At 45.0% G+C, this 131,884-nt stretch overlaps 1 long non-coding RNA gene across 1 annotated transcript; it reads left to right on the top strand.

The window, feature by feature from the left end:
- Nucleotides 1-58,014: 58,014 nt before the first annotated feature.
- Nucleotides 58,015-118,092, top strand: LOC131899989 (uncharacterized). Its single transcript, XR_009376158.1, has 4 exons — nucleotides 58,015-58,156; nucleotides 64,014-64,082; nucleotides 73,448-73,666; nucleotides 117,918-118,092. It is a non-coding gene; the product is annotated as an uncharacterized LOC131899989 (long non-coding RNA).
- Nucleotides 118,093-131,884: the final 13,792 nt, after the last annotated feature.

A 131,884-nucleotide genomic window follows, 5' to 3' on the forward strand; every position in this document is an offset into this window, starting at 1 on the left:
CGTATGTAAAGCTGAGGGTGGAAGGAGAGCTGGCCCTAGCCAGAGTCCCTCAGCTCTGGCCCCTGTAGGAGAACTTCTGGAACAGACAGCAGGCAGCTGTTCTTGTACCACTTCAATGCACGCACCCCGCCCCTCCCCCGCACCGCGAGGCCAGCCTCTGCACTGCTTCGACTTCACAACCCCAAATTTTCCTTTGCAAGTAGATGTCAGTTGGAGATACCTTCATGGTGAGTGATGGGGACTCATGTTCACTATCCCCTCAAAGTGCTGGCACCCTGTTTGACTTGAATCTGTGTAGACCCTGTGCAGGCTACCAGTCTCTTTAGAGTTCATATGTACATTGGTCCTGTTGTATCTGGAAAATACAGATTCCTTGATGTCATCCATCCCTTCTGATTTTTATAATCTTTCCATCTCTGCCTTCTCTTCTGTAGAGCTCCCTGGGCTCTGAGGGAAGGGTTTTGATGAAGACATCCCATTTATGACTGAGTATTCCAAAATCTCTTACTGTCTGCACATCATCCAGTTGTGGGTCTCTGTATTAGTTCCCCTCTACTACAAGAAGAAGTTTCTCTGATGAGGTTGAGCAACACACTGATCTATGGGTATAGTAGACTATCATTAGGAGACATTTTATTACTGTATTGCTTTAGCAGAAAAATAGTATTGGTTTTCCCCTAGGCCCAAGGCCTATCCAACATAAGGTTCATGGCCACTGGGGCAGTGTCCAGCATGGGTTCCAGCTTGTGGATTGGGCTTTAAATCCAATCAGATAGTGGTTGGTTACTTCCCAACTTTTGTGCCACTACTGCAGCAATGTGTCATGGAGACTGGTCACCAATGCAGGTCAAAGGGTTTGTAGCTGTGTTGGTGTTTAGTATTCTTCTCTGGTAGCATGCAGAGTACCTTCTGGTACCATGAATACTAGTAGAGGTGAAGACTCTAGTTAGGCAACAGCCCAGACTTCTCTGTGTTCAATAAGATATGTAAGTGCTGTCTTCAGCAATAGGGCCTTACCATTAGTTTGTGGAGAGCAACCAATAGCCTTGGCAACAGCCCACACTGTTTACAGGTTTCTATGGGGCCCCTTTGGCCAATGACTCAACTAGATGTAACCCAGTCATGGCACTTGAGGTTTTACTTGGAGATGAGAGATATCTAGTTGGGGTACTATCTCCCCCATTATTTGGTGACTGCATTCGAATTTCTTTCATATATGGATGTACTTTAACAAGCTTCTACAATAGTAGATTTCCATATGGTCCTTCAAATGGCCCTCAGTGTTAGCTGTCCCGCCTTGTTCTCCCTTTCTTATCTCCCTCTTCCCTCTCCATGTTTCACAATTTCAAACATGTATACATTTTAATTAAATCCATTCCCCCATTCTCTCCCTTCCAAATTCCTCCAAAATCCTCCCATTACATTTTTTATGAGACTATTATTCTGTCACAATAATAAAACACTGGAGGCTGAGTAACTTTATGAAGAAAAAGTTTATTTACCTCACAGCTCTGGGGGTTCAAGGTACTGAAAGCATCTTATTTTATATTATTTCATATCTTATTTTATAACAACCTCCACATGAAAATGAACCAGACATCTCACAAGAACCACCTCCTTCCTTTCCTTCCATCAACCTCAGGGGTTTCCACTAGCCCTGCCTCCTTCCACCTCCTGGTATTAAAACACGAAGAATCAAACCCCTCCTAATGCGTGACTCTCTGGGGAACAACACAAAACCCACAGCAGAGAGGCTGGAAATCCATGGTAGAAGAGTCACCTTTGCAGATCCTGGGGGACAAAAATCTCTAGACAGAGTGGCTACTTTTTTCCTGAAGAAAATCAGCAACTGTATCTCCATCCACATCTTCCTCTTCAATAAGACCTTATTCCTACATACTATTAAGAAATGGGTATATTTTCCCTACTCTTAGAGTCCAGTTTGGTCTTATGATGGATGGTTCTTTAGTAACTCTGAAGTTTCTAGAAATTTCCACTTTCCAGTCTGTTAGACACCAACTACCACACAAGAAGCATCACTCCCTGAGGTCATCAAGGTGTGAGGAACTCCAGCAGAAAGAAAAGAAGATGCAACAGAGGGAAAGGAGGTGTCAATAGAAGGCACCAGGCTGGAGGATGCAGAGGCCATCTCAGAAGAGGCTTGGCTCAGAAGCTGGCCAGCAACAGGAGCCAAGAGGAACCTCCCAGCAGAGCCCTTCCAACATCCTGTCCAACACAACTCTACATTAAACAAAAGACACGTGGAAAACCCACAACCTAAAATTCCAAAACTCAGGCTTTATAGAATAACTATTTGTATGATGACGTGATTTCTAAAAATCCCACACATGACCTCTAGGAATGCATTGCAGTCAAAACACCAGTGCCCAGAAATCGTTGCATAACATTATCTACAGGCTATGTGTCAGAAGAGCACAAATGATCTTCACGCTTTGACTCAGGTCCCATTCTCATAATGGCTCGTTATATCCACATGCTGATGGTCCCAAACATGAAACAAATAAGCTGTCTAGATGTGGTAGTGCACATCTGAAATCCAGCACTTAGGAGTCAGAGGCAGGAGGTTCATGAACAAACCCTTATACATTTTTTCAATAGTTACTCATTTAAACATTGATATGCATTAGGAGAAAATGGGCTTCATTAATGTCATTTTTCTGGATGTCATAGCTTAGTCTGAGACTAAGTAAAAACCAAGTAGATTTAAATTAAAAGGCTGCCACTGGTGGGGAACAAGAAGATGAAGAAAAGAGAGTGAGAGAATGTAGCACATGGGTACGCCCTCCCTCTCACTCACACAGAGGTTAAGGACACACACCACCCAGTACACAGTAGGTGCAGAACACTGTCTGCTTCTCTCTCCCATGGCTCTGTATGGTGCTGGTTTCTACCTTGAATGTGGCTCCAACCTCATTAGGCTATGATCAAGGCCTGGAAGTTGGGTATAGACTCCCCAAGTTCCTGGGGACCGTTCTCCAGTCCCTATTTCATGAAAGGCTCTTTGTTCATTATTCACAGGAAACTGATCCCACAGGGCCCACCCACAGCTCTTAGCAACTGTGCCTCATTCATCCAGGGGTTGTGGCTGGGCATGTTGCTCCATCCCTACCAGAGCACACAAAGCTCAGACACCACGGCCACCCTCCAGGCAGCACTCTGACTTGGGAAGACTTAATGGCGGCTATGCTCCCCTACTTCTTCCCTGGGCTGACTTCCCAGGTTGTCCTGTAGCCTGATCCCTGCTTTCCCTAGGCCCTTGGCCTTGAACTCTGTTTTCAGTGCTCTGCAGGAGGCAGAGAACAAGCGGAGTGGGCTTGGCCACCTCCAGTCATACAGTAAACAGGCAGGAAGCACGCACTGTTCACGAGGCACTGAGGAGTCCACACCATACACCAAGGAAAACTGAGCTCCTGTCTGCATGGGGCTTCTGTTCTATAGCCAAGGAGACAGGGTTGTGTGCAGCAAAGACTGTTTTGGATGGAGAGAAACCTTACAGCAACCAGGCAACCAGAGGCAGGAGCTGGAAGACTACAGGTCAAATTCGCCCACCTCATGCCTTTATACACAGTTCTATGGACACACAGCTACACACTGATGTCTATTGTTGTCTTTGGCTGACTGTAGGGAACGAGGAAGAAGGCCACACTCAGAAGGTAAATTTGAGGTGACGAACAGAATGATAAGAAGGGGCTAGCCATGCCGGTATCTGCATGATGTAGATAGTGCAGCCAGTGCAAAGGCCATGGGGCACGTGAAGCTTGAAGAATTGGGGGACAAAGGAAAAGCCAGCTTGGTTTGGGCAGAAGAAATAAAGCAAGGTCGTCTGAGGAGGCAACATGTTTAAACCTCATAGGCCACCGTAGGGGCTTCTTGTTAGTATTCAAGAAAGGCTATGAAAATCAATGGAGTCTGTCCATGAAGAAGGGGTTGACAGGGCTCAGTCAGTCAAGTACCTACTGTGCAATCATAAGGACCTAAGTGGGAACACTACCCCCCAGCACCCATGTAGAAAGTTGGGTGCACTGTCTGACAAGATGGCTCAGTGGGTAATAACCCTAGCACTAGGAGGCAGAGAGGGTTGACCCCTGGGACTTGCTGGCTAGCTGGTCTCACTGAATTAATGAACCTGTAGTTCGGTGAGGACCCTGTTTCAGAAAATAAGGTGGAAAGTGTTAGGTCTCAAATCTGGGACAAATGACTGAGGTGTCCATTAACATATCAAAGTGGACCTGGCCACCAGATTCTCCCAGCATCCTTCAGTCCCTACCTGTTACAGGATATGGCTGGCACACCCCAACCCCTACCCTAAACTTCTCCAGCCCAGAGGCTGCACTACCCTTTCCCCAGATCCCCTTCCCTATATAATCCAACCATTTTGGTTACCTGGTCCTTTCGTCTACCCTTTACTTTCTTGGTCTCTTGGCCCAGGCCATTTCTCCTCTCTCCTCTCCCTCCCCCTCTCTTCTCACATGCCCCAGCTCAGTCTAGCCATGTTCACTCTGGACTCTCCCAGATGTCCCTGCCTCTGGCTATGCTCCCCCAAGTACCTATAATAAACTTTCTCCTCCACCATACCTACGAACAGTCATGTCCTTTCCTTTTTTATTTCTTACTTTTTTCATTCAGAATGCAATTGAGAAAGACACCTACTGCCGACCTCTGGCCTCCAGACCAGCACCTCAACTTCTGCCTTTCCTCTGTATTACTCCAACCCCAATACTGCACTCCAAGCTAACCCAATTGCTCAGGAAGATGCTTCCAGACTTGCTGAGCCAGCAGCCCATACTGTATTTCACCCAGACCACTGTTTTTACTTAAAAGAAACTCACATTTATGTTGGGGAAGGGACTATTAGTTCACTTTAAAATCATGTTTAATAGTCCAGTTACAGGGACGTAGTTTAGATGCGATCAATACATTATATATGTGCATGCACATTTGTTTGCAGGTACATGTGTGTGTGCACATACATGTAGAAGGCAGAGGACAATCTTAGTGTTGCTCCTTAAGCACCATTTTGAGACTTGTGCTCTCATTGAGACCTGGGGCTCACCTATTAGTCTCAGCCAGCCAGCCAGCAAGCCCTGGAGAGATCTCTTAGCTTTTCTCTTGGGTGCTGGGATCAAGCTCAGGCCCTTGTGTTTATGTAATAAGAACTTCCCTGACTGAGGTAACTAACTAACCCCACACACACACCCTGCATAATAAATACACTTTTTATCTGTTTAAATACAATTTTTTAAATATGTAAATACGTTTTTAGAATCTTCACCTATCTAGCACCTAAGGTACAAGTGGGGAAACAATCGCTCAGGTTTCAAAGTTGCCCTAGAACCTCGTTCTTACTTTCCACCCACCGAAGTCATTTTTCGCGGGGCACCAAGAGCAGCCTGAACTACAAAGCACATCCTCGGAAGTCCAACATGGACCTGACTCTGTTGATTCCTAGCTGTTTTTTTCCCACCGACTTAAGCTTTGGAACCTCAAACAGCTCCACTGTGAAATGGAGCCGGAGATGGGGATGCTGCGAGAATTCAGAGATGGGCAGGGCTTGGCCCAGACCCAGCTCACAGCAGATGCTCTACAAATGACCACAGCACTAATTGCAAACCCATCATTAACTAGAGTCATAATTATGTTCCTCGCATGTCCTTTGATCTCTCAAAAGGTGCTAAAAGCATCATAGAGGATCTGGGCTTCTGATCCATCTTCATTCCCCTCTAATCACCCCCTCACTCCCTCATCCCCTCCCCCTCCTCTGCCCAGAGCCTTCAAGGACATCTTGGAAGAGTGGCAGCTTTCTGCTGGCCTCACCAGACTAGGTCTCCCTCTTCTTCCTTTCTCTTTATTTTGTTGTTTCCGAAGGCCTTCTGATTAACCATCTTCCAGAGAGGAGGAGGGGAGGAATTACAGCGAATGTGCCTCACACCAGTCCTGCTGGGTGGGGAGGCCGTACTCAGACTCAATCAGCTACCTGCAGGGTCACAGGCTGCAGTTCTTGCCAGCGCTGATCCAGGGAGCAGCCACTGCAAAGCTTCCCTGAGTGGCCTGGGGCCTAAAAACCCCAATAGCCCTGGGCCATCCAAACCTGAACCCAGACAGGACAAACGTGTCATCTGACCACGGTCAGTCCTCAACTAGAGGGATTCCAAACTCCTCTTTAAAACCTCCTCTGCACGAGCAGACTTAAGTCTCTTGCTTTGTTGAAGAAATCATTAAAACAAGAGTCAAGGAGATGGCCCTGTGGGTAAAGCTCTAGCCTGCTGCATGAGGACCTGAGGCTGGATCTCATAAGCATGGGAAGCCAGATGAACGAATCCCAGCACTCCTACTGGGAAATGTGCGGCAGAGACAAGGGGATGCAGGAAGTTTGGGGCCAGCAAGTCTGGCATACACAGCAGTGAACTTGAGACCCTGTCTCAAACAATATAGAAGGCCTAGACTGGTACCAAGATTGCCCTCTGACCTCTGTAGGAGAGGTCACATCCCTTGGGTTTCCTCCTTCTAGAACTGTGCTTCAGGGCCAGGTATGCTACATTGCAGTGCCACACACCCCCCCCCCAAAACAAAAACAAAAACAGGTGCTTTGCAGGGAATGGTGGGAAGATAACTCAGTGGTTAGTGTTTGCTGTGTACCCCCCACACACACACACACGTGTGTTTACACCGTATATACACACACACTCAAAAACAGTGGGTGCTGTGATGGTAAACCCTGGGTGTCCATTTGACTGGGCCATGGGACACCCAGGTTAAATATAATTTCTGGGTGTGTCTGTGATACTAGTCATAATCAAATCCATAGACCGGGTAAAGGGCATGAACTTCTCTAATGAAGTGAGTGTCATTCAATTCCTTGAGACTGACGGAGGAGAAAGGAGGGAGGAACTTGCCTTTTACTGCCTCACCAATAAAGCTGGAACACCCAGTCTTCTCCAGTCCCAAGAGCAGGGTTGACATCACCATCGCTCCTGGCTCTCAAACCTTTGGACCGAGACTGGCGCTCATGACCAAGCCTTCCTGGGTCTCTAGCTAGCAGGTGGCAGATTCTCTGAGACTTCTTTAGCCTCTGTAATTATGTAAGCCAATTCTGTTAACAAATTTATGTTTGCACATCTGTCCATGTCTCTCTATTATGACCCTCCATCCATCCATACACACACACACACACACACACACACACACACACACACACACACACCACGGAGGGGGAGGGTGGGACAGAGTAAGAGAGAGATATCTGTCTTCCTTTATTATCTACAAGGCACTGATCCCTTACATAAAACGGTGTTCTATCTGTATATAATTCTCACATACACCCGCTCCTATTCTTGTGCTCATCTATAGGTTACTCAATATCTTGTAAATACTGTGAAAACAGCCGCTATCCTCTATCATTTAGGAAACAATAACGAGGAAAAGATTTAGAATAACATTGTGTATGTAATAAATGCAAAATGGGAAAATTAAGTTAAAAAAAACTTAACAAATTATAAAGATATATGAGTAAACAGAACAGAGTTTACTCCAGAGAAGTAGTGGGCAGATTTGGGTATGAGATCTGGTAAGAATAGCTTGGCTCTGTGCCCACTGCTCCTCCGGTGGCTATGGTCAAACCGCTGACAAAAGTAAGTCAAGGTAGGAAGGGTCCGCTCTGGTTCATGGCGAGGTGGGGAAGGCCAGGCAGCAGGAGCGTGAGGCAGCTGCTCACACAGTCAGGACGCAGAGGGAATGAGGAGCGTGGGCCGCTGCTCACACTGCACACAGTCAGGACGCAGAGGGAATGAGGAGCGTGGGCAGCTGCTCACACTGCACACAGTCAGGACACAGAGGGAATGAGGAGTGTGGGCAGCTGCTCACACTGCACACAGTCAGGACGCAGAGGGAATGAGGAGTGTGGGCCGCTGCTCACACAGTCAGGACACAGGGAATGAGGAGTGTGGGCAGCTGCTCACACTGCACACAGTCAGGACGCAGAGGGAATGAGGAGTGTGGGCAGCTGCTCACACAGTCAGGACGCAGAGAGAATGTTGCTACCCAGCTTGCTCTCTCCTTTTGATTCAGTCTAGGACACCAGCCCATGACATGGTGCCAGCCACATTTGGGGTAAATCTTTTCTCATCAGTTACCCCAATCTAGAAAGTCCCTCACAGACATGCTCAGAGTGTTGTTTCCATGGTGATTATAAATCCCATCACACTGACAATCAGGATTAACTTTCACAGACTCTGTGGGCCCTGAGAAGACTCTTCAACCCTGCACATACAATGCCATGTAGCCACAGATAACACTTACTGAATAAGCGTGGCTGTGTCCCAATAAAACTTTATTGGAAGAAGCAGAGAGCTGTCTACATTTGGCCCTGGGGTCACGTTTTGCTGACCCTTGACTTTGTGAGCAATACTTACCACACTGTGGAAAGTGTGTGTATCACCCAGGGTTTTTATGACCACAGACTTTGGCTGGGAAGGTCTCGGGTGGGGCCTGAGAGTCAGAAGTGCTAGCAAGTTCCCAGGCTGACACTGCAACTTTACATACCGTGTTTTAAGAAGCAAAGAACACCCCTCCCTTCCAAAAAGAAAGAAAGAAGGAGGAGGAAGAGGAGGAGGAGGAGGAGGAGGAGGAGGAGGAGGAGGAGGAGACCTACTTCATCTAAACCTACTAAAACCCAAGTTAAGAAGCACTTAGCAGAACTCGATCTAGAAAAGTAATTTATTTTCTCATCATCCAGGAAAAGTTATGCAATTTCAGCCCATTGTCCACAGTAGATGCCATGTCACTGTTGATCAAGGATAAAACTGTCATTATCAAATGCAGAGTGCCCAGCAGCTCTGAAGCACTGCTGTGCATCTTCTGGCTGCTGTTACAACAGCCCATAGCGACCAATGCAGGTAAACAAATACATTCAAAGGTGGGCCATGGATACTACACCTTATCACCAGATAAATGCCAGAGTAGCAAGTGTGGAACTAAGTATCTTCTACGAAAGTGAATCTTCTGGATTGCTGGGGACCACTGCTGGCAATTCAACTTAGGAGAGGCAGTAGGAAGGATGGCCCTGGATCACTCTGGGGTCTAGAATCACTTGTGTCAGAGAAGATTCTATGAGAGCAGAGCTGAACCCCTCCCCGTGTTCTGTGAAGACGCTGGGCAGACTGGAAGGTGACAGTTTTTAGCCTTCACATACAGCAGCCCCTACTCAGTCTCCCCTTCTTTTGCTTTACAGTAAAATCAGAAACAACAACTCCACTCAGGGACCGATATTTGTTGAACGATGGAACCAACTCTGGAAAACAGTTCAATGATTTTTTTAAAAAAGGCAATTAAACATAAATTTGCGATGTGACCTCCAATTCCACTTCCCAGATTCTACTGAAGAGACGTGAAAACATAGACGTAGACATGAAGGCCACCATTCACAGCAGCACTACTTGCAAGGGCCAAAACATAGCTACAATTCATCAGCCCTTGAGGGACAAGTAACATAACCTGTGAGATACAGTCAGTGATGGAGCCAAGTCATGGCAACATAGCACAGGCTTCCTTCTTGAGAAAATGTATAGAATGGGACTTGATGCCAAAGGTAACAATTCAGATAGGCGTAAGAAATCTCACCAGGCTGGTGAAAACATCCTGAAACTAGCTTTCGGGGATGGGTGCTCAGCTCTGTGAGTTCACTACCACTGGCTGAGGCATCAAATGTATAAATTTCACACTAGATAAATCATACATCAGCAGACTTTTTAATTAAATAAAAGGTTATGGGCTGGGGCTGTAGCCCAGTGATAGAACACTTGCCTAGCATGTGTGAGGCCCTAAGTTCAATCCCCACACTGAAATGGAAGGAGGAAAGGAACGAAGGGACAAAAGGAGGGAGGGAGGCAGGGAGGGAGGAAGGAGGAAGGAAGGAAGGCAGGCAGGCAGGCAAGCAGGGTGGCTAGGTCCTATGGTCTCACTCTTTTTCAAATTTCACTACACTAGTTAGTAATCCTACAAATTTACCAGTTATAACACAGTGAAAGACACATTGGCTATTTCACATTGAGACTGCCTCAGGCAAATGCCTTGGCCTTTTGATGGTGGATACTGAATTCATCTGTTGTTAGGGCACACAGTGTTCTGAGGCACAGCACCTCAAACTCCAACCCAAGCCCCGCCCTCCAGCTTGAGAGGCCTGACCCCAGATGGAGCCAGGCATGAGGCTCATGAAGCAGGAGTGAGGAGGCTCCAGGGGCACTGGCTGCACCGGAGAAAAGAAAATAGAACTCTGCCCCACTAGGGTCATGTTCACTACGCCCATCATCTACCCTTGACCCACCTCACAGGCACACCCAAGATGGAAGCCCACTGTCACCCTGAAAAGTGAATCTGTGGTTACTGCAGAAGCAATTCTGCACAAGAAATAGGTGCACAGGAAAATGAAATCCTGGAGGACAGAGCTCCAAGCTGCTTCATTACCACACATCTTCCATGGAAAAGCCCTGGCTTCAGCTAGTGGGAAAAGAATCATTAAAACATCCAGAGGTAAGGCTAGGAAGTATGATCTAGAAGGAAATTCACTCTCTACTGTGGATCTTCTCTTCACCATCTTCACACCACACACACACACACACACACACACACACACACACACACACACACTTGACGCCCATAGCTAGGTCAGGGTCACCACTAAGTATTAAGCATAGAATACACACACACACACACACACACACACACACACACACACACACACACACACGGCCAGTAATGGCTTTAGTCATCTGGGTGCTGGGCCAGAAAACAAGCCCACAAGACTGCCAAACTGAGGCTCTTCTGACCTATGGTGTCTCTTTTGCAGCCCCAAAGGTATCTGATGAGGAATACCAGCCTCATACATAGGCCTGCTCATCTCCTTCTCCCCTTTGATTAAAAAGGAAAAATATCTGAGACACTGCAGAGTCCCCACAATCTGAACTCTGTTTCTTCCCTCTTCTTTCTTGCTGGTCTTTCCCACTGGAGTGCTGGATAAGCTTATCATGGGCAAGCAAACTATGCCTTAGCTTTGATCCCTTCCAGAAATCCATTTGGCGCCTTTAACGTTTCATTTGGCAGATTGAATCCTGGACGTTCATGTATGGGGCTGGGTTTGCCCTTAACTGAGTACTACATAAATCCCATTACTGTGTCTGCTTCACTGTGTTTGGGGTTTACTAAGCCAGGGCTTTATCTGAGTGGACAGCCCTGGGGTGACCCATTCTGAATCAGAAACCATGTCCTTTTCCCACCACTGACTTTTGAAGATTGTCTCAAAGCTATCAATGTCACCAGTGTCTCAGGAAGCATTATGCTGGGCTCATCCCACACTGAGGCACGCCCCAGACTCCAAGGAGACACCACAGCATACCCACACCCACACACATGGATCTTTCCAGGAAACACCTCACTCCACATCCATTCCCAAATTCTCCTTCTTCCTGGCAACAGCCAAGGAAGTCTGTACACAGTGAAGTACTTCACTTTAACCCTTAAGTATGGGACAAAAAGGGATGGGGATGCCTCAAAATGTAAGAACGGAAAACTCATAAAGAAAAGTGAGTCTGTATTTCCTTTAATCTAAGGGCCCAGCTTTCTTTATGTGTGTGCATGTGCATGTGCGTGTGTGTGTGCGCGCACACGCGCGCGCGTGTGCGTGTGCGTTTGCGTGTGTGTGTGTGTGTGTGTGTGTGTGTGTGTGTGTGTGTGTCCCCACCAGAGAGCCTCCTGTCTCCTCCTCCCCAGCCCTGGGATTACAAGCACATCTTGCCTTTTTACATGGCTTCTGGAAGTGAACTCAGGTCCTCATACTGCCTTGCCCTCATTTTTTTTTTTTTAAATAGACTTTAGCCACCCTGACTATATACTATAGACGCATGGTCATTAATGAAGATAAAAGGCAGGGATATGAGAGGCCTTGTGCTGCACAAAGTAGGTGCTCAGTGGTGCTCGGCTGCACAGTCATGGCACACCTACCTATCCATCTTGGCTGGTCATTCCCTCTCAGCATGGCTGGATAGGCATTAGAGCACAGTTGGCAGATGCCAAGGGAACAAGGCAAGGTTGCGCCATGTGGAAGCAGCATCCAGCTGAGGGAGGATGCTTCCTAGCCTCGTGGGATCTGTCCAGGAGACGCCCATGAAACTGTCCAATCACAGACTTCACACAGATGACTCCAGAGAGGGCAGAACTGCAAGAGAAATGGCTAACACAGGCCAAGCCCTGCACCCAAGGTAAAGTGAAGGGAGTACCCTCTGCTCTGAAACCTTCTTGTGCCAAAGCAAAGCCTCTTCTCCAACCCTGTGCTTCAGGGCCTCATCACTGTCTCCTACCACACAAGGGAGTTCTTTAGAAGGCAGAGGCAGCTGCTGTAAACCTAGACGCCTGTGTGACAGGGCCCTCAGAGCTATTTCAGGCTCCATCCCTGTCTGAAGGCGGCTGTGGTTTTGGTTACATCTAAGTTTGGCCTCAGAGACTGGGGAGGTAAAGGCCTTGGAGGAGGAAAACAAATCTCAGACTCTTTACTGGTACATCCAACCCGTCCTATGGAGCATCTTACAAAACCTCTTCCTCCTACTCTGTGCTGAGATCCAACAGCTGGCAAAAGAAGATTCAGTATGCTAAAATACCAGTGGGAGGCTGGGGACATGGCTCAGCGCGGGGATCTGAGTTAAATCCCCAGAACCTACATGGAAAAAAAAAAGCCAGGTATAGTGGTGTGTGCTTGAAATGCCAGCACTGCAGAAGCTGAGAGAGGGTCCCTGGGACTCACTAGCCAGGCAGCCTAGCCAGCCCATTGGCATTTCCTGACCAGTAAGAGACACAGTCTTGATAAAAGTGGGTGAACAATGCCCGAGAAACGAAAAGCTGAGGTTGTCTTCTCGCTTCTACACGCACACACACAGCTCTCTGTGTGTTCTCCTGCCTACACACAGATGCCAACAGTTTCTCCAGGGCTCAGGCCTCTGATGATTCTTTTGTGACTTTCCTCCCTATCATCCACCCATGAGCAACTGAGGACAGATGCTCAGCTATCAACTGATGGGCTACTAAGGGTAGAAAACATAGATGGTTTCGTTCACTTCCTCCTGAAGGCATGCAGATGGTGCACACATCTTCCTCATCTCAGAGATAAGGTGCCAGAGGCTCAGAGAGGTCAAGTGACCTGCCCAAAGCCACAGAGGCAGGGAAGAGGTGGAGGGAACCGAATCTTAAAACAGTTTGCCGTTAGAATAGTGGTTCTCAACCTTCCTAATGGTGTACCCTTTAATACAGTTCCTCATGTTGTGATGACCCCAACCATAAATTTATTTTCATTGCTACTTCATAACTGTAATCTTGCCACTGTTATGAATCGCAATATAAAAATCTGATATGCAACCCTTTTAAAAAGGACCAGTTAGGCACAAAGGGGTCAAGACCCATAGGTTGAGAACCACTGTTCTGGAGCCTCACAGCCACTACACCAGCCACCTGACACCCCCACCCCCAGTTTTCCTGGAGCTCTGATTGACACCACCAACACTGAGCCTCACAGCACACAGTAGGGATGGTGTCAGTGTTCACTAAAATTGGGTTTGGTCTTGTTACTTAAAACTACTGTGATCACATTCAGCTTCTAAGCTGTGAGTGAAGAATGAGGTCACTCTATGAAAATGGAAAGCAGAAATGCACCCCAGGGCGGAGGTTTCCTGGAGTGGGGGATAGGAGTGCAGAAAGCCATGAGTTCCCAAAAACCTGAGAGCGAAGACATGGCCTCCGTGCGCCACAGGCAATGAGACGCACAGAGAACTGGGAAGCAGCTCAGAAACGCAATTTCCATTCAGCAACACCTGGTGTTCGTCACGAAAACCCACGTGTCTATTAAGCTCACAACACGGAAGACAGGGAGTCACACATCTCGGCTTATAGGAGGAGGATGAAGCCTCATTCTGTTCACTTTGTAAAGCACGGAGCACGGTCCAAGAAACCATGCATGAAGAACCTTGACAACAACAGTAGGAATGGCTGATTTCGCCTGCTCCCTGGAGGGGGACCCGCGCTGAATGGTCTCTGTGCACCTGCTCATTAAATCCTTGGAGGATCCTTTTGTATGGGCAAAATACAAGACCCATTTTATAGACTGGAGAACTGAGAGGAGGCAAACTCTGCCCTCCGGCCATCTTCCCATGGGTTTCAGTGGTCAGGTTACACTTGTAACATTTTCCACAAAGAACATCGAAGATTATGCCAAGGCAGGGGGAAAATCATGCTTGCCAAAATCCTAACATCTTAGACACAGGCGAGAGCTTTGGAGCCATCTGGGCCAGTGTGGGGAGCTAGCAGCCTGCTTCTCACTTGGATAGTATTCCCCTGGGGCAAATCTCCCACATGTGGCCACAGAAACCCGCTTTCCAAATCCAGAGTCCTTCACCTACAATCATATTTGGCTCCGCAGAAACCAGAAGGCATCTGGGGACAGGAGATCTTTATCAGCCAAATGTTTTTGGAGCTGTGCCAGGAAACTGTCCCATGTGGAGGGATGTCACCTACAACATGTACTTGGCCTGTGCTGGTATCCACATTGCAAGGCGGCACCACATCCCTCTTGGAGCAATGCCCCAAGACACATCACCAGCCCAAGCAGGCTCCCGCCTCTTTCTAATGGGGAGAGAGCATGCTCAGCAAAGAGGATGCTTCAAAGGCCGGTCCCCGTCTACCGTTTCTAGAAAGTTATTCTTGGAGGCAGGAGAATCTTTCCGAAACGTGGAACTATAAATCTGCCAAGTTGTGAGAATCCAGCAGAATTCACTCCCCTGACGCCCAGACTTTTAACAGCATTTTCTGGAGGCCAAATCAGCCTCCTAGCATCTTCAGCGAAGGGGCTTGAGTAGTGGCAGCCATGTGAGCTGGCTTGGGGAGGCAGGGTGCACCCATATTCACTAGCAGGGACCTTGAAGCCAAATTACCAGAGGAAGGTAAGGAAATTTTCAGGAAAAAAAATGGATGAAACCAATATGATAATGGAATGCCCTTCAGCTGTGAGGAGAAGGGGGCTGAGGCTCCATTCAATGCTCAAAGAAGCCTAGTGAGGTTGGGGTGTGGCTCAGGGGCAGAGCAGCTGCCTAGCAGGCAGAGACCCTGGGTTCCCAGCACTGCAAAATGGGGAAGAGAACAGAAGAATGAGGAGTGGGGCGGGGGAGAAGGGAGGGAGGGAGGAAGGGAGGAAGAGAGGGCAGAGAAGAGAAGGGAGAGGGGAAGGGAGAGAGAGAGGGAGGGAAAGAAGGGGAGGGACAGATAGAGGAAGAGAGGGAGAGACGTAGAGGGGAGAGGGGAAGAAAAGAAGAAAAAGAAATAGGAGGGAAAGAGAAAAGGAGTGAGAGAAATGAAGAGAGATTTAAACAGGTCTGTGTTCTAGAGAGGGGGAAGGAGGAGAGGAGAGGAGGGGAGAGGAGAGGAGAGGAGAGGGGAGAGGGAGGGAGGGAGGGAGGGAGGGAGGGAGGGGGAGAGAGAGAGAGAGAGAGAGAGAGAGAGAGAGAGAGAGAGAGAGAGAGAGAGAGAGAGAGAGAGAGAGCGCTTCTATTCTAGAATTATTCCAGAAGTGAGATCCAGGCACTGTGAATGGACCCCAAGTCCATCAGCATAGCCCTCTACCAGCTGCTCTCCATATGAACATCCATTTCCATAACCATTTTTTTCACTCATGGTGGTAATCACCATAAAAGATATGGTGAACAGTCTTCCTTTTATCCCACCAGAAGATTCCCCATGGGATACCATGTCCCCCTTGCACAGAATGCTGAGAGTGTCTGTGATTATGGCCCAGGTAATTGCAACACAGAAGCCAGATTAAGCAGCCCTAGGCATTAGTGTATGCCATCCTATGTCCCGCGATGTGTAACAGAACTGAGCTCTGGAATCTGGCTACTTGGATTCATATCCAAGTTCAAGGCTTGCATACTGGTTGGTGTTGTATTAGTCACTTGCTCTGCCCATCTCTTTTTCTGCTTCCAAAATGGAGATAATATCGTCCCACAGGCAGAGTCATCAAGCTCGCAGATGAAGGCGAGCCCTTTGGCTTCCTTCTACTACGGCAGTGTCTGTTCTCACCACAGCCTACCCCTTTCCCTATTGCCTCATTCTAAGTCACAAGTTACTCATGCAACCCAGAGAGCAGCGTTTGAGGGTGTTTTTGTTATTATTTTTGTTTTTGTCATTACTTTGTTTCAGTTCCTTTAAAGTCCTGTCTTCATTCAAATTTCCTCTAGGAGTTCTTATTTCTTCTTGTTCTTCTGTATCAAGTGCTCTAAGTAGCAGTGGCAAAAATAGATAATGAATGAGATTAAGCCTTCCCTCAGGAACTCCCTTGCTATAGTAAGTGGCAGATAATGGCTGTGGATAAAGATAGGATCATATCAAAAAGGAAGGATAAAGAGCCAGCCTTCTGCCATAGCCCTCTACACATGATCCAAAAATGAACTGTGCAGATTAAATACCCAAAGTTTGGAAGTCCGCTTTGCCTGCCCACGCTGAGCCATTTAATTCTATGCTAACTGGGTAACAGGTGCCCAGATCTTTGGTTAAACATGATTCTGGGTGTGTCCATGAGGGTGTTTATGGATAAGATTATCATAAAGTCAGGAAATGTTTATTCATTTGATTAAGTGAAGTAGCCTGCCATGCCTAAAAAGGGTGGGTCTCCCCCAATCAGTGAAAGTCCTCGGACAGCAGAAAAGCTACCCTCTAGGTTAGCTGACTCTGGCTGCCCAGTTCCCCAAGTGTGGACCGACTCCCTTCCCTGTCTTTGGCCTGGAATTGGCTCCTCCTGTTCCAGGCTGTGGATTCTCAGACTGGAACAAGACATTTACTCTCCTTAGTCTCCAGACTGCTGAATGAAGCTCAGGGAACTTCTCAGCTTCTACAATTCCTTGAGGTAATTTCTATAAAGAATAAATACACTAGATGCACAGGCACACATGTGTGCACAAACACACACAGATACTGTGAAATTTTACATCCCATAAACCATCCTAACTTGAAATTATCTTAATCAGAAAGGATGTGGAGTATACCAAACCCACCTGGTAACCAGCATAGGGCACTGCAGAACACTGGCTATGGGCTGTTGCTCCTCTTGACCTCTAGGTTGGATGACACTATGGCTGAGGTTTCTGTCACTGCCCAGAGTCCAGATGAAGGACAGACTGTATTTCACCAACCAGATTGAAATCCAAACTTCGAAGTCTATGTTCTACTGAATTACTGAATATGTAGAGCTTAGTATCATAATTTTTGCAATCCTGGAGATGGAACTCTGGGGCCTTGTGCGTGCTAGGCAAGTACCCTACCAGAGCTCCAGCTCTGACCTTCTCACACAATCTTCAACCTCATGATCTTTAAGCAGGTTCATCATAAGCTAGCCTGGCTGAAGAACACATGTACACATATGTGCACATGTTTACATCTTTCAGGAGAATTGAGTGGGGTTGCTATTGTCAAACTGTGATGGCTGGGAGCTGGCAGCCACAGACAGAAGGGAAAGGGAGGACTACTTTCGCTCCCTTTGAAGACAGTTTAAGCTGGGGCACCCCACCCTCTGTAGGTGGATCCATTGGCACATACGTGCTCCTTTGTTCTAGATTCCTAAGGAGTTGATGTGTTCACCTACTATATGGGAGGAGGCAGATGTCATCCCGGAGAGTGCTGAGAAGATTGCAGTACCTTCCCATGAATCTTTGCAGCTCTTCCTGCTTCTCTATCCCCTCCACACGCCTTCATCTCCTCTTCATCCTTAGTTCCTCCAAGGACAGAAGAAAACACAAAGGCCAATGACCCCACAAAATGAGTCATTCTACGGGCCTCAGCCTCTCCAAAACTACACCAAGATCAGCATGTGGGGGATTTGCTCTACAGGAAGTGACAAGACTCACTGTTCAAGGCCTGGGTATGCAGAGTTGCAGTTTACTCGTGGACCTTGGGCAGGGATCTGAAATGCCTCTGAAATGGACTAAGACCATAGTTACTTCATGAGTTGAAACAGCTCATTTAAACACAGGACTGAACATGGGCCTGGCAAGTGCCTATGACATTGCCATTGCTGGTGCGAAGTTGTTATTATACTAATTACACATTGTACAGTATCATGTAATATGTAAATGTACTTTAGTATATTATTGTATTTTTCCCTTTTAGTGTTCATTCCAGGCATTGGAAAGTATCTCAGATTTGAGATTTTGTGTACAATTTCAGAATATTTGAACACACACAATGACACATACAAGTCCAAGCAGAACTCACTCATTAATGCTTCTCACCTGAAGCTGATATTATACAACATTTTATGCTGTAGATGTCTTTCTGTACACTGTAAATATCTATTGTTTCCATTGGTTAAGAAATAAGCTGCTTTGGCCTATGGCAAGGCAGCTTAAAGGCAGGTGGGAAATTCAAGCAGAGATACAGAAAAGAGACAGGCCAGAAGAAGAGATGCCAGCCTGTCACCCAAAGAGCAACAAGATGCCAGCACACCAGTAATGCCATGACCATGTGGCAACATATAGATGAAAAGAAATGTGTTAATTTAAGATGAAAGAGCCATCTAGCAAGAAGTCTGAGCCACAGGCCATACAGATTATAATTAATGTAAGCCTCTGTGTGTTTACTTGGGACCAAGCAGCTGTGGGACTGGGCAGGACACACAAAAACTTCTGTCTACAATTGTATTTTATTTTAAAGATTTATTTTTAGAAAGTGTGTGTGTGTGTGTGTGTGTGTGTGTGTGTGTGTGTGTGTGTTTGTGTGTTTGTGCAGGTGCCCTCAGAGGCCAGAAGAAGGCACTGGATTCCCTGAGTTGGAGTTAAAGGTGGTTGTGGGCCAACCAATGTGGGTACTGGGAGCAGAACTAGGGTCCTCTGGAAGATCAATATGCTGATGAGATTTTACTGTTAATTGCACACAATCTAAAATCACCTGGACACAGGGACTCAATGCGGCAGATTTCCAGGAATGTCTCCTGAAAAGGGAACATGGGAACAGGCTCTTTCTGGTCAGACAGACTTGAGCCATGCTAACACTGCTGTGTAGTCTAGTCTGAACCAAGAAGCAGAATTCACTTGAATAATAAAATTGAAGGCCAATGGTAAAACCAGGCACTCCTCGTCTTAAAAACAAACAAACAAAAAAACAAGTGTTGGCCAGGCAGTGGTGGCACATGCCTTTAATCCCAGCACTCAGGAGGCAGAGGCAGGTGGATCTCTGTGAGTTCGAGGACAGCTTGGGCTACAAAGTGAATTCCAGGAAAGGTGCCAAAGCTACACAGAGAAACCCTGTCTCGAAAAAACCAACTAACCAACCAACCAACCAAACAAACAAACAAAAAGTGCCATGCCATTATTTCCAAATAATAAACTCACAGAACTTGGCCAATTTAATCATCACTTTTTTATTTTTCAAAGAAGACATGGCTTCATGTAGCTCAGCTCAGGCTGCTGAGGATGACCCTGAACGCTTGATCCTCCTGCTTCCACCTCTTGAGTGCTAGGTCACAGGCATAGGACATCATGTCCAGTTTATGTGGTGTTGGGGGTTGAACCCAGGGCTTCATCCATGCCTGGCAAGCACTCTCCTGACAGAACCACCTCAGCTCTCATGTTCTACATGGATACTGAAACTTGCTTATGTAGCCCATGCTGACCAGTCCTCCTGCCTCAACCTTCCCAAGGCTAAGATTATAAACCTGCACCGTGAATTTCAGCATTTGGGTCATACTTTCTGACTAGTATGCTCAGGTCACCTCATCAGTAGACATGTACCAGAGGGGCCCTGGACTCCTTGCTGTCTAGACGGAGCCCATCAAAGAGAGTTGCATGGTGGATAAGGAGGTATTATGTAGTTTGATGAGAGCAGTCTGTCTTTTTTGAATCCCAGCTCTGCCACATCCTCACAGTGCAATGCTGAGTCAGCCTCTCTATGCCTTGGTTTCCTCCTAAATAAAATGGACATAGTCATCGCCCTTTTATATGGAATGACTCTGGTGATTAAAGTCTGCCAAACAGCCAGTACTCAAAGCGACACCTAGCTCAGTTAGGGGTTAATAAATAGTTGCTCTTATCCTCCTGGCACCCTCTCTGGTGGGAGGCTTGAGTGCACGTGTCTCTGGTAACACAATCAGAGCGAAGCCGGAAGTCAGGACACCTGAGTTGTGATCTCCGCAGCCAGCCTGAACTTTCTATGAGCTCCCAAGCTCTGCACCACCTACTGTTTTCCGTAAGCAAAGGCTGTCTTCCTCTTTCTAGGGGCCATACCCTGTTTCAGCCCCAGAAACATTAAAATAGCATGGGTGCTTCTACAGAACTACTGAAATAGTGAGTTGCAGGCTTCCCCTACTGAACCCATTGGACCTCAAACACTCCCTCTACACAGCCACCCTTAAGTATCCACATGTATAAGCAACACCTGAGAGGCTGGCCTGGGGCTGTAGCTCAAGGTGGCAGAGTGCTTGCCTATGGTACACAAGGCCCAGAGTTCAATCCTCAGAACCCCATAAACTGGGTGTAGGTGGTGCACACCTATCATTAAGTTGAATGTAATCCTGGATTACATAGGAATTTGAGGTCAGCCTGGTATACAGGAGGCCCTGAAAAGAAACCCACCACAGGATCACCCAGAGGAGCAATTTGACTTCGTAGGTCTGGGAACTCCCGCACCCCACATTTTGACCAGCTTCCAGGACAATGCAGATGGAGCAGTATGGGGGACTGTGAAGTCACTCCTAGAGAACACATGCCCACATGCTACCTAGACCTTCCTCTGAGAAGTGGTACCTCCCAGGGTGATCAGATGACAGAGAAGAGGTTCAAACCCAGCCTGGACTCCAAATTCAGCGTTCTCTGTGCTCCCTGCTCCTCAGCCCCAAGCAGGTGCTCTGAGCTGAAATCGAGTTACAAAGTGAAACCTGTGCTTGAAATTGCATGGAGAAGAAAAACTGAGGAACAGGGATTCTTCACAGAGAGGAAGACAAGGCCTGGGGTCCTTCTGAGGCTAGAAACAGCAGGATGAGTACTGGGCTCCCTGACTTCTCTCCAGGCACCAGCAAGTTCTTCATTGCTACATAATAGCTGCACACACTGGTGGGGGCAGCGTGATCATTTAATATGTGCATACCCTGTGTAGTGAGTACACCAGGCTTTTCACACTTCTCTAATCCCTGTGTCACTTACGTCACTGAACCAGTGTGCTTACTGTGTACTGCACATTTGAACTCACTCCCACTATATAACTCCATGTTGTGCCTGTTACACAGCCTCCACACCTCCCATCCTGAGCTCCAAGGGCAGCAACAGTTCTCTGCTTCCATCTCTCCCCACGAGCATCCTTACCTCCCAAAGGCAGCTGACTCGGACCTGACTGAGGTGACTTACATCAGTGGTGGAAAGATCCTCAAAACCAGAGACTGGTTCTGAGGCAACTGCTCAGATGGTTAAGGGTTTGCTGTGCAAGCATAAGGATCCAAGTTCCATGCCAAGAACCCATGTTATAAAAGCCAGTGAGTGAGCAAACAAACACCTATCCCCTCAGTGCTGGGGAGGCAGAGGCAGTTTCCTGAGGCTTACTGGCCAGCCAGCATAGCTACATCAGCAGGTTCAAGGCCAATCAGAGCCCTGTCTCAAAAAAAAAACAGGCAGCATCTAAGGAATGACAGCCTCCAAATCCATGTACAAACACCTGCACACACACAGCCACGTGCACACATGCACACACATACATAAAAGCATGCACATGCATGTATGCACACATGTACAAACAGGCACATACACATACACATGCATACAAGCACACACATGTGCACGCTCAACTCCTGAAGCACTTATTAGCCAGAGGGGATGCTCTGTAGTGCAGGCTGGCCTTGAACCTGTGGTTTACCTGCCTTGCTTCGTGCACCCCAATGACTCCCCATTACACCTTGCTTCATACCCAGCCTCGCTGTCCTAGCCTCACTCTTAAAGCTGCTTCTGATTTAGCATGTTGAGGCCTCACCTCACACCACACTCTTCCTTCCAGGTGTCCTGGGTTCATGCACTTCCCATTACTTCCTCCAGGTGTCCCCACTGGGGATGACTTCCCTTTCAAAAGAAAAGTTGCCCACCCTGCTCTGGAGCATTTGTTTGTGGATCCAGTAAAAACATTTCTTGTTTCTGATTTGTCGTCTCACATCTACAAGGAAGAGACCTCCGGTTCATCACAATATTTCATACTCAGGCCAGTGAGAGGGATCAGAGGGTAAAGGTGTTTGTTACTATGCTGGACAACCCAAGTTCAGTCCCCAGGATCTACATGATGGAAGGTGAGAACCAGCTCCTGAAGGTGGCCTCTGACCTCCCCACACATGCTGTGGCTTGCTCATATGAACTTGTGTATCTACTCGCAAGCACATACACACTAAATAAAATGTAATTTTGAAGGTGTTTTTAAATTTCATACTCTTTAGGCAATGCCCGGTAGGTGCTAAGTGCTTGATAATCATTTTTGAATGAACGACCATTGCCCACTGGGGGACATATTATTATCATCATCACCTCATTTTGCACAAGGGCCGTGAAGCCCCAGTGACTCCAGTGGCATTAAACAAAGTTGTATGGAAAGACCCAGATCCCTCTGGTTACAGAGAGTGATTCTGTATTTAGACAAGCCACCATGGCACCTGCTTTGCGTCTGTGTCTCCCCTACCAGTCCTTCTCAACCTCCCTTCCTCACGGAGCTGTGACAAAGACCTCATGAGATACCAACCCCAGCTTTATTTTAGATAAGAAAGTATTTATGTGTTTGTATTTGAAAATATCATCATGGTTTGAGTCTAAAACACCCCCTGGTGACTCAGATTTTGTCACTTGGCCCTCAGCTGGTGGCACTATTTCAGGTTGTGAAGCCTTCAAGAGGTAAAACCTAGCTGGAGGAAGTAGGTCCCTGGGCATGGCTCCTAGAGGCTGCATTATCCTGGACCATCTCCCCTCCTCCTTTGCTCCCTTGCCCTCCATGACATGAGCAGCCTTCACCACGTGCTCCCACCTCCCTGATCTAACCCATCTGCTGTAATGGTCAGAACCCTCTGAAACAGGGACACAAAATAAATCTTTCCTCAGGGAGTGAGTCACAAGGACACGAAAGTGATTAGCAATAGAACCCTAGTTAGTCTTCACAACCATTTTTCCAAGGAAGGACCACGGGGATCCCATTATCCAGGCTGAACTCTGAGGCAGAGAGGTGATCCACATCACACAAGCATGGGGCGGGGTGGGTGGGGGGCACCAAGGGTCCAATCACGGCTTTTGATACCTGCTGACCAGCTGGTATTGCCTGTTCAGTTACAAAGTGGGCAGAGGAAGCCCAGACTGCCACGTTCATCAGCCACAGTGAGTCACAAGATCTCAAGGGTCAGGCCTGATTCCAGAAGCACTCACATGTCCTCCAGCTTCTGCAGCTGCTCAGGCAGGGAAGTAGAAGGCCCAAGAGCCTCTTAAGGTCTCCCCTCTAAAGACTCTGGGTCCCTCACAATGACACAACCTGAGATCCAGCATGGAGACTCACCAACCCTCTGTAGCAACAGCCCAACCCAGTCAGAGCCCAGCTGCCCACACCATTCCCAAAGCTAGGCCAACCAAACCATTGTTGAGCTCAGGGGCCACAGCCTGGCTCCCCAGATCAGACAAGAGGGGGTTCAGTATCCCTAGGCTGGAGGAGAAGGCAACCTTATCCCCACCTACGCCTCCTGTCTCCTTCCCCAGAGAACCTGCAGATAGGACTCTCCGAAAATGCTTTTCACAACTCAGTTAGTGGGATCAATTAATTATTCACGGCCTTGCTTCTCTGCAAACTCGTAGACTGTCGCTGTCAGCAAGAGGGTTTCTGGACTCTGCCCAACAGCCCTGCTCAAGCTGCCAGGAGGCCCTGTGTTGTTTTCAGCTTCTTTACAACCCCTGAAGCCCACCATCCACTGCCCAGCTCAGCACTGGGTTCAGGGACAAATAGTAAGTCCCTCAGGGGAGATGTCCTAGGTGTGGTCTGCCCCAGCCTTCATGACTCACTCCAGCTCTGGGGCAGAGTGTCTAACTTCCATGCCATCCAAATGGGAAATAGGGCTCAGAATGCCCACCCCTATGCCGGGCTGGGGATGGGTCCTGCAGTACAGAACCACACAAGCCATGAAAACACTGAGTTCTATGGAAGAGGGAGACTTGGGAGGGCTGTCCAGACCCACTGTCAGTCTGCCGAATTCGAGGTCCAGACGCTTGAGACTTGGCAAAAACTGTCAGTGCTTTCTGTGGGAAAACGTCAGGCTGTCTTCAGAAACATTTCCTCATCCCAGGGAGAGACAGGCTAATACCCGACCCTCAGAAAACAGGGCCAGGCTCTGAAGTGGGACCCTTTCAAAGTTCTGGGTGCCAGGGGTTGAGACAACGAATCAACAATATGACATGTTTAAAACTGCCCAGCACACTCCAAGTCTCACAGAGATGCTGGGGGGGGGGCTCTCCTGAAGTCAAAGGCCCCATCCCTAGGGAGATGCAGCCCAGATTTAATATGGTTCTGGTGCAGAAGAGTATGTTCTAATGCAAACAAAATGCCTGGCTCTCATAAAACTCATTCTAGAATTTAGAAAAACTATTTACTAAACATCTTCCCCCCCACCCCCTGCCCCTTATACCTGAACCATCACTACCAGCAATAATAAGCACTTTACAGTATGTAACATATGTCTGGCCACGTGCTGTTTTCAATGAAATACAGTGTCCGCTCACTCCACAGAACCCTCTGCAGTAGGTGGGTCCCATGCTCCCTTTTTACAGATGAAGCAGCTGAGGCCCTGTGCATGACATCTCTACAGTCACACAACTGCTAAGTGGCAGAGCCAGGGCTTGAACTTAGGCAGCCTAGTTTCAAAGGTCTTGTGCTTATCATTACCCACTTCATCTCACTGTGTGCTCCAACTGAGATGAACAGGGACATTTGTGGCATAGTATAAAAATATCACTTGTGCTTTCTTTCACACAGAAAGGGAAGTGCTTCTAAGCCCAGGCACAACCGGCCCTCCCCAGACTGTGAGTCCAGGCCCCTCCAACTTTCCATCCCACTACAGCGGGCTGCTAGCCTGCCAGGTAGAATGTGGGTCCCAGACAGGGTGACAGCTCTGATCACAGCCACAGCACCTCCCTTGTCCTGTTTTCAGGAACCCAGTGATCATTCCTTCATGATGGAGACTAAGAACATGAGCTGCTGAGGAAGGTGAAGCAGGCTGGACATGTACCAGACACTCCATCACAGGGCGAGGGCACAGGTAAGAATTCCATCCCCAGGTTCACTTAAATCCAGTCAGTCCCAAATCTTAGTGAGAGAACTCAGCATCCAGTGATGGGGATGTGAAGAACATGGCCACCCCCCACCAGAGGGGTGGTGCAAACCTGCCCCTAACCAGCTGTGCCACTCTGCTGGAGTTACTTCCCCTCTCTGTGCATCACTTCCTCTATCCACACACTGGCCAACAGCTTTGACAACACTCACATCACAGGGTGTTGGAAGCAGTAAGTGTAAAACACATGACATGTGGCCAGCATAATAGATCTTCCTGTCTGTCTATCTATCTATCTATCTATCTATCTATCTATCTATCTATCCATCCATCCATCCATCCATCCATCTATCCATCCATCTATCCATCTATCTTTCTATTAAAACGACATCTCATGGAGCTCAGGCTGGCCTCGAACTCAGCATACAGCTAACAATGATCTTGACTTTCTCATTCTCCTGCCTCCACTCCAGATACTAGGATTCCAGGCACGTGTTGCCACATCCAGTTTATACCTTCCTAGAAATGGAACCCAGGGCTTCATTCATGCTAGGCAAGCACTCTACCAGCTGAGCCATATACACATCCCATTATTATTATTTTTTATCACTCCAAACATCAGTATCGATGTTCTACATGTTAAGTCCTAAGAGCATAGTCTCAAGGTGTAATCAGTATATTCGAGGAGCTTATAGGAGACCATGTAGCAAGAGTTGACTCTAGAGGATATATGAGTCTCAGAGTTGACTCTACATGATGTATGAGTCTCAGAGTTGACTCTAGAGGGTGTATGAGTCTCAAAGTTGTCTCCAGAGGATGTATGAGTCACACACACACACACACTTTTGGTGGTGCTGGGGATGGAAGCTATGGCATTGCTCACGCTGGGCAAGTACCCCACCATTGAGTCCCAACTAGGGCCCCTTAAAGCAGGGGTGCATAGCTCTTGCCTCATGAAATCTTTCAGGTAACTTCTAAAGGAAATGAAAACTTTTTTCTGATCACTTACTATGTGCCACTACCCCAGCACTGGGATGCACTGATGGCTTTAAGGGGCCCAAAGCCAGCTGTGATGGTCACACGAACCTAATAAAACTGGAGACTCTACGGTTATGCCCAGACAGAGGAAGACATGGGAAGGAAGTTCTTATTGTGTACAAAACCATTGGATCAGCTATGACACACAGAGGTGACATGAACCCTGGGAACACTCTCTGTTGGGTCCAGGAGAAGAGACATACTCGAAGAGGGCATAGTACACCATGAGGGCCAATACTGTTCAGAGCTCAGGAGACCAAAAGCTCTCTCCAACTATTACAGAAACAAGCAGGCAGTGACCAAACCCAGAGAAATAGAACAAGATCCAGCTCCAGAGGTCCTGGCCTCTGTACATCCAGTTTGCTTTGCCCTACTCCATGATGGGAAGACAAGACCCCAGCATAGCAAGCTCCCATCCATGCTACAGCCAAACCCAGGATGATGGTTTCAGGGTAGGGTGTGCAGAACACCACTATCAAATACCAGATGAGCTGGGTCTGATGGCACAGGCCTGTCATCCTAGCTACTCAGGAGGCTGAGGCAGGAACACTGCAAGGCTGAGACCAATCTTGGCTACAGAGTGAGTTCAAAGCTAACTTGGGCTACATGAGACGATGTCTGGAAAGAGAAAAGGGAGAAAGAATGGGGGACAGAAGGAAGAACAGAAGCAGGCGATAGGACACAGGACCTTTTGATGCAAGGATGAAGGAGGAAAAAGGTTTGTGTTGGTGAGGTCACTCTGCAGGGAAGGTGAAGACCTCAAAGCCACTGCAGAAGGAAAAATGGTTTTGTTGGAGGATGAGTACAGTAGACTCCCAAGAAATTCTGTAAAGACTTCAAGGGACATGATGGTCTCATCTAAGTCAACTCTTCCTGCACTCAAGGTCCTCCTCCTAGTTACCTAAATCCCTAATATTTTAATAAAACTGGGACAAGGAACTCATTTTTAATAAAATGGAGATAGGAACCTCACCAAACAGCTTTCATTCCAGTGGCCTGAGCTATGAGGGACATTCATGAATTGAAACTACCTCGTTTGGACCCTGGTTCACCCATTTCTGCCTTTTCTTCCAGGATTGCTCCTCTCCTGTCTTAGTTTATCCCAATAACCTGTTTTAAAGGTAAAAGTTGGCCTCTGGTCTCCACCACTCTCATCTTCGGTGTTCCATATCTAAAGCTAACTTGCTTTGAAAATGGGCTATGCATTTGCCTCTGGGCGCCATGTTAGCCTCGCCTGTCAGACTGAGATGTGAGCTGTTCCCATTGCCACTGCATTTCATCTGAAAGGGCCATATGACTTCTTCTTTGATATAACAGTGATGTAGACAGGATTTTTTTTTGTTGTTTGTTTTTAAAATAGGGGCTGATATAATCCAGGTTGGCCTCTGTGGTGGTTTTAGTGAGAACCATAGGCTCCATAGGCTCATATTATTTGAATACTTGGTCTCCAGTTGGTGGAACTGTTTGGGAAGGATTAGGAGGCATGGCCTTGTTAGAGGAGGTATGTCACTGGGGGTGGGTTTTAAGGTTTCAAAAGACTCCTGTCATTTCCAGTATTCCCTTTCTGTCTCCTGCTTGTGTAAGTTCTTAGCTGTTCCCATAGCCATGCCTTAGCCATGCCTTTGATCCGCCATCACAGACTCTAACCCACTGAAACCATAAACCCAAATTAAACACTTTTATTTATAAGTAGCCTTGGTCATAGTCTTTAGTCACAACAATAGAAAATTGATTAAGATATCCCCTAACTAGCTATGTACCTGAGGATAAGCTTCAACCTCTGGCTCTCCTGCCTCTTCCAAATGCTAGGATTACATGCATGTGCTGCCATGCCATGCAGAGCTAGAGATCAAACCAGGGGATATAGGAAGATTAGTCAAGCCCTGCATCAACTGAGCCAGATTCCCACCCCTAGAAATGTCTTATCAGTATACATTTCTGTGTGACTGCCTTCTCAAGCGAATTTCCAAAACCTTGCTATTCCATGAATGAGGCCAGAAGATTCCCTCCTTTGAATTAGGCCAGTTTTCTTCTGAGATCAAGTCAATCATCAGTTCTAATGAGGGCATCTCAGAACATGTAGAGAGCAGTCTCATTTGTTTTATATCTTATCAAATTCCCTATGTAGCAGAGGTTGGCCTTGAACTCTTTATTCTCCTCCCCCCACCACCCAGGTGTTAGCATTACAAGCATGCACTACCACATCCAGCTTGGAAAGTTGTCTTGATAAAGAAGAGGTCAGAGGGCTAGCGAGATGGCCCAGCAGGTAAAGGCACTTGCCACCAAGCCAATCAGCCGAGCTCAATTCCCAGAACCCAAGTTAGAACTCTTGCAAGTTGTCATCTGATTTCCACATGTGTACCATGGTGTTCTCTCCCTCACCCCCGTCTCACTATCACACACACACACACACACACACACACACACACACACACACACACATACCCCTTTATAAAGAGTCCTAATAAACACTATAGTTCTAAGGTTTAGGAAACAGACCATGAAACTGGGGTCGGAGAGCAAAGGCACTCAAACTGCAAGGCTAACTATTCCATATACGGGAATCCACATTCTGGGGTCTTAACCCCATATAAAAAAACTACAACTGAAACTGCCCAAGACTGAGTCAGACGTAACAGATTGCGGCTGAAATGGGATTTCATGTCTACTTCCAGCACAAAAATCCATATTTCACCCCCCTCAAAAATAACAAGAACATCAGCAAGCAGATCCTCTTGTGACACAGGTGAAGCTGCTCATTGCAAGCAGCAGGACCTGAGGCCAGGCTTCTTAAACAGCCAGGATGTGACTCTGGCGGAGAGAGCTGGCTGGAGACAAAGTGACAGGCTCCTTAACAAGCCCCGGAAAGAATATGAAGTCATTGTGTTTAGCCGGCGCCAAGCAAACCTGAAAGACGGTGGATCGAAGGGAATCCTTGTCCCAACCCTGTCAGCAGCTGTGACTGCAGAAGTGGGACAGTAAATGGAAAGTGACCGGAGCTCAGGAAGCAAGGCAGATCCTGGGCCGCTAAACAGTGCTGACACTGCTCAGGAAGGCGGGTCCTTAGATGAGGGCAGCGCTCTAATGTTCTGCGGCCCACAACATATGCAGTCCCCGAAGGGACACTTCAGCACAGGGTTTCAATGTGAAATGACACATGTCACTGCGGGCTAGAGATCTTATGGCAGAGGCTATGCTCATCTGCTTCCCAGCAGGAGTACCAGAACAGCTAGGGATAAAGAGAAGTCAATCAAAGCAGAGAGTGATGGGGATGGAAAAGAAGGCCTAATTCTGCCAGGCCTGTTTTGCTGAGTAAAGATAACAGCTTTTTGGACCATATGACTTCAGCATAAGAAATTAAATGATGGCATCTCTTCCCAGAGCAGTTAATGTCAGGGGTGCTCCCAACAGCCTTAAAGGAACTGAACCGTAATCATCTAACACATCTCAGTTGTATGGATTCCTGTTTTGCAACCCTAATTATGGACATAAGCCGCTTCCTTGAGTTTCATCCTAGGAACCTAGCACCAACCTCCACTCCTTGGTGTGAAAATTAAGGTTTCAAAGTTAAAGCTCATCTCCAAACCAGGCATTTCTTAAAAAAAAAAAAAAAAAAAAAAAAAAAAAAAGGAAAAGAGAAAAGAAAAAAATAGTAAATCAATTTTGTTTGTGGATATTTTTCTAATCAATGCTTATGTATTCACCAAAGACACGTCTAGGAATGCTCAGAGCAGAGCTGGAGAGATGGCTCAGCAGATAAAGGTGCATACCACCATGCCTGATGGCCTGAGTTCCACCCTGGGGACCCACGTGGTGGAAGGAGGCAATTGACTCTTGGCAAGTTCTAGTCTGAGCTCTGTGCATTCTCTCTCTCTCTCTCTCTCTCTCTCTCTCTCTCTCTCTCTCTCTCACACACACACACACACACACACACACACACACACACACGCACACACACACCAAATAAATTCTAATATAATGTTCATAGCAGCACTATTTCTCAAGGCCACCAACTAGGGGCCAGCTAAAGGCCCACGAACAGGCAACAGACAACTTGGAGGTATAGGGCTTGTTAGGCATCGTCTAGCCCCAGGTCCCATGCCCAGCACTGGGAAGGAAAGTAAATAAAAGTTAGCACTATAATACATCTTCACAATCAAAGTAGCTTATAATCTAATCAACAACAGTCAAACTAAATTAGCTAGGGATCCTTCACCATGAGCAGATCCTAGCAGATGCTAGTGTCTTTTGAACTATTTAATAATAAAAGACAGGTCCCAATTTTTTTTCTTCCAGCTGGCATTGTGTTTGTATCTAAAGTGACCCCCATCTGATAGACTGAAGGACAGGACCACCATTCAAACCCAGCATCCCTGGGATGGTACACTCCTTGGTCACCAGTGACTCCTACAGGGGACCTTTGCTACCCATCCCACTTAAATCAACATCAGCTGGCAAAACACGTGCCTGTCAGCCTGCAGCCAAACTTCCACTGGACACTCTGGTAGGGAAAGGGCCAGGCCTGGCTTCCATGCAATTTCCAGAGAATATGCGGTTCATTATTTTTCTCTCTGTAAGCAGCTGGGTCTCTCTGAAATTCAAGTCTGTAATAATTGCTGTAATTATTATTTTAATACAAATCAGCAACTTATCAAAATATTACACTGTGGATGTTACTTCTCTTTCCCACTGTGGATGGAGGGTGCCTGCCACTCACCCTGCCCAACACGGTGAGGATGGGAGTCGAGCCTCTCAGCACAGGACTGTCAGGTCTGAACCTGTCTGGATCCTCCCTTTAGCAATAGTAAGTCACACTCCAGTTTTGCATGCTGGTTTCATTTTGGTGCTGGGTCTCAGGAGTTCCATCCATGAAATGGGAGAATGGGGCCAACTTCCTGGTAGAGTGATTTTTTTTTTTTCAGAATGTCACAGAGAATGTGCTTTGTTAAAACCATCTACCAGAGATGTTGGTAAAGAGTTTTCAGTGCCATCATGAGGACTATGGCCCATAAACCCTGAGTGTGCCAGAGTGCATCTGTAATCCCGGGTGCTGGGGAGAGCGGCACAGGCAGATCCCAGGGTCTTGCTCTACCTAGACTACTGAATCAGAAAACTCCAGTTTCAGAGAAAGAATGACAGGACACACACAGCATTGACCTATGGTCTCCACACACACCCAGACACAAACACATGTGCACACCTCCCCCCACATACCCCTTTCTATGGAGGCCAGAATTTTGACATACAGGCTCCCAGGTCACTCTGCCTGAGTCAAAATTCCAGTACCCCTGTCCTGTAGCTTAGGGGATTTCTTCATTCTTTGCAGGCCTCAGTCTCTTGAGGGAAATAAAGATAGGGGAATAAAGTAAATAGGAACTGGCACAGCCCCCATTTGATAAGGCTGTTGTAAATGACTGAATGTGATAATCCCTGAGATTTTGCTTAGCATGGCACACACTGACATCTAGCAGATAACCACAACTGTTAGCATGTTATTTTGAGAGTTAACTCAAATCCTGTTACATGGCCCACAAAAGCCCAGCCATTGAAGGTGTGGTCCCAAGCTGAAGGCTCAGCTGAGGGGATGGAGCCTGTAGGGGCAGGGCCTCACTGGAGTAAGCTAGGGGACCAGCTGCCAACTCTTTTCCTTCCTGGCTATCATGAGGTGGGGAGCCCCCTTCACCTCACTTTCCCAATTCATCACTGGCTCAACAGCAGTGCCAGGGACCGAAAACTTTGGAACCCCTGAGCCAGAGACAATCTCCCTAGCCTTCCAGTAGTCAATCATGGGTGTTTCACCACAGCAAAGGGAAATTGACTCACAGAAAGCCCAACAGTGGTTTCAAGTGACTCGGATAAGCAGGGTGGCCCCAGGGGCACACTGGAAGTCCCTGCAGAAAGGAAAGTCACACCTTCCTCTTTCAAACTGTCACCTTTCCTGAAACAAAGGCCAGAGTCCAAGAGTGGCAAGCACTCGAGAATAGATTTGGATTTGAAATCAGTGACTTGGGCTACCAATTAGATATTTAAAAATGGCCTTCTTCCTTCACTGGAAAGAGGGAGGAGGAGGAGAGATGGAAGCCAATCGGGTGCTGGGTTTCTCTCACACACAGGTTTGCTTCTGGTTTCTCGATTCCCCACTATTTTCCTGTGTCCACTTCTCCTTGAGCATTATCTCCCCCTTGACCACCCCCAACAAAGAGCGGGCTTCCTTACAGCTGGCTGACAGTTAGGAACCTTTCAAAAGCCCCAGCTGCCACCAGCTTTCTGACCTGAAAGAGTTAGTAACAGAAGCCAGGCCCCCCCTGCAAACCACTCAGTGTTCGCTAAACCCCTTTTCTTGAGTGGTCCCCACCCTCCTCAGACTGTCTTCTCTTTGCCTTCTACATGAGAAGACATGAGACGCTAGGAGAGAGGGGCCAGCTCACACCAGACCTGGAGTCAAGTCCCCTGCAAGCCAGAGGGGTTCTCTGTGTCTTTGACACCAGCTGTCCCTTCCCAGCCAGAGATAAAAGACAGCATGAGTGAGAGGCAATGAATAGGCCTTTATTTCATACCGAACATCTGCAAAGCCTGGTCCTCCACGAAAAAATAAACAAACAAACAAACAAACAGAAAACAGCTGAAAGTCTGGCAAAGGTTTAAAAAAAAGAAAGAAAGAAAGATTTCCCCTTACATCTCTAATTAGTAAAACCCCATTTCACCAGTAAAAACGAAAATAGAAAGAGTGGCTTCTACATCCCCAAAGAAAGGGCACTTAATGAGGTAACCTCCAAATTTCTTGATCCATCTAAGCTGGTTTTAATACTATCCTTAAATAATGTACACAGAGCTCTCCATTAAACAAGCTTTTGTTTATTTATGAACGCCAGTGTGGTTGAGCAGGAGACTTTGTGAAGTGATCTTGCTGTCCTTGGGCCCTGGGCTCGCCTCACTCCCCACCTCCCTCTTCAGGAGATGATTAGGTGTCCTCATTGTCACTTAGAATCTCTGCTGACATCTGTGTGGTGGTTCTATTACCCTGGTTCTGAATTGCAGAGTCTTGGTTCTGGGTTAACTTAATGCAGCCATTTACCAGTCTGTCTGGGGACCCATTCATCACAGCTAATTTCATGTTCAATACAGAGTGGACCAGAGTACACGGATTCAACAGGAGGCAGAAATCCCAAAGACCCACCGGAAGGGCTGGGAACTAAGTCGCAGAGAACACTTCTGGGAGTCTTCCACAGGAGTCTGTGCAGAAGCAACACAGCCACCAAAGCCATCTCAGAAGGCCTAGGACACTTCCCTCCAACAGCCAGAGTACAGTTCCTCCCAGTGTCTGCCTTAAACCTTTCTCATTTGAACTTCAAAACAAAACAACACAGCTATGTATTCCTTTATGTGTGTGTGCATGTCATGTAAGTGGTGGTGGTGGTGGTGGTGTCTCTGTGTGTGTGTGTGTGTGTGTGTGTGTGTGTGTGTGTGTGTGTGTGAAGTAAGAGGACAACTCCAGGTGTTGTTCCCCAGGCACCAGGACTTTTGAAACAGTCTCTCACTGACCTGAGCTCACCTATTAGACTGGCTGGCCAGTTAACCTCAGGGATTCCACTGTCTCTGCCTCCCCAGAATGGAGATTACAACACACACACACACACACACACACACACACACACACACACACACTACCACACCTGTTATTTCCTTATTTGTTTTGTTTTTAAGGTGGGTTCTGGGGATCAGATTCAGGTCCTCGTACTTGTGTGACAGACACTTGCCTTCGAGGAGGTGGGAATGGGGGGTGTATTGGGGGGGAAGGCTGGGGGGTGGGAGGAGGGAGGACAGGAGAATCCGTGGCTGATATGTAAAATTAAATTAATTATAAAATAAAAATATTTATTAAAAAAAAGACAGAGCCATCCCCACAACCTCAGTATAGTCATCGTCAGAACAGCCAACAATCTTCAAACAGGTTAATAGGACATGTACAAAAGTCATTCACCAAACCCAGCTGGAAGCCAGTTAGGACTGGAGTTGGCACCCTGATCTTTACAGTCTGGTAAAACACTTCTTCCTACTTACTTGCCATGTGATTCCCATGGAAAGCCACCAGAGCCTTGAGGCTGACATTTAAAGAAAGGCAAAGCCATTAGCAGCACTTTTAAATGTGCCCCCCTCACGAAGTGGGGGAGGGGTGCGCCAGCCATGTCACAGGTGCTGTTTCTTGGTCTGGATGTGGGTGTCTTGGGTGCACTCAGTTAGTGGCCGTTTATCAAGCCGTACATAGAGAAAGGGGGGAGAGACGGAAAAAGAGAGAATAAGAACACAGAGCAGTTAAGTGAACTTAAACGAAAAATTCAAGAACTGCAAACTTTTACGCAGACATGAATAGATGCAGCCTGTTGTAGACAGCTATAATAGCTTTATTTTTTTTTTCTTTTTTCTGTGCTAGGAATGGAAGTCAGAGCATTGCACACGCTCAACTCCATTCCCAGCCCCCAAACTCCTGTGTCAGAGCTCTTAACCCTCCTGAAAATCACTGGGGAGTTGACATCGGTGTCTGCAGCTTACTTGGGATTCCTGCAGCCAGTTTGGAACTCCTCAAGCCAAAAACATCCTTCCAAAATACACCCTCACCCCGAAGTAAGGGAAAGACACACCAACAATAAAATGAGCAGAACAAAACTGCTCCACCGCAACCTCAGCCCTCCTCCACATAGGACGTCCTACTTTCCCGACACCTCAGTGGTTGCCTTCATTCTTTGATGCCTTAAATTTGATGTCATTGTGATTAGTCTGCTTGTGAATACCCTGTGTCCCAACCGTAGCCAGCAGAAAGCAGGGACTCGGCTACGCTTCCCACATTTTACACAGGGCCTGACGCACAGCAGGCCCTCAAACAAGGAATCAATGTAGATGGCTTGGGAATGCGTGGGTCCTCTAGTGAGCTTCGTTCATTCAATCACTCAATCAATCATCATGGAGGAGATGGAATTAAAAGCTCCCCCTCCCCCACTCAAAGACAGGAGCCCCAGCATCCGTCTCTATGTGCCTTTCTGAGTGGCACAACACTTGCTTCTCCATATATCAGGTTTAATCTCTGTGACCCTTAGAGAGAGTTGAGTTTGTATGCATCAACAGAGGAAGCTCCAAAATGACTCACAGAGGTGAAAGTCAGATATCTTTGATAGAGCCAAAGGGATCCAGAATGTTCTACTGGTTCACATGGCTTTTTCTTCAACAACTCCCAACTTCCCAGTGCCAACCGCTGCAGTGTAAGGGTATGTGGAGCATGCAAGTGGGTGGGAGTAGATGATTCTAGATATCCTGCTGCTCACAAAAGGGAGAGCTCACCAAACTACAGAATGCAGGATTCTATTTTCATCAGTGAGGTTTGAGAGAATGTACATGCTCTGGGGCGCCACTATCCCTATGACGCCAACGGTAGGCGAAAACAGTTGAGGTGGTGACTGACAGGGAGCCACTCTCAGCCGTCCACAGTGGTCACAAATGTCTTGCAAACAGGTTGCAAATGCAACAGATCAGAGGAATTGCTCAGTAAAAGAGATTTTTAAAAGGATCTTGGGAGAGGGCTCTAAGAATTGAAGGGTTCAGAGTATGACCATTTTCCAGCTTGGTAATTCATAACAAACAAAATGTGCCACAAGACTGTCATCCCTTGTAACTTTTAAAAGTATTACTTATGGCACTTACTATATAGGCAGAGATTTGCAATCCCATGAATAGATGGATGGACTATTCATATATGTATAGATAAATTGATGATGTATGAACAGAAATATATATGTATATATGTATATATATACACACACACACACACACACACACACACACATATATATATATATATATATATATATATATATATATATATATATATATATATATACCCATACATGTGTGAGGATGGATGTATGAGTAGATGATGGATGGATGGATGGATGGATGGATGGATGGATGGATGGATGGATGGGTGGTGCACAGATTAATGCATGGATCAAGGAAAAACAGATACTGATGATGGGCCAGGGTTACCTATCATTACCAAGGCCCATAAGGTTATACTAAAGCCATGGAGTTTCAGACAAGGAAACTGAGCCCCAAATACCTAAAGACAATGTCAGAGCCTGGCCACTATCATAAATGGCACAAAATCTGCCTCTCAGGCTGCATCTGGCTGGCCATACTTCCTAAACTGTATGCTCAGTCTTTCAGCTACAATAGGGGGAGCTTATACCTCATAAGTGGAACAGATCAGTACTCAGGTCTGGAGATTCTGAAATGGCAGAGACTCCAAAGCTTCTGGGGGCCTTGGTGACACTAATTCTTACTCCCATTTTCCCAGAGAATACCTCTCTCTTGTATGCAAGAGGTCATCTCTCATCCAGCCCAGCAGAGAAGAATTTTCTGCTGGTAGGCTGCTTATGATTGTGACTTTAACCCTTGCCTCCAGGAGGGCTTGGAGCTCTGGATGGATGGATGCATTGATATATTCATGAATACATAATGATCAGATGGATGGATGGTTGATGAAGGGGTGAATGGATAGGTGACTAGATATATGTAAGTATGCATGAATGGATAGGGGGAAAGTGGGGCTAAAGACAAACGATTTGCCAACAGTGAACTGGACAGAGACTCAAACACAGTCTCCGTAGTCACCACCCTTCAACTACTAGTTTAGACTCTTCTCATGGATTTAACTTTCATCCAATTCATTGCACAAACTTATTATTTCTAACCAGTAAAAACAGATGAGATACCAGCCTTCACTTATAAGCCGGTGTAAAGGATTCAGTAGTAGAACTGTCTAGTCAATCCTCGGTGTCTGGTACAACATAAATAGTCAAGAACACAAGTTATCCTCCTTATTGTCATTATCTCCTCCATCATTATCACAGTTGCCATGTGAGCATGTCTGGGGTAGGGAACCGTTACATCAACTTTGGCCTTATCATACAGGATCACAGGAAAGATCCCCAAGCAGACACAGATATGTCTTAGCACACTGCCTCATTAGCAGCTCCTGACCCATTAGCCTGGATTAGATGCCCAGATAAGCCAGGGTCACTTGACTGGGGCAAGCCAGATCTCAGCAGGAACTAATCCACTTCATTGCCTTCAAGAGGCCTGGGTGGATGGGGAGACACCCTCAAAAGAATTAATTGGGAATGAGTTCCCAGCTTTCCCCATCTGCTCAGGGGTCTGGGCTTCTGACTCTGATACTGATTGGTACCAGTCTCCCTACTCCAGGCTGTGGTGACACCCACCTACCTCCTACCACCTTCTTGTAATTCTGGTGGCTGATGGCGGAAGGATGGGCTAGCCACGGGGCTCCCGGGATAGAGCCTGGGAAGTTTCCATAGTGGTGGAAGGATGGGCTAGCCACGGGGCTCCCGGGGCAGAGCCTGGGAAGTTTCCATAGTGGTGGAAGGATGGGCTAGCCACGGGGCTCATGGGGTAGAGCCTGGGAAGTTTCCACAGGCAAACAAAAAGTGCCTGTTGCAAGAGGAAGGAAGTACCCACATGGACTGCATGTTTACAGAGATAATTCTTGCTGCAATGGCCCAGGCCCTGGGCTTCTCCGGAGATAACCACTGGGTGGTTTAACTGAAAAGTAGAGTGGCAGGAACAGCAGTGAAGATTCTTTCTTAGAAATCTACACAACACCGCCCTGTCCCTCTTCCCTGAATCCAGAACTCCTTCCCAGGGCAAGACTCAGCAGGTCATAGCCAGTTACTCGGTAGTGTTTCCCTAGAGGTCATACTTCTCTCTTCCTTTTCTGGAGCTATAAACTCTTGTCTTCAAATAGAAAGCACAACAAAGGAAACAACATGGCAGAGACCAGGATGAACAAGTCCACATACCCAGAAGGGGCCTTGGAGGACCATGCCTCATAATGTAACATACTTAATATTTTATTAAACTCAAGAATTTCGTTAAAAGAGTAGTTTTTGGTGCTCTTTGCATCCAAACAAAGTGTGCCACATGGTATAAGGGATATATATGTTCATATGTGTGATTACAGAAAACTTTGTGTGTCTGTTTGTGTGTGTGTGTGTGTGTGTGTGTGTGTGTAAAAGCACCCATTGGGCTCCTTCAATATATGCAGCTAAAGTTTAAAACACTAAAACAAACAAAATCTTGCCTTTGGGGTTTGGAACCTTGTTGGAATCAGTGGAGTTCTGGGGTCTAAAGTCAGAGGATGACATAAAGAACATGGAATAGACTATTCAGAGTGTGGACTGCCTGGGTTCCAATCTCAGCTCTGCCGCTTACAACTGTGCTATTCACATCATTCTTAGGGATCTGGTTCTTCTCAAGAGTCTGCACATTTTTAGGAATCTGTTAAAGTAGAACAAGGACTTTCAAGAAGCATATGGCTGCATAAGTGGGTTTTGCAAAGCTACACAGACAGGGAGCTCAGAACTCCCGGCAGCTTGAGGCCAAAAGCAGCCTGGGATTGCTCCCTAGTTTCTTCATCTGTATGAGCACAGCAAGTGAGATGGTGTCTGCAAAGCCCTGTTTTTTTTACCTGCACTATAACTGGTAATCAATCGTAAGACCAACAATTCCTAGCTCAGTACCCCCAGTTTCAACTTTGTATGAGGTGAGTGACAGAACATCTTGCTTCCTGGAGTGGAGGTGTAGATGATGAGTGGATAGCAGAGGGAGGGATAGACTGATGCAGAGAGAGGCAGAGACATGGAGACATACAGAAATACATACATGCATACAGACATACATGCATGCAGACATACAGACACACACACACACACACACACACACACACACACACACACACACACTGAGCTGGGATTTGATGGGAATAAATTTAATAGATGTAAAACACCAAGATAATGTCTGGCGTACAGCCAGTGTTCAAGAAATGTTACTCTTCTCTCTACCTTATTCTGTCCTATGCCAAGGCTGGCCCATGCCAAAGGACCCTGAGGCATTCTACTGCAGAGTTTCCTCATACTCTATTGTGTGGGGGAAACTAAGTAACTTTGGAAAAGCAAATGCTTACTCCAAACCCTCTTGGATTTCCTTCTGAGAGGCCAGCTGGCTCTGGAGTGTCAGTCTGGGCCCAGAGCAATCAGTTCTCATGAACCGGTACCTCTCTCCCTCTTCATCCCGCAGAGGTGGCTCCAAGTTACAGAGAAGCTGAGAGAGACCTGCCCAGACCATGGAGACGAGACAGTGCACAGCTGGGCTCTGACCCTCTGCACATCAGAAGGTGTCCTGTTGACTCACATTTGTGTTGGGCCTGTCACATGTTCCAGGCATGGTGGAACACATCTACAATGCCGGTACTGAGGAGGTGGTGAGAGACAGATCCATGGAGCCCATTGGTGAGCCAGCCCAGTGGAATCAGCAAGCTTCAGGTTCAGTGAGAGACTTATTTCAAAAATTAAGCTTGGCAACAATGGAGGAGGCTTCCCAACATTGATCTTTGGCCTCTACACACGTGCACAAATACATACACATGTACCCAGACGCACATGTCTACACACCCACATGAACATGTTAGCATACATGAACATGTACACACACACACACACACACACACAATGACACAGAGATGGGGGAGGAGGGAATGAAAAGGGAAAGGATTGTAAAGGCTGGAGGAACCCCGCCCTGCATAGGTGGTGTACTGGTGGGGGCATCTTGTATTCTTTTGGATTCTTTGCACATAGATTTACAACCTGTCTCGTAGTGGGCAGTTCAGAGTGGACAGGTAGAGTCTTACTACAGAGGTAGGCACAAGGCACAAGATATTTCAAATTCTAAATCACACACACACACACACACACACACACACACACACACACACACTGATATCAACTTTCTATGCTAACTCAAGACATTATTTTTTTCCTGTTAAGAACATGGATCGAAGTTAAACACTTCCCAGAAAGTAAGAATTTTAAACCTCAAGTGGCTTCCAGTTTGAAAATTAGCAAGCGTTTCACCACCCTACCTTCTAAAGGTTTAAAAAAAAAATGAAGTGATAGACTAAAGAGAATGCTTGAAGTGTGTAAGATGGAAGGAAGGTGGCTATGTACATGTATATACACCCACGAAACATCCCACTTCTTAAATGCTCGGAAACCCAAATTTCCAGAGCATACCCATGACATCATGAGTGGAAAATGCTAAACCTGCTTCATATGACAGGTCACAGTTAAAATGCAGGCACAAATAATGTGCAAAATTACCTTTAGGCCATGTCTATAAGGTATACATAGCATACAAATGAATTGTTCAAGCCATGCATGCTCGCACATAGCTGTAATCCCAGGAGGGCCATGATTTTGATACCAGCCTAGGCTACACAGCGAGACAAGAAGGAGGAGGAGGAGGTAGAGAAGAAAGAGGAGGAGGAGGAGAAGCAGGAGGAGGAAGAGAAGCAGGGGGAGGAGAAGAAAGAAAGAAGAAGAGAGGAGAAAGAAAAAATAATTTTGTTTACTTTTTTGTGTGTTTAATCTTGGGTCCCACCCTTCACCATACCTTGTTATTTATGTGCTAATATTTCAAAGTATCTTTCAAAATCCAAATTTTGAAATGCTCCTTACAAAGTATTTCAGATAATGGATATACAGCCTGTAATTATTATATTATTATTAAATTATATAACTACTACTTTTATTTATCTAATTTCTTTAGCATTTCCAGTGTGTGGTTAAGCAGATGGTTATAGCTGCAGCAACATAAATATTGTTCAAGGATGCACACTTCTGTATACAAAGTGTAATGCTTTGTTCAGACAAAATATTGCACTGGAAAAGGAAACAAGTCAACCATCAAACACTCTCTGTTCTCTCCTCTGCAAACATTTGGATAGAGAGGGAAGCTTTGCCTCCAACGCCGCTGGAACCATCTTCCAAAGTCACTGCTAACGTCTGAAAGAGTCCGGAGTTATCTGAGTAATGTGAAGAATGAGGAATTGCTGCTGAAAACTCAGCCTTTCAAAGGGGTCAGATTGTACAAAAACCCCATTCTGCTGTAAATGTGTAGCAGGCAAGGACAATACAAAGTTAGATTTCTTAAAGGCAACTTACTAAGTAACAGTGTATCTCAGGGCCCAAGCGGTAAACACTGGGACTATGAGACTGGCCAGGTGGGAAAAGAAAGGTGTGACATTAGCAGGCACAGCTTTCCTTTCCTCCCAAATCCGTTCAATACCTTCTGCTGGTTGATCTTTTTGAAAGTCCCCTCATCCCTCCTACTTTACCTCATCTACAGCTCAGTGCTCTCTGTTTTATATTCCGAGACTACAGTAAAGTCCATGTCTTACTGAGATCCAGAGAAAACTCCCCGCTACAGAACCCAGCTGTAATCCGAATCAAGCTAATGTATGAGTTCAGAGAGGCTGAGTGAAAAAGGGTTGCTAGCAAACCTTGCAGGAATGCCCAACTCACCACCATCCTCACCAGAGAGCACACACCCTCTGACCCGGCCTGCATACACACCTGGGAACTCCTTCCTCCCTTCTTAAGTTCCCCCAATGCCCAGCCACAGGTGCAAGCTTTGTACCCAGACACTGCTCTCCAAACAGAAAAGGCTCACAGTTCAGAAGCTGGGAGGGGGAAAGCAGCCAGGGGAAAACCAGACAAGTCTGGATTAGGGAATACTTTAGCCATAACAGCTACTTGACACCTTTTGCCACCCACCCACCCACCCAGGCTGTGACTGTCCACCCTATCCTATTTCAGTCTACCACAAAGCAGGGAACAGGGATGAGCATCATTGTCCAAGCATATGCTTCCGTGGTATTTGCAGAAGCCATCTGGAAAAATCACAGGGTGTGTGTGTGTGTGTGTGTGTGTGTGTGTGTGTGTGTGTGTTGCTGGCTCGGGCACGAATATGCATGTACAAGTATGTGTCTCACTCCTGCATGCTCTGTGATTCCCTCTGTAACATCATGCAGGCAGGCAGCCCAGGCAGGGTTCAGAAATATACGGCATGTTGCAAGGGGCCTCTGTGGTTGTTAGCAGTCTGTGACTCTCTCTGACTGCATCCCAAGCTCCAGCTCTGGTGGACTTTGGGAACAGCCTGCCCCCTTCTGGTCTCCTTGAGCTCCACAAAAGGGCAGGGGTTGGGGTGGGCACAGCTTGAGGAGGATGGACCCCCTAGTTCTAGCCATCCTACGCACAATGCAAGCCTCTGGAGGATGAATTTGAGAAAGGGAGAAGCGACGGGAGAGACACGTATATGACAGAAAACTCCAGTCCAGTAGCAGCAACAAGACTGAACGGTTGACAACTACTAGGAATGGAAAAGCAAAAGAAAAAGGAACAGAATGTGTATATGTCTACATGGGAAGGCAAAGAAATGGGGACACTGGAGAACACAGGTGGGAAGACGGACACGCAAACCTACAGATGAAAGCAAGACTGCAGACAAGCCCAGTAACTCTGTTGCTAGGACTGGGAATCCAAAACCATGGTTAAAAGGGGATGTGGCACCCTGACATCCACCTTTCCAATTCCAGACCTGATGTGACTGGGCTAGGACAAGAGGGAATAATACGCCTAGCTGAACACACACGGAGGGGTTGCGGATCGTTTTAGAACATCGGAGAGTGATGAAGAGACCAGCAGTTGGTTTCTTTTCTTTCCCTCTCGATTATCTCAACAGGTGGTCTGTGTACCCTGAGAGTACCTCCTGAACCCCATTTGCAGAAGGTACAGTGAATCCCATGGCCCCCTCCCGACCCTGCCTGCTTCCACATAGGGCCAGTGGTACATGCTCTTAGACCCTCTCACCTCCCAGGAGGTCTCTAATTCCAGAAAGAATAGTGTTTCAGCAGGAACACATGATCAACTCTGGGAGTTCAAAGGCAGTGAGTGCCTGGGTCCCCTCGGGTACAAACAGGAAGAACTTGGGGACATTAAGAATGCTCAGGTTCTCACCCACAAGCCTTACTCTCCACTCTGCACCACAGGTGAGGGCTAGACTTCTCCCTGGTAGCTATACGGCAGCCAAATGCCGTCAGATCAAGTCCTGAGACTGCTTCAGTCCACAGGCACAAAGAGCTACGCTCAGGCAACAAGGGTCAAGACAACCCCAAAGAACTTGAGCACATCAGAAAGCATTCCTGACATACAGTGTCAAGGCAGTCTTCAGCGAGGGCTACCGGAGTGACAAGCAATAACAAGGACTGTTCACTTCCTACAGATCCTAGAAACACTCCCCTGGTGGCTACTGCCCTTCAGATGCTAGGCAATTCTCTGCAGGGAACTGGGATGATGGACAGACAGTCACATGGCATCTCATGCCAGCCCTCAGACAGGCAGACACTCATTCCCACGCAGAGCAGAGACCCTGTCCCATAGTTAAGGACTCAGTTTCCCTGCCTTCCTAGCTCAGAAAAAGGTGAAACAGATGCCTCCAAAGAAGTTGGGGACAGGGGAGGAAGACAAGCTGCGGCCCCACCTAGGCAGCCAGGTGGCCCTAGAAGAACTGTGGGAGGCAGATTCGGAACCCTGGCTGTCCATATCCAAGCACACCGGGAGGTGTGGTGATAGTGCACCCAGACAGACAGTAAGTGCAACGGGCCACCTATGTAAAGTCAGAGACAGCCAGCTGGGACCAAGAGGCAGTACCCTGAAGCTGCGGATCCCGGGAGGAGGTGAAGTCAGAGAGGGTAGGAGATGGCAAGGTTAGGGACTGAGGAAGGTGGAGACAGAAGCAGCAGACACCCAAAGGGGAAAACAGAACTCAAAGTCAGATCAGGCACTCATGACCCAGTGTGGATTTGGGTACCAGGGACGTGGTGGAGGACTTGAGACACTCATTCCAGGTCCCTTCTCAGCCCACAGCAAACAGCTCAGACCAGAGAGGCTGCGTGGAGAACCTCCCCTAAGCAGCGGCTGAGGATCCGGTCACGATCCGATGCACGCACTCGGGTGGGAGTGAGGCTTCAACGCCCCCACCTAGAGAGCAACTAGGGCACCCAGCAAGAGTGACAGGGAACAGGACCCCCTTGAAAGCGCGTCTCCCCTGGAGCTCACTTTCCAGACCCCAAAGGGGCGGTCCTCAGACTCCCGCACAGAGCATAGCAGCTCAGTGCACGACCCTGCAGCTGCCCAGGGCAGCCAGGGCAACCAGGGCGCAGAGTCCCTCCGGATACCCCGACTAGAGTGGCCAGGGCTGGTGGCGGCGTGGGTAGGGTCGCCAATCTGTCTCTCTCTGTCCGCGCGGATCCCGATCCCCTTCTGAAAGGGCACCTTACCCTCGCTCGGGCGGCCAGTGCCCCGCGGCTGCCAAGCTGCTGCGCGCGGGCTCCTCCGGGGCCGCCTCCCCGTGCTCCTCCTCCGCCGGCTCGGCCTCCGGGTCCTCCGCGGGCTGCGGGCGGATGGGCAGCCAGGTCCCTGCGCTCCCGGCGAGGGGCCGCGGGCTGCTGCTGCTGCTGCTCCGCTGCTCCCGCCGCTGCCCCCGCGCGCCGCCGCTCGCCAGCCCCGGAGTCCAGGCTGCTGAAATTCCACACCACCAGCGTCTGCAGCAGCAGCACCATGAGCGCCGCCAGCAGCGCCGAGTGCGAGCGCCGCGCCAGCCTCCGGGCGCACGGCGCCGCCACCATCTTCCGCGGCGGCCCGGGGCGAGCGGGGTGCCGGGACACCCCGGTGCGCGCTCTATCCCGGGGGCTCCGCGCTCGGGCCCCGCCGCCGTCGCCCGAGCTCGCCGCTGCTCCTCCTCCTGCTCCTCTCCTCCACCTCCTCCTCCTTCCTTTCCTCCTCTGCCGCCGCCGCCGCCGCCTCCACCGCCGCGGCGCGGAGTTTTCAGACGGGCAGGGACCCGGACGTCACCAGGAGGAGGGGAAGGCGGGAGGCGGGCGCGGGGAGGCCGCGGAGGGGGCGCGGCGCGCGCGCGCGGGGACACGGTGAGAGGAGGGAGCTAGCCCTGCACGATTCTCCTTCTCTTGGGCCAGGGTCCCCACCCCAGCCCCAGGGTTCTGGGGCGGGCGTTTAGGGGACCAGGCCTGGGGAAGGGGCCATCAGGGACCCGGGCCTTGAGCAGAGGGCGGGGCCTGGAGGAGGAGCTGAGGGCAGTGTGGGGAGGAGAAGGTGAGGGAGGGGGTGGTGGCGAGGGGAGCAGACAGACATCCCCAAAACAGGCGTGGGAACAAGGTGGTGGTACGAAAAGGCCAGTACTCGGGGTAGAGAAGGGAGAAAGTGGGGGACAGAGGAGTCAACGGGGCAGCTCGGCTTGCGGAGGTCAGGAAAAGGGAGAGAGGGGTCCTGAGACCCTGGGTTCCATGTGGCCAGAAAGCTAGAGGCGGAGTTGCAGGAGGCGCGGAGTTTTCCGTTCCGGGATCTTGGGTTACGCTGAGAAAACCTTAGCAGGTGGAGATGGAGGAAACGTGGGAGTGTCACAGGTCCGGGCTCTTGCAGCCTGGGATTCCTGGATCACCAAGTGAAGCGATGGGGAGGAGGTTCTCAATGACTCTCCGAGGTTAATCAGCACAAGCACTGTGACTTCTGAGTCACCCCCCACCCCAGGGCCAACCAAAGATGCAGGGCTGGCTGACTCACTTCTCCAGTCCCCAAGGACTCACAATCCAACATCCACCAAATCCAGTTGGCAAGTGGATGCTTTGGTGGCTACAGGAGTTTCCCAGCCCTCCAGGCCATAAGCTGAAGGCGCCTGGCCAACCGCAGAGTCTTCCTTCTTGCATTTCTTTCCATCCATCCATCCTGACTGGTTGTGTGCGCTAGGCTCAGAGCTGGGTGAGTCCAGCCTTGCTGTGTAAGGAAAAGCACTTTCCTGTCCTGGTTGGTGACCTTGAGCCACCAGGACTGCCCCCTTGACCTTGGCCTGTGCTCTGTCCTCTATCAATGAGAGTTTGGAAGGAATAATCTCTCTGAACTCAAGTTTCACCCAGCTCTCTCTGGCTCGGTCTTATTGCCTTTTCCTTTTGATGAGTAGCAGCTATGAAAGTCTGCACATGGTGGGGGTGGGAGGGTGCTGATGTGTCTGTCAGTGAGTTGGGAATTTACAGTGAATTCTTGACTTTGTTTCCTGCCTTTTTGAACATCATCCTGGTTTTTAGAGGGAAGAGAGTGGATATGTACAGAATCTATCAGAGACTGAGGCTGACAGCGGCAAGAAATGGACCCTTCCATCCACCGTATCAGCATACCAGAGCACCAACCTGTGTCAGATGTGGGGCCAGGTACAAGAATTCCAAAGTGAGTAAGGATGGCTCTTACCTCCAGTAAGCTTGAGGGCCAGTCAGTATAGAATCTCAAAAGGAAATGTGGTCAGCATCACTACAGAGACTTACAAAGGGGCCATGGGCTCATGAGAGTGCTTCTGGAATAGCTTGTGTCCTAGGCCAGCCTGCTGCCCTGGTGGCCTGAAGTCCAGTCCAGAGTCCTCCAGCTCTGCAGCCAGGCACAGAGGCATTCCCACCTCACCAAGAGTGAGACTGTATGGGAGAGTAGCTCACCAGTCTCCTCTTCTCTGCTTAGCTGTTGGAAATATTTATAGTTCATGAAATAAAACACCTGGTTTAACAATCTAAAAATAAACCTTACTGGATCATATAACTAGATATTTCAGAGGACTGACTCCAGGCATAGCTTGATCCAGCAACCCAGAACTACTACTGCGGAATTTTCTTTCCTGTTCTCCTCTCTGTTTTACACGGGGTCTGTTTCCCATTGGCCCATCACAAGAGGTCTGGCTTCTGTGGCTGAGACTAGTTGTAACTTTAGTTCATTTCTAGTCCAGGATTCTCTTTGAAGATACCAAGAGGATTTTTCTCATGGAGTCATCTATAGGTCCAAAGCTACTCCTAAACTAGTCACAGAACCAGGAAGTCAGACCATGGAAATGAATGTAACCAGGGTCCCATGATTCACCTCTGGCCCTGGGGTAATGCTAGCATCTCTGTAAGCACTCAGCTGCTCCATAGCTTCAGGTGGATGGGTGCAAGTAGGTGTAGAAGAGTGGCCTGCCTCACCTATCAGTGCAGTCTCCACTGAGTCTCTTCCATCATGGTCAAATCATCTCCCCTCCCAGGACTTCAGCTGCTATGACGTGAGAAGTTAGAGGAGGCATAAACACAGCTTCCCAGTCCTGCACTGGCTGGCTGTGGGGAGTACTCCAGTCCCCAGTCCACCCTTGTTTCAAGACCACTACTGCATTTTGTCTGTAAAGCAGCAATGACTTATGCTTCCTCCACATGATACAATTAACTGGAGTCCTCCAGAGCCCAGGCTCTGATTCAGCTCCCTCAGGGCCCTGATGCTTCAGCACTGAGGTTAAAGATCCTGGGCCTAAATCCCTGGAGAAACACAGTTGTTTATCTTGACTCATAAAAAACCACTCAAGAAAGAGGTTCGGTTGCCCTAGGCAGGTAGGTTGGAGACGCCATAAACAACTCATTTGATGGGTTTCTGGATGAAAATTTACCTGAGGTGATGTCTGGGATTATCTTCTTCTGGCTCCAGGATAACTAGCCCTTCAAAGATTTAAGTGAATGGGGAAGTAGAGATGGAACAGAAGAAAGAATAGCTGGGAGCTGCAGTGAATTGAGGTGTCTAAAATGTCCATCTCACGATGGCAGACACGGTCAGCTGGGAGATCCAGAAGGTGGGTACCCTAAGTTTGCTGAATCTCACCAAACAGAAGTGGCTTCTTTGAACTGAGAGAGAGAGAAGACTTATTTTCATTTTCCAGTTACTCATAAAGAGATGGGTGGCCCTGATTGATAGGACAGAGGCCAAGGTCCTACTTGAGACTCAGCAGTGACTCCAGCCACTGTATCCAGAGTCCTCGGGGTTTTCAAAGCTGTTTTTCATTCCACAAAGATACATGAGACCCTATTCCATGCAGGCATCCTGCTGGGCAAGCGAAATCTGGGGATGATGAAGGTTCCCCAAGGAACCTTTCTTTTTAAATATGGTTCCTAAGCTCCCGTACTATGGCTCCCAGGAGCCAGAGCTCTGGAGAAGTTTCACCTGATTTGTGGGATTCCCACCACTACCCATAAGGCCAAATCTTGTTTCTCCATCACTTTTCAGGATGAAAAGCTGAATTAGTCGGTGAGCATTTTGAGTTATTGGATGTGCCGGGTCCTAAGCTAGCGATTGAAAAGGAAATGTTTAGGACAGTCTTCACCGTCAAGGAACTGTCCAACAGGACACAGGGCCAAATGAGATGGGTAATGAGATGGGTGAGCACTAGACTGCCCAGTGCGTGTGCGTATGTACCTGTATGTTTGTGCATGTGAAGGCCAGAGGGCAACCTCGGGGGTGGGCTTTTGGTTTATTTAGTTGTTGTTTACTTTTCTTTGTTTTGTGGCCTGGAAATTTTTTTTAAAAAAAGGCTAAGCTGCCTGGAGTCAACTGCCTCCAGCTCCCCAGAGCTTGGACAGAAAAAACAGTTGCTCTCACAGCCAACTTTTTAATGTGGATTCTGGGGAGCGAGCTCCTTTACTGACTGACCTATCTCCCTGGTCCCTCCGCTGCATTCTGACTGAGCCTCTAAGTATCCATTGTTAATTTCTATGCCTCAGTTCCCCCCCCCCATAAGATTGGGCTTAACATAACAAGACCTTTATTGACACTTTCTCATAAGGATTAAATGAGATAACTAACACAAATAACTTTTTCATTCAGACTGACATAGAAAACCAACCTTATTGGCGCTCTCTCTCTCTCTCTCTCTCTCTCTCTCTCTCTCTATCTCTCTCTCTCCCGGAAAATGGAGGCAAGAGAATTATCAGTTGAGGCCAGCCTGGAGTACATGGCAAGCCCCTATGTTTTGATATTAAATGGCCAGAAGCATTAGAGAGGAGAAAGGTTAGTTATGGAAGGCTGCCTGGAATAGGCTATGTAACACCAGAACTTTGATGCTCCAGTTTCTCTGAGGGTAGATTCTTGCATCATTCCTTTACCTCTGGTCTCTCTGCAACTTGGTACAATGCAAGGCTTTGGGTGAAATCTGTATGTGGAGTGAACAACCGTCTATCACAGGGTTGGGGACAGGTCCAATGAACCAGGGGCATTCTTCCACAACGAAGCAGGTAAAAGAAGACTCGTGTCTTGCAAAAGACATGAAAATGGTGACATTGTTTGTAACAAGTGTGTCACCTATTTCATGTGAAATGGAAGCATTAGCCAGTGGAGGGTGGAAAGACTCTCAGCTGGATCACAACCTGATCACCAAGTAAAGAAATTTCCTGTCCTTTCCAAATGTTCCTGCTGTAGAGTTCTGGTGAGCTGGGGCTTCGCCCACCTCCTTCTGAATTTAAATAAACTTCAGACTAACATTCAAATTTAGCGAGGTATATGGTTTCCGTTTTAATCTCAATCACATGTCTGTTTCTTGTTTTTATAGTCGTTTTTTACCCAAATGCTACCAATTGACCCAACTTTGCTCTTCAAAAGAATTTTTTAAACTCCTTCTGAGTTTCACTTCTGCATCAGCACAGACATTGGAAAGCAGGTGGCTCACCTGCATCTGCTCGATGGTGTGAGACTCCTGCACGGAACACCTCCAGCCCCAGAGTCTCTGACTGTCTCCAGCAGATGCTCACAAGCCCGGGAGGGGGGGGGGAGGTTCCTGGGCAGCAGTGTCAGAGAAGACCCTACTGAGCCTGGGCTCTGCCCTTCACCCTATCCTGCCCAAGGGAAGGAAGTGGCCTCTGCCAGCCCCCACATGCTGACAGACCAACAGCTGACCCATAGATGTGTTTCCAGGGACTCTTTCATCAGCAGAGGGCGCTCTAGTTAGCAAATAACTTTCCTGTGGCCAGTTTCCTGCAGGCAAGACATGGAGATAGCCAGAAACCGGGGTGCTGGATGGAGGAGTTCAAAAGGAAGTCTCAGATGTTTGCAAGCCTCAGTGGTTACAGGAAGCTAAAGGGGAAGACAGGGGAAGGAAGAGGCATCGGGTAAGGACAGTGAGAAACACTATTTCTGATTGAGAGATTCTCTGCTTGTTTGAAACCAGTACTTGACGCTGTGAAGTATCACAGCCTCATCTACAATGCGGCGACACTCCGATGGGTGAGAAGGGGAACAAACTGTTCCAGCCCCACGTCTCAAACTAGACTCACGGGGATGCTTTCCTTTCAAACAAATGTACTGGTGTCAAATTCGGTTCCTGGGACTCCAGGGGTGCCGGTGAGTACATCCATCCCTTTGCTGCTGCTGCCGGTATCTATCCCCGAGGTCAGAATCCAGCATCTTGGCCTTCTAAGATGCACTGAAAATCAACAGGTCCCCAGGAATCCTCTAGGCCTTCAGTGCCAGCTTGGGACTGCTGAGACATCCAGCCTCATGTACTGAGCAACTACAAGAGTGTCCAGCACTGGGATGTCATTGGACTACCCTGCCCCTGTGGTGTAACCCGCTCTAATAAATCCCCTTTGCAACATATGCTTGCCCTACCTGTTTTGTTCCTCTGCAACCTCCACCCCCAATACAACCATCAAGGCCAATGATGATAGGTGGTAAGGAAAGGTCGAAGTTATTCAGCATTTACTAGTGGCTAATATTTCTATTACACACTTCAACACATTATATTCTTCAAATATTGATTGAGAACACCCTTGACACTCAGGGTAGGGAATCCATGGAAACTCAACCATGAATGAGGCAACATAGAAGATTCCCATTGCTGTGGACCTTGTACCCAGTGGGACAGGTGCATCAGGACAAGTAGGTAAATTTGCAAACAAATGGGTTTGGAGAATGTTGAGTGCAATGAAGAAATTGAAAATCAAGAGATGCGTTAGAGGGAGTAGGGTAGGCCAAGTCCCCACAGGCCACAGGGAGGACTCATGAGGTAATGACTGTGGAATAGTACATGCCTTATCCTTGAGATATAGCTCCTGCAGGACTCTGACTCCTTTTATGCCTCCAAAATCCACCATGGACTGAACAAATGACTGTAGGTCTGTTTTTTTTTTTTTTCTTCTTTCTACTGTATAAAAAACACTCTTGGAATCTGCAAGTTGTTGCTATGTTCATTGGACTTCTGTGCTTGGGATTTTCATAAACAGTGATTAATAAAAATTTAACTATTTATGGGGACATAACAAGAGCTATGGAATGGTTTGGGGGAAACTTACAAAATAAGAAAAAAGATAAAATGCACCATCTTCGGCTTGAAAAGACAGCTTTGTATGCAAAGTGTTTGCTAGTCAATCAATAGGACCTGAGTCTGATTCCTAGCACCCACATTAAAAAAAATAAAAAAAGAGGCATGGTAGTATGTGTCCAGAATATCAGTCAGCACCAGCAAAGCAGAGACAAAGTGGATCCATAGAACTTGCTGGCTAACTGGTCTACCTTACTTACTGAGTTCTAAACCAGTGAGAGACTCCCATCTCATAAAAACAAGACTGATGGTAACTGAGGAAGACAACAGAGGTTGTCCTCTGAACCTGCACATGCAAATACTCATGAACTCACACACACACACACACACACACACACACACACACACACACACACACCGCCCCACACACACATGTACACACACTGTACCGTCTTACCAACAAAGGACAAGAAGCACTTGGTGTGTTATAGGCTTTAGTCCTGCTTCATCCAGATACCCGTTTATCTGACTCACTGCCCCCAGGCACTCCAAAGTCCCTTCTTCCACGGTTCCTGCTGTCCAGCCCATGGATCTTTCTGTGGCCAAGCACAGCTCTGTAAACCCAAAGTTGCTTGACCATCTGACTTGCAGTCTCAGCTCCTCACCCCCAAAATCATCCTGTTCTACTGCTGGTTCCCTTGGAGACTCCGGAATCTCTTATACCCAAGGACTCCATTCCAAAAAGGCTTCAGGAAAATGGGACTTTTCTGGTTAGCTCTTTGGTATGGTGGCATTCACTCACTCCCTACTATTTCCTTTTTGGTGACGTACTCTGATTTTATTTGGAGTGACAGTGTGCCCCAGACAAAAGCAATGGTTATCAGTGTTCTAGTTAGAAGTGATGTGAGAAAGGATAGTAGGAACCAGTGACAAAACTCCCAAGAAATTCTTCCAGATGAAGGCATTAAGTACACTGGGACCAGTTTTCCTTTGCCCCTTCTCATTTCCGTTCTTTCTAACTGGATATAGCATGTGTAGGGAAGTTTCAGCAGCTGCTCTGTAACCAAGAGAGTAGAGGTGGTAAACCAGACAGATAGAAGCATCCTGCGACTCTGTAACTTTTAGAGTCTGCTGTATCTGACCCAGTCCCCTCTTTCCTTAGAAGGTTTCTTCATGCTAACTTCCTCATCATCTTTGGAACACACCAGAAGGGTGTTCACCTCATAGCATTGCCCTATCTGTTCATTCTGTCTTTGCTCAGATGTCTGTGTCCCTTGAGGCTCTGCTCCTGATCATTTTGGTGGATGTAGTGGCTGGGCCAGCACCACCAATCACTTTGACTTTATTCCATCTTTTCCATAGCATAAACTACCTAGATTACACGCTCTGTGTAGCCTGGCTTCCTGTGTACTGGGCATTGCTGTACTTGATGCTAACCACTTGGCATACTGTAAGTCTTCTGACACAGTCCAGAGACAGCTCAGCTAAGAGTGAATGTTGTCCTGGCTTGGGTCATTAGTCAGATAACTGATAAGTCAGATATAATAGATAATCCAGCTAACAGGAATAAATGTCACATAAAAAGAGAGCCTATGATCACCGTGGAATGAGGTGGCTACGGACAGGAGGGTTGCACCTGCCATGGGTGTCAGACATGGCTGTGGTTGAGAATGAGATTCAGGATGCAAACCACCCAGCTGACAATGCTACATTCTCTCACCAACCTGTGAACCAACACTAACTGCTTTTCTCATTGCTGTGGACCAAATACTTAACAAGAAGCAGTTTAAGGGAACAAGGATCTATTCTGTGATCGTTCCACCATGATGAGGAAGACATGGAAACTGGCTGATCACATCTCATCCACCACCAGGTAGGGAGGGGCTATAAAAGCTCAAGGTCTGCCCTCAGTGACCCACTTGCTCCAACAAGGCTCCATTTCTTAAAGGTTCCACAATCTTTCCCAACAGTGCCACTAGACGGGAGCCAAGCATTGAAATGCGGGACTGTAGTGGACAGTTCACACTCAAACTGTGGACAAGCCTTTTATGTCTGTCTTTCTGAGTGTGCAAAGCTGGGAGAACACTGAATCCTCCTCCTACGATCGTCAGGGGACTTAATGAATGAATGAATGACTATTTCAAGCCCTTACTGTGGCATCGAGCTCCTGCTGGTGCCTCGCACACAGACTGAAAACTATTAGAAAAACAATGAGAACTTGATAAAATAAATACATATATATTTGAAGAAATCAATACACTTGTTTTTCATAGCAAGGAGATAAATAGAAATAAAAATGAAGAGGGACATGGAGAAAACACTGAGTGCAACCTGCAAACTCAATTCCCCAGACTCACTGAGAAGCAGAGGAACCTGGACGGAAAACAAACAGCCAGTTCTTTTAATCATAAAGTCTATTATACTCCCAGACACAGAGAAAATCTCAACAAATGCAATAAAAAGGACCTTTCTTAAGCTAAATTCTCTGTGATCACAATCCAATGGTTTTAGAAATGTTTTTATTTTTTTAACAGCATAAAATCTGAGACATACAGTCTTACACAACTCATCCTTAACAATACTTAACGGACTCAGGTTTTAGTGTATGTGATGTACTGTGTGAGTGTGTGTGTGTGTGTGTGTGTGTGTGTGTGTGTGTGTGTGTAACAATAATAATTAAAAGAGAAGAAGTCATGAATCTGACAGAGTTGGGGGAGGGAACATAGGAGGCATTGGAGGTTGGAGAAGGAAAGGAAAGAAACAGTGTAAATGCAGTACTCACATATGAAATTTAAAAAATAAATAAATAAAATTAAAGGTCAAATCTCCTATAATCAGATTGGTAAATACCCCAGTTGTCATCAGAGAGCTTTCTAGTAACTGATGGAAACAGATTCAGAGACAGTCCACAGTCAAGCACTGGGCTGAGCCCAGGGAATCCTATCGAAGAGAGGAGAAATGAGCCCGGGCAGTCAGGTTCAGCACAAGGAAGCCCACAGAAGCAACTGGCCTGCTCACAGGAACTCAACTGACTACAGACTAGACAGATGGCTAGGGAGCCTGCATGGGACCAACCTAGGTCCTCTGTGTATGTGTGAATGTTGTGTGGCTTGGTCTACTTGTGGGACTCCTGGCAGTGGGAGCAGGGCCTATTCCTAATGCTTTGGAAGGCTTTTAGTAGCTGCTCCCCATGCTGGGTTGCCTTGCCCAACCTTAACACAAGGAGAGGAGCTTAGTCCTACCTCAACTTGATGGGCCATGCTTGTTGGTACCCATGGGAAATCTGCTCTTTTTTGAACAGTGTTGGAGGAGGGGTGATTTGGGGAGGGGGGCAGAGGGGAGGTAGGAGAGGGGGAGCTGTGGTCGGATTGTAAACTAAATGAAAAAAAATTAATTAATAAAAAAATGAAAGGCCAAAATAAAAGCGTATTTATATAAAAATCTGTACAACAAAATCTATAGTCTAAGGAAAAGTTTTAGACTATATTACACAAATGACTAAGAAAATAACCAGAGACTTATTAAGAAACCAAAAAGCTAAAATAAATAAATAAATAGATAAATAGATAGATAAATAAATAAACAAGTAGATAGATAAATAAATAGACAGATAAACAAACAGACAAACAAACAAACAAATAAATAAATAAATAAATAAATAAATAAATAAATAAATAAATAAATAAATAAATAAATGTGTGTCATGGTAACACCAGCCTGCCATCCCAGCACACCAAAGACTGAGGCAGGAGGATCTTGAGTTGGAGGCCAGTCTGGGCTATCTAGAAAGTTCTAGTCCAGGTAGGGCTATGCAGCAAGGCCTTGCCACAGAAACAAAATCAAAAAGAGCAAACTAAAGTGAAAGTTATTCCAGACAGAAAGCCGACAACAAGAGACGCACCACTATGTTAGGGTCTCAGAAATTTGGGGTTCAGAATGGGCAGTGAGGTGAATGCCTTCTCATGAGAGATTATCAGGGGACTATTTAACACTGCCCAAGACAGCATGTGGGGGCTCTGGGAGAGCTCAGGGATACATGGCAAAGCAGGATCTGAGGGGCAGCCTCATGCCATCAGGTTGACAAGCAGCTCATAGTGTACTCGTCAGGCTCTTCTGATTCCTGGGAAGCAGGAAAAGGGCAAAGTTTCTGTCCTTTAGTGTTTCGTCATATGGGATACGCCAGCCACCTGTCCCCCCTGCCCCCATTTCTTAGGGCACTTGATGAACTTCCTTGCGAGAGGTAAGAAGTACAGATTCAAAAGCAGCGGCTCCACAGGGCACCTGCCATTCTGTCTAAAGCAACTGTTGGGGCAGAGAAAGGGTAGCCTAAACAGTTTTTCATGCAAACCTAACACTAGAAAATATAAGTATAAATTACGGCAGAGGAGGGAAATAAATTCAAAGCCTTTTCTGAATGTTTAGCATTTATTTATTTATTGTGATGTGGGAATGCCTTGCACTTTTGAGACAACTGCGACATTCCTCAGCCTTCTGTAAAGCTTGTTTGTAAAAGTGCTGGATTAACTCTCCACAAATCTAATTTAGGACAAAAGCAACATTGCTATGTCAAAAAGAAAGTAATGGGAATCTCAGACCTGAAGGGAAATAGGAGAGGAAGGTCTGCCTTCAACTTGATGGCCAGTCTGTCATCTGACCACCTAAATGGCTGATTCCTTGAAAGCAATACAAAAATGACCCCCAAGGCAAGACAGGAGAGTTGAAGAAATGAGTCACCAAAAAGAGAAGCAATGTTCACCCTTGAAAAAGTTCTCCCAACAGAGATAAGCCAAGTTGCATATCACTGTCTATAAACAAGAGGTTCTCACTGCTATTTGAGTATATCTCAGATCCCACACAGGTCTCTTAGATCTGACTGTGTGACACATTCGTCTGATGAGGTTTGAAAACTGGTGATATCCTAGCTCCGACTCAGGCAGTTCCTGTGTACTTGGCCTAGGGTGTCAGGGAAGTGGCTTCAGTATAGCTGTCCTGGTGAAAGCCAGGACTCATAACCAACACTGTAAAAAGCACGGCTGAGATCCTTAGTTCAAAGTCCAGTTCTGGGCCTACAGTTGCAGCTCAGTGGCAGAGCACCTGTCTAATAACAGAATCAGTCTGGTGTATGCAGGACCTTGTCATCTATTTCTAACACACACACACACACACACACACACACACACACACACACACACACACTGTTCCAGTGAAGAAAGCACCAAGAGTAAGAAATAAACTTTACTTATAAATAGAAACAAACCTCTTTATTAAAGGAATAATGTGTAATGACCAAGAAGAGGCTACTCCAAGAATGTCAGTTCAACACTGCTTGAATCAGGTAAGGTCTCAGTAAAAGCTGTAATGACATCATGTGCTAAAGAAGAAGCTGAGAAGCTGCTTGACCCTGGGACAGCCATGTCTAACAAGACACAGAGTAAAATACAGAAAGAAATCACTTGACTGTAATGAAGGCTGTTAAGCCAAACTCCGTTGAAAACGGCAAAATGACAATCTTTAAATAATCCCGGAAGTTCTCATAAATGAACCAAGGAAGAAAACAAAACCACCAGTGTAAGCACTAGAGAAGCCTCATCGCTCTGGGCTCTTTGTGCTGATGGCTTGCTTGTATAGTAAGAATCTCAGTGGACTTTCAGAGCAAGAAAGACGCTGGGAGGAAAGGAAGGAGGGAGGAAGGGAAGAAGGGAGGGTAGAAGGGAGGGAAGGAGGGAGGAAGGGAGGGAGAGAGGAAAGGAGGAGGAGGAGGAGGAGGAGGAGGAGGAGGAGGAGGAGGAGGAGGAGGAGGAGGCAGGAGTGGCCTGACTACAATCAGTATTTGTTGGAACACCAGAGACAGAATTAGACAGCTAACAGTACTAATGACCTTCCGTCCACCAACAGCCGTGCCCTTGAAGTGGATACGGGGCCACAGTGGAGCCAGGAGAGCACTAGATACAAAGCATGTAGGGTAACACAAGCAGACAAGTAAGAAGCGTCAGGAACAATATGAAAAAATTTCTAAAAATAATTTTCAAAACATCATTGCGTGTTGTCCAAATGAAAATAAGTCTTGAGTGGGAAGACAGTTAAAAAGTAAAAATATTTTTTTAAAAATTCATCAAACTATCTTGAAACTCCAGTATCAATTAAAATATTGGTATTTATTTTTAATGGTGGAGAGGGGAAGTAGGGTATCGAATTTATCAAATACAAGAGCAAATACCCAGGAATAAACCAAGCTGATAGGTACATGCATATCTACATGTGTATATAAAAGGCAACTATGTGTATATATCAGAATATAACATGCTATGTGTTATATTAATATGTATCACATATTATATTAATAAGCATCAGAAAGCATTATACTTGCATTAAACTATGTATTATATTAATATGGATCAGAATTATTATACTATATGTTAATATGCATCAGAAAGCATTGTGTTATATATTAATCTGCATAATGCTACATATTACATGGTACTATACTTCATATTAGATTGAATCAAATGTATTATGACATCAGAGGTTCAGGAATCAGAGATATAGAACCCTGTAAGGGAACCCAAAGGCAGTGTTTGAATCAAGCAGAGAAATGATTTTTCTGAGTACTTACCTGCTGATTTTCCATCAGAAGAACATGATGCTGGGCTCTTATAGAATGTGTAACACAATTCCAAATGGACTAAAGGAGGGCTGTGGGTAAGATATTAAACAGTGGCATTTTTAGGAGAAACAGAAGGAATCAGAAGGGAAACATCTCGGATACAGGCTGTGACTGGGAGCAGACGAGGCCTGGGGTGATTGAGCAAGGAGAAAGTGGTGTTGAGCACGTGGACCCTTACAGGCCAGGGAAAACTGAAAAAGATGCACAGCAGCCTCAGCACACTGATGACACCGTATCAGCCATTGGCTCACAGCTGTAACAAACTCCTGACAAAAACTACCAAGGAAGGGTTGTTTCACTCCGTCTGAGGCGTAGTCCATTGTGGTGGGAACGGCACAGGGACAGGAGTGTGAGGTAGTTCCTCACAGTGCATCTGCAGTCAGCAAACAGAGAGATGAATGCTGACACTCAGCTCACCTTCTCCTTTTTATTCAGTCCAGGACCCCAGCCCATGGGATGGTGCCACCCATATCTAGGATGGGTCTTCACTCTTCAAGGAGACCTAGCAACTCTCTCACAGACATATGCAGAGGTGTGTTTCCATGGTGATTCTAAGCCCCATCAAGTTGCCATCAAGGTGAAGCCTGACAGACATGGAACTGCACCACCCAACTCCATAAAGAAATGAGGTTCTGATCCATGAGAATGTATAGATAAGTCTCGAAGATATCAGCAAGATAAAGATAAAGGCCAGGCACAAAAGACCGTGCTCCACATGGTTTTATTTATATGCAAAATCAGGAGTAGGCAGTCTAGTGAGGCTGACATACAGTAGTGGTTGTATAGACTGAGGAAGGAGGCTTCAGAGGTGATTGCTAATGGACATGTAGCTGTTTGGTGGAGGATGATTTTAGAGGTTCTAAAATGACACTGTAGTGATCGTTTATAACTCTGTAATATAAGGAAAAAGGTGAACCTTTATCATATGTAAATTATATCTCAATCAAGTCATTAAAATGTGAATGCTATCCACCCCACATTTGTTTTGTAATAATCAATATGTAAAACACAGTGTATCCCTCTTGAAGATACAGCTTTCTTTTTTTTATGTGCATTAGTGTTTTGCCATGGGTTTTGGGTCCCTTGAAACTGGCATTACAGTTTTAAGCTGCCATGTGGGTACTGGGAACTGAACTCAGGTCCTCTGGAAGAGCAGTCAGTGCTCGTAACCACTGAGCCATCTCTCCAGCCCCTGCAGCTGTCTTTTTGCTAAAATTGGTGCATATCCTTTCAAAAAGGTCAGTTGTCAGAAATCTAAATGGGACACCAGTAAACTGCTGCTGTCTGAAAACTCAGGCTGTATTTGCCTACCCTAGCAAGGGCTGGACTGGTAGTTAAATGTGCCATCTCCAAAGGCAGTCATACTGGCTTAAAAAATCCATCTTCATATGTCTTCCTTGCATAGAAGTGGCTTGAGTTTCCTTAACTGTAAATGAAGAGAAAGTATTGTAAGAATGGAAAGATGTATCTCAGTAATTGAGGCAATCTCGGGCACATAGTGGGTACACAATAAATGTGCTGGTGATAATGATGCTAGGAGAGATAAGCAGGTATCTCTGGAGAACGGAAGCAGTATTGGGAGATACGTCTTTTTATTTTTTATCTATCTTATTTACATCTCTATATTTATATTGCATATGTACATTATCCCTGGTGAGTTTTCACTTAGCAAAACAATTATGTAAAGTTCCATTATTTCTAGAAAGACAGGGAAGTGCTGATTACTGGAAAAGGCATTTGTAAACTGAACAGGAAGAATGCCAAGCATACACAGAGAGGATAGAATGCCACCTGAAGAGCTGGAAGAGTGCCCCCTCCCAGTTCCTTCCAGAACAATGGAAATGCCTATGAGAAACTGGCTTTGGCAGCAAAGTACCACACAGCAGTGCTAAAGGAGACCATTGATGTTCAGTATGGCCAGGAGGTTCTGGCTCAGAAAAGAAACTGCAAGTGTTTGGGGGCAAAGAAGGAAGTGTCCTTCCTTATAGCTTGTTAATGTTTATTTAAAATTCATGACCTGAAGAGATCTTTGGGGATGTTGAAATGACCCATGCCTTGATCTGGGTAAATGTGCATGAAAGTCAGGTGACCAGCACAGAGGATATGCAAGCCTTAGACAGCTTCTGTCATAGCATTTCTATGTGTCTACATATCTACCTCTCTGCATATTTATGTCTATCATCTATATCTATAACTCCATCTCTCATATCTATGGCTATCTATCTCTCTTTATAATTTATCTATCATCTATCTATCTATCTATCTATCTATCTATCTATCTATCTATCTATCTATCTATCTGTCTGTCTATCTATGAATGTGACCCAATGAAACCCTCCATATTCAGATAGAAAAAGTTTACTTGTAGACAGTTACCACAGCGTCTTTGCAGTGTGTAAACACCAGATGCAATCCAACTTTGAACACTGTGGCTTCATGATTAAGTGCATGATGACATATTGATAAATTGGAACATTTTTGCAAAAAACAAAATTCAATAAATTTGCAAAACCATGGGCAAAATTATGCTATGGAATGAAAAATGTAAAAAAGCAACCCCTTTCCAGGAGAGATAATGTTTGCATATATGTCACAAATATGATTATAGTAAATTATGCATGGACCAATGATGAGGAAAAGACCTCAGATTTTGACATCATCTTCGGTTGATGGGGCTCTCTGCATGGTTTTATTTGTTCTTCCATCATTTCTTCATTTAGAAGACATGAGTTTAACTTTTACAATTGTGTAAACAGCATTAATACTTTGAAGTCTGCAGGAGAAGAAGGCAAACGCTGGAGAGAGACTCAATCTTCCCGTGATTAATAGCATGGGATGCTTGCGATTGCAGCCTTGGTGTCGGATGCTGGGCTCTCTGCTTTAAGGGCAGTCATCCACACAGCTAAAGCCAATTTTCTAAGGAGATCACCATCAGGTTTGGCATTACAGCTCAGTTGCAGATGCTGGACTTACAGTTTTGAGATGTGCCTCCCGGCCAGAAAATAGTTGGCTCTGTCCTATCAATTAAGGATTTCTCCTTCATCGTTGGAGCGAGCTCTTCAGGTAGCTTATGCTTCCAGGAAATCTTGGAACATCAGGACTAGACAGAAATGCTGCAACCTGAGAGTTTTCATCTCTCAAGATGAGATCTTCTCAACATGTATAATTCAGAGGAGGCTCTTTGGTACCTAAATTTATAAGCAGTCCAGAACTACTAAGCAAAGGCCCACATCTCGGGGGAGGGGCCTTAGAGGAATAGGAGCCTGTTCTTTGAACAAGACTGTCTAATGAAGATGCCAGTGAACACAGCATTCAATAATCTCATTGCATCTCTCCCTCAGTTATCTTTTTATTAAGTATTGAGAGGCAGACAGTGCACTAAACTCCATTGTTCATAAAACGTACACAGGAAGCTGGCAATAATTTCCATCCTACATGCAAATTTGATCAATTTGTAGTGTTGGTTTTGGGTGGCCTACTGGAAGAGGTGCTTAGACTGTACTTAAACTCAAATAAAAATATCAGTGATCAGTTGGTAATGTCTGTCATGCAACTGCCATGCAATTACAATTACACACCATGCAATTGCCATGCATATAGTGCTACTTCTGATAGACTAAGGACAGTCATTTCAGCCTTGACAGATGCTCTACTTCTTATAGGCTGATAGAACCAAATTTCCACCCATAGTATCATATCTGGGGGGTACCACAGAAGAGATAACAACAGCAAACATTTGGTGGCCATCTGCTACAGTTTTTGGCTTTCACAGTCCTCTTTATATACACTAAATCACATAATATTTAGGATACCCTTTTTGATGGCATTATGTCCTTCCAAGGATGTCTCCTTTCCACACATCAGGACCTCGGTTTGGAGAGGTTAAATCATTTTTCAAAGTCCCCAAATCAGTCACTCTTCCACCCAGTAAGCAACCCCAGGCTTATTATGGAACCAAATGAGACAGAACAATATCCTCTTCCTTTCAGAAGGTCAGACAATCCATTCTACTAAGTTTTGATAATTACTTTACTTTAATGGTTCTTGGGAGATGCACTCAACCAAGTTTACTTATTCAGACAAAGTGAGGCACAGTCTGTTTCACTTTCTGCCCACTAGATGTGTAGAATAGCTGGTGCCATTTGGCAGGAATAAGACTCATGCCACCCATGGAGTTTTTTCACCCTGTCCACAAATGCATACTTTGCAGATAAGCCTCACCCAATATAACTGACCCTCTTTCTCTCTCTTTTTAAAAAAATTTCAGCCTGGTTCAAGTGTTTATAATTATTTGGTAGACTAGGCATCATTCCGTAAAACACTATATAATTACAAATTTTTCTGTATGCCAATGCCTCTGCTAATGGATCCAGCTGCATTGTTGCCTCATGGTTTCACACTGTCTATACACAGAGATATCACAGCGAATCTGAGCAGACACAGAGGAAAATCAAAAAAATGCAAGGTAGAGCTGAGACTCCACCCTAGGCAATCCGACTCCCAAGGCTGTAGCTTCCCATCCGCTCAAACTGTGTCACCATCTTCCTCTGCCTACCAGCTTCCATTAGGTCCAACCACAAAGAAGCAGAGACTGAAGTGGAAACCACACATTTGATGGGAGAGTAGAGATAGGAGGCGGGGAAGCGAGGTAAGGAGGAGGAAGCCCATTGCTACTGTGGAAGCCAGAGATCAGCAGAGCACTGGAGAAATCAGTGTAACTGTTTTAAATGTGCCCCGGGGCAGGACAGTGGTGGGAGAATGCCGGCAAGGAAACAATAGCCCGTTACTTCAAGTCTGTCCCACAGGTGCACCAGGTGAAGTTTGGTGATTCAATGAAGCCCCTGAGCATGGAGCCCTGGGACAGGAATTGACTGCCAGAGAGCCTGTGGGGGAACATGTGTATCTAGGGGGTGTGCCAACAGGGCCACAATTGCTCAGTGACCACCTCTATTCATTTTCTCTTTAACTCAAACAACTTCACTGAGGCGTGAAGAATGGACCATATATTCATCTTCACTAGAGCACAATTTAATGATGTTTGGTAAATTTATTGAGTGGTGTGACTATCCAATATAATCTATTTGGGGAACATTTTTATTACCCACTAACACATACCTATTCATAGTTAGTCCCCATTTACATTTCAAACCCTGAGCAACAATAAATAAACAATCATGCCTTAGTATCCTCAGGGCACTGGTTCTAGGACCCTCTAGGGTTAAAAAAAAAAAAATCAGAAGACGCTCAAGCCTCTTATATAAAATGACATAGTGTTTGCAGAGAACCTACATACATCCTTGGGTATACTTTATCCTCTAGAGGGCTGAGGAGACAGCTCAGTAGAAAAGTGCTTGCTGTCCAAGCATGAAGATCTATGTTCAGATCTTCAGGTAGAAATCCTGAGTACGTTGGTGAATGTAGGTAAACCCAGTGCCAGAGCATGGGGCAGAGATGAGTGGATCCTGGGGACTCACTGGTCAACCAGTCTAGCTGAAACAGTGAGCCCAAGGTTTGGTGAGAAACCGGGCCTTAAAAAAATAAGGCGTAGAGTGACTGGAAGCTACCTGACATCAATCTTGGGCACACCCATGGGTGTGTGACATCCACAGGCACACCCATGGGTGAGCACACCTGCTCAAGCACACGCACACAATCTTCTCTAGAGTACTAAGGCAATGTTAACAGTTGTTATATTGCTGCTTCTTGTTTGTTTCATTTATTTACTTTTAAATAATTTTTATCTAAATTTGGCTGAATCTGAACAGGTAGGGGAGGAGATTCTAACTCCATGGGAGACAGGATGTAGAAAGTGGTCAGGGATGAGTTATCCTTGAAGATCCAATCTCAGACACCTATTTTCTCTAGTCATGTTCCACCTCTGATTTTTTCTAGAAACTTCTAAAATAATGTCGCCACCTGGGGGTCAAGTATTCAACACTCGGATCTGAAGATCTGGAAAAGGTGACCAAAATCTCTGCCTCTGGATATTTTATATAAATGAAACCATTTGGTATATAGCCTTAAGGATTTGTCCTGTTCTGAATGACTCGTGCTGCAGAAATTAGAAAGGAGGATGGGCAACAGCTAGTGACTAGCTTCTTACTAAGAGTTGGGAACCTTCTGTATGACTTGGCTTCATTATGATTGACAAGTAATGCCTGTGCTTGGCCTGGAGTCTCAGATTCAGCATGCATTCCTCCACCTGTGATTTGGAGATGTGTTTTAAAGGTATCCTTTCAGCATAAGGGACTGTCCGGGGTTGATTAAGAGACTTGAAGTCCATTAAGCTTCCACCTCAGCATTGAAACAAAGGTGTCTGCCTTAGGAGCCCATGTACTTCAACAGATCTAACAGTTTCTGGTGATTTTGGGAGCTTCAGAGGTCAGCCTTTGGGAATAACTGATATTCAGAAGAATCTTAGTTTTTAATCTAGCTTACCAACTACTTTGTCATTTTCTTTTCAAAACATTTTAAGTGTATGAGTGTTTTGCCTGCATGTAAGTATATGCACCATTTATGTGACCAGTCAGAGGCCCGAAGGGAGCGTCGGATCCCCTGCATCTAGAGCCATAAATGATTGTGAAACATTTTGTAGGTGCCAGGAATTGAACTCAAGTCCTCTGGAAGAGCAACAAGTATTCAACAAGTGCTCTTAGATGCTGGGCCATCTTTCAAATCCCTCGTCATTTTCTTAGAAGTTAATAAAATTAAAAATAATTTGATGAAAACCAACAAGATCAGAACAGCCAGCCAACTGGTCAACCTGAGTTGCATCCTGCAGAATTTTCTTCCTGGAGTATGGAACCTCTTGCCATGCAGACTGACTGTCTGCTAGACAAACTGATTACAACTCTCTATTCACAGAAATATAATTGGTTTGTGACTAACTGTAGTAACAACTGCTTATAAACACAAATGGTTTAGGATGTCAATGTAGATCCTCCATCCTATCTTGCCCACAACAGGATAATGCTGCTGAAGGCCAGGGTCATAGAGTTCTTCTGTCTCCTTGACTCTGGAATAACCCATCCAGTAGTAGTTTGACTGCCCTTCCTCTTGGTATCATTGTCAATTAGACAAGATTAATTAGAAACATCTAATTTTCTCCTTGGCACTATGAATCAATTGGGAAATAGAATAAATAAAAAACAAACTGATCAACTTCATTGTTGATACTGCTAGGTAGAAAATCTATGATTACCATGCATTGAGTCTTACCCCTGAGTTTAGATTCCACAATCTACTGCAGAAGAACCACAGGTTCAGAGCTGCAGATGAGCCATTCTGGACCTAAGAATGGAGATGGAGAGAGCTAGATGTGCCCCTATCTCCTTGAGGCCTACTCTGGTAGCTTCATTTACCTGCTAACATAGGCTCTGTGAATATGAGTCTTCAAGTCCTAAACTATCAAAGCTGTGTAGTGTTGATTGTTGGTTTGTTCTTATTTTAACATTTTTCATCAGGTTTCTGTAGTTGTAAATTTTCTCTGGTACTGTCTGGCTCCCACAGCCCTGTGGTCCTGCAGCTGCTTTTAAAATAATTACTCAAAGACATATTATTTATAACTGCTTGGCCATTAGCTCAGGCTTATTACTGACTGGCTCTTACACTTAAATTAACCCATAATTCATATTTATGTTTAGCCACATGGCTTGATACCTTTTCTTTGCCTTCACATCTTGCTTCCTCTGTATCTAGCTGGCAACTCCTGACTCAGCCTTCCTCTTCCCAGAATTCTCCTTGTCTGTTTGCCCTGCCTGTACTTCCTGCGTGGCTACTGGCCAATCTAATTTTTATTTAGTAACCAATCAGAGCAACTCATATTCACAGCATACAGAACAATATACCACAGCACTTCCCCTTTTTTATCTAATCAAAAAGGAAGGTTTTAACTTTAACATAGTAAAATTACATATAATAGAACAGTTGTCAAGCAAAAATTACCCTTACAATATCTAGTCTATTTATATTTTGCAAATTTAAAGAAAATGTTCTATCTATACTATATTTGTGAGTCTAAGGTTTTATATCTAACTTATCTTTTATCATAACCAAGGAAAATTATAACTATCTAGTCTTCAACTACATCAAAAACCCAAGAAGGATATAATATTACCCAAGTAAACAGGGAGAGCATTGTAAGTAACTTCCAAAAATCTAGAACAACAGAGACAGCTGTCTGCCTGGATAGTTATCTAAAGTTCCTCTGCAACATTGGGGCATCCATATTCAACCCATAGGCCTAGAGTCTCTCAGTCACCTTTTTCTGTATCCTGTAGAATGTCTGGCAGTTTTTTCTGTGAAGCAGAAACCTAAAGGATCATTTCACCTTGCAAAGTTCAGTGGTCATCTTCCTATGGGTTATGCATGTCTATTTTATACAACATACTGTCAAGCAGTCCAGGCAAGAACAGTTTCTTGCCCAAATGGCTAACTTTTGTCATGAAGAAGATAAACTCCATATGGAGTGTCTTCGGCACCCATCCTTCTCTCTGAAGTAAATCGGTGCTGCCAGGAGCAGATGTGTCTCGTTGTCCAGGAAAGTTTAAGTTTTTAAAACATTTTAATTGCTATATTCTGTAGGTCTCGGAAGTGTTTGAAGATTATCTATCTAATTGAATTTTATCTATGTATACCTAGAAAACTTAACATTACTATAAGTTTGAATATCATAGAAGACTAATTATTAATCTGTATTTCTTGATTATCTACTACAATTTAAATGAGCTGCACAAACACAATACCTTAAATAAGAGTAGAAATACACATACAGTATAACAAAATTAACTTTAAATTTGTATCAATAAACTAAAATCTATACCAATGTAAAACATTTTAAGGAAGTTGCTCTTTAAAAGTAGGTTTAATAATCCACCCCTTTATCCTATAATATCTATATCCTATATTTCTATATCATATCCTCCTTTTTTTTTAGAAAGAGACTGACTATGACCAATAACAATTTGTAACCAACAACCTAAACAAAGACAAATATCCATAATCCATTTTTGGGGGGAATATGGGCGTAGTTTTTTATACTACTTCCTGCTGGTTGTGGGTGCTGGTAGTCTTTTGGGAATCCTGAGAAAATTTGAGATAATATTCAAGTCCTGGGAAGATTGGCTATAACCTTGGTTGATAGATACCATCTGTCAAGGTTCAGGAGGTCTCACTTGATCAAATCTGGTCCATCTTAACCTGGAACAAATCCACACCTCTTGTTTCCTGTGGAAACAAAAGCAGAGTCTCATTTCCAAAGCAACATATCCTTAGATCCAAATTTTGAAGTCAAAATACCTTTAAAATTTACATATTGGTTTAACTGAGCAGCCTTTACAATCAAACGTCTTTATGCAGTTAAAAATCCCAAAGACGACATAATCCAGATTCTCTGTGTAATATCCATTTTTATGTGGCTTATTTTTTTATATTATTTTTATTGTCTCTTTAAAGACTTTATTTTTTAAAACTTTTTATTTCTTTATATAACTGTTCGTATTCCTTTTCCTCTTTTCTAAGCCTATGTACATTTTTACATACATTGTAAACTGGTTAGGGTTTATCCCATCTGAATCATTCCTATTGTGAATCTATTGCTTTAGACTGTAGCATTACTAGGACTAAAATAGCAACTTTGGCTATTGGCTCCTCCCACCTCAGCTTTCCAACATGACAGAACTATGTTTACTGCCAGCTTTGGGGGAAACCATGTTCATGGACTCTGGGAGGCAGTGTGTCTATGCCTCCATCCAGCAGTGTGTAGCCCAAAAACCTTTTTTCCCCTGTACTAGCAAAAGCTAAATCTGCCATGTAGTGCTCTGTGTGGCTTGGAGGCATCACTGTGTATTGCGGTGGGAATTCACCATGCTGCACCCGAATGCTGTGGCATCTGGCAGCCAACATGAGACATGAAGCAGGAACTTGTTTTTCATTCCTTTTAGAATCTTTTTTTTTTAAAGCTTTTTTTTAGGTTTTTGGTGGAAACTCTCACCCCACATTGGGCGCTACTTGTAGTTGTAAATTTTCTCTGGTCCTGCTTGGCTCCTGTGGACGCACGGTCCTGCAGCTTCTTTTAAAATAATTACTCAGAGATATATTATTTATAAGTGCTCAGCCATTAGCTCAGGCTTATTATTGACTAGCTCTTACACTTAAATTAACCCATAATTCTTATTTATGTTTAGCCACGTGGCTTGATACCTTTTCTCAGTTCTGCCTTCACATCTTGCTTCTTCTTTGTCTGGCTGTGACTCTTGACTCAGCCTTCCTTTTCCCAGAATTCTCCTTGTCTGTTTGCTCTGCCTATGCTTCCTGCCTGGCTACTGGCCAATCAGCATTTTATTTATTAACCAATCAGAGCAACACATATTCACAGCATATAGAACATCCCACAGCAGGTTTCTACCATTTTTCTTAAATTCTAAGAAAACTTTGAAAATTTTTGGCAAGATAGAGTAGAAACTGAGACCCTCCCCGACACAGGTTGATGCAATGTAGAAGAGTCTAATTGAAGAGAGTAGAGGTCTCTTGTTCTTGGGGGTAAGTCACAGAAGTAAAAGCAGATACTCAATTTGAGGGCCCAGCTCTCTTCCCTATTACCTGTAGCAATATTTCAAATTCACCATTTGAAGTGTGTTGTCTTAGATTCACCTGGATCGTCAATGATCAAAGAGCCCAGAAATACATAAACAATGTGGAATGTGTCCTGCACTTAAAACTGTTAGAGGATGTCACCCAGGATCCACGTTGGACACAATATGTTGACATATTCCTTCTATTCAACACACCATACTTTAAGGGAAATATTGGGATGGATTTTCAATTACGTTTTTGATAGATGGAGGAGCTGGCATTGTCTCCACGTGTTACAACTCCAGTCTGTCACCTTGGGCAACCCTCGGGTAGAAGCAGACCCAAGACAGAGTTTGGTCACTGGTTTGATTTAGATGTGTGGGTGATAGCACAGTGGAAATGGCCCACATTGCCACCATCTCTTTTATCTTCATTGCAAGCATGGTTTCTCAACACAGTTTGCCTGTGATTGGAGAGTTATATGAACCTTCCCAATCACAGCTACAATGCTTAAAGTGGGGGAGATGGAAGCACAGGACATTTGATGGGTAAACGATGTTAGAATAAGGGGTGTGTGGGGAAATGGCTCGATCAGTTAAGTAATGGCTTTGCAAGTACAATGACCTGAGTCTGATCCTCAGAATCAACATATAAATGCAGAGAGTGGTGGCTCACACTTGTAACCCTAGTACTGGGGATATGGATTTCTGGAGCTCACTGGCTTAGCTTCACTGGTGAGCTTCAAGCCAATGAGAGAATTTATGTCAATAGAGGTGGATGGCCTCATTCATTGAAGAGGATACCCAAGGTTGTCTTCTGGTCTCCATGCACACCTGGATAAAAAAGTGCATCAACATACACATGAACACACACACACACACACACACACACACACACACACACACACACATACACACACACTAAAAAAAGAAGTGAGAGGAAGCTGAAGTAGGCCACACAAAAAGAAATAAGGAAGAACCATGAAAGGATGGCACTAAACCAGAAGAGAAATAAAAGGAATGTGAGAAGGAGGGAAGAGGGGGAGGGAGAAGGAAGGGAAGGAGGGAGAGAGGAAAGGAGGGAGGGAGGGAGGGCGGAAGGGAAAGGAAAAAATCAGTAAGAGAGCTGGTGGGAGATGGGATCAGAAAAGGACGCAAAGAGAGGAGGAGAGGAGGGAGGGAAGAGGAAGAGGAGGCAGGAGCACAAACAGGGATGAAACCCAGTCTTACACCATTAGCAAAGCTTCTGGTTTTTTTAACCTGGCTGGTGTTGGCACATGTGTCTTGATAACTTCTGTCATAGCTGGGCCCTTAGCCCTATAAGGTGGTTCAAAGATCCAGGTGGCACTTCCACCCACAGCAATGTCAACTCCAAACATCTTAGAAATTCCTCCTGTGGGAAATACCACTCTTCATCAGGAACCCCTTAGTGAAAGGGTCCCTGCACTTCTAAGTCTGCCTGAGCTCAAACTATACACCCAGGCGAATGAGCTGCCTGTTGCAGAGAATGCTTATGCACTTTTTTTTCCATTGTCCCTGACGGTAATTTAACACATTACTTTTATATTAAAACAAATGTAGATATATTATAGAGTAGAATCCAAATTTAAGACTGGAAAGAAATTTCATGTCTGAGATGAGGTGATGTTGGCTACACTCCCAGAACCCTTGGCAGATATACACTCGCATCTCTCAGCCTTGGAGGGAGCTAATAATAGCTACCAATTATCGAGTGCTGACCAGGGGCCAGCAAGTCTCAGGACAATCACCCATTTGATCCTTATAGTCTGTCATTTTCAGATGAGGTGACTGAGGCCCAGGGAGGTCCCAAAATTAACTGAAGGACCAGTATCTGCTCAATGACAAAGAGATGTGTTGGAATCACAGTCTGTTCTTTCTGGGGATGCATGTCAAAGTACTTCTGGAAACATCTGTGGAAAAGTGAGCAAGGAGAGACTGCCAAAGCCAAGATCCTGCAACCGGCTGGTGAGATGGCTCATGAGAGAGAAGGGCTCTGTAAGACAACGATAAAGAAACACAGTGTTGGTGGTACATGATGGTAATCCCAGCACTCAGGATACAGATGTGGGAGAGGCAGAATTTTAGAATCACCCACAACGATGCAGTGACCCCATTTTATGGTACTTGATTACCACAGTCCTAAAAACAATTTAGCCATTATCCAAACTGGACCTGGATCTCAAGCACCAGGACCTCAAGAACCAGGATTCAAGTCTAGTCTCTGCTAATACCTGTGGATTTTCTCATCTCTCTAAAATGGAGAGTCAGGACAATCAATGTTATGAATTACAGAGTATGAAGGGATAGGGTTCCAGCACAGGGAGTCCGCAGAACTCCCGAGTTCCCGGTCTGGAATGAGGCTCAAAAAACAGCAACCCATTCCCCAAACTACTATCATCCTAATATTTCCTGGTCCCCGGTGGATGTGAAAACCATTTTGGGGGCAGAATCTTGTTATATAAACCCCGCTATCCTGAACTTGCTACATACCTTAGGTCAGTGACAACCTTGCAATCTTCCATGAGCTTGGTAAATGCTGGGATTACAGTTAATCGACACCATCCTGTCTCATTCATTATTTTCATATCTAAAATTATCACTATGAGATAAGAAGAGGGCTGGCAAGATGGCTCAGAGGGCAAAAGGGCTTACTGTGCAAGACAGGTGGCCTGAGTTCGAATCCTGGAACACACTTAAAAGTAGAAGAAAACTGACTCCACAGAGTTCTTCTCTGACCCTCATGCATACACTATGGTTGACACACACTAATAACAATAAACAAATAATTTTTAAAAGGTGAGGAGCAATGATCTCAGGGTCTCAGTCCTTCCTAGGGATCTCTGTGGTTACTGGAGGGGGAGGGTGGTTTTCTTCAGTGATGTGGCCACTCACTGGCAAGGTACTCAAGCTCCTCTACACACTCCCTCACTCATGCATCTGCGAGCAACCGAAAGGAAAGTCACTGGATCACACAGGAAAAAGACATGGAAGTAGAACAGGGAAGAGGAAGCAAGAGGAGGAGAGGATAAGAGAGGGAAATGGGGGTAAATGTGATCAGAATACATTCTGTATGTGTATGTATGTAAATGTCATAATAAACCCCATTATTATGCATAGTTAGTATGTGCTAGTCCATATTTTTAAAGGGGGCAAGGAGCCTAGTTCTAGGAACTAAGGGCCCCATATTTAATACTAACCAGCTAGGAGGCATATAAGGAAATGGAATCAGTGCCCATATTTTATCCCTAGAGCTACTTAAATCTTTCAGATCCTTGGGTGAGTTTCTCCACACTCTTTTCCCTCCTGGAACTGATATGCTGAGTTTTTTCACAGCACAGTCTTCCAGTATCTTCTGATCATCCATTGCTTCCATCCCTGCACAATCTAAAGCACCTCACCCTGGTCGCACATCACCTGAGTTGCAGAGCCTGGCTTGTGTGACACATACAGCTTCCCATGAGTGACAGAAATTCACAGAACTTTCCTTGGCCAGCAATAATAATTATCTATTGAATACAGTTCATAACTACTCATTAGAGTGGTTGTCTGTCATTGTTAAGCATGATCTAAAGTTTTTGTTACCAGGAAGGGTGTCTGAGCCTTCCACCAATTGAGCGTGTGTCATGTGTCTGCAGCTCACAGGCATTGTCCCATGGCATCCTCACCTGCCCTTCCATAGTGATGATTCTGTGATGACTGTTTGATAGACAGGGCATCACAGTGTAGGGTCTCTTAGTGTGGGATGGGGAGGAGGGAGGAAATCATGATGGAGGAAAGGGAGACAGATGCACTCTGCCCCTGGGGGTCCCTCAGCTCCCTGCACAGCATTCTGGCAGCAGCTTCTGAGACTGAGCTAACTCTTCACAAAGTTGATCTGACTCATGTGGGTTAGATGGCTGAGACTCCTGGAACAAAATAGCATGATGACAGTGACGTCACCAGGAGTCACTGGCAAAAAGGTAGAGGTTTGCAAGTCTAAAATGAAGGCACTGACAGAGTTTGCCCTGCTGAGGGCTGAGGGGAAGTATCTACTTCAGGTTTCTTTCTTTGGCATGTCAAGAGACCATTTAGTCTTTTGGAGATATTGTGATAAAATATGGTGAGCTAAGTGTATTATAAACAACAGAAAGTTGTTTGTAATACAACATAATTGTTCACAGTTTTGGAGGCTTGAGAAGCCCAAGGCCAAGATGCTAGCAGATTTGATGCCTGATGGGGGCTCTTCGGCTTATAGAGAAAGCCAGCATCACCAGCTGTGTTTCATAGAGGGAGGGAAATAAAGGAGAGGGCAAGAGAGGAGGGAGAGAGGAGAGTCCCATTACACTTGAAGCTAAATTTGAGGGTACATGGTCACTTAACAAATAACAACACCCACTTTCTCCTATCTCCACACACTGTTATGGGGCATGATAAGAACACCTGCCCTATTGAATGAGGAAGCACCCTAATGACCACATTTTTATTTACTTTTAAAATGAAGATTTTGTGTGTAAACAATGTCCCATTCTGATACCAGTGCATTGATGTGCAATATACCAATTTGTGGCATGAAAGAAATGATTCAGGCCCAAACACCAGCCATGTGGGTGGGTAACTTAGGTTTCATGGTTTTCCCTAACCACCCTGCCTCACCCTAACCAGAACCCTTCTATAGCAGAAAGGTATTACCTAGTCTAGCCACTGCTAAGCTTTTATTCTACTAAAATGATCACAGACTGTTGCTTCCTTTTCCAGCCCTGAGATTCTGACTGTGTGGTGTTGAATCCACCCATCCACCCCAACCAGAAGACTCCAAACCAGGGACCTGAGAGCCAAGGTCCAGTGGGATGTGTTCATGCCATCATCTCTACTCAAATCATGCTCTTCAGTTCAAAGCAGAAGGCATGCATGAGCAAGGACTGGAAAGGTTCATGGCTGTGGCTGAGAAGCCCGAGAACTTCAGTATAAAAATAGGTAAGCTGAAATAAACACTGGGAGATGGCACCAAAATAGAGTGGTAATTGATCTAATGCAACTTTTGCCTCGGATAGCATCGTGATTTGTGAAATCATGTCAGTGTTACCCCTGCCAAGTCAGCACTTACAGGACATGACTTCTAATTTAGGAGTAGGACTGCTTGAGGCTCATCTCAGAAGGCTGAAGACAGGAACTCGGCCGACACAGGGTAGTCAGACTCTTGAGAGCCCTGGCTGGAGGATGGAATGTGGGAGGTTGAAGCACCAGGACAGACCAGTTTAAAAAGCCAGGGACAGTGGTACACATCTGTAATCCCAGCACTGAGGAGAGAGAGATGGGAAGATCCCTAGAGCTGGCTGGCCTCGGGGTCTAGCTGAATCAAAGAGCTCCAGGTTCATTAGAGACTACATTTCAAAAAATAAGGTAGAGAGTGAGGAAGACACCCAACATTGACCTCTGACCTCCACACATGTACCCACATGTGTACCCACCTACATGAGTTCAGACATACACTGCATGCACATGTGCATACACACACACACACACACACACACACACACACACACACACACACACGGCCAGCCTACAAGCTCCCACTTAAACTTTCATTTAGCCAGCAGCATCTTCTAATGAACAGAAGAGGTGTGACTTGCTCAGGTGTGTTCGGAGCACCCGCTGGCACTCCAAGCACTACATGGTGTGTGGAAGCAGCTGCCGAGCAAACAAGAGTTTAAGACCCAAAGGCACCTAGAACCAAATGTTGGCAGCCTGTCTCAGACCTGGTGCACACATCTGTCCAGAGCAGCCAAGTCAAAAATGTTCAGAAGTCTCTGCCTAGATGACACCTGTTATGTCAGTGTGCCTTTAGAGAGGATATCATTTTCTCCACTTTCCCTGATGGCTTCTCTTTGCCCAGACAGGGGGCCACAACCTCTTACGTGACTCCTGCATTAGAAATCATTTGTGCTGGGAGGCCCTGAGTCACCTTTGGACCTGCCATCCACAGGGAATCACTAATTGTGGATCATTGACTCTTGGGCTAAAACTATGAGCTAATATAAATATTTTTTCCTTATAAAATTACCCAGCCTCAGACATTTCATTATAGTAACAAAACTCCAGGGCAAAGACTCCCCTGAGGATTGAGTTCAACCCGGTAGATTCAGTCCAGGCAGGTCCAGTCCCCTCCTCCCAGGCTGAGCCAAGTGTCCCTTGCATAAGCCCTAGGCTTCAAACAGCCAACTCATACACTGAGTACAGAACCCAGTCCCACTGCCTGGATGCCTCCCAAGCAGATCAAGCCAATCAACTGCCTCACTTATCCAGAGGACCCGATCCAGTTGGGGGCTCCTCAGCTACTGGTTCATAGATCATGTGTTTCCATTCGTTTGGCTATTTGTCCCTGTGCTTTATCCAACCTTGGGAATGGGGGGTGGGCTGGGGGGCGGGTGGGGGTGGGGGGCCGCAGGAGGGGGGAGAACAGGGGAATCTGTGGATGATATGTAAAATTGAATTAAATTATAAAATAAAAAAAGATAAAAAAAATAGTAACAAAACTCAGACTAATATACTAAGCTATCAGCAGTGCCTTCACTATGGTAACTGTGTCATATATATATATATATATATATATATATATATATATATATATATGATTATTCTTTCAATTATTTCAAACAATGCATTTTATACAAATGTATTGTTTCATAGAAGCCCAATAAATAAAAAATTGGTATTATAGTTTTAAAACTTAGAGGATTCTTCCACTAATAGGGCGAAGATGAGAGCTTCACTACAGTAAGCAATGTCACAATGCAGTAATGAAATACTCAAGGTGGTTCAGTTATAAAGAGAAAAAAAATTGTGGTGCTTTTATGGTTCTGGAGGCTCCAGTCCAGAATTAGGAGGTCTGTTGCCTTGGGCCTTTGGTAATGGTATAGCATCATGTCAGGAGGGATGTGCCAGAGCAAAACATATCATAGAACAAGAAACTGAGAGAGGAAAAGGTGGGTGGGGTGCCACAGTTCCTGTGGGAGCACAACTCCAGGGATTAAAGAATTTCCCACTAGTCCCCACTTCTCAATACTGACTCCTTGGGGGTGGAACTAAATACACTGATCTTTGGAGCTCACACTCAAATTCAAGCCATGTCCCACTGGACAGACTTTCTTGTGGTTGTGCTTAAGTAACATAGCATTAAGTTGCTGTGACCACTGGCTCCATGTCTGCAAACAATGCATGTCAAATAAAATCATGTACAAAATACATGAGCTTGGGCAGGGCAGATGATATCCATGGGTAGAGTGAGTCCAGATCTCCAGCTCCCAAATAAAAAGGCAGGAACAGTAGCACACATCTGCAATGCTGGAGCAGGAAGGTAGAGACAAGCAGGTCCCTGGAGCTTGCAGACAAGTCAGTCTACCCAATCAGCGAACTCCAGGTTTGTTGGGAGACCCTGTCTCAAACAACCAAACAAACAGAGAATGACAGAGGGAGATGCCTAGTATCAACCTCGGCCTCTCCACATGCACATGCATAACACACACACACACACACACACACACACACACACACACACACACACACACATACACGGAAAAACATGAACTTAACAGAAGGATATTCATGAGATATAGCAAGGACAGAAGCAGAAGCCAGCTCTAGCTGTGCTGGGACCTAAAGCACATTGGACCCTAACAGGAAAATAGGGGACCACCATTAAGAGAATCAGCTCCAACTTCATCCTGCCTTGAACTTACTCCATTCATGGCTTACTGTCCTGGGATTGCATCTCTTCCTGTCTCCAGGTGAGGAAAGAACATCTTGAATGTCATTCTCCTCAAGACTGTGTGTGATAAAGGCTGAGAATTTTCTTAGAGACACTGAACTTTTATATTAAGAGAATTCATCTTGCCAAAGGCAAGGTCATCAACCTGAGGGAAGAGTGAGCAGTTTGGGGCCTCTGCTGGACCATAAGCAGCATCCAGATCATGTTTAGGGAGCCAGCTGATCACGGAGCCTTTCTTTCCTTCTCTCCTTAGGTTTTTCTCCAGAGCTGGTGAGCCAGAGAGATTTGGTGTGTCATAGGCCAGGGGAGCATGGTGCCCGATTAGCAGGCATTTAAGCAACCCCTTATCATCTTTTCAGAGCTTTCTTGCTTTATATTTTTTAAAGCTTTATCCAATTCTCAGCAACTCGATTTTAAAGGTCATTGTATTAACTGCAAAGATGAATCGAGGGATGAGGTCATTTTTCATCTGGGGAAACTATTTGGTCTCATAGATGCTGATCCGGGCTTTCAAAGACCATTTTACTTCAGCATGGCCTTCTTGAGGTTGGGGAGAGGCCTCTGCTCTTCTTTCTTGCCAGAGGCAGCCTTGTATTCACATTTGTCTCTCTCCTATCTGAACCGCGGGTGCAGATGTACCATTCCATACCAGTTCAAAGTGGTGGGTGACTACATTGTGTTCACGTCGCTGAAATATCTGGAATTGTATAGCAAGAGACCAGTTCTCTATTGCCATAATTTACGACAGAAGCCCGGATAAAATCCCCAGACATGGATTTTCTATAAAATACTTCCTTGTGAAACTTTGTTACACTACAAAATGAAAAGAAGATGAGGGAGAGGAGAGGAGAGAAGGGGGCAGCCGGAAGCCTGCAAGGTGAACATAAATCTCCAAGGGTGCCCTTTCCATTCATCATATTTACTGTAAGGACAGGAATTTTATTTGATAGAAAAAGAATGAATCACAGTGGTTTTAGAATCTAATATGAAGCTTGCCGGAAGCGGCTCCTCCCATCTTTCTGCTTCCTCTAGAGCCCCTGCAGTCGGAGGGAAGGAAGATGGAAGAACACTGTCAGACATAGAATATTCTGCACTGGGCCGGGTGTCAGAGGAAAGGGGTTTGTGGCTTTACTCATCCAGATGCATAGTTTAATTATGCAAATTATGCTGTATGAGGTGATTCAGGAAGACAGCCAGAGATGGCTGGGGGTGAAAGAATGCAGAAGGAGGTGAGGAGTGGGAAATATCTCAGCCAGGGGGGTGATTTTCATGGCTTTCTCATTCAGAGCCTGGGGAAAGAGACTGAAGATTAGATTCTGAATATCCCTCCCCCAGCCCTTTGCCTTTCACATCATGGACGTATACCTATGCTCTTTCACATGGCTGTTTATATTTACCATAATCCCTTCATCGTTTATCTGAGTCTCCAAGACCCCAAAGACAAGAGTTTGATTGTCTAAGGTTGTGCAGAAAAGGACTGCTCACTCCTTCATGTGTGTGGGGTCCTGCAGAGAACTTCTAAGGGGTATTAATAACTTTTTGATTGAGTGCATACCAAGCATATGCAAGACCCCACATTCAGTTAGGAGAGAGGAAGAGAGGGAGGGAGGGAGGGAGGGAGGGAGAGAGGGAGGGAGAGAGAGAGAGAGAGAGAGAGAGAGAGAGAGAGAGAGAGAGAGAGAATGAATGTAAATAACTCTTAGGGTTTTAAGGTTGCTGTCTACTGGAGTCCTTCTTGATGAATAGACAGGGATGGGGGTGTGAACAGGTCACAATTTATACACTTGTTATTCACTAAATAACAATAGCCCCTCCTCTTTGTCAGGTATCACACTAAAGGCACCCTATGAGACAAAGCAAAAAGTTTCCCACTGGTCTCTACACAGTCACAGCTTTTTGAAAATAGGAAGGCCCTGGAGGACATCCTTCACCAAGAACAGCATCAAGCAACCTTTTACACACAGGGTCTGCTTCAGGGAAAACAAACACATTTCCCCCACATTCTTTTGGTTCACCCAAAGTGAAAATTGTTTTAATTGAGTTCCTTGTCGGGAACAGGAATCTCTCAAGGGAAACTCCTTTTCTTGGCTAGACAGAAGAAGACTTGGCATTGCCTTTGGCCACTAAAACGCAAATATTTGTGTAGAATTAGGAAGTGGCCTATGGAACTAGTTTTCAAATTGTTCAGTTGGAAATTGGACTGTGGATCAAATCCCAAAGCTGAAGCAAGCCTCACAAAGGTGGCCTGCAGCTTGTGCATTCATGGAGAGGGGTGGTGAGTGGGAAGCCATACGTGAATTCCTTGTAAATACTTCACAGAACATTGCAAAAATACCCATCTCTTGGTATAAGTACCTCTTTCATATGTTTGCAAGAAATGAAAATGGAAAATTGGATGCATGAAATCTCACATCCTTTGGAAGTCTGAGGTGTTTGTTGTCCCAGGCATGGCAGGAGTCAGATATACAAGGCATTTAATAGTATTCTGTTCCCTTGTCCTTTGCTCTGATGTTCTCTCTGGTAGTTTCACTCCTAAGCAGGCTCTCCCATGGACACCCACCACCTACCCAAGGGATCCAGACTAACATATATCAAAAGTAAGCCCAGTGTAAGGGTGGTTCCCATCAGGGTCATGCCTGCTGTCTTCCTGGCATTGGAACTGATGGGTTTTGCTATGCCTAGAATAAGAGTCAATGATCTTATTAACCATATAAGTCCATCAGTCAGGGAGGGAGCTAGAGTAATGTAGAAGGTATAGACAGAGAGGGTTATTAGATGAAAGGACTGAGTGACGGTGGAAATTCAGACTGTTATCATGTCTTTCTATGCTGCTCATCTATATACCAACTCATTAATCCACCCATCCAACTATTTACCTTCATGTGCATCCCTCTATCCATCCATCCACTCACCCATTTATACATCCTCCTATCTTTATATCCATCCATCCATCCATCCATCCATCCATCCATCCATCCATCCATCCACTTGTTCATCCATCCTCCCATTCTCATATCTATCCATCCACCACCCATTTTCATATTTGTCTAGCAATCTACCCACCATCTACCTCTCTTCATCTTCACCCACCTACCCACCTATCTTTATACCCACCCAGGCATTCAAGTATCCATGCATTCAGGCATTAATACATCCATCCATCATATCTGTCTATCCATTCATCAGTGCAATCACTAAGATATCTAGCTAGTCAGCAGCTGCTCCCATCTTTACTGTAGAAAGCAATGATATTTCAGTTCACAGAACATTTTAAAGAGTGAGAAAAACTATTTTTAATAGAATGGATAAATTAAATTTCATTCTATTCACATTTTATATGCAATGAAAAGGTAGATCACATGACAAAACCCAGCAGGCAATGTCAGACCTAGAATCTACACCCTGTCTCCTTAGTTCCATTTGTCCCAGAAGATGTCACTCCATCTGCTAAGCAATGGAGGTTCCCAACAAGCTAGAGCTACTGGAATTACTTACTAAACAAAGCCGTGTCATGTGAAGGTATGTTTATCTCTAGTTTCATTTTTACTGCATGATCATATCTATCTTTTCAAAAGGAAAATGTACCTTTATTATAATGCCAAATCTGAGCAAAAATAAAAAAAAATGTTTAATGCCAGAGCTGGGTGCATTCTTATGGTGCTGAGCCCTAACATATGCTAAGCTATTAGCTAATCTATTGACATGTTCCCCCACACAAAGGTGCCTTGGAAAGTCTTTAAAAATCACCATGCTATTGGTGGGAAGAAGTGGAATGCAAATCATTGCACGCAGTTTCTAGGAGAAATGCCTTAGCACAAACCAGCTAGGTCAAAGGAGCAGTGGGACAGGTTGTTCCAACCTTCCCCTGATGATTTAAATCACCCACCACCACCACCACCGTCGCCGCCACCATCACCACCGATCTTAAATGGATGCACTCCCACACTATGCTGTCTAAAATTCTTCCATTAGGTTATATCCCCATCACTATCTCACACCTGCAGGGTCACAGCCAAAGAGTGCTCGACAGGCTGGGACTGAACAATAGAAGGCAGCACAGGTCGGACACTCACCACCCATGGACTTGCTAACACATCCGTAGTTGGGACTGTTCCTCCCACATGGAGCAGCTTTGGTGCAGGCCGTGCATCTGAATCTGAAATGAATTCAATTTAGCCTGGTGTAATTGCTTATTTGATTCTCGACTATGACATGCAGTTAGGAGGGAAATTGACATTCTGTCATTTCTGTTCCAATGAACCGGATTCCGACAAGTTCCCTCCTCACTACTTTGTGGCAGATGGGCCACCTGCTCTTCTTCTAAAAGGAAATTAGAGAGCACAGGGAGCTTGGAAATACAGGCTTCCAAGCCGGTGCCTTTTGAGAGTTCTGAAGCAGATGAACCAGGTAGCCAGCCAGAGGTATGCCTGGACCTCCTTCTCCCCAGACTAACAATAGAACTCCTTTCAGAAGCGCTCTGGGTGGATTTCTGCTTTAGAAATAGAAATTCTCTCACTTGTCATCCAAAGATCATTTATGCTTAAGGTCAAATGTTCTGAAAAGTTCTCTAATAATTCAGAAGTTGGAGATATCCCTAGTACATCATCAAAGACCTTACAGTTTCAAACACAAGAAAATGTGTTTGCTGGACCATGGTTATCCAATGGCCTCTTCACCCAAGTCTTTCTGTGACCATGGGACCCCGAGTGATGTTTGTAAGCTGGCTGATAGCTCAAACCTTAAATCTTAGTGATGAGAGAGGAAAATCCACAGGAGCTTAAGGAGAGGGCTCAGGAGTCAACAGCCATAGAAACTAGACTTCCTGGGAGATGTGATTTAGATAATAATCCTAAAGTATGGTTTTAAAAAAAAGAATGGGGAATTCTCAGAGGGGATGACTGTGCCTCCCTCCCTTCAGACGATACTTGGCAACCTGGAGACATTTGTGGCCATCCTAATGGGAATGGTGCCCATTACAGCATCTAATCATTGAAGGTCAGGAATGTTGGTGCCTTATCCTATAACACATAGGATGTCTGCATATAACACAAAATAACCTGCTCTAAACTGTGTGTGTGTGTGTGTGTGTGTGTGTGTGTGTGTGTGTGCGTGTGTACATGCATTCCTGCCTTGTACAAATACGTGTAGGCTAGAGGAGAATGCTGTCTGTCCTTTTTAAGTTGCCACCCACCTTCTTTCTTTGAGACAGGGGCTTTCACTGGCCTGGAACCTGCCAAGTAAGCTGGGCTAGCTGACCATTAAGCCCCACATATCTACCTGTCTCTGGAATTCCAAGTGTGTATTGCTACACCTAGATTTGCTTTTACAGTGTGGATTCCAGCGGTCAAATGCAGGTCTTCATCCTTGCAAGGCTTTACTGCAAAGCTATCTCTGCAGCCCTTTTCCAAATTCTTGACAGTGCTGTGGTTGAGAAACCCACTGTGGTTCGAGGAGGTGTGGCAGGTGTGGCAAGATGTGGTGGTATTGTGTTCCCCAAAATATTGTGCACCCTAATAAACTTATCTGGGGTCAGAGACAGAACAAGCCACTAGATACAAACGCTAGAAAATGGCACTCACACCTTTAATCCTAGCATTCCAGAGACAGAAATCCCTTGGATCTCTGTGAGTTCAAGGCCACATTGGAAACAGCCAGGCATGGCGTCACATGCCTTTAATCCCCAGAAGTGAGGCTTTAATCCCAGGGAGTAATGGCAGATAGCAGAAAGGTATATAAGGCGTGAAGACCAGAAACTAGCAGCATTTTGCTGGTTAAGCTATTAGGTTTTAAGCAGCACAGTTCAGCTGAGAGCCATTTGGATATGAGGACACAGAGGCTTCCAGTCTGAGGAAACAAGATCAGCTGAGAAGTTGGCCAGGTGAGGTTAGCTGGGGCTTGTTCTGTCTCTCTGATCTTCCAGTGTTCACCCCAATAACTGGCCTCAGATTTGATTTTATTAATAAGAACATTTAAGATTCCTGCTACAGACAGGTGGTGCCCACCTAGGAGGAGAAGATACTAGCTTACTAAGGAAGTCAGTTCCTGCCCACCAGGGAAGCCCGCAATGAGATGAAAGGTGGAAGTGTCATTTACAACCACAGATCTCATTATGGTCCTTCTAGGCTTACAGCCCCACTGGATTCCCATGGCCTTTAGGAAAAGTCCAATATACATAACAGACTCAAGGTTCTTTGAGCAACTTTCATCTTCTGCACAGGAAGGAGAAGGCTAGGAAGGGATGGAAGATAGCATTCTAAAAGAATCCTTTATTGTTGGACTTGAGGATGGTGGAGGAGTGGCAAATAAATATGTATTTATACCCAAGTTACTACAAATGGGTCCCTACAGTAGTTAGGGTTCTCTAGAGGAATATTGCTAATAGAATAAGTGCATATTAGAAAAGGATTCATTAGATTGGCTAACAGGATATTAATGGAATAATGCAAGAATAGCAGCTGTCATACAGTGAAAGGCCAGGAATTAGGGAGCTGCTGAGTCCATGAGGCTGGTGCTTCAGTAGCCCCAATCTGGTGCTGAAGGACTGGAAGATTCCTGGAGAGTAGCTAGTCTTCAGGCCCCATTGGAAGCCCCAGGAAGATGGTTCTAACATCAGGGGAAAGATCAGCAGTAGCAGTAACAGCATCGATGAACTTTCCAGAGAGAGTGAGCAGAGTGGGAAAAAGAGGCTTTTTCCATGTCCTTTTATCTAAGCTGCCAAAGGTGCTGCCCACACCTAGTGTGGACCTTCCCACTTCAATTGACGTGATCAAGACAACCCCACAGACATACCCACAAGTCACCTCAGTGTAGACAATGCCTTATTGAGATTCTATTCCCAGGTAACTCTAGCTTGTGTTAAGATGACAATGGTTTTAGTTAGGGTTACTACTGCTGTGATGAGACACCATGACCAAAGGAACTTGAGGAGGAAAGGGTTTTCTTGGCTTATGGTCCACATCACAGTCCACCATGAGGGGAAGTTTACAAAGGAACTCAAGCAGGGACCTGGAGGCAGGAGCCGATACAGAGGCCATGGAGGGGTGCTGCTTACTGGCTTGTTCATCATGGTTTGCTCAGCCTGCTTTCTTATAGAACCCAGGACCACCAGTCTGTGCTGTGGGATGTTCTGTATGGCAAATGTGTTGCTCTGATTGGTTGGTAAATAAAACACTGATTGGCCAGTAGTCAGGCAGGAGGAAGTATAGGCGGGACAAGGAGGAGAATAAAGCTGGGAAGTGGAAGGCTGAGTCAGAGACACTGCCAGCCGCCATGATGACAAGCAGCATGTGAAGATGCCGGTAAGCCACGAGCTATGTGGCAAGGTATAGATTTATGGAAATAGGTTAATTTAAGCTATAAGAACAGTTATCAAGAAGCCTGGTAAGGCTATACAATTTGTAAACAATATAAGTCTCTGTGTTTACTTGGTTGGGTCTGAGTGGCTGTGGGACTGGCAGGTGAGAGAGATTTGTCCTGACTGTGGGCCAGGCAGGAAAACTCTAGCTACAAGTCTGAGAATGACACCACTCATAGTGGGGCTGGACCCTTCCCATCAATCACAAATTAAGAAAATACACCGCAGCCTGATCTTATGAAGGTGTTTTCTTGGCTGAGACTCCCTTCTTTCTGATGACTCTAGCTTGTGTCAAGTTGACATGAAACTATCCAGGACAACAAGTAAAGCTGACCAGCACAATCCACAAATAGCTATAGAGGCCTGGGTTGTTAAGACACTCAGACATGTCAAAAACAAACAAACAGACAAAAGAAAGATGACTCCTGCAGGAACCCTCCTTCTCCATCTTCAGTTCGGAGTTGAAGGACTGCTGTTTGTATAGAGGCTTTTTTGATTATGGTCAAAGACAGTTGGTGAATTTGGAGAAATTTGGTCAATGGATTTGCTTTATTCATCAGGAAATAATGTGGCATTCCTTGAGCTCTACGACTCTCTCCAGGGCCCTGTCCCCTGAGACTGGACAAAGGGCAGCCTTGTTCTAGATGGGCGGTGCACTTCTCTGATCTTCACTAGTCGGTTCCTGCAAGACCAGGCATCTCTCAGGACCTCGAGCACCTTGTTACTGTCTCTCATGATGAGCTCTTGCCACAGGTTGGCTCCAGACCCCGACATCTTCCGTGTCTCCTTGCACACACCCACACACATGGCTCACATTGTCAGCAGTCTGATCTCAGATGGGACATTTTTTCTAGAGAGACGTCCTTGACTTTTTCTTGACTAGGCATGGTAGTTTGAATGAAAATGCTCCTTCCCATAGGCTCAGACCTTTGAACACTTGGTCCCTACTTGGTGACACTGTTTAAGGAAGCTTAGGAGGTGTGGCCTTGCTGGAGGAAGTGCATCACTTGGAGTGGGCGTTGAGGTTTCAAAAGCCATGAGCCATTCCCAGTTCACTGTCTGCTTCCTGTTTGTGGTTTAAAATATGAGCCCTCTGCTCTCAGCTTCAAGTGGAGTCACCATGCCCACCTGTGACGGTGGTGAACTCTTATCTCTCTAGAACCATAAGCCCAAATTATTCCTTCTATAAGTTTCCATGGTCATGGTGTTTTATCACAACAGAAAAGTAACTAATACCCTAGGCTCAGTCTTCCTTTTGTGTGTATGTGTTTATGTGTGGGTGTGCATGTGGGTGCACATACACATGTGTGTGCATGTATGGGGAAGTCAGAGGATTATGGAAGGTGTCTTCCTCAATCACTCTCTAGCCTACTTTTTCAGACAGGGTTTCTCATTGGATCTGGAACTCACTGGTTGACTAGACTCACTCCCCCTAGTTCTACCTCCCAAGCAATGCAAGCATAACTGTACTTCCACAGCCCACTTTTTACATGGATGTTGCTATAATTCCAATAATACCCACCCACTCCTGGAACCGTGGATTGATTGACATTAGATGGCTGGGCTCCAGCATGGTCCATCACTGACACAGGAAAGCAAAACTCCTTTTCAGACAGAACAACCTCCCAGGTCCATGCAGAACAGTCACCTTCTCATCAGCATGCAACACACACTGGCAGCCATCGGCCAAGCAGCCATCTCAATAAGTCAGGAGTCTGGGGCTCCGTGTCCCAGAGACATGCTGGTGTCCATTGGAAGTCTGGTGTATCTTGGAAACCTGTGGCCACTAGTCTCAGGATTCTCAAAACAAACTGGTGAAAAATATCAGTGAGTTATTAAATGAGTCTTCCTTCTCTCCTTATTGACTGCAAGAGTCACCCCTGGCTCTGAAGTCTCTGTCTCTTTGGGTCCTGAGAAGCAGGCTCACCTTTCCCTGCTCCCACCCTGTCATGTGCAAAATGATGTTATGTTTGGAATCTGGAAAATCCCTCAGGTTCATCTCAGGCTTTAACATTTGTTTCCCAGCTACTGGTGCTATTCGGGGAGGTTGTGAACCCTTTAGGAAACAGAGCCTGGCTGGGCTGGTCGAAGCAGGTCATTGAAGGTTATAATCTGGCCCTGGCTCCTGTCATTCTCTTTACTTCCTGGTCCACTATGCTGTAAACAGCTTCTGCCATGTACTATCTCTACCATGACTTCAGCTACCTCACCATGCTTTCCCCACCATGATGAAACCAAACCCTTTGAAACCGTGAGCCAAAATGAGTCTTCCCACTTGTAAGTTGTTTCTGTGGGGCATTGTGGTCACAGAGGTGTAAAAGTAACCAATAAAAGTGGGATCCTGACAACAGTGCCTGTCACCAAATACAAGGGGGGCAATGCACGCAGTGCAGAGCACACTGCTAACATATATGTGTGCATGCATCCAGATCTATATCTGTGCATGTGTATCAGTATAAGCCTCTTCCCATGGTGCCAACCATTAGAGAGTTATGGAAATTAACAGTGAGGACAGGAACTTCCTGAAAAATAGAGAAAATGTAAAGGGAAGCCAGCTTGAAGTTCAGCTTCAGCACACCTAGCTATTTAGGACTTTGTTAAACAGATGGGGGGAAATAACCCAGAGGAACACACACAACAGTGTTTCCAAACCTCTCAGTGCATTTTGACTCTGTACCGTTGGAGAATCCTGGTCCATTTCACTACAGAAGCTGGGCATCAGTTTTCCTTGCCTCCCTTGCAGCTAGACTAAAACCATGTGACCACATCTCTGTCATTCAGGCTGCATGCTCCAGGCATCATTTTTGAAGCTGGTATTGATAATTATGGAAGCAATTTTTGCCTGGCATCAAAGGTAGCAAGAGAGGGACAGAGGGGCCAAGGGAGTGTCCAGGCTTTGGCACCACAAGGTCTTGGAGCCCACCACAGGATGTAAACCCAAAGATTTCATCAGTTTCTATTGCTGTTGTAACTAATAACCACAAACTTCATAGCTTGAAGCATCAAACATGGTTTTCATTGTTCCGGGGCTTGAGGTTCAATATCATGGTTTCAGAAAGACTGCTGTCCCTGTGAGACTCCAAGAAAGAAATTTTTTGCTTCTTCTAGCTTCTGGTGGCCATCAGCACTCCTTGGTTTGTGGTCTTCTCACTCCCACCTCTGCCCCTGTATTCTTACTGTCTTTTATTCTGACTATGTCAAGTAGTTCATCTCTCTCATCTTTTTATTTTCTTGTTGATAGAATGTTAGTACACAGTGTACAATAATACAGGCTGGCCTCAAATCCATGGTCTTCCAGCCTCATACCCTTTTATTTTTAAACGTTTTAAATCTATCTATCTATCTATCTATCTATCTATCTATCTATGTATGTATCATCTATCATCTATCTATCTCTATCATCTGTCTATCATTTATCTATCTCTATTCTATTTATTAGTTGTGTGTATGTGTGTGTTTGTGAACATGTGCTATCATTTGCACATGGAGATCAGAGGACAATTTGTAGGAGTCAACTGAGTCTTTTTTTTTTTTCACCATGTGGTCCCCAGGGCTTGAACTCAGGTTGTCAGCTTGGTGGCATGCATGTTTTACACACTGTGTCATCTGGTCAGCCCTACCTCAGCCTCTTGAGTGCTTGGATTATGAGTATGCATCACCACATCAGCTTCTATCTCACCTTTACAAGGATGCTTGTTTGATTTAGTGCTGGCTTGGAAAATCCAAGATAACTTTCCCCACCACACATTCTTCACTCCACTCTATCTGTGAGAACCCGTTTTTTTGTTTGTTTTTTTTTCTAAATAAGATTAAAGTATTAAATTTTAGGCATTAAGGCCTCGGTCTCTTTGGAGACATCTTAACCCACCACATCTCATCCAGGAGATCCTGTGGGCTCATTAACAACTCTTTGTACATTTCCCCCCAGTCTTTTGATACCAGGCAAAATTTCCTTTTGGGTTTTATATCTAAAAGCCTGATGTTAAGCATGCCCTGCCTGTATCCCTTGTCCCTGAAGGGAAGCAGGCATCTGCAATGCAGCCCTGCTTAGAGTCCAAACCTTGATGCTGGTTTCCATGAGCACAGACAACTCCTCACTTCCCACTGCTCATCTTGACCCCTGCTGCATGTAGAACAATGCTACCCATGTGGGCAGCTGTGTGGTGAGACAGCTTCCTGTAGGTCAAAGCATGTCTCCTTGCCCAAAGAGGTTGCTACAAGGACCCCACTACAGAGCTAGGGGGAAGGCCGGCAGGGCGGTCAGCCTCAGGACATCAACTATTTATGAGTTTGTTAAAAAATAAAAGCCAGTTCAAATTCACCCACAGGAACCTTCAGAAAAAGCACAAGCCCTTAGGATACCTCTGAGAAAATAGTGGTGCCCTTTAACCACCCCCTCCTCCCAGGGACCCTTGGCACTATCTTCTCTGTAAGTTCCAGGCTTACTAGAGAGTGAATTCTTTCTAAAGGAAACATCTCATTCATTCTTGTACCAAATGGCAATTGCACAAACGTGAGAATGGGTGAAGTGGTGGCACATTGTCCTCAAAAGCCAGAGGGGGCAGGAGTGGGGAAAGTGCTCACTAGTCAAGCAAAAGGACCCCAGTTTGATCCCCAGAAACCACCTTAAAAATGTAGGCATGGTGGGGCACATTTGTTATCCCAGTGCTGGGGTGGAGGAGACAGACGGATTCCTGGGGTTTGTTTGGTACCACTGTCGATGAGCTGTGTCTTTTAGGACTTCACTCAACCTCCTGGTTACATTTTTCCATCCCTAAAGGATATTACCGCTTCCCTTGTTTGTCATTGGTTGTGAGGAATGGTTCTTACCTCTATGCTTGTGAACACGTGACATCTTAAGTTCCTTTGCCTCTGCTGTTCCATCTTCTCCAAACAATGCCATCTGGAACTCAGTTGCATTTGGGGGCTTTGCCTCTCTTCTCTTCTAGTTCCCATAGAACCTGATGCATGACAGATGTGCCTTGAATTGTGTAAAGCTTCATTGTTTTGATAGGTGTGATCTGTGTTTAATGGGCCATAAAGGGCTGACATTCCATGAGCCATCCCAGACATAAAACTAAATAATTTTTGGCTCTAATATACACACAGTAGAAGCAATTCTATGGTCACCTGTACCAGCTGCCTGAGTTTTTCGAAGTTCCTCATAGAAAATCTCACATGTTCTTATGAGCTCAGCCCTGGCCATCATGAGAAGGCCGCCACTTTCTATCTGCTCCACACTGCCCTCTATAGGTGAAAATAGCATCAATGCCAAGGGTTATGAGTAGGCAATGAACAAGTCCCTGTTGGAATAGATATGGCTTAACCCAACAATGACCATTGCTGCACTCACGTTCTTAGAAATTTCCTAGAAATGGTCCTTAGTTTTTCATTTAATTTGTTACTTCTTAACACTCATCTTTGAGTTCCTAGGAACAAGATAGACTAATATGAATTTCAAGGCCAGTGCTGGCTTCTACATCTACTTTCCTTTATAGTTCTGGGCCAAGGATGTTGGTGGTTCAGAGTCAAGGCTCTAGTGAAGAGGAGAATAAGGATGGATTTACTAATTTATCTTTGAATAGGCTTAAAAATGACTCCACCACATATAAGCTCTGTGTCTCTGGCTGAGTCCCCATCTTTTAAAGTCTGAGTTTTATCATCTGTAGAATGGGGAGTATAGATTTATCTCTCTCCTAGGGGTAGTTAGGGTAAAATTAAATAATGTGCATAAGGGTAGGTACAAAATAATAGCTTATTTGCTAAGGTATAGGATGTTTCTGGTGGCTCAACCTGCCAATACTGACTTTTGGTAAATCTACCATGTCTACCAGGTACATAGGGGTGAGGGAATATTTAGGTGATGCTAAGAGAATGGGGAAAGAGGCCTTCTAAGATCTCAGAGGAATAAAACTGTGACTGTCAGGAGCAGGAGAATATTCATGGACACAATGAGAAAGCAGGAATGGGGATTATGAATTGGGATTGTAGCAAACCTGTCAACTGTGAATTCTACACAAAACACATTTGCATGCATCCTGCATGGAGGGAAGGGAAGATGTTGGTGGGAACAAGAGAATTCCAGGCTGGAAAGACTGGCAGATTGGAGAACCACAGCATTGCCAGGACAGCCAGAGCTAGGTACCAATGGTACTATAAATAGTGCTGGTGAGTTATAAGGCTGAAGGCATGTTAATTAATTACCCTGCCCCAAGTTTTCCCAAAAGTAATAATTTTCATTGTCAACTTTGACGTAGTAAACATAATACATATTTTTTCATGAAAACAACCCCAAAAGAGAATGCAGAATAAAACTACATAAACAAAATATGGAAATCTCAGTCTTCTGGTACTCATTTCCTCCCAGGAGATGATCACTGGTATTGTCTGGGATGGAGTCTTTATCTGAACATCTACATGCATAGATATTTTTCTATCATAGATAAATGGAATCAGGGTGTACATATTCTTTTGCAATTTGCTTTTTCTTATTCTAACCCCATGTTTCTCAGCAATCTTTCCATAGCACTCCATAGAGGTACGTCTCGCTTTTGTAATGGTTTCCTACTCCCGCATAGTATGGATGGAGTGTAATCTATTTGACTTTCCCATCATTAATGGACATTTATATCCATCTGAATTTTCCCTCCTCCTGTGATTCATGAGCTCCAGTGGCTCTGCTAATGTCAGGCTTTACAACGCTGCAGTATAAATGACCGCATTTCTCTCTCTCTGAATTTGTAAACGTCTTATCAAAAACGGCATGGGGGTGGACGTGTGAATTTTACAGATATCATGTGCACAGCCTCCTCAGTGCTTGTCCTCTGAGGGCAGATGCTGTTTGTCCCGTGATTTCTGGGTCTAGAAAGAAGAGAAGCTCTCTTGTCCATCCCCAACACATTCTCTCTTCTTTCAGGCATATAACATGTCTGTTACATTCCCAATAGTAGTGCATCCTGTTATTTGACTCAACAATCATATCCAGCTGCAAATGGAGCCTTTGTTCATTTTACATGGAGTCTGGATAAATCCTTAAATTGTATTGCACAACGACTCTGCAATCACTTTGTGTTGGGGGAGTGTGTGTGTGTGTGTGTGTGTGTGTGTGTGTGTGTGTGTGTTTTGGGGGGAGACACCATTGGATGTCTTCCTGGACCACTATCTACCTTATTTTTTGACACACCATCTCTAACTGAATCTAGAGATCACTGACTGAACTAGACTGATTGGCCAGAAGGCCCAGAGGTCTGCCTATCTTCATCTCTACAGATCTAGCATTATAGGCATGTGCTGCCTCACCCAGCCTTACACAAGGGTTTGGGGAAATGAAGCTCAGCTCCTCATGCTCACTCTTAGTGAGCACCAACTATTTTTGATTTCTTGCTTTCTCTATTTTTAACCATTGTTGTCAATTCTTGTTTTTGTTCTCTCTCCTCAACCCCCAAATCCTAAATTCCACCCTCTGACGACAATCCATGTACCCTTGATATATCCATGTTCATGATAATAAACAGGACAGCTAAGATGTAGGAAGAGTAACACCTTGTCTGGGAAGTTGACCTGAGAATTCAGAACTGAAGATTTTCAAAGGGCTCCCTTCCAAGACTCACACCTAACAGAGTCCCCAGAACTACCACGTTGATCATGTTCCACACAGCCCTCAGCACCACCTAGTTGATCCTAAGAGCTGCACCCACCATCCTGACATTCTTAAGGTCAGGATGTGCTCTTGGATAAATATTTACATTAAATACAGAATTTTAGGGGTGACTCCCACTGCTGGTTGAGGAGCTACTGGCAGTTAATGGCTCTTGGGGGAAGGAGAATCATTCTTTTGAGGGGAGTTTGGTATTGGTATGTTGTCTGTGCTTCAGTGGATGGCCCTAGATTCATGCACATGAAGTCACACTAATTGGAGTTAGTGGGTTGTTAAAAAATAAAAGGATATAAAATTGGGAGAGGGGAAATGTGCTAGACCTAGAAGAGGCTGAGGGGTGAGGGGTTATATGTAATCACGTTTTGTTATATACATATATTTGAAGTTATCAAAGAATAAATTTGTGTGTGTGTGTGTGTGTGTGTGTGTGTGTGTGTGTGTATGTTATTTAAAAATTCTGAATGGTCTATTTTCATGCCTGGAGTAAATTTCTTTAAGCAGAAATAATTCAGCATACCCTATCACTGGGAATGGAGTTGAAGATGGACAGCTATTCTCTCCTTTTGGAAGGAACTGAGAAACCAGGCCCTATCACATCTGAAATTCCTGCCACACAGACTGACTGTTCCTTGGGAACTTTAGGCACCTCAGGCTCCAGAGCTGGTCTCTGGGTCTAGTGAACCAGAACATCATCTGGCTGAAGGGATGGGCTTAGGGCAGATAGTCCATTGTTGGTAGTGTGGATCTGAAAATGTGCCTCTATTTCCAAGGCTCACATGTTGAAAGCTTGGTCCTCAGTGCAATGCTGGGAGGATTTGAGAATATGATTGGATCATGAGGGCTGTACCTCATCAGTCCATCAGCTTGCAGCAGAATGAGCTAGGGAGTGGTGATTCTGTGGAAATGAGGATAGGATTGGAATGGGAGCCTTAGGTGGAGTTCTGTTGAAGATGTATCAGTTGAGACTGTGTGCCTAGTTTGATCTAATCCTCGTGTCCCTCTGTGGCCACCATGGTGTGAAGAATCCTGCTTTACCACCCCCTGCCCCATGCCACCACGATATTCTGCCTTACCACAGGCTCACAGCCACGGAGCCAGAGGACTATGAACTGACACCTCTGAAGCCATGAACCAAAGTGACAAATATGTCACCCCATTTGGGCCACTGGGAGACCTCCCTGGAGGATGAAGATTAACAATGAGGTGTTCCAATTGTGGCTCAGAGCTTGTGAGAGTGGCCAACCAATGACTGGTCTAACTTGGTGGAAAAAGAATGAAGTGTTCTTGGCTGGGGTACACCAAGTACGATGTGTGTCTACAGCTGGAGGGGATAAAGCCAGACTAGGAAGATGACATCCATGCCTGTGGAGAAGGGATCCCAGTGCCATTGCAGAATATTGGAAGGCAGCCCCTCAGATCTGAGACTCCTATCACACACTCTATACATCTTATTTACCCTCTTCTCAAGGTATTATTATACCACACCCTTTTAGTTCTTAAACATTGCTGTGTGGCTTTCCCTGAGAAGGTGGGAACAAATATCTTATTCCCATACTACATGGTACCAACAACAGACCAATGTAAGCATACCACCCAAGCCCAGCTTGTGGAACCAGTGAGTCTCTTAATCTTACTAACAGGAAGGTGGGTGATGACTTCCTGTGGCTGCACAGATGGGGTCACCCCCTTCAGTGAGCCTTCCACAGTCTATTCACTCCAGCACCTCCCAAAGTCACATTCGTCTCAGACAGAATGGTAGATAACTGTCAGGGAGGAGCAGGGGTAGTGCCTGGAATCTCAGGGTGGGGTTGGACGACCCTCTGCACCTTATTCTTCTACAAGGGAGCCTCATCAGGCTCCATCCTGAGTAGATTCTACACGTGCACAGCTGCTTTGATGAACACAGTAATGGCTGCTCTGCTCAGAGCACAGCATCCCACAACAGCTCCAAGGATCTCTGGAGCAGTCACATTCACATCACCCAGAGTCTGCGGGGATCTTGAAGGTTGTTCTCCAAAAGAATGCAAAGGGCTAAAAAACCCTTGCTCTGACTCAGCAAGGCCAGGTCTGCGACTGCCTCACTAACAAAGTTCATGGACCATTCTAGAAGCAGCCAGGTAGATGCATGCTGGGAAGCATGGTCAGCCTTCTGAAGAAGTCACCCCCTTTTCCAGCACCCTGTGCTGTTTGAGAGAGTGGGTGACCGAGAAGGAAGGAAAACAACCTGAAATGGAAATAGATACTATGCACCACAATCTCATTAATGTCTAAAATTAGATTAACATAATTAAAAATTTAAAAGCTAGATTAAAGCGTGTCCGCCCGGGATGGAGCTGCTGAGTAATTCTGAGCTCTCTCTACCTTTTCCTTAACGGTTTGTGCTAATGGGCATTTCAAAGACTTCTGGGTTACATGTCGTCCTTTGTGATTTTTTTTAAGTATCATGAAACACATCCAGTTGGCCCTTTTTGAGAGACAGCTCTGACAGGAAGGCCACTATGACTCTCTAGAATGTCCTAATGTGCTGAATCATTGGCTCTCTACTCTACTGACATATAGGTCCTTTGTAATGAGATGTTAAGGAGGCTTATTGAGTCCACAGAAGGTAGGCGCACAAACTTGTGTCATTCCCATGACGGGTTTATATGTTATTGAGATTCCCATTGTATAAGTAAAGAAAACGAGGTTCGGAGACAGATAAGAATTGGCCCAAAGTCACACAACTAATTAATGGAGGAGTTGAGGTGCTAATTTTGTTCTCTTTGACCTGAAAACATCTATAAATCTTTGTGTGACCTCTCTGAAGAATAAACTATCCTTGGGTTTCATTTGAGTTGTTGTGTGCATCATCAAAGGAAACCATCATAAGAGTGGGAGCAGCCTGCAGAACAGGAGAAAATCTGCCAGCTATGAGGAAGCTGGCATCAATAGCTGGAATCTATAAAGAACTGTAGAAAGATGAAGAGCCCAAACCTTCCAGTCTGTATTGGCTAATGAAGTGAATAGACAGTTACTGAAAACAAAAAAGCAAATGGCTTGTAAATACTTGAAAAAAAATGTTCAACATTCTTAGCTATCAGAGAGATGCATATTAGAATTGAGATTCCAGCTCACCACAGACAGCATGGCTATTGTCATGAAAACAGATAACAGAAACACTGGCAAGGATGTGGAGAAAGGAGAAGACTTGCTGTTGGTAGAGTGTTGGCCAGTGTGGATGTATCAGTGTGGAGGCTCCTCAAACACTGAAAATACAACTATGTGACTATATATGTGCCCAACTATACAATGCCTGGGCATATACCTACAGGACTCAACATCAGCATACTAAGAGATACTGCACACCCATGTTTATTGCTGCACTGTTCATAATAGCCAAAGTGGGGACCAGCCTAGATTTCTATCAACAGATGGATGGGTAAAGAAAGCATAGTGAATGTCTTAGTTAAGGTTTCTATTGCTGTGAAGAGACACCATGACCATGACAACTCTTATAAGGAGAAACATTTAATTGGGGTGGCTTACATTTTCAGAGGTTTAGTCCATTATCACCTTGGTGTGACATGGTGGCATGCAGGCAGACATGATGCTGGAGAAGGAGCTGAGAGTCCTTACATCTTGACTCAGGCAACATGAAGTGGTCTGGGATACTGGGTGAGGCTTAAGCATATATGAGACCTCGAAGCCCACCTCCACAGACACTTTGTCTATTAAGGCCACATTCACTCTAACAAAGTCACATCTCCCAATAGTGCCACTCCCTTTGGGGACCAACATCTTTCTTTCACCACATTCTGTTCCCTGGCCCCCAAAGGCTTATAGCTCTATCATAATGCAAAATTGCATTCATTTGGACTTCAAAAGTCCCCATAGTCTATAATGGTCTTAAATTTATTTAAAAGTCTAAAGTTCAAAGTCTCTTCTGAGATTCAAACAATCTCTGGAAAGTAATCACCTATAAAATCAAAATCAAAAAGCAGACCACATACTTCCAACATACAATGGCACAGGATATACATTATCATTCTAAAACATAGTGAAGGGAGCATGAGTAAGGGAATACTGGACCAAAGCCAGACCAAAAACCAGCTGGACAAACTTCAAATTCTGCATCTCTGTGTCTGATGTCAAAACTCTCTTCAGATGTCCAACTCTTTTCATCTTTGTTGACTATAATGTACTTCTTTCTCTTGGTCTGGTTCCACTCACTGTTAGCAGTTCCCTCCACAGGTATCCCATGGCTCTAGCATCTCCAACATCTTGGGGTCTCTACAGGAATTCACTTTAGAGTTTCATGCAATGAGTACTGTAGGCCTTCATTCAGGGACCCTTAACACATGCCTGGCCTCAGCAGCTTTCTGTAGTCATGGAGGCAAATTCCTTAGCCCCTTTCTTCTATCCTTAACTCCAGAATCATGTGGCCAAAGCTGCTAAATTCTGCTGCTTTCTAGGGCTGGAACATGGCTACCTCATTCAATTACATCTTCAGCAGCTTTCTGTTTTTGATGGTTTCCTTCACCGCTTAAGCTTGGCTGTCCTGAAATGGATGTGTAGACCAGGCTGGCCTCGAACTCAGAGATCATCCAGCCTCTGTCTTCCAAGTGCTAGGATTAAAGGTGTGCACCACCACCACACTCAGCTTTAAGCTTTTCTTTAATTGCTTTTCACAAGCTGTAGCTGGGTGGGGTTTTGTCCTGAGGTCACCATTCCCTTCATTCCTTTTCTTAATCTGTTTATCTCCTTGAACACAGGACTTAGCTCCATTTCACTTTCTGGTGCTCCTTTTCTCCTCAAATTGTTTCCTTTTGCTCAGTTTGTTCTTTTTCATTACAAATTTTTAAAAGCATGAACACTGGTAACCACAGAACAGATTCTATACTAGGCTGTTTTGAGATTTCCTCTGCCAATGGAATTAATCCAAAACTCTTCACTTTAGCCTCAGGCAGACTCTTCAGACAAGGGTAAAAAGCAGCCACATTTTTCACCTAAATATCACAAGAAAGATCTCTTGGGCAACATACAAAAATTCCTCTCCTTTGAAAACCTCTTTAGCCAGCCCCTGACAGTTCAAATCATTATCAGCACCATTGTCTTCGATGCTCCTACTAGTATGGCTCATTAAGCATTCCACTGCTTTCCTAACCCAAAGTACCAAAGTTCAAATTCCTTCAAACAAAAACATGATGAGGCCTATCACAGCAATATCCCACTCCAGGTACCAACTTCTGCTTTAGTTAGGGTTTCTATTGCTATGAAGAGACACCATGACCATGGCAACTCTTAAGAAGGAAGAACATTTAAATTGGGATGGTTTACATTTTCAGAGGTTTAACTCATTATCATCATGGTGTGACATTGTGGCATGCAGGCAGACATGGTGCTGGAGAATGAGCTGAGAGTCCTTATATCTTGACTCACAGGCAACATGAAGTGGTCTGAGATACTGGGTGTGGCTTGAGCATATAGGAGACCTCAAAGCTTGCCTCCATAGTGACACACTTCCTCCAATTAGGCCACATCTACTCCTACAAAGCCACACTTCCCAATAGTGCCATTCCCTTTGGGGACCATTTTCTTCCAAACTATCTCAGTGCATGTATACACTGGAGTTATACGCAAAAGCCAAGAAAAATGAAACCATGGTATGAAAGGACATTGATACAGGTGATACTGCCACTGAGCTGCAAACTGGCAGCCTGCCCAAGCCCAGCCTAAATACAGAAGCTCAGTAGCTCCACAGCATGGAACTGGAAATGATTATACCAAGTGAAATAAGCCAAACTTAAAAAGGTAAATAGCACGTGTTTCTCTTACATGTGGCCTCTAGATTTAAACTTGCATGTGTGCATGTTTATATGTGCACACATGTGTGCATTTGTGTGTGTGTGTGCATGTAGACACTCACAGATAGAAAGAAACACCAAGAAAAAAGGTGACAGCAGATACATGATTGCAGTTTGTCCCTTTGATTTTTCTCCTTTTCTTCCATTGATGTCATTTACTCTATATTAGAGCAGATCAGACGGAGGGATGTGTTTCCTCACCAGAGTCACGGGCCCTTATTAACCCAGCTCTAATTCTGGTCCTGGAGCCAGGAAGTCTGTCCTCAGACACCAGGAGATTAGCTTCCCCAGGGTGAACATTATCTGTGACATCCTTGGCTGCTGCAGCTCTTGTCCTGGACTCAGGGAGGCTGTCCTTGCTCAGGGTGACAAGAGAAGGCTAAGTGGAGTGGGAGCTTCCTGGGATAAGGCTATCTCATAGGTGGCCATTCTTTTGGGGGGTGACATCCACATCCTGGCAAGATTTTCTCCTGAGTCTTCTGAAACTCACTTACAGTGACAGAGCACTGTTTGAAAGAGCTGGGTGTGAGCTTCACCTGCCTGGGCTAACACTCAAAGGACACACTGTTGATGGTAGCTTAGGAAAGACATCATTGCTCTAAAGCTCAGGGTGGAATCCATACCCAGATAAAGCCTGAGGGCTCCAGCTACTGTGTTTATGTCAGAAGTACTCATTGCGGGAACCTAGGAAGACAGACCAGGTAGTGAACACTTGCTGTTCAAAGAGGAGGACCTAAGTTTGGATCCCCAGCCAAAGGAGCAGAGTATGCCTCTAACCCCAGCACTGGGGATGCAGAGACAGGAAGTTACTGAAAGATTGATTGCTTCCTGTCAGCCCAGATAAATCGGTGAGCTTTGAGTTCAGTGACAGATCCTGTCTTGAAAAAGTAAGATCAAGGGCTGGAGAGCTGGCTCAGTGCTTAAGAGTGGTTTCTTCTCTTAATGAGGACCTGAGTGCGCATATCAGGTAGCCTATAACTTGTAACTCCAGCTTCAGGGGATCTGACAGCCTCTTCTGGTCTCCTCAGACACTCCCACAGTGGTATGCATGCACACACAAAAAATAACAATAAACAAACAAACAAATAAATAAGGGGCTGGAGAGATGGCTCAGTAGTTAAGAGCACTGGCTGCTCTTGCAGAGGACCTGAGTTTGATTCCAGGGCTCACATGGTGGCTAACAATCATTTATAACTCCAATTTCAGAAGCTCTACTGCCTTCTTCTGACCTCCACAGGCAATAGACACACATGTGGTGTACAAATATATACACAAACACTCATTAAATAAACCTTAAACATTTTTAAAAAATAGATTGAGAAAGACACCTAACATCAACATCTGCCCTCCACAAACAACACACACACACACACATACACACACACACACACACAGATGCACACACTCAAAAAAGTAGCCACTGAAGAACTACTGTGTGCAAGCCAATCTTCTGGATGCTGAGATTGAGACAGTAAATGTTAATAATCAACAAGATGAAATGTTGAAAATATAAGTAAATCATAAAGGATGGATTAGCATCTCATTAGTAAGCTATAGAATCATATGACCAGTGTTGAAAGCAAATGCTCACAACAGTGGCCACTAGGGATCACAGCACTGTTCATGGGAGTCCAGGAAATGGAGACAACTCAAATGTCTGCCAGCTAACTAGCAAACACAAAATGCAGTCTATCTGCACAATGAAATGTTATGTGGCCAGAAAAAAGAGTGATGTTGGGATAAGCACCACAAGACGGATGAACCCCGAGAACAGTATGTTAAGAGAAAGAAGCAAGTACAAAAGCCAAAAGTCATGCAGTGCCATTTGCACGTAATTATCCAGAATAGGCAAATCTATGGAGACCAGAGCAGGCTGGGAGTTATCAGGGGCAGAGGGAAGAGAGAGACGAATGGTTGCATGATGGGTGTAGATTTTCTCAGAATGTACTGATGCCTTGGAACTGGATAGTGGTGGCAGCTGTGTAACATCAGGAGTGAAGTGAGGAGCACCAAATGACACACTTGAAATGATTTTATGTCATATGAATTTCACCTCCACTGTAATCAAAACAAAATAAAACGAAAAGCACAGGCTTGTGGGATAACTGCATAACAAGAACAATTAGGATAAGAGAGCTCTGGTCAAGAGCAATGAAATAGTTAGGTGACAGGGTCAGAGAAAGTCTCCACAGAGGGGTGACACCAGGAGATGTCGTGGGCTTCATGGGGAAATGGCTGAAAGAACATTCCAGAGTAAGAATGAGCAAGAATGAAGGTCCTGAGGCAGGAAGGAGCTGGAGGCCAGTGCAGCCCTGAGAGTTACCCTGGGTGTGGCAAGAAGCTGGCAGGAGCCGGATCCCAGGAAGTCATTCGGTGGCCTTGTGCCTTGTACTAACTCTGGAGGAAGGAAACAGAGAGACGTAATCAGGCAGCATATATTAACATTTGATTTCGGAAATGGAGATCCAAGCCAGGCATGGTGGCTCCTGCTTTAATTCCAGCACTTCTGAGACTGAGACAGGAGAATGGTCATAAGTTAAAGATCAGCCTGGGCTAAAAAATGAGACCCTTTCTCTTTAAATCTCCCCTGAAAGAAAAACACAGATGTGAGACTCACCTAACATAAAATCACCTATTTTGAGGTGCACACTTGGCACTGTTTAACCATCTGCACCCTTATGTCTCCCCAATTCCTGGACATTGTCACTACCAAAAAAGGAAACCCTGAACCCATCAAGAAGTTCTCCCTGGTCCCCTCTTCCAGCTGACCTCTCATCTCATCTTCCTTCCTTCCCTCCCTCCCTCCTTCCTTCTCTCCTCCCTTCCCTCCCCTCCTCTCTCTTTCTGGATTTTCCAGTTCTGGATTTTTCATATGAGTAGAACCATCCTACACATGCCCTTTTACTGTCTTGGTTTGGTTTATCCACACTGCAACACCTGTCAGTCAGTCCACTCCTTTTTAAGGCTGAGTACTATTCTATTGTATAGATACGTGACATTCTCTTTATTCACTCAGCTGTTGATAAACTTTAGGTCCCCCCTTCAGCCTTTGTAACACTAGGGGTGGGTTGTGAGGAGAGTTTTTATTTGAACCTGTTTCCATTTTTTTTTTTTTTTTTTTTTTTTTGCTATTTACTTGGAATGGAAGTTACATGTTCCTGAGGTTAAGTCTATGTTTACACAACTCATTGTCCATAGTGCCTGCTCTGGTTTACAGAGCCGGGTACTGACCTGCATTTCTAAGTGAACTCTGTTGGATTGAGAGCAGGCTGGCACTGGGTTGATGGCTCAGCAGTGAAGGGTGCTCACTGCCTTTCCAGAGGGCCCAAGTTCCATTCCCAGCACCCACACCAATGGCTCACAACCACTTATAACTCTAGCTTCAGGGCATCTGATGCCTTCTGGCCTCCTCAGAAACCTGTGTGCACTGCATGTGTGCACATACTTACACACATTAAGAAAAGAGAGAGAAAACTGAGATAAGACATGGAAAGAGTGGGAAGCCAGCCCAGAGATTGCTGCCATGGTCCAAGAGGAGGCAGTGGTGGCTGGCACTCCAACACATCCAGTAGGCAATCATCACTCATTAAACCAGTCTTCTAGGCTACTCAGATGTATTTTCTTTGGAAATTTAAAACAACACACATTGGGAAAATGGAGACAAATTCTGCAGTTCTGTCACTCAGTGCTGAGTCCCTCACTAATCTGTTGTGTGTCCTTTCTGTCACTGGAAATGACACAATTGTGGTTTTTATGTGAGTGGGATCATAGTCCATGCCTGCCGTCCTGGTTGCTTTTTTATTTGACAGCCCCGGGAGAGTGGCTTAGGTGTTCATTTCCTGGGACACAGCTGGAACAAGGCATCACAAGCCAGGCGGATGTAATGATAAACAGTTTCAGAAGACAGAAGCCACAATCAAGTCTTTGGTAGGCAAGAGTTCCTGGAGCCTGCGTGCCATAGCAGCTAATATTGTCTGCTGAGCTGCAAGCATGCCATGGGGTTGAGAGCTACACTGTTGGACCTTTTAATCCAGAGAGTGTGTTTCCCTGCTATACCCTATAGGTTGTCACCAGAACCTAATTCAGACATGATTGCCCACCCCAGACTAGAACCCTTACACAATTCTACACTATCAGAATGAGAAGACTCTTATTGGTTATTCCCTTTAGTTATTCATGGTCCTGTTCCTTGACTTGTGGCTGCATAGTTACAGCCTCTGTCATTGTCACATGAAATTCACTCCATGTCTTAGGGTTGCTCCTTCTACAAAGGACTCCTTGATGACATTATCTCACAAGAGCCTTACATCCTTCAACTACCTTGTGTACAAACAAAACATCAGCCTGGGGTGCTCGGGATTATCACACACACACACACACACACTCACACACACACGCACGCACGCACACTCGTACACTCGCATGCACACATGCACACACAGTTTGTGAAAGACATACGATTTGACCCATTATAGCTTTCTTTGGTCTGTTTTACGATATTATTTTTTAACTGATGATACAGAATATTTCATGCTATGGGTGGGTAAGTGTCCTGGGATCCAACTGTCACACTGAATGTGCCACCTACAGGGGACCTCGCAGTAAATATGCTGTCTGAACACCTATGCCAGGTGTTTGAAGACCTGGACACTGGGTGCGACCTGAGGTCCCCAGAGTGTTCACTCCTAGCCAGCACTAGCCAGCAGCTATTGATGAAGAAGGCAGGAGACCCAAGTTCAATCCTTTAAAACATGAGGCCAGGAGTCACAGGGGCAGCTTTTCCCCCGTGTTGTTCCTGTTCACCTGGGTCCAAGCACTCTCTGGAATACAACCCATCAGTTACTCAGCTGAAGGTGACAAAGCTGCTCTTCAAACTGCTTCATGAGCTCAGGCAAGAGTCGGCCAAGTTCAGTTTCCCTAAGTTGTTTTGTATTTCAAAGATGCCTGTGCCTGGTTCAAAGGTTGAGATTTCAGAACCTTCCTTTCTGAGCTGTGTTAGAAATTTATTTTAGACTCACACAAGAGGCAGAGGGGTTTTTCTATACACACCCTCACTAGGTCATCCACATCCCTCAAAAGAGAGCAGAGTCGTGCTACATGAGGCCCCTGGGGCTCCTGGCTTATCTAGACCTAGTCAGCTCATCGCCTGTTCACCAACGCAAGGAGGCTGGCTCTGAAGTATACTCAACTTTACTTAATTACCTTCTGAAGCCAAAAGGGCATGATTGTCTCCTCCATTTTAGAGAGCCAATTAGCCCTTAGGAAACATGCTCCTGCCCCAGACTTGTATAACTAGAAATGACCTGGGCTGTGACTCAGGCTGCCAGAACCCTGTTCACATTTGAAACAAAAAGTAGCCGGTGTTGTGTTAAGATCCTCCCTGGTTCTCGGGTCTATTTCATGGCCTCATTTGGCTCAACAATGGCAGCCTGTCTTCACACAAAAAGTGAGCAGGAAAAGTGGGGTGTGGATTTGCACACCTGTAACCCTAGGGCTTGGGAAGCTGAGACAAGAGCATCAAGAGTTGCAGGCAAGTCTAGGATACACAGTGAGACGCTGTCTCAAAAAACAACACAAGGGGTTGGTGAGATGGCTTAGCAGTTGCAATGTTCTCCCTGCAAGTGTGAAGACCCAGTCCAGGTGGGTGTGGTGGCTAGCCTGTAATTCCAGAAGGTGGAGTCAGATGATTCCTTAGAATGAGCTGCCTAGCAAGACTATCCATATCAGTAAGCTCTGGGCTCAACTGAGAGACCTGCCTCAATGGATAAAATGGAAGCGTGATTGTGAATGAGTCCTGACGTCTAATTTAGTGCTCCACCTTCACACACACTCACTTGCATGCTTACCCAAACACAAGTGGGCTCACAAGCACACACAAACACACACACACACACACACACACTCACACACACACACACACACACACAATGGTGGGCACAAAAGGCTGGGGTGTGCACACCCTTAGAATGTTGTCCTTGTGCCAGTGCTTATGATCCGGTACTTAAGCCAAGAGGAGGGATAGTAAGAACTTCCTGTCCAAAGAAAAGACACAAAAGCTCTGGTGGGAGGGCACAGGAGTCTCTACAGACCCCTGACAATACTTCGTTTTTGGAGGAACACAGAAGTGTACAGCATTGTGAGCAAGTAAACTTTCCGGGGGTTAGTCACACCATTCCTCAGGAGAATGAGTAAGGTCTTTGGGACCTAGACATAAGCCCAAACTAACACTCAATTACTAGCCTGTGTGTGTGTGTGTGTGTGTGTGTGTGTGTGTGTGTGTGTGTGTGTGTTGTGTTGGCATATAGTTTAGGGGACAAATTGTGTTATAGTTTCTCAGAATCTGTCCACCTCGTGTTTAGAGACAGATTCTCTCACTGGCTAGAGGTTTACAATTTGGCTAAGCTTGTTGGCCAGTGAGCCCAAGCATCTGCCGGTCTCCTTTTCCCTCGAGCTAGAATTGCTGGTTTTTTATACAGGGTCTGGGGACCAAACAAGACAAGTTGTCTTAGTTAGGGTTTCTGTTGCTGTGAAGAGACACCATGATCATGGCAATTCTTATAAAGGAAAAACATTTTATTGGGGTGGCTTACAGTTTCAGAGGTTTAGTCCATTATCATCATGGTGGGACATGGTGGCATGCAGGCAGACATGGTGCTGGAGAAGGAGCAGAGAGTTCTACATCTTGATCTGTAGGCAACAGGAAGTGAGCTAAGACACTGAGCACTGCTTGAGCATATATGAGACTTCAAAGTCCATCCCCACAATGACACTTCCTCCAACAAGGCCACACCTATTGCAACAAAACCACACCTTCTGGTAGTGGCACTCCCTATGAGCTTATGGGGGCAAATTACATTCAAATCACCATACAAGTGAATCACCTCTCCAGCTCTCAACTGTTGACATCGGTATGGCAGCCTTTTTAGAAAGTGTAATAGTTTTTATTGAGCTTCTTGCTATCAGTACACTGGGGAATAAGGACTTTAGAGAAACCTCTACATGTGCTCAGGAAGTAGGTGCTTAGAAACCACAGCATGAAGAGTAGGCTACTGAGAAGAGGAAGCTATGCAGACACTGATGCCCATCATGCAAACATGCCACCCAGTGCCAGAGCACACCTAGGCCTCCCTCCTCTTGGTAAGTTCTTCTTCCAAATCTGCCTGCAGCCAGGTAAGCTTCCTGGTCCCCCTGCCATAAGCCTGGTCCCTTGCTTTGTACAGCCTCACACAAATGAAGACAGTGTCTGCTCCTGCTTTCCCTTCTTGAAGCATGGTTGGGTGTCTGCCTCCCTGAAGCTCACAAGCTCATAGTTGCGGCTGTAAACTGGGAACTTGATCTCTAAACTCCTCTCTCCTCTCCAGTAACTGCACTGACATCTGACCTCCTGGTCTTTGCTGGCATGTCTGCCACCTCTGTCTTTGCACATCTGTACCATTTTGATTATTCTGGGGCTGCCTTTCCAAGAATCCTCTCCCAACTGCTTGCCTTGGTGAGATAACTAATATTGTCAATTTGACAGGACCTGGAATCACCCAGAAGCAAGCCTCCAAGCATACCCATGAGGGATTATCTAGACTAGACTAGTCTCCAGGCACACCCATGAGGGATTATCTTGACTAGACTAGCCTCCAGGCACACCCATGAGGGATTATCTAGACTAGACTAACCTTCAGGCACATCCATGAGGGATTATCTAGACTAGGCTAGCCTCCAGGTACATCTATGAAAGATTATTTAGGGTAGGTTAGCTTCCATGTACACCTATGAGGAATTATCTAGTCTAGATTAGCCTCCAGGTACATCTATGAAAGATTATTTAGGGTAGGTTAGCTTCCATGTACACCTATGAGGAATTATCTAGTCTAGATTAGCCTCCATGTGCACATATAAAGGATTATCTAGGGTAAGTTAGCCTCTAGGTATACCTGTGAGGGATTATCTTTCTTTAAAAAATAAATTTATTTATTTGTTTGTTTGTTTGTTTTACATTCTGGTTGCATTTTCTCCTTCTTCCTCTCCTTTCAGTCCCTCTTCCCACCTCCTTCCCACCAACCCCCATCCACTCCTCCTCCTTTCTATTCAGAAAAGGGCCGTTCTCACATGGATATCAACAAAACATGGTGTATCAAGTTGCAGTAAGACTAATTGCCTCCCCTTGTATTAAGGCTGGTCAAGAGAACCCATTATGAGGAATAGGGTCCCAAAAGCTTGTAAAAGAGTCAGAGACAGCCCCTGCTCCCAGAGTTAGGTGTCCCACAAGAAGATCAAACTACACCACTGTCACATATATGCAGAGTGCCTAGGTCAGTCCCATGAAGTCTCCCTGGTTGTTGGTTCAGTCTCTGTGAGCCCCTATGAGACCAGGTTAGTTGATTCTGTGGGTTTTCTTATGATGTCCTTGACCCTTCTGGCTCCTACAATCTTTTCTGTAGAATTCCCTAAACTTCACCTAATGTTTGGCTGTGGGTCTCTGCATCTGTTTCCATCAGTTGGTGGATAAAGCCTTTCTGATGATAATTGGACTGGGCACAAATCTATTCACAGGAGATGACTAGTTCAGGCTATGTATCCATTATTGCTATGAGTCTTAGCTGGGGTCATCCTTGAAGATTCCTGGGAGATTCTCTTGAGTTGGGTTTTTAACCTCCCCCTGAAATGCCTCCCCCCTTTCCAGTAGTCTCTTTCAGTGTTCCTCCCCAAAACTGATTGCTCATGTTCCCATCCCCATCCACCATCGGTCCACTCAAGAAATCTCTTCTATTTCCCCTTTGCAGGGAGATTTGGGCATCCCCCCATGAACCCTCCTTATTACCTAGTCTTTATGGGTCTGTGGATTGTAGCATAGTTATCCTTTATTTTATAGCTAATATTCACTTATGAGTGAGTACATATCATATTTGTCTTTCTCAGTCTGGGCTACCTCACTCAGGATGATTTTTTCTAGTTTCATCCATTTGCCTTATAATTTCCTGGTGTCCTTGTTTTTAACAATTGAGTGGTACTCCATTGTGTAAGTGTGCCACATTTTCTTTATCCATTCCTCTGTTGAGGGACATCTAGGTTGCTTCCAAGTTCTGGCTATTACAAATAAAGCTGCTATGAACACAGTTGAGGAAGCGTCCTTGTGGTATGATTGAGCACCCTTTGGGTATATGCCAGGAGTGGTATAGCTGGTTCTTGTGGTAGATTGATTCCCAGTTTCCTGAGAAATTGCCACACTGACTTTCAAAGTGGCTGTACAGATTTGCACTCCCATCAGCAATAAAGGAGTGTTCCCCTTGCTCTACATCCTCTCCAGCATGAGCTATCACTTGTGTTTTTGATCTTGGCCATTCTGACAGGTATAAGATAGAAACTCAGAGTTGTTTTGATTTGCATTTCCCTGGTGGCTAAGGATGTTGAACATTTCCTCAAGTGTTTCTCTGCCATTTGAGATTCTTCTGTTGAGAATCCTTTGTTTAGAGCTGTACCCTGTTTTTTAAATTGGATTATTTAGTTTGTTGATATCCAGTTTCTTGTGTTATTTATATGTTTTGGGAATTGGCTGTGAGGGATTATCTTAATCTGATTTGTTGGAATGGTAAGAGTACCATAAATGTGGGTGGCATCAAACCTTAGGTTACTGTCTTTTAGACGGTATAAAGAGGAGAAACTAAGTTGATTCCTGACTGTGGGTGCAACGTGACCAGTTGCCTCATGCATGACATCTCTGCCACGATGGACTATGCCCTCCTACTGTGAACCAAAATATATCCCTTTTCCCATAGGTTGCTTTTGTCAGACATTCTGTCTCAGCAGCAAGAAAACGAGCTGCTATTTGCTTTTCTTTATTTCCAAGTGACCATGAGAACACATTACGCTTTAGATGCCCATGTCCGGCTCACCTGTTAGGATGGGAGTGCTACTGAGAAGCATCGCATACCTTAGGTTCTGAATGGAGCAATTGCTGAGAAGGAAGGGATGGCTCAATGAGTGGAGATCGCCTCCAAGCTGAAGTTTATCAATTTCCCAGCTTGCTCTCAAGAAAAGGGTCCAGCATCACCTTGCTTCTCACCCCACTTAGTGGTGAATGATGCTGCCTGCTGGTGAGGGGGATGCCAAGAGAGGCTTGTAATTAGTGTTCTGATTATTCAAATTGAAGCCATGATGGCTAACGGATGGTGTTCCCACAAAAACCTGCAGGAGAGCCAGACCATTTGGCAGCCACGGTGTTCCCGAGGAAGCAGATCAATTTCCATTTGATTTGTTTAAAAATAACAAATAAACAATGTGGATCTGCTTACAAGTTCGGTTCCTCCTCTGCTGAAATTCTGGGGGGAAAGGAGGCAATTTGAAATCGTCAGTTAGAACAAGACAGGCAGATCACATTCACTGCTCAATAGGATTTCCCTATAATCATAGCTAATAACTGTGTTTTTCTAGGACTAAGCAATTCTGTTATTCTAAAGCTGGCCACAAGAGCCAGCTAGGAGATACTTGGGGGTCAGCCCCAGAGGAGGGCCTAGGAAATGCCACAGTGAAGTCTGTTTTTTCCACTTTCTTCTAATTTTATCCCTGCTGATGAAGGACTTGATCACCCCTGGAGGGAGGGCCTGGGGGGGTTGATGGAGATTAAGAAGCTCAGAATCATCTCCCCTCTTTAGCCCCCTGCATACTTTCTGTTTAACACAGAAGAACCAAACAGAGTTTCTTTTAAGATCAGAATACAGAGTGCCTCTACTGTGGGATGTTCTGTATGGCAAATGTGTTGCTAATTAGTCAATAAATAAAACACTGATTGGCCATTGGCTAGATAGGAAGTGTAGGCAGGACAAGGAGGAGAATAAAGCTGGGAAGTGGAAGGCTGAGTCAGAGAGACACTGCCAGCTGCCACGATGACAAACAGCATGTGAAGATGCTGGTAAGCCACAAGCCATGTGGCAAGGTATAGATTAATAGAAATGGATTAATTTAAGCTGTAAGAACAGTTAGCAAGAAGCCTGCCACGGCCATACAGTTTGTAAGCAATATAAGTCTCTGTGTTTACTTGGTCGGGTCTGAGCGGCTGTGGGACTGGCAGGTGAGAGAGATTTATCCTGACTGTGGGCTAGGCAGGAAAACTCTAGCTACAAATGGCGTCCAACGTGGTGGCAAGAGTTTCCACCTAAAAACTGAGAAAAAAGATTCTAAAACGGAGCTAAAAACAGCTTCCTAATTGTCTCTCTCAAATGAGCGGCAGCTGCTGGTTTGAGCTACTGGTGGGTTCCTGGCGTGAGTGCTCGACCTGCAGTATGGCGGGAATGAGGCCTCTGTAAATGGCACATTAAGCTGCATGGTGGATTTAGACTTTGCTAATACAAAAAAAAAAAAAAAAAAAAAAAAAGAGGTTTCTGGGCTACACGCTGCTTGGATAAAAGCATAGACCCACGATAGCTCCCAGAGCTGATGGTAAACGTAGCCATGTTGGGAAGCTGAGGTGGGCAGAGCCAGCAGCCACAGCTGCTGCAGTTTAAAGCAATAGATTCACAATAAGACAGATTCAGATGTAATAGTTTACAATGTGTGTAAAAATGTACGTAGGCTTGAAAGAGAAAAAAAAGGAATATATACAGTTATATAAAGAAATAAATAGTTTTTAAAAATAAAGTCTTTAAAGAGACAGTAAAGGTAGTATAAAAAAATAAGCCATGTAAAAATGGATATTACACAGAGAATCTGGATTGTGTTGTCTTTGGGATTTTTAACTGCAGAAAAACATTTGATCGTAAAAGATGTTGAGTTAAACCAATATGTATATTTTAAAGATACCTTGACTTTAAAATTTGGATATAAAGAAGCCTGCCACGGCCATACAGTTTGTAAGCAATATAAGTCTCTGTGTTTACTTGGTCGGGTCTGAGCAGCTGTGGGACTGGCAGGTGAGAGAGATTTATCCTGACTGTGGGCTAGGCAGGAAAACTCTAGCTACATGCCTCTGCACCTCAATTGATTCTTATTCTGGGCTCTGCTGACCTCTGCTAGTCTCAGACTCTGAAACATATTCCTTTCCCTGCCAAACCCTCCAGGCACACCCCACTGCCATCACACCATGTTGAACTCACCCATGTAGCTTGCATGGCTTCCTCCCATCAACCCACAGTCCACTGTCCTCTACACTCCTGTCCTGTGTCTTATGTACATGCAAGGTCAAAGGTATGGACTCTGACCCAAGAACACCCCATCCTTACTGTGACTCCTCTGTGTCTCTGTTATGTGACTTTAGGCAAGCTGTTTAACCTCTCTAGGCTACCTTTGTCACATCCAGGACTCAAGGACTGTGAGAGTATTTGTCCTGTGACAGCGTTGTAATTATATGTCCATTAGTGTCTGCACAGTGCAGGACTGGGTGGCATCAGTGAGTGCCTAGCACTGGTTTTTTGAATCACTCTTCTCCAGGGTTAGTTTTCTCTGAACATGCCATTTCCTTTTGGGGGATCATTCTTTGTGCTCCCTGTTCCGTATCCCTTATCTTTTATGTTTATCTTAGATATCACAATTTCCTAGAATACTTCCAGATATTATGTCTTGAGATAGGCTCCTCCTTTCCTTGGGTCCTCTGTGTTTTATTTGCTTGTCTGTCTTACAAGGAACTTCAAAATCTCTCAGCTTCAGCACCATTGACACCCGGGGCCAGATCGTTCCCACTTGTGGAGGACTGATAGGTGCATTGTGGGGTGCTGTGTCACACACTCAACTGATACTCACTGGAGGCCTGTAGCATCCCTGCCATGCCCTCAATTGAGATGGCTAAAACATGTCCCTAGGCATGCCCCACAGGTATGAGATCTCTTCCAACTGAAAACCCTGACTATACTAGAAGAGCTCAGAGGACAGGAAACACATTTGCCTCGCTCTGGGAACTCCTGGCCTCTAAAACAGCAAGGTGTATTGGCCTGCATCATGGAACAACATTTCAGGAAAGAACTGCATAGGTAGGCAAGGCCCTGAAGACCTTCACAAGGTTGAAATATTCCCATTCACAGTGCCAGAGCTGTGGCAGTGTCATAGTGCAGTACATGGCTCACACCTTTGAGGTAACGCTGGTGTCAACAGAACAGCTATGCAGTGCAAGAGGGCGTGGGAGTATACAGCAGGTGACAACCAGAATTTAACAGGTTGACCAACCAGATGAATAACTCTGTTGGGGAGCCCCACCAGGCAAAGTCCATGGGGTCACCAACTGGGGAAACTGGTTATCTGTCTGTAACTTTCTCACGTGCCACCACTTACCTCCCTAAAAAGAACAGCTGTGGGGTTCTTTCCACAGCCCACTGGTAGTGTGTTTTGCATCTTTGGACACACATATAACTGTGGATGGTCAGGAAGATGATTTCCTTTTAAGCTGTATAATTCTGATGAATAGAAAATATACTAGAATGTTTTTCTTAATTGACGCAGCAAAGTAACAGTATTCTCGGTCTCAAAGATAGCTAATTTAATATTTCAGAACAAATTCAAAATAGACTAAGCTGCCTCTGCAGAAAATACACAAAGACTAGTTTCCAGGTGTTTGTTGATGAATCAAGGTCAGAACTGAAGCAACTTTGGTAGACATAACCCTCTGCAGTAATTCTCTTTCTGCACATATCCCAACCACTCAAGATTCAGCCAACTACTGTTATTGTTAAGTCCTGAATTTCAATGTCATTTTCTGTCTGGGAACGTTAACCACTCAGGCTACGTGCTTGGCCAAGTGTTACTCACTGGCCAGTCAGTGTGACCTTCCTAGCCTGAAAAAAAACTTAACATGTATTATGAGAATGGGTCAGACCCTGAAAATGTAGCATATACTTGTCCAGAGTTTGGCTGTGAGAGGCGAAGTGGTGTAGGGAGGGGGGCTGTGTAGAGCTATGTGAAAGACCAATGTGAAGGAACCGTGAAAAGAGCTGGGCAGAGGTGAGAGTGTGTGCTATGGGATATTGTTCTTTTTTTTAATTTTTCTATTATAAGTTTGATACAGTATATATTCTTATCCTAATAGTGAAATGTTTCATTGAGGCTTGCCCAGTAATTGAGTAAAACCAAAACTTATTATAAGGCACAGTCATCCTAGGGTCCTCCCTGCTATATAGCCTCCCTGGTTCTGTGGGTTGCAGTCTGATTGTTCTTTCCTTTATATCTAGTATCCACTTATGAGTGAGTACATACCATGCTTGTCCTTCTGGGTTTGGGTTACCTCACTCAGGATGATATTTTCTAGTTCCATCCATTTGCCTGCAAATTTCATGCTGTCATTGTTTTTCTCTTCTGAGTAGTACTCCATTGTGTATATGTACCACATTTTCTTAATCCATTCTTCAGTTGACGGGCATCTAGGTTGTTTCCAGGTTCTGGCTATTACAAATAGTGCTGCTGTGAACATAGTTGAGTATATATCTTTGTGGTATGATTGAGCATTCCTTGGGTACATGCCCAAGAGTGGTATGGCTGGGTCCTGAGGTAGATCGATTCCCAATTTTCTGAGAAACCACCATACTGATTTCCACAGTGTTTGTACAAGTTTGCATTCCCACTAACAGTGGAGGAGTGTTCCCTTTGCTCTGCATCCCCTCCAACATTGACTGTCATTAGTGTTCTTGATCATAGCCATTCTAACAGGTGTAAGGTGATGTCTCAGAGTCGTTTTGATTTGTCAATATGTAAAATATTACAAATAGATTAATATTTGTAATATTTGTAAAATTTGTATTTGTTATGCACAAAACTCAAGTCCAAGTGGATCAAAGACCTCAACATAAATCCAGTTACACGAAACTTAATAGAAGAGAAAGTAGGAAGTACTCTTGAATGCATTGGCCCAGGAGATCACTTCCTAAATATAACACCAGCAGCACAGACACTGGGCACAACAATTAATAAATGGAACCTCTTGAAACTGAGAAGCTTTTGTAAGGCAAAAGACATTGTCAATAAGACAAAAAGACAGCCTACAGAATGGGACAACCCCACATCTGACAGAGAACTGATCTCCAAAGTATATAAAAAACTCAAGAAACTAGATGTCAAAATACTGAACAATCCAATTTAAAAATGGGCTAAAGAGCTAAACAGAGAATTCTCAAAAGAAGAATCACAAATGGCTGAAAGACATTTAAAGAAATGCTCAACATCCTTAATCATCAGAGAAATGCAAATCAAAACGACTCTGGGATATTGTTCTTTATGCTGTGAATGTGTATTTCTCTGATTGGTTGATAAATAAAGCTGCATTGGCCTATGGTAAGGCAGCTTAGAGGCAGGTAGGAAATCCGAACAGGTATACAGAGAGAAGAAAGGAGAGGAGTGAGAGATGCCAGTCCACCACCCAAGGAGCACCATGACAGCAGACTGGTAATGCCATGGCCATAGAGCAATATGTAGATTAATAGAAATGGGTTAATTTAAGATGAAAGAGCTAGCTAGCAGAAGCCTGCCATAGACCATACAATTGGTAATTAATATTAAGCCTCTGAATGATTATTTTATAAGTGACTGCAGGATTGCAGGGCTAGGTGTGTGTGCTGAGTGAGAGATTTAGCCATGTGGAGACAGAGGGAATTGAAACTAAAGAGAACTGGAACTAGAGAGAATTGGAACCAAAGATTTAGAGTAGAGAGATTTTGGAGAGGAGTGAATGAGTGAGTGCGTGAGTGAGAGAGAGAGTGAGTAAGTGAATGAGTAAAGAGTGAATGAATGATGCAATAGTGTGTGAAGGAATGTAACAGAGTAGAGAAATATATAGCTGTATGGTAAGAGATGTAGCTGTGTGGAGACAGAGAGATTTTCCGAAAAGAGATTTTTTTAAGATGAAGTAAAAGAGAAAGTTACCATCAGAAAGTGTATGTTTCCTTATTTTTCTCCTCAGATAGAAAAAAAGTCTAGCCCTCAGATAGATAACTTTCACCACATTCATGGATTTTTTTTTTTTGCATACCCTGGTGGTAGTAGGGAGCTGGCCCCCCAGCTACCGATAATTCAGCCTGGGTGTCCAAGTACAGAATGCACACAGTGTACCGGATGTGACACTTGAGGACAATGGACACTAGGTAACTTGTTCATACTTTTTGACATTTGAGACATTCCTGGGGCTGGAGGAGAGCAGTCCAGACCCCAGCATCTCTGCAAACACCATAACTCAGCTCTGAGGGATCTGGTGCCTTCTCCTGGCCTCTGTGCTCATATACAATAACAGACAGACAGACAGACAGACAGACAGACACACACACACACACACACACACACACCAAATAAATAAATAACTAAACAAAACAAATCAAAAGAAGCTACAAAGAGTGTATTGCCTTTGTCTGTAGGGAAGCTGAGTGTGAAGCAGTTGCGTCTGCCATGTCCATGCAAGAGCACACATCAAGCTGCTTGACCTGGAACTGCACCCTTCTCTGTTTTGGTCTCAGGCTTCATTTACTCTCATCAAGTTCAGTTCCTCATAGTCCTAGATACAACAGATCATGCCATTTGTATGCACAGTGTCTATATGTAGCCTGGGTGTATGGGTGGTTGTCCTATAGCAATGTCTGTCTTAGTTACTGTTTTATTGCTACAAAGAGACACCATGACCAAGGTAACTCTTACAAAAGAAAGCATTTAATTGGGGGCTTGCTTGTAGTTTTAGAGGGTTAGTCCAATAATCAAAGAGGAGCCATACAGGCATAGTGCTGGAGCAGTAGCTGAGAGCTTTACATCCAGATCTATAGGCATCAGGCAGAGAGAGAGAGAGAGAGAGAGAGAGAGAGAGAGAGAGAGAGAGAGAGAGAGAGAGAATAGGTCCAGCATGACTTATAAAACCTCAGAGCCCACCCCCAGTGACACATCTTCTCCAAAAAGGCCACACCTATTCCAACAAGGCCACACCTCCTAATCCTTCCCAAACAGTTTACCAATTGGGGACTAAGCATGCAAATTTATGAGCCAATGGGGGCCATTCCCATTCAAACCATCACAGTGTCTAAGCACATTTTGTAATGTTCGCACAGTGCCAAAATGTCCCAGTGACCCACTTCTTAGAATGGACTCCTGTCCTTAAGGGACACATTGCTACACTTATTTGGCCTTTTATGTCCACTATGTGAATGAACTGAAATTCTGGCCTGAGCAGCCAAGCACATCACAAATTAACACTGAAAGGACTGATTTCTCCTGCTTCATCTGTGTGACTGGAGAGCCTGAGTCTGGTTCTGGGGAGCTGGGCTACCCAGGAGCTTCCTGTGTGGCAGAGACAGTCAGGCCAGCACTGCCTGGAGGGGTGTTAGAAGCATCATCTTCAAGCTGTTCCCTCAGCCCAGTGAATGGGCATCTGGGTGTGGTGCTTCTGTATCTGTTTGAATAAGCTCTTGGGGCTCTGACTCACACTGGAGCTGTTCTCACACCTGGCTGTTCCTGGAATTCACCAGAAATGCTTTTGAATGACAGGGGGCCTGGAAGATGAGGTTCTCTCCACCCAGCAGTATGAGGAGCTCTGGCAGGAGGGAGACTGTCTTTGGCATGTGTGAGGGTTTGAATGTGGCATATCCCCAGTAGGTTCATGTGTCTGAATTTTTGAGAGGCTGTGGAGCCTTCCAGATATGGGAACTAGGTAGCATAAGTAGGAAGAAAGGGTAGAGCTAGAGTGGACAAGGAAGTGATTCTCCCAGTGTCTCCGTTTCCTGGTCTCCTGAGATATATCAAGCTATGCTGCAAACTCTAGCCACCTTAGACAGAGCCCAGGCACCATGCCATCCCCACTGTGTAACTCGCCGAAGTTAAACTCTCCCTCAGACTGCTTCCTGCTACATATTTGGTCCTAGGGAGTTGACAGCATGAAAATATAATCATTACCAATATTTTATAAATAAAATGAGAAAAGGGATGGAAATATGTGTGTGTGTGTGTGTGTGTGTGTGTGTGTGTGTGAGAGAGAGAGAGAGAGAGAGAGAGAGAGAGAGAGAGAGAGAGAGAGCGAGCACAGGACAGTGACTGAGAACTTACCCTGTGCCTGGGCTCCACCAGGAACCTAATAGACATCAGTTTAACTTTACTTTTATAACAACATAAGCGTCACCATTCTCCAGTTCATACATCCAAAACCTTAGGGGCTCTCTCTCTTCCCAACTCCTTTATGACCACCTGAGGATGTGATGTTTGGAGCTATTGCAGCCAGCTTGTAGCCATTTAATGACACCAGCTTATAGTAATAACATCAAAATGTAGCAACTTCTCTTTTTCAACAGGGAGAGAAAGGATAAACAAATTGGAACATGTAAAGCAATATGTGGCTATATGAATGAAGCAGAGGTGACATATCACCTTCAGTGAGAACCACTGTGCATCAAAAAGTACTTGCTAGAGAATTCATTAATATACCACTTGTACTGAGTTTTCAAATGTGCACATTTGTATTGAGCTTTCAAATGTGTATGTAATTACTGTACATTGCTTAAGGACATGAATACATCGCAAAAGTGCTCGTGTCTGAGGGCTAGTTCTAAGCATCCAATTTAAAATGGTGGGTGAAAATGCAGAGATAACACTGTAAGGAGGATGTCTTAGGTTCGTTTCCTGGTGCTGTGATAAAACATCCTGGGATTTCTTTGGCTTACTACAGCTCTAGGTTGCATCCCATCATTACAAGGAAATCACAGGCAGGGACTGAAGCAGCTGGTCACATCACATCCACAATCAAGAGCGGAGAACAGTGAGTTAATTCATGCATGGTGGAGCTCAGCTCCTCCTCCTTTTCATGTTGCCCAGGGCCCAGCCCACTAAGTGCTGCCACTCACATTCAGGATGTGTCTTCTTACCTCAATTATCCCAATTAAGAAAATACCTCACAGGCCAAACTAATAGTGACATCCGCTCATGGATATTCCCTTTCCATGTGCTTCTTCCAGACTGTGTCAAAATGAACTACTGCAGAGGTACCTGGCAAGTCTTAGTTCCTCTGCTTTTCTTATGTGGGGCCAACATTGGTCACCTGCTCTTAAATCTAGTAAAAATACTTCACATATCAAAGTGGCTGCAGATCAGGTCCACACTGATCCTTTGACTTCTGACCCAGCACTCTTTACCAAACCTTAGGCCACCCCCAAAGCAGATCATTGGCTCTACTGGGCAAGGTAGGAAGAGAGGAAGTGCCATATTGGATAACCTTTGAGTTGACTATTGCCCTGACACACCCCTGACATCTTCTTTAAAAGTATTTATGTGTATCAAGCCCCAGAAGTAGAATCTTGGTGTTAGAATGATTATATATAAATGATATATTACATACCTTTCAAAAGAAAATGCATAGACAAAAGAGAGATGTTGAAAAGTGTGACATAAAAATGTAAAGATGAACCAGGCTTGGTGGTGTCCTTATAGTTCTACCTACTCATGAGGCTGAGGCAGGAGGATGGCTTGAGCACAGACATGTAGGGCAAAGTTGGGAATCATATCAAAAGTGTTCTTTTAAATTTGCTCTGGAGAATGAATTGCCCATTGCAACATTGAAGAGTAACCTCAGAAGGCCAGCCCAATCTGTTTGGTGGAGACCTTGCTTGGTTGACTTTCGGGGGAGATGACTCTTTCAAGTTCACCTGGAATGACTGTAACCATCTGGTTGTGATGACAGAAGCATTTGACCCAAGGCTTCTACTTTTGTGCCTTCCCACAGTCCTGGTGTCCCCATATTCTGGGCACCCATGAGTCTTCTCCACCTACAGGAGAAGTTACATACAAGATGTATCATTTTTCCTCTGTTTCTTTGTCTCTTCCATTTCTGGGCCAAAGCAGCGAGCCTCAGAGCTGGGCTGGACTTGGGAGCTGGCTGTGTAGGCCCAACTCTTCTCTCATTGGAGTTTTTTTTCTGCAGAGAAGTGGCCACTCTTACTTCTCAATGTGTGTGAAGAATTCTCACATGTTGGAAAAGCTTCCAACATCATTTCCTTTGACATGTCACAATAATTTACAAAGAGCTGCATTACCATCTCCTCCCTTATCTCATTCACTCCTCATAGAGAAAATGAGACACAGCTGCTTCTTGGGTCCCAACCAGTCACCGGCTCACTGTCCCTGTACAGCAGCTGTCTGAGGAATTGTCTAGCCTGGGATTCTGGAACCTAAGTAGATGTATGAGCCCAGACTTGGCATGTTATCAAAGATACCTTCCCTCAGAGTGAGCAAAGAGTTGGCAGCAAAGCTACAAGATACCCCTAGATGCAGTTAGGGTGACCAACTGTTCCTATTTCCTGGCATTGTCCCAGCTTCAGCATGAACACCCTATGTCCTGGGAAGCCCCCAGTCCAGAAATGACAGGCTTCATAGTTTTCGGGTTTAATGCCGAATGAAAGTATGGTCTCCCTGTTTCAAAATGATGAAGAATTTTAATTAGACTAAATGAGATGCCTTGCTGAGCTCTGTCACTCACAAGTCCCATGTGTAGGAAGCCAGCCCTAGTCTGTGTCCACAGGACTCTTGGGGGCCCCATTTCCAATACAGAGGTCTGCAAAGAAAAACATATTGTCACTGTTACAAGACTGAGAGTTCCTCACCAATACATGCCCTTTGGAGACAGCAATCCATCCACTCACCTTCCACATATTCCTCCATCTGTTGCTTTTCTCCCTGTCGTCTAGTCTAGAGTATACTCAAACGTGAGTAAGAACAGCCATGCAGATGCTGCAGCTCCTAGGACTGACTGAAATCAGTGAGAACATCCCATTGCTCCAGGGCACACCAAATACAAAAGAAGCCCGTCCGACACAAGGGAGTGCTGAGGTAACGGCTCTCAGACAACGGGAAAGCCAAACTCATGAGGTAAAGAGCCCTTTACAGCATGGCCCTGGCTCTGGGTAGGCTGGGTTTTTTTTTCTTTTCAAGTTTTCTTTTCTATGTTGATTAATTTATTGTGTGTAGTGTGTGTGTATGTGTGTGTGTATGTGTGTGTGTGTGTATGAGAGAGAGAGAGAGACAGACAGACAGACAGACAGACAGAGAGGGCTGAGGAGGGAAGTCAGAGACAACTTGCAGGAGTTGGTTCTCTCCTTCTACAATGTGAAGCTGAGTGGAGGTTCACAGGCTTGGCAACAAGCACCTTCACCCACTGAACCATGTCGCTGGCCCCCAGATTGGCTGACACAGTACTTGTAATGGAGGTGGTTCTTTCTTCCCTGGTTCCAGGTTACTGTGTGGTTCTTTCATTACTTTCTTCTCTTTGACCAAGTTGGATACCTTTGTCCCCAAACCATGGCCAGATGTCACTGGTGGGCACTTCTATTTTTCTCCCAGAAACTCAGTACAATGAAGGGTGTGCTGACTGATGTCTGTAGGATCAGGCTTATGAATGCAAACACAGGCATCAAAATCCCACTGAGGCACTAAGTTATCAGTGGGTAAACCAAATGAGCAAATATACCTATATTAATTAAAAATCATCATTAAAATAAAAATCTAACAATAATGATGATGGGAACTGTTTTATTTTTAAATGGCAGGAAGGAGTCACCATACAACAGACCCACGTGGGAGGTTTATTGAGGGGAGGGGAGAAAAGGGGCAGAGAAGGAGGTAGAGACCAGCTCCTGGGGATGAGAGCGAAGAAAGAGAAAAAGAAAGAGATGGGAGGTGGGCAAAGCCCACCTTTGATAAGGAAATGTAGCAAATGTGCAAGGGGTGCTCTTAGTGGCTGCAGCTAAGGATATATCCTGCCAAGGCCTTAGGGGCAGGCCAACACAGATGCCTAAATACTTACAGAAACATGCCGAGTGATTCCTGCAAACCGGGCGCTGTTCTAAGTACCCAGAGTGTAAAAATTTGCTTACCCTTCATTGCTCTGTAAAATGGGCACTATTGTTGTCATATTACAGATAGTAAAGCTGAGGCTCAGAGGGGTAATAGTCACGCATTGTGGAGTCATCCACTCATAATATCTCCGAGAAAAGGCCTCACTGTGTACCTGTGCACCTCTGATAAGACATGAGGAATCCCGGGGCGTTCTTAGCCGCTTGTTATGAAGTTACAGCTCCGTGCAGGATGAAGTTACAGCTCCGTGCAGGATGGCTTTCCTCCCCTGCCCTTGGACTCCCGTCCTCATCTCACTTCTTCTGCCTCTCCCCAAACCCCTCTGTTGCTGGGCAAACCTAAACTCCAGTGGCACCAGGCTGTCCCATCCTCTCCTCTTCCCTGTGCTGTGATGTTTCCCCTGCCTGGAAGGTTACTGTTTTCTCAAGGCCGTCTACGCTTAGAGCCTTCTGAGCCCGTTCAGAGGTGTCTCTGGGTAAACCACGGCGGATTCATCTCTCTTCGGGCTCCTGAGCACCAAGGTGTTTTTAAGTTCGCATTGTCTTTTTATGGCCACTAGCTTGGCTGCCCTGCAGAGCTAAACCAACCAGTCAAGTCTCCTGTTAGGTTTCTTCCTGCTGTGACAGAAATACACGGCACAGGCAAGTTAAGGAAGGAAGGGTTTGCTTCGGTGCGCAGTTTGAGGGTATAGCCCAACATGATGAGGAAGTCTCAGTGGCAGGAGCTTGAGGCAGCCGGTCACATTAAATCTGTAGTTAGGAAGTAGAGAGAGAGAGAGAGAGAGAGAGAGAGAGAGAGAGAGAGAGAGAGAGAGAGAGAGAGAGAGAGAGAGAGATGGGGGGGGTGTTAATCCTGAAATTGGCCAGAAAAACCAGTTCCACCACCTTGGCCAAACTTAAGCAAGCTTTTATTAAAAATTTAAATACTTACCAAGATGGAATTTGGTCAAGATCACCACCTGGAAGCTTTCCAGGTGAGTAGCCTTGAGACACACTTTGGCAGGGCTTATGTAGACAAAACCTACCGGCCACCATTTTCCCCATGAGGCTTTGTTGTTATTTTCCAAGAACTATAACTCCCAGAATCTCAGAAAGTTACCTGGTCTTTGAATAGGTGGGGCTTACAGGTTAACGCAGGGTCTAACAACGGCTGTTGGTGCTCACCTCATTTTCTACTTAATTTTTTTTTAATTGTAGAGTTCCTTCCTGTACCAAAGGCACTAGACCATAGGGGTGAAGGCTCTATGTGGGCACCAGCTCCACAACTCCATGTTCAGCGAGTTGTGTAGGATTGAAGCCCATGGGACGTCAACACCCACTTTCTACCTTAAATAAACACAATCTGGAAACTGTCACAGACATGCCCAGTGGTTTGTCTCCTAGACAATTCTAGATCCTACTAAGTTGATGGTAGTATTGACTATTATACATCCCTTCTGAAGACTTTCAAAGAAGAGGCCCAGAGCCCATAGGAACTTGAAGCCAGAATCTGTGTTCTGAAAATGGCTGCCACGGACCATAGCAGGTTCTGATTAGATTATCAGCTGTGTCTCCAACCTGTGAGCATCGCTTGTGATTTCAAGGTCACAGCAATAGGACATGGCAGGGTTCACTGTCCCCATGTTTCCCAAATAATAAAGTTGGTGTACAGGGAAGCAGAATTCTCCATACTGTAGCAAGGTGGTGGTGTCTGCAAGTGAGTCCAGTCTCCAGGTTCTTAGTCATCATACCCCGCAGCCTGTACGACTTCAGAAAGGCTAGAGCAGGAGCTAACACCATGAAAAAGCCATGGGCAAACCCATAGTTTATGTAAAAGACCAAGAAATACATAGGAGAGAGGGGGAAGGTGAAGCAGGATGATGGCAGACTATAAGAATGTTAAAAAGTTGTAATCTTGCATGACCAAGCACACCTCCGTCCCCCCAGGAGGTATGATTATTCTCCCTCAAAGACCCACAGCTTCTGGTAGATTTACGTTACTAAAATGTGTCTCTGAACCACACGGAACCAATTTTCAGCAGCACCACCATTTGTTATCAAGAAAGAGCAGCAGAAACGGATTGATGGGTTCATGTACTCATTATGGCTGGAGCCCTTGAACCTGCTCTAGGTTGCATCAACCTTCTAAGCTTTGGGACCATGAGGATGGTTCTGCTAGGGTACCAAAGAATTTAACTGAAAGCAAAAGGGACTTGTGAACTGATTTGCACCCTGAGATGGAGTGGAGGAAGTAGATGTGTTGAGGTGGTGAAGGAGAATTGGGGGTGATGACTTCTTTGTTGCCCCTCAAATCTCACTCCTGAAGCTAGACTAGACCACACCCAGAATTACTCTGGGTGCTTTCTAGCTAGACTTCTCCCAAGTAATGGCAACTTGGATGGATATAGAGCATCTACACATTTGACATTTGTCATGTCAAAAGCACCTCCAACCCAGGAAATAGTAATAGCGTGGCAGGCAAGTCACAGCTAGAATTAGCCTGTTCCATACTGCGAGGCATTGTTAACAAGCTGCCTCTCTTTAAGTGGCATTCCTTTTGAGGCAATTGGCAGACTGGGAAGACAAATCCCCTGTGCCAGGTTTCTGCTTCCCATTGGGGGGTTACATGGTGACTTCACTTCTTGCATTCCCGGGCACTCCAGCAGCTGTGGGACTGGAAGGGCAGAAGATGGCATTCAATATATGCTTCTTGGCAGAGGAGGGGACCCACCATTGAGAAGCCACAGAGAGATGGCTCTGGAGACACGTCAGTGAGAAGGGATAGGGCAAGAAAGAGTTTACTGAGGGCAAAATGCCAGAGTAGATAAACAAAATGAAACAAGACAAAAAGGCAAGAGCTTTCCCCACTCCCCCTCTGTGTTTGTGTCTGCACATAAGCAGGAATGCTTAGAAGAGTGTAAAGAGGAAACACAAGGAGAGGAAGCTGTGCTGCAACACAAGGGCTGAAACACCCTGTGGTTGTGCCAGATCATCCCATGGGGTTCCACATAGTGACTCATCGGCTACACGCAGCTTTAGTTTCCTTTGCAATCCAGATGTGTTAGTAAAAAAGACAGAGTGCCGGTGTGGTGAACAGGATCACGGGCCTCATTTTTTTCCCTTAAGACAGGGATTTGGGTATTTTTGATCATCCCCTGTGGGTTCTCAGCCTTGCTAGATTCAACTGACAGCAAATGTCAAGTCCATTTGCTGGTGACAAAGGGTTTGCAGATACTGAAACACAGAGCTCAGAGGCTCCAATGAAAATGGACTTTGTAGCCAACTGGCATTTGACTTTTAGGGTGTCCTAAAGCCAGGTTGCCTGGATATTGAATAGTAAACCCACCTCACTGCTGATCTATGCTAGCACTCTGCTCTCACTCTGTGTGAGGTGCAGGCATGGAGGATGCAGGCTTTGTTTCTCACTTCCCATACCCCATAATTCTTCCCAGAATTCAGTCTTGCCAGGACCCTGCAATAACTCTTAGGGACCTGTTTATCCCATTGTATCCTTCATCCCTATGATCTCTCCTCCCAGGTTTCCTCTATTCCAACCACACTAGCAAACAATTTCCCACCTCAGGGTCTTTGAACTTGATCTCTCTGCCTGAAATTCACCTCTTTCAGATATACAAAACTTGCTTCATATATATCCAGATCTTGCTTTGAACAGCTAGTAAATTACCCCCTTGTCTCTGTTCACATCGGTTTTCTTCTAATCACCCATTTCTCATTAATAAAGTATAAATTAAAGATAAATTAATAAAAATTAAACTGAATTTAAAATTAACTAAACACAAGTAAGCTTGCCTACTGATTCTGGCTTGTGCCTTATCTTCTGGTGCTTTGCCAAAATGTGCACTCTATGAAGGCAGAAATGTGGCCTGCCTGTCACCACCTGATACTCAGGGCCCCAAGACAGAACATGGAATTCATTAGTCACTCTCAATCCTGCCATTATATTAAGGTTTCCTCAAAGGGTTAAGCCTTTGATTAGAACAGATTCCCTAGAATACAATTACTTCCCCAAAGCATGTAACCTTCATGTGTTATAGACTTTATACCCCCCCAAATGCCACAACAAGCACACAGGACATTTAAAACACTGAAACTGTATTGGGGTATGAGGTGGGTGGTCAGTGGTGAGCTGGCTAACGTTGATTCACTTTCATTTCCAAGTTGAACAGAACATGGTTACATTGGTTCATGAGGAGAAGTCAGAGGCAGATATCAGATGTCAGGACCTCTAGGCAGGGGTGTACCTGAGGGTGTCACACATGTATATACTACAGCTTCCTTGAAGCCACAGATGGCTCCCCTAAAGCTCATTTTGACATTCAGACCTGCAACCTGTCACCAATCAACCTTTGCATCTATGTCTCCAATAATTCCTCAGTGGATCTACTCAGCAAATAAAATGATTCCAGTTAAGTATACCCCAGGTATGTATCCAACTATTATATGATCTTGCCAGATAGACTATTTAAAGGAACATATTTGTTTTCACAGCTCAGTCTTCCAGTTCAACTTTCCTACTTTCACTTTACTGAATCGGGTATCAAGTGGCAGCACAGACTCAGGGTGAAGTGATCTTGGTAGTCAACTTGACATACCTGGAAGGAGAAAACCTCAATTGAGAAACTGAATAGATCAGATTGAACTGTGGCCATTTCTGTGAGGCATTTTCTTAATTGCTAAATGATATAAAAGGGACCAGTCCACTGTGCCCCTTTTAGGCTGATGGGTCTGGACTATATAGGGCAGGTAGTCAAGGAAGCCAGGGGTGTGGGCAAGCCACTAAGCAGCATTTCTCTGTGAGTTATGCTTCAAGCTTCTACCTTGAGTTCCTGTCATGGCTTCCCTCAATTATGGACTATTATCTGTAAGCCAAATAACTCTTCACCCTGCCCCCAAATTGCTTTTGGACAGTGTTTTATCACAGCAGTAGAGAACAGGACACAAGGATTCTACTTTCTGTCCGTGGATGCTGCTGGATAGACATCAGAGGTGTTGGGATCTACTGAGAATGACTGAGTTTTCTTTAGAGGAAACTTTGGAGCATCTTTCAGAGTGTAATTCTGGAGGTTGGAAGCAGTGTCTACCCTGCCATTTAACCCAGAGCACATAGTAGCATATCCATTGTGTGAACACACTGACAAACACAGAGATGTTAATATATAGGCATGCAGTTAAGTGCTCATAATGCAAGACATAAACATGCAAACAAAAGTTATGTAGACATATGAAGCTGGTGCACACACAGGGACTAGATTTCTTGATGTAAATCCAACCAAACTTTCCAGTGTTCTCTGTGGTATATCCTGGAGACAATGTGGAAAGGCACTGGGGAAAGAGGCAAGACTTTCTACCCAGTAGGTACATTTTTCTCTTTTTCTTTCCCTGGAGTTTGTTCTCTCGACCAAATCAAACTTTGGCTTGAGTTTGCATTGAAACATCTGTAACCCTGCTTTAGACTTCTCTGTAGCTGAAAGTTTTCCTGTGTCCCAACCAGTTCGCAGCCACTCAGACCCAAGTAAACACACAGAGGCTTATATTATTTACAAATGATATAGCCTAATGGCTCAGCCTTCTCATTATCTAGTTCTTACATCTTAAATTAACCTATTTCTATAAATCTATAGTTTGCCACATGGCCTGTGGCTTACTGGTACCTTTACATCTTGCTTCTCATGGCAGTGGCTGGCAGCATCTCCTGACTCTGTCTTTCTCCTTCCTCTCTATCTATTTGGATTTTCCACCTGCCTCTAAGCTGCCTTGCCATAGACCAAATGGCTTTATTTATCAACCAATCAGAGCAACATATTTTTCACAGCATACAGAAAGACATTTCTCCATCACTTTCCCTTTTCTTTCTAAACAAAAGGAAGATTTTAACTTTAACCTAGTATTTTTGTTTAGGTTGTTGGCTACAAACTGTTATTGATCATAATCAATATCTTTCTAAAAGAATAAAGGGGATATGATATGGAAATATGGGATATAGGTATAATAGGATGAAAAGGGTATATTATTGAATCTGCTTTTAAAGAGCAACTTGTTTAAAAATGTTTTACATTGCTATGGATTTTACTTTATTGATACAAATTTAAAATTAAATTTGTTACACTGTATGTATATTTCTACTCTTGTTTAAGGTATTACGTTTGTACAGCTCATTTGAAATTGTCATGGATAATTTAGAAATACAGATTAATAATTAGTCTTCTATGATAGTCAAACTTATAGTAATACTAAGTTTTCTAGGTATACATAGATATAATTCAGTTAGGTAGATAATCTTCAAACACTTCAAAGACCTACAGAACATGGCATTATTTTAAAACATAAAATGTTTTAAAAAGTTAGACTTTCCTGGACAATGAGACACGTCTGCTCCTGGCAATACCAATTTACTTTAGAGAGGAGCATGAGCATCAAAGACACTCTATATGGAGTTTATCTTCTTCTTGGCAAAAATAGACATTTGGACAAGAAACTATTCTTGCCTGGACTGCTGATAATATGTTATATAAACTGGACATGCAGGACCCATAGGAAGGTGACCACTGAACTTTGCAAGATAAGATGGTCCTTCAGGTTCCCACTTCACAGAAGAAACTGCCAGACATTCTACAGGACACAAAGAAAAGTGACTGAAAGACAGTAGACCTGCAGGCTAAAGAATGGCTGCCCCATGGCCGGGCGGTGGTGGCGCGCACGCCTTTAATCCCAGCACTCAGGAGGCAGAGGCAGGCAGATCTCTGTGAGTTCGAGGCCAGCCTGGGCTACCAACTGAGTCCCAGGAAAGGTGCAAAGCTACACAGAGAAACCCTGTCTTGAAAAACCAAAAAATAAAAAATAAAAACAAAAGAAGAATGGCTTGCCCCAATATTGCCGAAGAACTTTGGGTAACTGTCCAGGTAGCCAGCTGTCTCTGTCATTCTATACTTTTGGAAGTTGCTTACAATGCTCTTCCTGTTTATTTAGGTAATATTATATCCTTCTGGGGTCTTTGATATAGTTGAAGACTAGATAGTTATAATTTTCCTTGATTATGATAAAAGATAATTAGATACGAAACTTTTGACTCACAAATATAGGATAGAATATTTTCTTTGAATTTGCCAAATATAAATAGATTAGATATTGTAATTGTAATTCTTGCTTGATAACTGTTTTGTTGTATATAATTTTACTATGTTAAAGTTAAAACTTTACTTTTTAATTAGACAGAAAGAGGAAGTGCTGTGGAATAATGCTTTTGTACATTGGCTTAATAAAATGCTGATTGGCCAGTAGCCAGGCAGAAAGTATAGGTGGGATAAACAGATAAGGAAAATTCTGGGAAGAGGAAGGCTAAATAAGGAGTTGCCAGCTAGACACAGAGGAAGCAAGATGTGAAGGCAGAACTGAAAAAAGGTGCTAAGCCACATGGCTAAACACAGATAAGAATTATGGGTTAATTTAAGTGTAATAGTCAGGAATAAGCCTGAGCAAATGACCAAGCAGTCATAATTAATATTAAGCCTCTGTGTAATTATTTTATAACAGACTTTGGGACTGTAGGTGAGAGATTTGTCCCAACTGCGGGCTAGGTGGGACACAGAAAAACTTTGGACTACACTTCTCTGCCCTCTGCTCTTGCTGAGCTACATTGTTAGCTGAGAATTATTAATTTTAATTGAAAATAGAACATGATCCAGCCATGCCACTCCTGGAATCCTGGGTATATTATAACCAAAAAAAAAAAAATCAATGTTCCATGCTAGAGAAGCCTGCACATTGTGTTTATTGTAACTCTATCCACAGTAGTCCATGGTAGAATCAGCTTAAGTGCCCATAAAGAAAGAAAAAAATGTGTACATGTGTTTCTAATTTTGCATTCTCAGAAAAGCTGCCCCTCAAACACTGATCCCAACTTCCATGATCAAGGAGAGAAGACAATTGTAGAATTTTCCTTATCTATGGTTATCTATTATCTGACTTAGGCTTCTATTGCTGTGATAAACCACCATGATGAAAGCAACTTGGAGAGAAAAGGGTTTGTTCATCTTATGCTTCCACATCACAGTTCATCATCAAAGGAAGTCAGGACAGGATCTCAAGCAAAGCAGGGACCTGGTGGCAGGAGCTGATGCAGAGGCCATGGAAGGGCACTGCTTACTGGCTTGCTTCCCATGGCTTACTCAGCCTGCTTTCTTATAGAACCCAGGACCAGCAGTCCAGGGATTCCCCCACTGATAATGGGCTGGGCTCCCTTCCCCATTTGTCACTAATTAATAAAATGTCTTCCAACTGGATCTTATTGAGGCATTTTCTCAGTTGAGGCTCCCATCTCTCTTATGACTCTAGCTTGTGTTAAGTTGACATAAAACTACCCAGTACATCTGTTGTTTCTCAAAGTGGAGCCCTGCAGATATTCCTTCCATCCACAGCAGGAATACCTTGTGTGTGCATACATACACACCTATGATAGAGTTATAGTCATCCCATTGAGGGAAAAATGTATGGAATTGGGTAAAATTTGTACTAAGAGATGTAGGCAGAGTTTTCTTGTCCTGACCACCTGCACCCAAATAACCAACATGGAGACTTACATTAATTATAAATGCTCAGCCAATAGCTCAGGCTTGTTACTAACTAGCTCTTACAACTTAACCTATTTCTATTAATCTATGTGCTGCTCTGAGGCTTGTGGCTTTTTACCTCTATCCCATTTTCTATTTCTGATTCATTCTCTGCCCTTCCTCATCCCTTCAGTCTCAATTTGTCTTTCCTGCCTAACTTTATCCTGTTCAGCTATTGGCCAGCCAGCTTGTTTATTAAACTGATCATAGCGATATATATTCACACAGTGTACAGAAGGATTATTCCACAGCATTGGAAAGTAAGGTAGGCTCAGAAAGACAAAAATTGTATGTTTTCTTTCATACAGAGAACATGAATTTAATATACATAAACTACAAACAAGAAATCCTATCCATACATGGCAGTGGGAGGAAGATTATTGGGGAAGAAGAAAGAGGCTGTTGGGAATGAGGGAGGGGCAAGGAAGGGTTTCAGGAGGGGATTACGACCAGAGTGCATCCTATACATGTATCAAATGTTAGAATCAATTCACTGCTTTGTGATACATTGCAAAATGGTGAAGCATGAATAAAAGGGATCATTTATCTGAGGGATTGTTTTGAGGAAAATTGCTCATGTTGGTGCTGTGGACTCCACTTGGAGAAATAACAGGTAACCATAGACGAGGAAGAATTAAGACAGGGACATCCTACAGTTGTCTTCAATCTTTGGTGGCTGAAGCTGGGGTTAGCACTTGGAGGGCAGCCTTTATGAGTGTGCAAAGTCATCAGTGCTAATCTAACAAAGGAAGAGAAGTTTGGAAGCCAATTGTTCCAAGCTGACTAGGGGACACTGTCTTTGGCCATCTTTCTCTGTCTCTACCTCTTCTTCAGCCTTTTTACTGGAAATGATTTCAAATGAGCTTTGGCTACTAGATGTGGGGTGATTTATCTCAGTGTTGTAATGTCAGCAAAAAGTACCTGTCTACATACATGTGCACATGCTTGAGCTTGAAACTATTCAGGAATGATTCCCCACTTTTGACTGTCTAGCAACATGGCATCCTTTCCAAATTTTGTTTGTAAAACATCAATCCAGGGATGAAGTGAAACTTTCTCGGGAAAAAGGGAGGAGTGGTTCTCATTAAGCCCAAAATTGTTTCCTTCCCATTAGTCGTGTAAGCCAATGAACTTGATTTGAATTGCTGAGTAAAGAAAATGAATTAGCTGTTGGTACCACTCTCACCAGGTAGATGGGCCTCTCTTCAACATGAGGTGTGGTGTTCTTAAGAGTTTTTCTCAATCTCATAAATTAAGCAAGGTGATAAGCTGAGGCTTCTGAATCAACTTGCCGTGATTTCAAGAGGAATGGAACATCTGCTCTCCTGAAATAAACAACACAATCTGGAAGATTCCTCTAGCCTCCCAGGGGAGTGAGAACAACATGGGTAGGGCTCATTGACTCATGGAGGGTCAATGACAACACTCAAGGGTCTGTGATGAGGATGAGAGAGACACATCCATCACTTTCAGCTTAGCTTCAACAGTTGACTGGGGAAATAAGCATAGTTCACAACAGGGTTGCCGTGGTTTCCCACCCAGGGTTCTTACAGATAACCTATATGGAGCCTCAGAGTTCTTTGTAATTGGATGTAGTCCATTTCATGTGCTTAAAAACACCACTTTAAGAAGGCTTTATTGTAGAGCTGGGGAGACGGCCCAGTCAGTAAAGTGCCTGTAAAGCAAATGTGAGGACCTGAGTTTAATACCAAGGCCTCATGGAAAAAGATGGGTGCAGCAGTGCATTGTGGTCCTGGCACCAGGGAGGTGGACACTGGAGACTGGATGATGCTTGAGGCTCACAAGGCCAGCCAGTCTAGCCAATCGGTGCACACCAAGTTCAGTGAGTGACTGAGGAGAAAATCAAACATCAACCTCTGGACTCTACCCACCCACACCTGCACAAGTACATGCACACACTTGACTATGCATGTCTGTGTGCATATGTCTCTGTGTATGTCAGTGTGTGGATATGCCAGTGTGTGCTGTGGATTAAATGGCAGGATAGGCACTCCTTCCGCCAGCTTCCAACAGTGTATTGTGGGATTCTCAACCTCAGAGAGGTCTGTGACACAGCCAAAGCCAGGTCCCTGAGGCTTGATTGTGAATGAAGGTCACAATGTCTGAGCAGGTGCAGGCACACAGGCATGCACCTGTAGGAAACTGTCCTTTGGGCTCTGGAGGCCTCTCAATCACCCAGCAGAGTGCCCATTCTACTGCACAGCTGAACTCCGTTGTTGCTGTGTGTATTTAAGGTTCTCTGTGACTTGCAAAAAAGAAAGAGGAGGTCCCTGGCCATTCCCTCAGCTTTCCACATACGATTTATCCAACTACTCAGTTATTTGTTTAGTATTTTTAGTTGTATTTGAGGATTAAATCCAGGACTGTACGTGTGATAGAAACAGTCTCCCACTGACTGACACTCCCAGACTTTGCTGTATATTTTTAGAAACAAACAATTCATACCAGGGCACTGCAAACTCAATATTCTGGCAGCCAACCTCAATGGGGTATTTTTCTCTTTCCCATGCACCATTCCAAACCCTTGGACTGTGCCACCTCAGCTGCTTCTCAGGCTGCTCTTTGAAGAACATACTTGTTCTGAATTCCAATACACACTAGCAACACCAGTGACACTATTGTCTGGGATGTCTGCCGTCTCAGAGTGCTACACACAACCTCATTCCCTTCCTCCTGGGGTTAGGATAGATTGTTACATCCTGCTGCAGAAGGAGAGATGGAGGCACAGAGAGAAGAGGAATCATATCCAAGACCTCATAGCTGAAAGTCATTGGTAGAAAGTTCCAGGTGGAGCTGGCCAAACTTAGGAGACTGCATTCTCAACAAGTGGGCAATTCTGATCTCCACTATGAAATTTGACCCAGTGATTCTTTGAGCAACCCTTAGTTTCTATGGCCATTGCACCCTTTCAGGAATTCTATGTGACTTTTGATACAATATGGGGTAGATCCTGAATAGTAAATTTACACTAAGCATAGCATTCTTAATTTCTTTTGTAAGTGTTATTTTTTTTATACATGTGTATGTCTGCATGTATATATGTGTATATGCGTTTGGGTTCCTGTAGAGCACAAAAGAGGGTTTGGAATCCCTGGAGTTACAGATGATTGTGAGCCATCTGATGTGGATGCTGGGAACTGTACTCTGGTCCTCTGCATGAGTAGCAAGCATTACTTCTGAACTACCTCTCTAGCTCCTATTTCTCTCTCTCTCTCTCTCTCTCTCTCTCTCTCTCTCTCTCTCTCTCTCTCTCTCTCTTCCTTCCATCATTCTTTCATTTGTCCTTATTTCCCCTTTTCCTTCCTTCTCTGTCTTCCTTCTTCCCTTCTTTTCTTGTCTTACCTCATAGCCTAGGCTAGCCTTGAACTTCGGATCTTCCTGCTTCGGTCCCTGGAAAGCACCACAGCACCTACTCCATGTAGCTCCACTTCTTGAGTAAAACAGAGAAATAAGGAAGCAGTATGCTGTATGTTCTTCTTTCTGGATGTGATCCAGCCGTGATGATTGATGTAACTTAGACATTTGACCTTCTTTTAAATTCCTCCAGTCTGTGGTTAAGGGAAACCATTCAGCCAAGCTCTCCTCTAGAGAATGGTCTCATGCCACCTAGCGATTGCAGGAGGAATTTCACACTCAGCTTAACTGAGAGATCTTTAGAGTTGGGTGAGGGGCAAAATCATCAAGGACAAATCAGGGAGATGCAGGCCATTGCCTAAGGTATTGTGTCCACATCGGTCTGAAACACCAATGCTTTCAGTATTCACACATCTGGATCGCCAATGAAACTGTTTTCACCATACATATGGCTGTATGGTTGTGACCACAGCCACCACTGTAGGCTCATGTTAATGGAAAAGTAATGTTTTTCCAGAAAAAAACTAACAACCTAGTAAAATGCATGGATTAAGCATGTTTGTGACTTACCAAACCTAAATGATGTCTTTATTCAAGGCTTTCTATTTCATGCTAGGCATTGTGCTAAGACTTTTCCATAGAGCATTCCATCTGTTCTTTTCTAATAGTTACGAGAAAGGTTAAATTATCCATGTGGTCAAATTGGAGCTCAATGAAGCTGAACTGTTGTCTGTATTCACACAGGTAGTGTATGAGGGAAGTAAGAGCCAAGGCAGCAAAAGTCAGGCCGAGCTACTGCACAGCCCTTCTGGGCTGTGCAGA

This window comes from Peromyscus eremicus, chromosome 1 (genome assembly GCF_949786415.1).
Source record: "Peromyscus eremicus chromosome 1, PerEre_H2_v1, whole genome shotgun sequence".
Classification (NCBI taxonomy): domain Eukaryota; kingdom Metazoa; phylum Chordata; class Mammalia; order Rodentia; family Cricetidae; genus Peromyscus; species Peromyscus eremicus.